The sequence below is a fragment of the Fringilla coelebs genome (assembly GCF_963513975.1).
Source record: "Fringilla coelebs genome assembly, chromosome: Z".
In the NCBI taxonomy this organism is placed as follows: domain Eukaryota; kingdom Metazoa; phylum Chordata; class Aves; order Passeriformes; family Fringillidae; genus Fringilla; species Fringilla coelebs.
This window is the reverse complement of record NC_140031.1, coordinates 12,997,965-13,126,596: the sequence shown is the minus strand read 5'-3', so window position 1 is coordinate 13,126,596 and position 128,632 is coordinate 12,997,965. Positions and strand designations below refer to the sequence as shown.

Genomic DNA, 128,632 nt, shown 5'->3' with positions numbered 1-128,632 from the left:
TTAGGTTCTGTCACTGGTCACCACAGAGAAGAGATCAGTGCTTGCCCCTTTGCTTCCATTCATGAGGAAGCTGTAACTGCAGTGAGGTCTCCCTTCAGTCTCCTCTTGTCCTGGCTGAACAGACCAAGTGACCTCAGCAACTTCTCATACGGCTTCCCCTCCAGACACTTGACCACCCTCGTTGCCCTCCTTTGGACACTCTCTAATGGCTTCATGTCTTTCTTACACTGTGGCACCCAAAAGTGCCCCCAGCACTCGAGGTGAGGCTGCCCCAGCTCAGAGCAGAGCAGGACAATCCCCTCCCTTGCCCAGCTGGTGATGCTGTCCCTGATGCCCCCAGGACAGGGTTGGCCCTCCTGACTGCCAGGGCACTGCTGGCTCGTGTTCAATTCACCATTGACCAGGACACCTTTCTGCAGTGCTGCTTTCCAGCACCTCATTCCCAGTTTGTCCATACATTCAGGGTTGCTCCATCCCAGGTACAGAATCCTCTCGGCTTTAGAGGGAGTCAACAGCCCCTCCCAGTTTTGTACCATCTGCAGACTTGCTTAGTATCCATCCAGTTCTGTGTCCAAGTCATTTCTGAAGATGTTGAAGAGCACAGGGCTGAGGATGGACCCCTGTGGAACCCCACTGGTGACAGATCACCATGTCACGAGTGGCATGTCTGATCTCATCTGTCACTGTAACCTGATGTCACCCCAGTCACTGTAATGCTTTGTGCCCCACCCATGAGCCAGCTGCTCACACATCACAGGATGTGTTTATTTTGTCCAGAAGGCTCCTGTGAGAGTATCAAAAGTTTTGCTGAAAATGAAAAAGATTACATCAACTGGCTTCTCTTGATCAACAAGGTGGGTTAGCTTGTCATAAAAGAAAATCAGACTTAAACTATGTTTACAGTAATAAAAAAGTCAGTAAATAGGGAATAGTAATTAAAATTTAATGTAAATAATAGGTGAGGCTATATTGAGAAACTTAATAAAAAGTAAGGATGAATAGTAGAACTTAGTGGTGCACATTATTACACTTTATAACAGTTGCTATCTTGCAGCTCCCATGTTGACAGGCAGTTTGTTGGAATCGTTTTGAGTGATGTCTATGGCTCTCACCAGAATTAAACCTTTATGTGTACATGGTCTGGTATAGCCTGGTCCCAAGGCTGAGACATCTAAACTGGTTCTGAAAGGGCCAACTTATCTATAAGAAGCAATTCACGCATAACCCTACAAATAGCAGCAGCATAACCCTACAAAACCTCCACCTTGACTGCTTAGCCTAGCTAAGAAATAAGGCTGTTGTGCAGATGAAGGGTCATCTTAAGCAATTTCCAGAACCCCAGCCACTTGGGAACAGTTTCAGTGCCACTCTGATTAGCCATGGTCCTGCAGAACACCCCCTACCTCATGTTCTACCCTTGTGCTGAGCAGCACTGTGGTAGTCCCCAGTCCCCTGGCTGCAGCAAAGTACAATGATCTCACAGTTTTCTTTCTCTCATTCTAGATAGATGACTCCTGAACATACATAGAATTTGGTAAATCATTTTTATTTGCCTCCTTTGAAAGCACTTTGAGAGAGAAGATTAAGATGTTAATAAATGTATAAAGTTTATTGCTTGGAGGCTTTTTATATTGTGGGCCTTGCTACAAAGAATATGGGACACTGTGTATCTTTTCTCAACACACAGATACGTAAATATTTCTTGAATTTAAAATACTCACTACGAGGCAGAAAGTAAGTATGCAAAATGTCAACACAAACATGAATGAAATGCTAATTAGATGGGTACCAAGGGTTTTAAGAAATATTATACGATTTGCATTACTTCTGTAATAGCACAAAATCCTACTGCTCAGGAATCATGAGACAGGCAAAGAAAGGAAAATTTAGCACTGGCTTTTATCCCTGCTTTTTTAAACTTTTTTTTCTTTGGCCTGATTCCTGATTTTCAAGTTCTTAACAGAAAAAGCTGCCTGATCCTTCATTTACGTGTGGGTGTGCTTCAGGTGGAAAATGTACACAAAACACAGACACACAATGCGAGGCTCTCATCCATTTTTGCTGCTGACAGAAGGGACACACAGCCAAGCTCCCTTCCCTTCTCCTGCATCTCAGCTTCTTCCATGTTCTCCTGCCTTGGACAATGTTGTTACACACCTTCCAGCTCACCCAGGTAAGCCCAGTTTCTTCTTCTGTATTGATACAAAGAAAATCTTTATTTGGTTTTCACTACCTCCTTTCAATGCCTGACATGTTCTCTGTACTTTCTTTTACTCAATTACTTCCTGTTCCCCATAATTATTCCTCTTTTCCTTGACTGTCTGACCACGGCATTTTGTTCTTTGCTTTTCTGCTTCCTCGTTCCCTTGTTCCTTTCTCTTTTCATCCTTCTAAACTGTTCCCCTACTTCTGCATTCCTGCCCTGGCACTTTAATTTTTATTCCATTTTTAAAAGCTGCTCTGTTTAAATGTCTTTTTTTTTTTTTGCAAGATTCCTAACTCTGTGGGTGACACCAGCAGAGGTTTAATGACTCAACAGGCACTGAGGAGCTTATAATTCTTGTATTTTGAGTTCTAGGCTGTTTATCCCACAGCATTTAAAATCAGATCAAACACAACTTCCTCTGCCCTCAATATTTGTGGGAGTTTTCTTTAGTACTCAGTTTGGGATGCTATATATAACTAAATCTTACAACTGCCAGTTTAAACTTTAAAAAAACTTTTTTCCATCCCATCCCTTTTTTCTTCTTCTGTATTCATATTAAGCTACTTGCTACTGGCCATGTAAGAGACGGAAGCATGCTCTAATGGCAGTCACTGGCTGCTTAGAATCTCCAATATCCAAATATTTCAGTATGGATACCAAGATGTATATCAGCATTGCTGCTGAAATGTTAGCCAGTGCTCAAAGAAAATATTAATGGGCTTCTTCAGTTTTTTAAGAAAAGACTATGAGTCACAAAAATAGTTTCTACTGCCACATAGATTTTGTATCAGTAGATTATAAATTATCCTTACATTGAGTTTCGGCACTATTACTGGAGTTTATTTGGACAGAAACAGCAGCTGTGTTTTGTTAAAGTTTTTCCTCAGGTGTAATTATTATGCCAACCATACACAAACTAAACACCTGCTGCTTTTCACAGCTTCAATAGGATTATACAGTGTGGAATGCTGGGAAAAATCTCATATGAACGGGTGCTTAAGTATAAGGCTGTACTAATTAACAATCTAGTTAGCAACCTGCCCAGTTAATCAGGAAGACTTGTTGCAGCACTTGACCTTCTGTTATTTTGCCACTGACTGTTACTGCTTTAGTATGATACTTATACTGCTCTTGCTTAATTTTCTGCTATGCACTGTATGTTCATTTTTAAAATTTCTTCAATTATAGGGTACTGAAGAAATAGTAACACTACAAACAACTGCAATCAATTCTGATTTTTATTAATACATTTTATTTCTTTCTTTATTTAAGGGTACTATCTTTGTGAATTAACTTAGATTATGATGGTTTCCAAAATCAGAGCAATTTCAGAAAAAAAAAATTTCCTGAGCTAAAAAAATTGATAGGTATTGGGGCATTGTTTACAGCAAACCACATTACTTTTGCCAACTATATTACTGATACTTCAAATAGTGCGTACAGAACTCATTTTCCATAGCAATATATGTAGAAATACACCTAGTTAATTGTATTTGAAAGGGTTAGCACAGGAATATATTAGGAATATAGCATGTAAGCCAGAAGAGCACTCACATCCCAAATGGAAAATCCAGTAGTAGCAACTGCAAATTGTCTATTTTTCTCCAAGCTGTTTGGTGAACATGAGACCAAAATGGTCAAATCAAAAACTACTAACATATGGACCAAAAGTTCAGGAAAAAAAAAAAAAAAAAAAAAAAAATCAGCATTCCTTGTTTGACTTGCTCTCTGCACTGCGCCAGACTGGGCAGTTTGGCAACCCTCACCTTGCCTGTAACCAGAGGCAGCCCATAGCTGCATCCATACTACATGCATACATCATTTAAAACCCTGCCAGGGAACATCCTTGGGCACTGGACCTTGATGGCCTTTGCTGCCACACTGCCTGAATCAGTTTTGGCTCAAGACCCATGCAAGGTTGTCCAAAGAACTCCCAGCTCATCTTTTCAGGATATCCATGTCACTACTTCCCTCCCCAGGTGACCCCATGAGCCAGATGGATTCCCAAGGGAGCAGATGCATTTAAAATGCAATGTCACTGCTTTCACATTGCAATTCTGTTTCAAGACCTCTGCCCTTCCAATATCCCAGATTCTGCTAAGTTTTCAACACAGCTCTGGCCAACACTGAATTTTTCTCAGATCCTCTGTAGAACTCACAGCAAAAAGCCTCTGTTCCCAGGAGTCAAATTAATTTATATGCAGGAGGAAGGACCTTCCTATTTCTGCTTATTGCTGGGGACATAGAACCAAATCTCAAGAATAACACATTAAAGGACTTTGATTTATGTAGATTAAGCTGCAGCTAATGGTGTCACCTTCTTCCCCTTGTTTCCTTCCTCACATCCTCTGAAGAGGGTGCCTTTTCAATCTTGCAGCACCATCCTCTCTCAAGCAGGTCCTCCTGTTGCACAACAGGTACACAAGCCCAGAGCTGCAGCTGCATCGTCCCACAGACTGCTCTGTATCTGGCTGGAGATGTGACACTCATTGTCACGCTTGTACCACTTTATGCCAACTGTGAAGCACCAGGAGGTCTGAGAATTTCAATGCATGGCTGCCCACAGGTCAGGCATTGTGCAGGTCTACTCTAGGACCTGTGTTTTGCTTCAGAGTGACCACTGGTTGTTCAGAGCTGCCAATAATTTAATTTTATATTATACATTTGTCCAGCTGCTGATGAGCTGGATTTGATTTGACTGAAACAGTGGAATTTCTAAACCAAAAATCTACCAGGACCCATTCTTAGACAGAATTGTTTATGTTGGAAAAGACATCTAAGTCCATTGAGTCCAACTGTTAACCCAGCACTGCCAAGTCCACCACTACAGCATGTCCCTAAACACCACATCTCTATCTTAAATACCTCCAGGAGTGGTGATTCCCTGGGCAGCCTGTTCCAGTGCTTTACCAACTTGCCAGTGAAAAAATCTTTCCTATTATCCAGTCTAAACCTCCCTTGCTGAAACTTGAGGCCATTTCCTCTTGTCCTATTGCTTGGGAGAAGAGACTGACCTCTACCTTGCTAGATACAACCCCTGTCAGGCACCTGCAGAGAGTGATGAGGCCTCTCCCAAGCCTCCCTTCTCCAGGCTAACATCCCCAGCTCCCTCAGCGGCTCCCCATAGGACTCAAGACCCTTCCCTAGCTCCATTGCCCTTCTCTGGACTCACTCAAGTACCTCAGGGTCTTTCTTGACCTGATTCTGAGCTGCCGCTCAGACAGACATTTTTACAGCCTATTTTTTTTTTAACATAAAAAAATCAGGTCAAATTATTTTTGTAATATTATGTGGACAAACCAATATCAGATAAACTTCTGAGCTACTTCATTCAGTGATAGTTTCTTTATACTTTTCTTTGTATAGCTCCATTGACAGTGTTCCTTAGCTGCAGAGAACAGAGCTCACGTTTTATCATGTTCTATGCAGTTTGATGGGCTTCATGTCAAGAATAAGACTAAACAAATAGAGTGATTGCAAAAACTCTTGCTAATAGTATAGAAAAAGCAAAGAAGGGATTATTGTTTTAACCTTTTGATCCCTTTCACTAGACTTTTTTCTCTTCCTGTTTGTCCAATTGTCATTCAGTATTTATCATTTATTTATAGCCAATTTTATGATATTGCAAATTAAGGAAGAGTATTGCAAGTACATTTGCCTAAGATAAAATGCTGTGCAGTTACAAATCACTGTAGCTCAGTTGAATTCAGTCTGCATAGTTTGATTCAAGTTTATGTTTTTTAGTCTACATTTACACGATGGACAGGCTGCAGCTGGTGTAGATGGCCTATCCATACTCATTTCCATGGAGTTCCAGACAGTTAAGCCTCTGCCACTAGCTTTCTTTATTTGACCCCAAACAAGTTAAAAGCTTTCCTTTCTGATCTTAATTTTAGATTTTAATTCTATAGCTCACATATCTTCTACAGTATATGGCATGTCCCTGTTCAGTATGTAAAAAGGCTGCCCAACACGTGAGGGGGTAAAAGCAACACTTTTGTGACTGGAAAAGCAAAGAACAAAGCAGTTTCCTTTTGAGTCCTTTAAAGGCAAGCACAGAAACATGACTCAAGTTTTAGAAGCCCCTTTCCAGTCCTTCAACATGTAGAAACACTTTACCCTGGTTTCAAGACCAACCTGCCTCTGCACACCTCCAGGTGACACTAGAGGATTGTTATGGTCTCGTATGCCATGCTTTGCAGTTGGGAAAGGAAATACACCAGCAGCTCACAGGAAATTCTGCTTACCCAGTGTGTCCCTGCATCTCCTTTTGGAGATTTAATAAACTACAGAGAGAACTAAACTACATACTTTCACATAAAATTATAAAGGAAGAATTAAATTAAAGCATTCTGATTCCTCATTTGGCCACTAATATATATTTGCTTTGATTGGATTTATAGTGATTTGTTGTATTATGTTTTAGACGCTGAATGACAAAAAAATAAATAGAAGAGGCTGCCATACGCTGGATCAGCTGTAATCTGTGACACACAAGCCAAGTGAAGAAGTTAATTTTCTCCTTGGTATTAATTTTCCTCCTCCAAAAGGGACAAAGAGATTTTTCTCCTCCCCATATTTCTCCCCTTCTGCATACTCAGGAGCAATAGTGCTGATGAAAGTGTGTAGAAAATTTGACAGGTAAGGAAACTTCATAACTTTTAAAATAAACTTTTGTGACTTTTTCCCCACATTTGAGTGAAGACTAGAACAGAGGAAAAGCTCAAAAAACAGATGCAAAAATGTCCTCTGCTCTCCTAGGGTGAGAAATCCCCATGCCAGTGATGACCGCAACATTTTAAGGCCCTGACTTTCCCTGCAGCCTTATGTATGTTGGGTTTTTTTGTTTGTTTGTTTGTTTTGGGGTGATCTAAGTGGTAGTTAAGGTTAATGCATTCTCACTCTTTTCCATTTCTCCATAATGAAAGATTAAAAATCTAATGTTCTTTTTCCTTCTTTTTTTTTTTTTTTTTGCGGTTGTGGCAAGTATTATTTATACCTCAAACTTCTTTTAACAAAGCCTTGTGGATTAGCACTTATAACTGACATTATGACATTCTTTTATGTGTCATTATCAGAGACAACCTCAATTTTGCCGGCAGAATCCAAATATAATTAGTGTGAGAAAGACACAGGAAACTCAAGCCCCCCAAAATAAATGTAATTTTTTTATTATTAAAGGCTGTCTGCAGGAAAAGAACCACAAAAAAGTATTCTGGGATTTAAAAATTACTCCTTTCTGATTCTCCCTTGTTGAAACATAATATTTTCTTGTTGAAATAGAAGAGAGAACTTGGGTTCTCTTGAAGTACCTCATGTCTTCCAGACTGTATCTCTTAGGGAAGAAGCAAGTGCTGAATGGCATTTAGCATGAGTCGCACTTTACCTAGTGATTACAAGTTCAAATCCAATCCAGACTGGACCAATATTTAGTGGTGAGTTAAAGTTATGTGAAAATCATTACAAACCAGAAGAATTTGTAGTAAGTAGGATGCAGCATTACTACCACCAGCAGCATTTAATTTGGCATTTTCAGGAGGTCAAGGGTTCCCTGAACATGAACCCTAAAGGACAGCCCTGAGGCATATTGATGAACCTGCTCAAGGAAGTTTGACCTGTTCCTGTGTTAAGAACAGATAAGATTTTATTGTTTAGAGCTTCTAATTTTCAGAATCTTTGGTTCCTCCAAAACATTAGCTTCATATTTAACATATTTAAAAATTATGATGAAGAATATTTTTTAAAATCATATTTTAAATTAAGTATACTTGATATAATTATATAATAACAAGATTCTTCTATGTCTGGCATTAACTGATATGCCAGTTTTTCCACTCTGGTTTACCAAACAATTATTTTACTTTCCTAAATCAGTATTAATGTTTTAGAAGTGCATCAGTAAGTGTAAAAATTTTGAGATGAAACTTAACATTCCTGAATACTCAAACTCCCCAGATTTTTATAAGTAATGCTGGATCTGAATGGAAAGACCTCAAGAGAAGAGGGAAAATTCAGAGTGGAAAATAATTTACTAGAAAACAGGAAAAAAGTTACCCAAGTTTCTGAAGGGATTTTTATACAGCCAGCTATTTTCACACTTCAACTTTATAATTATTTGCTGGATTTGGTTTAGAGAATTTGGGACGTCGGAGTGCAAGGATTTGCCTTGTCCATGGCCGTTCATCCATAACATCACGGCATGATGTGGGGTGCTATCAGCTAATTTAAACTTCTCCCTAAAGAGGAGCCAGTATGTCAGTGAGCAGTTCCTGGCAATGGGACTTTACCACATTTGGGGTTTTGGTTTGTTTTTCTTTATATTTTTCAAACTGCATTTATTTTATTAACTAAGTTTCACAAAATTTAAAACAGTAAACAGACCAGCACTCGAGCCTAAAGAGAGACCCGCTGCGCACAAACCAAACAAGCAACGAAAAGCTGTTCCTTTTTTCCTGTTTTTAATTACTTCACGCTTTAAAAAAGCAGAAAACATCCGGCGTACAAAGCCCACGGTCACGCCGCACCCACGTGAATTACCACCTCATCACAAGGCCGAGAAACCGGGCGGGCAAACCCCGAAAGAAAGAAAGAAACAAAGACTCAAACAAAAATACGGCAAAAACCAACCCAAAACCAAACAAACTAAACAAACAAAAACGGAAAAAAGGGGAACAGGAGCGATTCCTGTCGCCAGGCCGCTGCCGCGCCCGCCCCGCCCCGCGGTGAGGGGAGAGGTGCCGGTGGGGGGGGGGAGCGCTCCGCGTCGGCGGCTCAGCGCGCCTCCCCTCGCGAGAGCGGGCGAGGTTTCCGGTGTTGTGGCTGCGGGGCCGCAAACATGGCGGCGACGCTCCGCGCCCGCTCGCTGAGGCACCTCCGCATCCGAGGTGAGGAGCGCCCCGCGGGCCGCCCGGCCGGCGTCCGCACCGCCACGGTGCCAGCCGGCGCCCCCCGCTCCTCTCCTACCTTTCTCTTCCCCATCCCCGGCTTCTTCCTCCCTGCCCGTCTAACGCGCTTCTCTCCCCCCGTCCCCGCAGGTCGAAACGACAGCGGCGAGGAGAACGTGTCCCTCGATCTCAGCCGAGGTACGGGCGAGGCGGGGGGGCCGCCCGAGCCTCGCTGCGCCCGAGGCAGGCGGGGGGCGCGGCGGAGCGGAGCGGCCTGGTGGTGCCGTGGGGCGGGCGCGGGGGCCGGGGCCGCCGCCGGGGGCTGACGGAGCCGCCCGCGGGTAGGAGCCGCTCCTCGGGCACCGTGGGGCCGCGCCGAGGCCGCGCCGGGGCCGTGCCCGTGCAGCTCCGGGGCCGCGGGGCTCCCCGGCGTGCGTGCTGAGACTGCTCGGCCGCCGCTGGGGCTGCCCTTGAAGTCCCTGTTGCTCGCAGACAGGGTTGTTCTTAATAGCCAACCCTCCGGCCGATCGTGCCGTGAGCACCTCGGCAGCGGCGACTGCTCCTGACTCCATCCCTTTTTCGTGTGTCCCTGCTTGCTCTAGGCCGACTGGCCACCCGTTTGCCGTGAGCCGCTTGCTCCAAGACCAGCGGCCACTCATGTCCCCTTTGCTTGTTAAAATTGCTCCAAACATCCTCCACTGCTCTCCGATCTGGGGGGAAGGGGGGCGCGGGGCGGGGGTTGTTGAGAGGAAGGAAGCAATGCTGATATCTGCTGCACGCTAAGAAGTTTTGTCTCAGAAGAACAGGTACTCGTTCCCTACCCCCATGTATAGGGTACAAAATGTGATCTTAGCTAGCTGAGTACTGAGGTCAGGGTTAGACTCTCCCAAAGACTGGTAAAATTCAGAAGGCAAACTGGAATGTTACTGCTCTAGAAGTGCTGGTATTTCGTGGGACAGAGGATCCTGGTCTGGGGAAGGAATGAAGTTGATGCTGGTATGTAACTGTTCTGCTTCAGGAGATCCAGGATGACTTATGCTGAATAGATCCATTTTATGGGGAAGTAGGCAGGGAAATGACAGAATCAATGAGATAAAAGTGGCCTGTGAAATGGAAAGGAAGTAAAAATACCAGCAGTAGAAGTACTGTTTTCATCTTGAAATGGTTAATACTGCATTATACTTTCTCTAATTCTATTTTCCCACAAAGTAGTCTGTGTTTAGAATTATTTTATTAAGCAGTTTTATTGTGGTCTGCAAGTTATCTCTGTGTATACATATCATATTTACAAGTGTGTTTTAATAACCGGGAAAACTGCTGGGGTTTCCTCTTCTCATTCTGTCTCCCAATGGACATGATTGCTTTAGAGAAATACTGTCTTTAAAAATTAAAACATGTGGAGCTTTTATCAGCAAAATGTGGAACGAAGGCCTTGACAGGTTAAACACATGACAAAGTTATTACTGTAAGTAATGTTACCTGTTTATGAAATTTGCAGAATTAGGATTTTAATGAATGAGTCTAATAATAATTTTTTTTTAATGTTCTATAGCATACTGAAGTATTTTGACGTGAAAGAACAATACACAAAATTTAAATGCTGGAGTGGTAATTTTGAGATGTGGTGTGTTTGAAATCTTCTAATCAGAATTCGATAGGTGACTGTCATTGTGATACTGATTATTGCCATAAGGTGTTTTCAGCTGCCTGCTGATTCCAAGAGACCTGTAGTAGTAGCAGTACAACTATTACTCGTGTATCATGTTGTAAAAGAGTCTCTTGAGTGAGATGCAAGCTGCATTTTTAATATGCGTTTTCTTTTTTTTTTAAATTAAAAAAGGTATTTTGCACTGTGGCAATATATCTTCTATTACTAAAGGAATAAATCATTGGGGAAATCGAATGAGAAGCTACTTTGAATTTAGATGTTAAAAACCCGACGGTTTTAGGTTTTTTTTGTTAGAAAGACTGCAGCTGACTGATCAGTAACGGTATAGACCATATATCTAAGTATATATTCACTGCATTTTAAAGAGTAAACAAAAGTAAGAAGCTTAAAAGTCTCAGCAAGACATTAACTAAGTTAGATGATAACTTGATTTCCATGGTGAACAGAATGAGTATTTGTTTTTCCAGCTGTTACAATAGTTATGTAAGCAATTATTTTAAATATTTTGTTACCCTAATTTGGTACTAATAGCACAATGTTTTGATTCACTGTGTTGTGCAGATCACATAGTTTTCCACAGGGCTCACGTTTGCATTAGCTTAAAAGAATGTTCTAATGTTTTTTGTTTCCTGGTTCAACTGAACTTTGTGTTGATTAATGTGAAATATCTGATTTGGGCAAAGTAGAGAATCACCATAAACAGAGCCTCAGCCATATGCTTCTAGTTACAGGGGCCTCTTTGTTACAAACACAAGAAATTATATTGGCACTGCCTTTTTTTGAATAGGTTCCTGTTAGTGATGGCATGACTTAGCCTACAGGTTAGACCTTTACTCGTCCCTACCTGTGACTACACTTTCTATGCAAGAGGCCAGTGCTGTTATAAAGAATTTCAAAACAAATAGTAGATGTGGGGAGAGCACTCCAGTTTGTGCTGCTCTGAGTTCTGCTTCTTCCTGGCTTTTTAAGCAGTAAGGCATGAGGACTGCCTTGCTGCTTGCAGAGTGATCTGCATTTTCCTGTATGTGTTTGGTTTGCTCTTTTCTCTGGTGCTGTAGTTATAGGGTTGTTCATGTTTTCCCAGAAGACACCAAGTTTTTTACAAATTTTTACCATGGCTGCTAGACTAGGTTTACTTTTTGGCGCGTCTTGGTGGTTTGCCTTTTTAAAAATGATACATTATGTTTATGAAAGCCATTTTGCATGATAGTGGATGCTGCATTTTGTGTGTTTGTGTAAGTATGTGTGAGCTTTCTGTTTACACTTATTAGTCTGATTAAAGATCATAACGTAAATAAGTATGTGGTTTGCTTTTCCTGGGTTTTTTACTTTTTTGGGGGGTAGGGTTGGTTCTTTGGGAGTTCTTTGTGTGTTCTTTTGTTTGGTCGGGGTAGTTTTTCTCATTTTTGTTTGGGTTTTTGGCATGTGTTTGTTTGGTCATTTGGTTTTGAATTTGTTTGTATTTATTTTGTTTCTGAGCCATTAAGTCCTGCCCATCTTCTAAGGTAATTCAGATAAATCTTTTGTAAGAAAACTACTTTGCTGAAAGGTTGATCAACTCTGGAAAAATTGTCCCCAGGATAAACATTTGTGTGTGTAATGTTGGTATAGTAAGAAAAAATGGTGCAGATACGGGGTAGACTCATTGCTTTTGTCTAGTTAAGTCGTATGTCATGTATTCTGTTGATTACAAAATTGCAATTAATAATTGGAATTTAGAACACTCATGTTTTGCCTTGTATTATATTACCTGCTCAGAATAGAACAGAAAAGGAAAAGGAGGACAGACTCAGTACAACTCCCACTGCAGTCATCTGGAAGGAATTAGCAGTGGGACGAGAGAGATAGGTTTAATTAGACTACTGAAATCAAGCTGTAACTTCTGAAGGCCAGAAATGGCAATTGGAGGTATCAACCAGATTAGTGCATTTGGTAGTAGTTTTTCCACTGGCTTTGGCCATGGGTGTGTATATAACATAATACAAATATTGTGCACCTTTTCTTTGTTTCTGACCGTTTTACAGGCATTTGAAGTTGAATCACAGAAGCACATACACCTCCTGGAGCTCTGGGCACTGTTAAAGGCTTGTGTAATCCACACTTCATGTGCTCCTAAGTTTTTGCAGGGAGGTTGGACTACATGACCTTGAAAGGTCCTTCTCAACCCAAACCATACTGTGATTCTTTGCTCACCTCTATAACTGAATCACCTTATACTGCTGGGTGAACGACACCTCTTCCTTTGTGGAATTTTGGCTGTTGTCTTTCGATCTTGAAGGCCTAAGTAGCTTGGAACTTGGCTAGTTGAGAGCAGTCTCATGGTTCCTTATCTGTCATCAGGCTCATCTTCCTTCAAGGGATCCCTGTTTTCTTGGAATCCTGTAGCTCAGAGATTGCACTGGCTATTAGGAACTTTTCAGAGCTTGTTTGCTTACCAGTGCAGGGGTGTCAACTGCGTACTGAAGTTGAGTGCTGTTTGTGTGTTTATGTGTTCATTTCCTCCTTTTTGAGGGTAGCAGTCTTCACTTGCTGATAGTGTACTCTTTAAACAACTGAAATGTGCCTATCTCAAGCATTAGTACTTTTATTTATTGTTCAAAAACATGCATTACAAGATTCTACTTTGGTTTATCAACTTTTCTTGTACAACCAATTCTAGATGTTGAGTCTTCTGGCTAACACAGGACATACATGAACAAAACAGCAGCTGAGAAAACTAGTTGGTTTTTTTTTATCCCTGAGACTGATATCACAAAATTGACTAGTGTTGTCTGAGAAAATACTCTTTCCTTTTTGGCCTTCATTTTTTCCCGTCATGTAGGTAATAATAAAACGTAAAGGAGTTCCATTTAACTTCATGAAGTCTAAATGGTGTCACTTTTTTTACTCTGCTTCCATAATTTTAAACCACATAGTATTTGAGTCTATGTTCCCACATGGTATATCATAATGCATTGCATGCAGGGCAAACGTCTCAGGATGCTATTTGCAGTTTACAGCCCACAGAAATGTCAGGCATTTTTAAGGGTTATTTGTGGGATAGTTAAAGAAGGCTGGATGAATTTTGTTTCCAAAATCAGCTTGAGATTTGATGACCGTACTGTTTCCAGCTTTCTTCATCAGTCTGGAAGAAGCAGGGAGGAGCAGAGCGTACATCTGATACTGACATCTCGAGTAGTGGGGGAAACAGAAAATAACCCTTTTGTATTGCTTGCAGCGTGGCAGTAGGGAAACCACAGCAGAGATGGCAGCTGGTGCATACTTTTTGATGGCTCAGAGGCAGTACTTTCTTGCTAATGGCAAGTCTCTCACAGAAAGCCTTTAGGTGGTTCTTCCTGTACTTGTGGGAAATGTAGCCTGGCTTGAAAATGTGGAGAAGTGGGGCTCCACCACGCCATAGAAACAGCATTTCTAAAATAGCCAGCTAATCAAAGTATGTGGGCACCTTTCACCCTCACTTTGCAGTATGCCATCATTTTCATGGGTAGCTATAGCAGGGTGTTGTGCTTGAGCAGGTCACATAGAGCAATAGGTGTTTTTTGCTCCCTTGTTTGTGAATCTGTGACAGAAGCTGTAACAGTCATAAGATAATTAGTAACATTTTTTATTCAGTCTCCTGAGGGGCGAAGTATGCAACAATGGGGCAAAAACCATTAGAGAGACCTCTTTGCTGACTGAGACATGTTATGCTGCGTTACTTTTGTATGTTGGAGTTTTTTATTATATAGGAGGAGTAAAGGGAAAGTGGTCAATAATGGTGGCCTGCTAACTTTTCTGGCAATGTATAAGCTTTCGATAGGTTTTAAAAGTAAGAGAATTAAAGTTCTGAATGCGTGCACTTCAGAATTAAGTCATACACTTTACTGTCCTGTCTGCACTTGTGCTTGCACTTGTGCTTTAGTTGACCGTCATTTTGGAATTGTATAGTGCATTGTCACAGTTAGATTAATAACACTTCTGTACCTGTGACTTTGCTTCCTAAGCACTGCTTTTATTATCTTAAGACTTCTCAGAACTAAGATGGTGTGTGCTTAAAATATCTCCACTTTCCATTTCTTCAAAACAAAAACCACGTTTTTAATGAAAGAAAAATTTCAGAAAAATTTCAGTAACTTTAAAATCTTATGGCTTGCTTGTCTGTTTTTAAGATTTCTATAGGAATTGGGTACTACCATGTCTTTGAAGATCTACACTTATATCTGTCTTTAAAGTTTTTGAGTACAGCACCTCTAAATTTGTTTTTGTGTGTGGGTTCTTTTTTCTAGCTGTTGTGGTCAGAGAATAAAATGACTGTTGTGAGATCTTGTACTTTCTATCACAAGAGATTATTATGTGATCTGGATCAGTATCACTATACCGATCCAAACACCTTCGTAGATGTTTAAGCAATGCTCTGTTTTTATGATTTTCTTCAACATACTTCCTTCCTCCCTGAGTGCTGAAGTATCAAAATCTCCTGCTGCGTTCTTGATATATTTGAGTCTTTGTCATAAATGTTATTCAAGGTTTTTTTGTTGCTTCCCAGCATCTCCCACTTAGAGATTAGAGCAGTGCTTAGTTTCAGCATTTTTTTGTGTTAGAGCCTATCCAGCCTGTTCTTTAGATGCTGTCTAAAGGAACTCACTCCTCATCATAAGCACAGTCAACAAGGAAGCTGTGTCAACCATCTCCTGTCTGTAAAGAAATGCATCACTTGCCCAAGCTGATGACCTTCATCTGTACTTTATCAGTTACTTGGCAATCTCAGAAGTTTTACCCTAATAACATTGAAGAGATGCTTAATATCAGGTACAGTTACTTTTCTTTAAAGTGGGGAAAAAGTGAAATAGCCATAGTTAAAATTGCGGTTTTTCCACTCTTAATATCCATACAGACTCTGACACTGCAGAAAGGAGCAATGCTTAAGAGCTTTACAGGACAACTTAAGAAGTGATGTTGAAATGACAACTGACTTGGGAGAATGTATTGAAAAATCATATAAGTTTTCTTAATTTTTATACTAACAGAAACTCATTCAGAGATTTCTTTTCTAAAATAGTAAGTGGCACAAGTCATCTACTTTTAATACTATCTACCTTCTTGCAGCTAAGGCAAGAACACGTGTCTTGAGGCTTATATCACAAAAGATCAGGTAAAGTAAGAAGTTTGCTTTTCTTTGGAAGTGTTTTACCTGCCTGCAGGCAGGCAGATGCTTGTGCAGTAGTGCAGGCGAATTCACACGCTGAGGAGTGCTCCTGTGCATAGTTCAGATACAGAAGGGTAGGTGATATAATAGTGCTACAGAAGTGCTGGCTAGTGTTTGTCAATTTTTTAACTGGAGCACTTGTAACTGAGACAATAAAATGTATCTTCTCATTTAAGGGTCTGTAATGTTGATATATTTGTATATGTTGCAGAAATTGCTTTTCTTTTTTTTTATTTGCCTGTCATTTGGTGTGGTGATGGAAAACTTCAGAACATGATTAGTGAAAGTGCATTCATCAAATCTTTGCATCTGATGTAAAGTAGGAACACTGGTAAAGATGCATAAAAGAGAAAATGTAGTGAAAAAAACCCCTAAACCAAACACAAAACCCAATCCCCAAAAGCAAACAGAAAATACTTAGTTGTATTTTTTAGTTATGTTACTGAATTTTACTAGCACATACTTGAAAGCTTTCTACTGTCACTAGTGGCCTGCATAAGTTTGTGTAAATAAATATAATGAGGAAGTCTCTTCACCTGAATTCTACCTGAACAGCAATAGCCTTTGAGTCAATGTTCATTAAAAAATTAGCCTGAGTGATAGCCTTTATGAATGTTTTCTTAGAAGGAAAGATTTTTTTTCCTAAATTTACTGGTTTTATTCTTTCATAGACTTTTCTAAGCTCATTTTAGTTCAGCCTCTGTGTACTGCTGTAGGTTTGTGTACATCTGAAAATTCACTCAGCTGGTTGCTCCTGCAACATTTCAGAAATGCAGTTTTAAGTTTATTTATCTACTTATTTGCTTGTTTAGTAGGATTGTGTTTAATTGTCTGAGATGCAAAATGTAAGATTTTAATTCTGTTTCAGTTGGAAAAATGGTTAGGGAACATAATTTCATGCTGTTTATAAATTGCACTTTAAGTAATCATTTAAGTCCAAGAGAGAAAAAGGGTGGCAAAATGGTAGAGATGACTGTTACTTGCCATCTTTGAAATGGCTCCTGTGGGTTAGCAGTTGTTTGGCTGACATGAAATAAATACATCTCTGTGCCCTATTTGCATAAGTGTTCATTGTGAAATGAACTACTTCTGTTGATTTGAGACTACAGAATGATTGGTAGGAGATACTTAGACTTAAGGTGTTTAAAGCAAAACAATATGGCCTTGACTTATGGAAAAACATACAGTAATTGTAAGAGTAACAAGGATTAATTTAATTAATCTTTTTTTGTAAAGGTGTGTGGTGAACAATGCAGGGATTTTGTTGGGTTTTTTTAGCTGCATAGAAGATTGTTTTCCTTCTTGAAGTGTACATAGACTATAAATAAATACATATATTTAAAAACAATTACTTCATAAAAGTGGAGGACTATCAAGAACAGCTGTTGCCTAGAAATTGTTTATTTAAAAACAAATTATTAAATCTGTAAGTAATCTTATTCCTTTGTTACCTCCTGAGCATCAGTGAAGTCAGAATTCAGTTTGAGCAACCTCATATCTAGAGAATTTAGAATGTGTTCATCTCCTTCTTTATGCAAACCATATGTGTGTGTCATGGGTAGACTTCTGGGTTTTTTTCATGAAGCACAAAAAAAATGAAATAGAAAAATCTTGCTGTTTCTATAAATGTGGCATTTACAGTTCAGTTTTTAGCTTAGCCTGTTACTTCAGCTGGATAGGTTTTTCTAAGTTGAGATTGACCAACAGATTAGGTGTCTTCTATCTTCAGAGAATTGTATTTATAATCTATAAATATGACTTCCTGTCCTTTTTCAGGAGAAAGAGTAGAAGTCTTGAATGGTCAATGTGACTGCATTACCAGTGTAACGCAAGGACATGTCCTATTTCTTAATATGAGGGAATGAAGCCTGCAAATATCATCAGTCATCACTGTTTTGAAATCTTCTGGTTATATAGCATTTTAGGATGGGGAAACTAGCACATGACATTTGCTGTAATTTAAATATTTCCTGCTTCAGTCAGTGCTATTTGTGAATTATTTGTAGTTTCTAGTTATGTCCCTATATTAATGTTTGAATTTGAGTATGTTGCTACTTTGGTGTTTCCATGTGATGCAAATTGCCCTTCGTGTCTTGGTTGGCAAACTGGTGATCCTACATCTGCTAATGTTGATGGACTACTTACATGATTCCCTATGAAAATAGGATATTACTGGGGACAGTGGCTGCTTCTGACAGCTTTGAGTTTATTGGTAAGAACCATGTAACATTTATGCTTTCAGGTTCTTGAACGTATTGAAATGATACAGAGAAGGATCAGAATGGCAATTGAGAAAATAGTCTCAGCATAAGATCATATTTCAGTTTGATAATATTCAGAGAAATATGTGATCAAAATTCTCTTGGGTGGTTTTGAAGGCAGATTTGCCTGGTCCACTCTCCAAATACTGGTTGCAAAATGTCAGAAAGGCACAGTGTTTTGTTAAAAGAACTGAAAATTATGACCATCGTGATATTTCAGCTTCTAGGAGTGGTGGCAGAAAAGAAGAAAATGGTTTGGAGGAACTGAAGATAATTTTCTAAACCATTACAATAAACTTATATTCACCATTCAAGTTTGTTGTTGGTGTTCTGGGAAGTATTAATTTGATTTGTGTACCGACATAAGCAATTTTGTAAATCTGGGAAAAGCTTTTACTGGCTCTTGACCATAAGAACAGTTGTACTGGGTCACTCCAACCTTGGCAGTAGTTTATAATTGTTGCAGAGAAGAGAGCAGAACAACAGGGCAAACAAATGCGTAGTCACACAGTTATGGAATGTTCCCCAGCCTCCAGCATTTTGACCCTCTGTATTTTGTCTCCTTTATTTTTTATTTCTCTTTTTTCTTTTAAACGTCTGAGCTTTTGAAAGTTTAAAGGAAGTTCTTCCTGAATTCAACTATATTCCAGAATTTACATTTGTGTGTTATTAAGTGATCATGATAAAAATTTCAAAAGACTATAATTCAGTTTTGGTTGTAGTCATGATAATATGCAATAGTTATAGTTGTGTATCTTGTAGCGCAGAGAGATGACATTCTGGTGGGATTTTTTTGAGGGGAAAGAGGTGGGGGAACTGGGAATAAGTTTGTAATTCACAAAGATATGTATCAAGACTTATTGCTGTGATTCTTGTCATCAACATCATGTCTTCCTGGGAGCTAAGGATATAGCTGTAAATTTAAATGGAGGACCAAATTAAATACTTTCTATGAATAGACAAGTTTTTTTTAAACAGTTGTTTTTTTTAATATGCCTCGGTACCTTATGTAGTCTTAATTAATCGTATTTAATACTATTTTTGTCATTGATCCTTGAGGAAGTTTATGCAGTATACTGGATTTTGTATTGCTATAAAGCATTTAAAGAATAGTTTGTTTATCAAAAACTGTATGTAATTAATTTTCAAGTCAGCCTTGTAGTTGTCCTTTGGAATGGTCCTTCAGTTCTCTCTTTCTCTCCTGGGAAAACATTTCATCTATGAAACCCATTTTTTAGAAGTTTTAGCAATAAAGAATGCTGTTTACAAAGCTGCCATACAAGATCACATGTTGGGAATAATTTATATAATTTCTAGGTGAGAATATAAGAATGGCTTTTTTACAGGTATTATCTCAGTGTCTTGGTTAGAAATAATATTATAAGACCACATTCTGGAAAGTGGTTTATTTTGGAGCTGCTCTTCAAGCTGACTGGAACACCAAACTGCTTATTTCCTGCCACCTTTTTATGTACTTAGGAATATTAAAATTTTAAAAAAAGTCCTTTAATTTACAACATCTCTGCACATCTGCAGAAGAGAAATCTGTACAATCACAGTAGGCATATAAATTTTACTTAACGTTTTCAGAAGCCCATGTGCCAAAGTAATCCTCATACTCAATTTCCTGTTTATCTGAAGTTCTAGTGATTCCTAGATCCTGCCTTGAATATGCTGTCTTTCCACTGATTTCTAGTTCGTTGGTATTTTAGTATATGGGCTTTTTTACCTGAGGGATGTAGGGAGAGGAATAGTTTTGAGGCTTCTTTGCTGACTGCCATGAAAGAGAGGATGTGTACTTTTTTCCGTATTAGTGAGCCAGTTTCATATATTTGTAGCTTTCTTAAGCAACAAGGGGGAAAATAGTCTCAGTTCTTAGTTTTTGTTTGCTTTCTGTTTTCAGGAACATGAGTTACTGGAACTTACCTATATTCAAAATAAAGTGCTCTTTGTATGGTTCCCCCATGAAAGCTGTGTGAATCAAACTAAATAAATCTCTAGATGCATTCTGCTGAAATCTCACTTAGTCATAGGTACTTTTTAAGGGGTTATTCTGAATTGTTAAAACTTGATATGCGTGTGAATTTTTTAATCTAAAATTTTCAATTCTTATTTGGCAAAACTTACAGTACAAAGTATTTATGGCTTGAAGTGTGATAGAATTTTAACTATCATCATAGAGGATATCTATCTGGCTTAGTATTCAATCAATTTTTCAATATAACTACGTTAACGTGATACTACAAACAGACAGGTTTTTTTGGTTTTACGCTATAAATTGAGACATACCTTCAGTCTATATATGTATTACTGTGTTTTTAAAAATCACATGTTGAGCGTAAAGTGTTTGCACTAATTTTTGAGAATCTGGCAAAGTAAAGTTGATATGTTAATACAAATAATACAGGAGTGATCTGTGTCACAGTTTGCTTTTTTATGTAGCTTTCTCGTCTTTAATATTCTCAGGTTTTTTGTGCAGCTTCCACCTTTTGAATTAAATGTAAATTAAGAATAGTTTAATATCAAGAAGATTACATTAGTGTCCTGATTTTTTTTTTTTTGCAACAAGTTGATAATGGTAGAATATGACTTACTGTTGATATCTCATTTCATTATTAAAGGTCTTTTTAAGGTCTGATTAAAGTGTGTTTTAGAAGGCTGATTACTTATCATACAGTCTTACACAGGCACCTGTAAGTAACTGATTTCTAATGTTTCACTGCTTTTAATAACTGTTAACTCAGTGTTTCAGGGGAAGTGGGGAACGGGTGCATTAATGTTTCTAATTTGTGTATTTCACTCAACTTCCTCCATTTAGGCGATGTGTACTTTAACAAGCTAAGAAGAGCATAACAATATGCAATTGCATGTCATTTACACTTTAAAAATACCTAATAAATATAGAGGTGTATAGGAGGCTCACCAGAATGATCCATTATCCAATCATTACTGTAATTCTTTCAGTAAGAGGAAGATAACCTTTCATGTGTGTCAATGGTGAGATGATTGACTGTAGTGAAGTACAGCTTCCTTCTTTAAAGGAAGTATTTAGAAGTATTTAATCTTTTATTTTACTTTTTGGCCTTGTGATGCTAGTAGGTGTGACATCAGCTGCTCTTGTGACATCATTCTCTCACTTGAGAGTTACTGAATATATATACACATTGGCTGCTGTGTACAGTACTGTGTACTGTTTTAGCACCTACCAAGTGATGCATATAATACACACTCCTCAGTTTAACTCGTGCCTGACTTCAGCGTTACTGAATTATTTGTGTGCTAAAGCCTGCCATTCTTTTCTTTTCCCTTTTTCATTCACATCTGCATAACAGAACAGCGAATTGTGCTTCTAGCATACTGAATGTGGTCAAACAATGCTGCTAAATCTGTCAGGCAAAAGGAGTCGTCACTTGTGCTAATATAGCTGTTGCTGGTCCTGTTTCATCCCTGCATTAGATGGAGCGCTAGCTGTTTTGTGTAGCTGGACTTCTGTCGCGCTCTTTCTCTCTGGAGAATGGGATCTGTCAGAATGCATCATGGTTCTTGCTGGGGAAAAACAATGTCACGGTCCTGAAGGAGTGTAAAAAGGAGTCAAGCCTTAAAAGGTCATGAGAGTTTAAAAACAAGCAACAACACAACATTGGAGATTTTTGATATATAGCATCTGTGAATTACTTTGTGGCATAGGGAATCATGGAGTTCTTGAGGCTAGAGTTTTAAAAAAACACCAGCTTTGCTCTGTGCCAAAGATTATAATTTTAAGAGCAGGGTGTTAGTGCAAAGAATTGTGGGTGAGAAACTCTGTTTAGTATAACAGAAGTAAGCAGAGCAACTACTGCTACTTCAAAGTTTTTGCTGTCTAACAAAAAGCAGACAGAGAGAAAATGAGAATATAGATGAGTAAGCTAAGAACTTGCTGCAGGACACAAGTGGGCTGACTTGCAATTTTTATATGTATCAACAAGTTTTTAGATGACATTTCAGCAAAGTGGCTTTGTGTACAGTAATTGGGACAACTTGCCAATTGTAAAGTGCATGCAAAAAAAGAAAAGGTTACTTCTTTCTACTGAGTGTCATGTGGAGCAGGTATGTCTTGGTTCCACCACTCTACCTGTGAATGGCTCAGTGGCACAGCTACTTCTGAGTGGGTTTTGTAAGAATTTAGTATTCAGTTTGAGTCAGTAACTCAGTAGAGAACTAACACAGTGAGAAGAGCAAGAAAAGGATTCTACTGAGATACTTGGCAGGATAATTTTATTGTAAATTTGAAGATGGGTGCTGAAGTAGTGTAAAGGAGAAGGGTGTATTAGACAGTGGGACAGGCAAGGGAAGGAAGGTAAGGGAAGGGGTTGCATATCTTTTGGCAGAGGAAATCTGGAAGACCAGTTTAGTCGTTTTGCACGGCTCCACCCTCAGAAGCACCATGGGAAAGAATGCGAAGATACTTAGTTTTTGCTGTGGGCCAGCTGGAGGTGGTAGAATCATTTTGGTTGATCATTAAGTTCAGCCATAAACCAGACATAGCCAAGTTCATCACTAAACTGGGTTCCTAAGTGCCACATCTGTGCATCTTTTAATTACCTCCAGGGGTGGTGACTCAACTGCTTCACCGGCCAGCTCGTTCCGGTGCTTGACAAGCCTTTGGGTGAAAAAATTTCTCACAATAAATGTCAGTGTTTCAGTAATAAATGCAGTGAGTCAGGAAAGAAAATACTTTTGAGGGGGTCTTAAAATAATAAGACCCCTTCTTTTATTTATTTATTTTTTGTTTAAGTTACAAAGCAGGAGTAGCTAGAGGGTAAGAGCTAAGAAATCTCTACAGCAGTGATATGAACTGGGGTCCTTAAAACAACACATACAACCGATGAGCGCAGTGGGCTAGAGCATGGTGCTAATAACACCAGGGTTTTGAGTTCAATCCCTGTATGAGCCACTTACCTAAGAGTTCGACAGTGATTTTTATGGGTCCTTTAGAATATTTAGAATATTCTGTGAATATGTGAAACAGCAACAACAGTCCCTTCCTCTCCCTCCACAACCCTTTCACCAAACAAAACAGAATAAAAGCAACAAAAAACCCACCCCTGACAAACCGAAACAAGCAGAAAACCAAACAACAAAAAAAAAAGTCTTTGTCAACACCAAGATGAACTGTTAACCTTGACAATGAAATCTTAAGGCTGCAATATTTCTTTGGAAAATCAGTCTTTGATTTTGCGCAATGCTTTTTGCTATTTCTGCATTACTCGGTATTTTATAGTGCCTTTGTAAGAATTTGTGACAGAAAGATAGACAGTAGAAGATCTGATCTGTGGTTACAGGAAAGCTGCATGGCTTAGTTTTTAGATTCCAGGATGTATTTAGTCTATTTCCATATCCATTTCAATGTGAGGGACAGACTAGCGAAAGACTGAATCCCACTTGTGAAGTCACATTGGTTTGTTCAAATTCTTTTACATCTGTGACATGAAGTTTTCTTAGGCCTGCCTACCTTCCTTACTGGCTTTACTTCTACTAACATGAGTAATACTTGAGTAAATAATAAAAATTTTCTACTTCTTTGTAATGTATGATGCATTTTCAGAAGAAGGAAAAAGAAGGATAGCCAGTCTTTCCTTGAAGTTAGTATGTCACAATTATTTTGTTAAATTTTTTATAGGATACTTGTTGTGAGAACGTTCTTCTGAAGTTTAAAAAATATTTCATTTGACAGAATTTGACCAAAAAGGCTTAGTTCCTTCTGAGGTAATATACTACGAGAGGGTCTTTATTTCTTTACTGTCTTGTTTTTCTGCAGCAGTATTGGTTTTGATAGGATTGAAGAGTGAGACGGCTAACTTGCTCTATTTATGTTATCAGTTCAGTAGTGAAAATGTCTGTCATTCTCAGTTTTCTCACAGTTTTGTAGCTTTTGCTCTGGAGTCCCTAGTTTGCTTCAAATTACTTACCTGCTAATAAAGCTTCTGGGAAATACCTGGCTGCCCTGCTAAGCAGCACAAACCTGTCTTTCCTCAAACTTTTCAGTCTCTAAAAGTGAGTTTTTTTTCTCAACTGAAAGAGGACACAGTGAGGAAAAAGTTGGCGTAACTGCAGTTTTTCATGCAAAAACAGAGGAAAATGGTTTTAGTATACATTTTCTTTAGGCATCCTTATTATACAGATCTGCCATTGCTACAAATTGTTAATGTGGGAAATTGTAGTATCATTGTGTCCTTATTTCTTCACATCCAAACTGACTGCTTTTTCCACAGGACAACTTAGGCACTGCTGAGTTAATGCCAGCTTTATCAGATAGCCAAATAAGAATGGCCATTGCTAATGCACAAGAGCTTTTCAGGGCAGGGCTTGTGGTCTTTCCTGTCCGCACAGTGAGCTTAGTTTTTGTAGGGGTTTTTTGTGCATATGTAGCCATCTGCACTTTCAAAATCAAAACATACTTTCAGTCATTTTGGGAAGCTATGTTGCTCTAAAACTGCTCACCTGGGATCTTTCTTGTGGTGTAACAGGGAATTCTACAGGTCCAAAAGTGTTGTGAGCCAGGGAAATTCCCATGTTACCCAAGGCAAGCCAAAGCATAGATGTGAGCCAGACTGTATTTTCAAAGAAACCAGATTATGAGGAAGCTATCTTCCTCTCCTGTTAAGTTCTCTTGAAAGTAAGTTTATGATATAAACTATTTCTAGTGCCATTAACTAATCCAAACTGTTTGTTTTCAGTGAGCCCCATCCCTGAAAGTGTTCAAAGCAGGTTAGATGGGGCTCTGAGCAACCTGGTGTAGTGGAAGATTCCCTGCCCATGGCAAGGGAATTGGAGCTAGGTGATCTTAAGGTCCTTTCCTATCCAAACCATTCCATGATTTTATATCTTATGCTATTGCAAACCCCTTAAACTGAATTAAGCCCTGGAAAAGCAAATAGTGCAGAGGAATCCTAAACCTGGTATAGATCCAGTAAGAGTCTCACTGTCTCCAATTTCTGTAATCGTAGAAAAGATTTTTTTTCTTTTTTCCTAAGTCCATGCACATATTCCAATTTAAATTCAAAGTTATTAGATACCTGGTTTTACTGTGCAGCCTGCACAGCTGTGCAAGGTAGCTTGTGTATCTGATGGTTGACTTTGTGTATGCTTTGAGTAGATTTGTGAGAAAGGATCTTTCACATCAAGCTGGTGCTAATAGAAGTTGATGCCCATGTTTAAGACTTATCTTCCCAAAATCTCACTGATCCTTTGTTTGAAAATTAGCAGAATTATACAGTGTGACAGTAGCATGTCTCTAGGTGGGCTAAAGTTTCATTATGAACACCATAATCAATAAAATTGCTTACCTTACCATTGAGTACACATCTAGCAGCTAATCAAGCTGATGGCAGTTGATTTCTTTGGCTGATAGACAAAATCTTCATTGACTGCAGTGGGTTAACAGTTTTGGGGTTTAATTGGGGTGCCTACTTGTAAGTGTCATAATTTTAAATAATGTCTTGATTCCTGGCGATGGTGCAAATACAGGTAGTGTCTGTCCAAACACAGTCTGGATATATCCTAGTAAAACTGCTACTTATGTTTGCTTTTCTAAATCTGTTTAAATTTTTAAAATACAGGAAGTGATGTAAAAGCATGGTTTGTAAAGAGGTAGTGAAGGTGATGCTTTCTTTACATCACCAATGCTTGATTCCTTTCCATAATGAAATCTACACAAACATATTTTTACAAGTAACAGGAATTTAAAAGGTTCTGTATATGCCACAAACTCAGCTGTAGCTGTTCCATTCTATGGTAGGAGGCAAGTTTTTCTTACTGAAGTTAGTGTGCACAGAAGCTCTCTCTTTGCTGCTTATTAAATGTCAGGCTTGTTCTAAAGACTTCATTTTATGTAATGCAGTTAGGTCTTCTTTTTGGTAATATATTACTTTCTGTAGTTGACATCTTAAGGATAGCCTTGTTTTTTCATTTTTCTCGAACTGCTGATACCTATCCTCAGTGTCTAATCTCCATGAGAATCCTGCATCAAATTGGTTCCTTTTAAAAACTGCCCTGCCACAGTACCACCACATACAGTACTTACTGCAGTGTCTGTTAGAGTAGCTCCTTGTGTGCTCCCTGGGCCCAGCCTCACTCTATGCAGTGTGTTCGACTTCGCCTCAATTCCAGCCTTAATTCCAAAGTGGGACAAGAGTGTCTCTTCTCTCTCATGGTACTTGTTCTCTGTTTTCTAGCCAAATGCAGGGTCATCAGTTTGTGTGAGAATAGTGGTTTCTGAGTGGCATTTTTTTGTTCATCTGTTTTTGTTGGGATGGTGGGCCCTTAAGAAGAAACAGGACGACGTTCTTAAGGCTTTTGTTGGCCTTGTAGTTCACTTACCATGTCACTGGAAAGGCCTAGCCCTCTATTTAAAGCGTCATTATGGAGAGCAGAAAAGAGGTCTCATCTTTCCAAAATCCCACCAACCCCACCAAGATGAAAGTATCTCCCAGTTAATGGGTTAAATGCCATAACTTGAGCTAAAGATTTGGTTCCTGCTGTGTGGAATTGAAATAAAAAATGTAAATTGCCATACTTTCTGAATGTCAACTAATTGAGTATGGTGAGGGTTTGGAGTAGAAAAAAGGAGTAATGTGGGGTGCTAGTAACATGCTGTATTTTAACTTCTAGTCTTGAGCTTACTTTATCTTTAAGTTACAAGGGGATTAACACTGAAGTTGTTCATTCACAAGATGTCAGGATTGGCATTTCAGACACTAAATGGATTTCTTTGTCAACTGGAAATCTAAGATATTGATTAAAATCAGTTTTAAAGTAAGAGTGTCTCTCTTCCATGACCTTTAGCATTTATACGACAGAACTCAGGTATGCATGGTTTTTTTTCCCAGGGTTGTGGTTTGGTATAAATCAAATTGATGCTTCTTGGAGCAAAAGTGCTCTGCATCCCTAACTGAGACCAGGAGATTACCTATTATATTTATGAAGCTGCATGTTGAATGCATGTTTAGATTTTTCTTCTTTTTTATTTTACTTTTACTGTATATGCTAATACCCTCTTTTCTTTTGCAGATCCTTGTGATAATATGAGAGAGATTCTCCAAAATGTGGCCAAATTGCAGGGCGTATCAAATATGAGAAAACTAGGTCACTTGAATAATTTTACTAAGGTAAGAGCTCAAATAGTGTCATAGAACAAGTAATTGTACAGGTAAAATGTTTCATATTTACTCAGACATTAGCTGGAACATTAATGAAATTGCTTAATATTACAGAAGAGTACTTGAAGCCTACATACTGTGGGAAAGGAAGGTAACAAATAAGGACAAGCAAATACGTGAATGCTGAGTTATGCTGAAGTTTGCATATCTGTCCTGCTGGCTGAATTTTTGTAATATTTTAGTGTGCTTAGAAGTATCTCCCAATTAATGGGTTAAGTTGCATAACTTGAGCTAAAGATTTGGTTTCTGCTGTGTGCAATTGAAATAAAAAATGTAAAATGCCATACTTTCTGAATGTGAACTGTTTGAGTATGGTGAGGGTGGAGGACTGTATCAATGTGCATTATATGCAATGTTTTGAACACTAATAAAATAGGAACTGCAACTTTCACTGCAGTTTCCATAGTGAAAAAGATTTAAAGGGTCCATTTCAGGAATACGTTTGTGTTGATGATTTTTGATGTGCTTCTTCCAAATCATGGACCTGTTACAGGTCCAAATAGAACAGATATATTGGAAGCTGTCACTATGAGCTAATGAGGCAAGGATTAAAAACTTCTGCAGCATGTAGGTGTAAGCTGATGAAAGAAACTATGAAAGATTTTCAGCAGACGGACAAGAAGTAGCATTTTTTGGGTAATTGAGAAACCTGTGGTGGTCAGAGAGGTGATCAGGGAGTAAGGGGAAGGTGCTCATTGTAGGACGGTGAGAGGTTGTGGTTGGACCAGTGTTCCATTTGTCAGTGAAGGGGAAACATGCGTTGCAGTCGGTGAGGCAGGAGACATTGAAGCTTCAGTGTGGGCTATACCCAGATTGACGGACTGATAGAGGGATGGAGTGTGTTGTCCACCTTTCTGATAGAGATAGGGCAACATAGCTGAAAATGAAAACTGATGTCCTGTGACTGAGGATGGATCCTGCAACCCGCAGCAGCCAAGAAATAACACAGTAGAGGAGAATGTAAGGAGTAAAGTAAGGTTTAAATTATGTTTGCAGGTAAGTTTGTTAGAAAGAATTGAGTAAGATTGCCCAGTCTGTTTGACATTTTTGAGCCAATCTTAAGTGAAAGAGTGAATACTCAAGGGATGGTGTGGGGAACCAGTTGATAGGGGAAGGACAAACATGCATGATAACCCTTAAAATAGGCATCTTGACTGTTAAAGCCACTCCTTGCGAGATTGACCACTTCAGTGGTAACGTATAAGATTCACTTAACAGGAGGGTGAGTACTGAGAACAAAATCACAGTAACAAATTAATTTATCTTCTAATGCATTAATAGCAAATCTTTAAATTCTAAATTTTCTGGATTGGTTGAGAACACATGTAGGAACATTCACTAATAGGTTCATTCATGAAGGAACTGAACTTCTCACTGAGATCTCTTCTTTGGGCTGTTGCCTTGTGTTTGTCATACATCAGGCATTGACAGAATGCTGCTGTTTTCACTGGGATTCCAAAATGTGTTGCAAGAATGCCCTTTATGCTGCTAGAAAAGTCTGATGCATAGCCGGGTTTGCTTTTTTGTGATAATCTGGAAACTTTGAAATGTGAACGCTTCCAAATTCTCCAGTTGTCTTAAAGAGCTGGATTAGGTTTGTAGATGCACGATTTGTAGTGAAAAGTCAATATTTGAACTAGGGATCTTAAAACAGGGTCAATTTCACTATCAGATATAAAATCAGATTAAAATAATCCATAACTGTCTTAAATAAATATGCCAATTGTAATAAAAGATGAAGCAAATATTCTTTTTAAAAGGTAGTTTTGAGAGATTGCATAATTCCATAATTGAATATTTGAAGATTATTTGGGGATTTTGTTAAAACCCACTGTTGAAAATGGAAAATACTTACAGAAATGTACGGACAGTTTTCATAAATTGCACTTAAGATTGGCAGGAAATTTTGAGTGTGTAAAGTAACTTAATAAAATGAAATATGATGTTTGAAGATGGAGGCTGTAGTTCATAACCTGATTTTGATTCTAAATCAGAATCAATATGCGTGAGGGAATCATACTACTCAATTTAATATTGGACACTTGTTTGTGTATTTATCTCTCTGGAATATGTACTTTGTACAACTTCGTGCATTTGGTTTTAAAAACTCTTCCTATTTTTGTTTGACCTGTAAATGCAGTCATGAGAATAGAATAAAAGTTGCAAGTTGTACTGAATTGTCTGCCTTGTGGTTGGAACAATTCTGTGGTTTTCATTCCAGTGGTTAAAAGTGAAAGCCTGGAGCTTGGCGAGATGGTTTTATTTCCTTTTTGCACTCTGTTCTTCTACGATGAGTTGGTATAGTCTCAGTTCCTCCTTTGTGAGACAGGAATGTGAGTAAGATTGATACGCTGAGGGCTGAGGATGTTTGTATCCTGTCTTGGAATTATAGTGAATATGAACTTGATTTGTTTATAAATTGTTGCATTTTGTGGTCCATTTTTAAAGAGCTACTTGTTATCTGCAATATTTGTACTATGGACAGGGAAAGGACCTTTGAACATTTTTAATAGTGTATTTCCGATAAAATAATATGGAATATCCGTTATTCTCCTGCTAGAAATATTACTATACTTGAAAGAAAACATCTGAACTAGTCTAAGCAGTTGCTCCCAATTGCCCCACATTTTTCCTTCAAAGAGAGTGAATCTTACTGTTTTAGTTCTTTGGTCAGGGAAAGCAAAATGTTTTTATCACATGGAAACAAGTAATGACATTTACTCCAAATGTGGAGTTTCCTGACAAGGATCATGGTAGACAGCAAGTTTTGTATTATTTTCACAATATCTGAGGTGTGTTATGTTCAGATTTCTTTACTTGAAACTGGACTGGATTTTTAAGGTGAGACTGTTTCTCTCACCTCCCTTTTTTTAAGGAGTAAGAACATAATCATTCTTTTAAAATTATTGAACTAGACTTCAGGGTTTTATGGAGAAGTTAAGTACTTTAATTTTTTTTAAAATATAATGGCGATCAGAAGTCAACAGGAGTTGACTTCTAGTCTACTAGTTCATCTGCAAGAATGAGACAGTGAAGCAGATGCTTCATATGAAGCTTGTGTGCTTAGGTGCTGTAACTTTTGTTACATTGCTACTTCCCTTAAAGAGGAATGTTAACTAGTCATGTTCACGTTTCCACAGCACTCATTATTACTCTGCAAAGTATTCTTTATACATGATATTTTACAAAAACTTCATTTATCAAGTTTTTGCTAGTACTCCTTAGTGACTAAGTCATTAGTGTTCAGGTTCTTCACCCTTTGTCTGCAGAGCAGGAGTTGTTCTTGCATGACAGGTGGTTTGAAGTTTTCTGTTTCAGGAAATTAGCATTCCTAGTCTGGTGATGCACAGGCTATGGAAAATTATATTTAGTTCTGAATTGCAACAGTAGCAGACTTAGAAATTGTATCTGCTTTGAATGAGAGCGCACTCCTCCTGTGCTTCTTGTCACCTAGTCAATGAAGCTGCAGGTTTGCTGGCAAAAGCTTTTATGAAGTACTGCCTCAATCTCTATTCCTTTCAAGCAACTCTATTTAAGCCAATTTATATTCTGATCTGAAACCTGTTTGAGAATTTGACCTCCTGGAAATGGTCAGTGACACTTTCAAATGTTACAGCAGTTCACAAGTTTGGTATATGCATTTAGCTCCAGTAAGCTGAGTAGGATTACCCATCTTTAATTTATATGGCCGCCTACATATGGCAAGCACCTTGAAGTTCCCCAGCTTCTGCTGATTAGTACCAAAACATTATGGTTACGTGGTTTGGGTTTCCCCCACCCCCATGAGAAACAGTAAGATAAAACACTGAAAACCTGAAGAAACTGTACAATTTTACCTAGTGGAAAATGTGTACTGCATTTACCTAGTGGAAAATGTCTTTGTGATTTGAAGTATTTATTTATAATCCTCTGTTTTAGAAAGTTTATCCTACTGGCAGCTTCTGAGAGGTCTTTCATTCCTTTGTAAAACTAAAAGGGTATTTTAATAACAAGCTGAAAAAGAAATCCACAGATATTGTATGAATTTATGTTTTTCTTTCAAAAAGAAAGGTACTTCTTAAAGGACAAAATCAAGCAATTAATTTTGGAGATAAACTTAGAAATTGAACAGCATCAGTAATATAGTGATATGGAAAATTATGTTTTCAATCTGTTTGAAACTAATTATCATTATTTAATGAAGCTCTGCTATTCTGCTTTATATATCTGTTAGCTTTTGGCCATGCTGCTGACTTTCACTAGGATGATATGAATTGAGTGTCTTGGATATGGATGTGGCCGTAGAGGCTTTCACAATTATGTCTTTGATTCATAGTCTGTCATTTTAGAGTCTCTGTCTTTTGCAGAACCCAGGCTATCTTAAACTGAATGTATTGCCTGACTGTAACATTCATCCAAGTAGATAAACCACTGACAAAACCTGAAATCTCACTATGATGTACTGATAGGAAGAGAACATGTGCTTAGAGACATAGCTGTGAAACAAATATGTCTAATTCTGGAGTCCACTGTTTTAGTAGGAGCTTCTCTTAAGACTAGGATCTACACAGTAGTCTTGCTTAAATATTACCAGTGGTGGCTCAAACTGTATTTCCAAAGTTATAATGCAATAATTAGATTCTGAATGCAGAGAATAATATAATATTTTTACCTAGTAATTGCCGTAGCTATTCTGCTAAATATAAATTGGAATGGTCTCAAATGTGCACTCCATTTGTGCATGTTGTTGACCTCCTATGGTTTTGTTGTTCTGAGCTACTGTTTCCAAGACATGTTGATATGTTACTCATATTGCTGTGACTCATCTGAGTAGTATGAAGAACTCATAGCTGACAGTAAACATGAAAAAAACCTTCACTGTATGTTAGTCACTGTCTGGCCTAGTGTACTTACCATTTTGTCCTAATATTTAATCTTGTCCTCAGAGAGTCTTTGCTTTGCCCAGTCACTGTGTATTTGATCACAAAATATTAATTTTGAAGTAGACTCATCTGCAGGTTTAATTCACAAAGTATACTCTGTTTGGTTTTGTTTGTATATATATATATATATATATATAATTTATTGTGTGTATTTAAAAATGTACACTTTTTATAGGTAAGATCTATGAATGGAAAATATAAATAGTATAAACATATAAATAAATATATAATTCTAGGTATTGTATGATAATGCATTGCATTTTCATTAAATATGTCAATGTATAGCCAAAGATAGATTTCAGTATTCTGGTACTGCTTGCCTACTGAGTTAATGCTATCATGGTGTATATGTTAATTGTTAAATCTTACAGTCAGACATATGACAGTTACTTGCCTTTGTCAGGAGTTCAGCCATCTACAAATACCACTGCCTTTGGGCCAGAATCGTTGATCTACTTAATGTTTGAAGTTGAAATGAGAAGAAAGCAATAACGTTTTTTAGTGTATATAAGGGCAGACATTTATAACATAGCAAATACCCAAGGAATTGGAACCAGCTGAACAGAGTCTGTTTTTTATAGCAGCTTCCATGACTATTTTTTCCCCCTTTCAAACTTATAGAAATCCAGCCTTACCAGCCAGTTTTTTTCCTTTCCCTAGGTTAAACAAACCAAATGGCTCAGTCTTCATGAATAGATTTTCTACCTGCCTTGTCCTTTTTTCTGCTGTACATTTTCCACTTTGCTCTTAAAATATGGCATGCAAAATTTTGTTCTTGCAGTTTTGAGAGCAACCAGTGAAATGGAAAAAGTCTTTCAATCTGAAACGTAAAGCAGTCCTATTAGTATATCCAGAGATAATTTTTTTTCTTTTTTCTTTAAAATTAACATTCTGAATGTGAATTTCTGGACATATCTGTTTCTCTACTGGCCTACTTTCATTTCTTATGTATCTGTTAATTTGTGGTACCCTGAGGGATATGATGTATGCTATATCCTTCATATCCTGAAGGATATGAAGGATGTGCTATTCCTACTGTTTAGTTAAAATCTTCTGGGTTTGGGCATGCCTTTCAAGTCACTGAAACATTTTTGAAGTCTGATCTTGCTGTCCAACTTTCTAGGCCCTTCTCTATATGAAACATATATAAATTGCAAGGAAGGCTAATACATAAGTACTGGTGTCCCATTAAAGGGAGAATAAACTAGTAGTTCTTTTCTTTTTTTGTGGGAGAAGTATTTCAGATGCATGCACAGACACGATCAAACATTTCTTTAATTATTACTGTCAAATTCAGAAATTTATATCCAAACAGCAGTTAAACTTGATGAATGTTTTAATTTGTCAGGTTACATGACTGTGTTTGAATTCAAGATAATATCAAGTTCTTTTCAGCATCAGTGAAGATGTGTGCAGTGGGATCATGAACATAGTTGAAAACAGTTGGTATTGAGGAGCTAGTAACCACTGTATATGTTTGGTGAGAGTGACAACCAGACTAGAACTACTGATTCAGTGAACTAATGTTTTTTAGCAGTGCGGCAAGGTAGATGAACTCCTGGAAGATGTCAGATGCCTCAGTTTAATCTCAGGACTGCTCAAAGTGCAAACTAATGGTAAACGTGCGATAGGAGACTAGCTTCACTAATGCACTAGTGCACACTATAGCAGCTTTCTAAAAAATGGGTTTTTCCTACATCTGAATTCTATGGGTTTTTTAAAAGTAGGAAAAATAGTCTGTTGAGGACAATCTTTTGTGTTAAGTTAGGATTTCTCATTTGTGTCTGGGGTGGAATGCTGGGGAAAGGTTTAGATGTATAAATGATTAGCCTAAACAGCTATTGATGTAATTGTCTGCAACTGAACAATGAACTGTTTTTACTCACTATCTTCTCGCACTGTTTTGCTTACACTCTGCCAGCCAATTTTTACAGTTCATAAGATGTCAATAGAAATGCTAAAGCAGCAGTGGTGGCCTTAGGCAGTCCAACAACATGGCATAAAAATAGATTGATGTTAGGAAGTGACATACTGTCATAACCACTTAGTGCATCAATTGTCTAGTTTTATTATCACTTTAACTTGAAAGGTGGTAAAAAAAGGTTATGTAAAAACTTTCCTTATGTTTTATAATTGTCTTTGGTTAAGAGAAATGCAAAATCCAAAATACTTCAATTAACTTAAATTATGTGAACCCAAACGTGGAACTGATCCAGGCCAATTTAATAATCTCTCATTAACAGCCTTAAATTTCAGCATTATCACTAAGTATTTTTCTTGAAAGACAATTTTGTAAGACATAATGTGATCATTGAATCAATTTCTACTTGTTGGTTTACTTAAAAGAGGAGTTTCTGTCAATGTATCATTTTTTCAGATGGAGGTGAACAGTAGAACTGAAGTGTGGAACACACTGAATACTTTAACTTAGAGTAGCCTTGATTTGGCTGTTTGTGTTGTTTATTATAAATTTCTTACTGTTAGCAGTAAATACAGATAAAGAATGTGTCACAGGGTTTGATATTTCACAGTATTTTCAGAGCAGAGGTAATGACTAGTTAGCACAAATACTTCCTGAATTCTTCACTAGGAGAAACTTAATACTGCGCTGACTTAGAGCTGAACACATGCCTGTTTTGAAAACAGAGGACAAAGTGCAAAGCTATTGCAATCAGTATTAGTCACTTAAGTTTTTGGAAGTGCTTAGAAAAGTGCTTTGGGATTTGGACATGATAATATTTTATAATTTAGCCAGGGATAGTAAGTGAAATTACTAGGAATTTCTTTGCTGTTTTTGAAAAGAACAGCATCAGCTCTTACAGAAGAGATTGTTTTCTTTTGCTCAAGAGGCTAAAACATTGGCAACCTAGGTTGCTCCTTTTAAGCATGGTTTTGGACTTTAAAACTGTGCTTGTAAATCTTCTCTGTTCACAATGACTAGATATGGCTGAAGTATCCAATTTGTGACAGTTTACAGCTGCCTTTTTGTGTGCATAAATTCAAACTTTGCTCTGATTTTTCAGAGGTACAAATTCTATAAGCAGGGGTGGCAGGCCAAGACCAAATATCAGTTACAGGACACTTAGTAATGCCTTCTGATTTTTTTGTATTTCTGTGTTGTTGTGACAAAACATGACAGTGGACCATCAGTGTCAGTCTTTTTTTCAAAACTCTTACCTAAGCCCCTGCAGATTTGCTTTGACTTCAGTCATTTCTGCTCTCTGCTCTAATTACCAGTTGCCAGCTAGCAGTCTGCTGCTGTAAAATGGACCAACCAGTACACAGCTTACCATGCAACCTTTTTTTGGTATGAAAATCCACCAGTGAGTCTCCGTATCTGGTATGTGTAGGAACACAATACGGACAGCAGAAATTCTCAGGGAAGTCTGAAGTTGGTATTCTCTCCCTTGCTACAAATTAAATTCCTCAGGTTTTTTTGAAAGCATTTCCCAAAATCTGTGATTTTCATGGTTATTTTTGGAGATCTATAAGTAATAGATATTTTCTTTTATTCTCAGCTTCTTTGTAATACTGGCCATGCTGAAGAAAAGCTAGGTTTTACCTATGACAGCATCATTATATGGTAAGTAGTAAAGAGCACCAGGCAATCACAGGGAACTTCAGTTGTTTTGGTGCAATTAAATAAACTTCATTTGTACTTCTGAACTAGTATTTTGTATTTATAATATGTTTGAAGCTTCATAATGTAAGTATACAACCTGCAAATATTTTAATGAGTAAAATCAGAAATATATTACTCACTTTTAGGAAAACAGAGACAAACCCTCCAAGTTAGAAGTGTAGATTTCTTCATTATATTCCTCGGAGATGTAAAAGTACTAAGTATTTCAGTATTTGTAGAAAGCACTTCTAATAAAAATGTACATCTACAAAATACAGAGCATACTCTTGATGCAGAGTCAAGATTTAAAGATCAGTATTTTATGTTGTACTGGTGTGTATATGTCCATGAGGCACTACTTGCCTTGCTACTGACATGTCCCATGTATATACTTTTAAGTGGAATTTCTGTCTATTTTGTGGCCATTTTGACTGTCAGATGTAACTACATGCTTATTTGCACACAGAAATTTTTAAATTTGTCTTGAAGACCAGCACTGGTGACAAAAGCAAATAAGATCTAATATTTAATGCATTTCTGTGTTCTTTTAGTTTAGATATCTCTTAAGCACAAAAGCTTAGGAAAGCTAATTGCTCTTTGAGCAAAATGTTGGGAAACCTTGTGTAATTTTTTTCTCAGCTAAAACCTATGTCTTTATCTTTTTTACTAGCTGTATGTTTTCATTGCATACCTTAAGATAGTGACACATCTCTTTTTGGCAGCTTTTGCTTTTCAGTGTTGAATCTCATGATAGTCTTTTCCTTTGTAGTGGTTTCTGTGCCAGTTTTTTAACAGGTCTACAGCTTCCTTATGAGGGGAAGAGGAGGGGCAGGCACTGATCTCGTCTTTCCATTGACCAGTGACAGGACCCAAGGGAATGGCCTGAAGTTGTGTTAAGGAAGGTTTAGGCCAGATATCAGGGAAAGGTTCTTCACCCAGAGGGTGGCTGGGTAGCAGAACAGGCTCCCTAGGACAGTGGTCACATCCCCAAGCCTGGCGGAGTTCAAGAAGTGTTTGAACAATGCTCTCAGGCTCATGGTGTGATCCTTGGGATTATCCTGTGTAGGGCTAGGAGCTGGACTCAGAGATCTGTGGTACCAAGATTGCACTCAGTATCAATGTGGGCTGGGCTTGAACTGCTGAGAGCAGCCCTGTTGAGAAGGACTTGGGGGTCCTGCTGGACGAGAGGCTGGACATGAGTCAGCAGTCCCGTGTCCAGTCTTGCAAGCCCAGAAATCCAGCTGTCCTGGGCTGCATCCAAGTAATTTGGGTAGCATATTCATATTACAGGAAAGATGGTCTTGAAACAATTCCCTATTTGGTGCTGAAAGTAATAATCAGTTCATCTTTTTTGCAAATGATATGGCAGATTACTTTGTCTGGGTATCACCTGGGAGTAGGTTCCTGTTACAGTGACTTACCCTGCCAGGTATTCACCAAAAGACACTGAAGATTTTTTGCCTTGGAGTAGCTGATTACCATGTCGGACAACCCTAGAATAAGTGAAAAAAAACCCAAACCAACAAACCTTTTTAGAAGTAGAAATTCAGTCTCAGTGGCTGAAGTATTTGTGTTCTTAGCTGTCCAGTGAAAAATCCTATTAGAAGGTGTCATTGGGTGGTTGAGGATTCCCACACCCCCACCCCCCCCCCCCCCTCATGTTGTTGAGGAAGAGGGATGAATATCTTGAGGGTCTTCAAAATGACAGTGTGCTACCTCATGCTTTCTAATTCAATTTCTAGAGTTCATCCATATCATTTCTTCTTACCTACCTTATTCTACCTCTTAATTTTCTTGGAGTAATATTATGCTCAGCTGTTTTGTCAAATAACAGCCTGGGTACAGGTTTTCATTCTATGTCATTTCATGGAGGCACAAGCTGTTATTTGGGGGAAGAATTAATTTGTGGCTTTTTAAGATTAATATATTGTCTAAGTCTGCTGACCACGATGAGGGCTTGCCTTCTAGATTGCACATGAGAAGACCTGAAAGTCAGAAAATTAGTTCAGAACATTTATTTTTAAAAATCATACTTTTTGTCTTAAAAGAGTGAGTACCAGCTGCATGTCAGATGGTTAAGTCTACTTGCTGCCTGGTAATTGTTTGTCCCTCGTTTTCTTCATTGTAGTCTGAGGTTAGCTTTACTGAATGAAGCAAAAGAGGTGCGAGCAGCAGGATTGCGAGCCCTCCGCTATCTCATTCGAGACTCCAGTATTCTCCAGAAGGTGCTAAAGTTGAAAGTGGATTATTTGATAGCCAGGTAATTTTTCTCTTTCTTCTTGTTGCAAATTGTAAAGTTCTAAATCACTTGCCTTTTCATGGTTGATACAGAGAGAAGTGTTTCCATATTCTCTTATGTTTTTAGTGAGTAGTTTTATAAAATACATTTTTCTTCAACAGAATATTTCATCGCACTAGCTAATCCAAATAAAATGCTGTCCTAATATATGATACATTGCAAGTAATCCAAATAATTTATACTTTTAGTCATAAATGCCATTAACTGTTAATTAACGCAGTTGAAATATTAATAATTTTCATGTCTTTGGTTTTTTTATGGGAAATGTTTGATACTTTGTATTATCACATTGCTGTAATAGTTGATGTCCAAGAATTTGTACTCTAAATATAATCAATGATGCAACAGAAAAATACCAAAGGTCAAACCAGCAGTGAGATAATAAAATTAGCAGGATGAACACATGTAAATAATAGTATTTCTAGTCCTTCCTCTAATGAATTTTTTTATTTAATATGCTGGTACAGATGTGTGTAAATTTTTGTTTATAAATATACACATGTAATTTTATTGTGCTGTTCAACCTTTTTGGAGCAAAAGGACTTTTCTGATCTCAAACTCTGAAACACTCAAGATGTGTTGATGTGAAACATTAAAAATACTTGGTGTGGTCTCATTTGCAAATGACAAATGCAGCTAGCTTGAAAAATAGCTTTGAAGCATTATGCTTTGCCATTTTCTCTTTGAGAACAGTTTAGTGACTTAATTGTAATGAAAATAACGGAGAAAATATAAACCAAACCTAACTGATGTATCATAATGAGTATATTTGCTGCAAAGTGTAGTTTTAAAACCATAAGTAATTTCTTTTTCTTTTGTACTAATATGCATAAATATTTACATGAGTTATTAACAGTTAAGGTGAAAGTTACAAAATGTGTTTTTTTTAACTTACTTCAGGTGCATTGACATACAGCAGAGTAATGAAGTAGAAAGAACACAAGCACTTCGATTAGTCAGAAAGGTAAAATCTCCTAAGGTTGTATCTGCTGTGCCACTCAATTGTGCTGACTCCTGGTTGTCTCCACCAACAGTGCTTTTTCAGAGTCTCTAATACCTTGCTTTACCTTTATAATTTAATATAGCTGATAATTTAAAAGACAGAAAAATGTAGTGAAGAGAGTTGTTTTGATTTTACAATTTTACCATTTAGAATCTCAAGTGTGCTAGAAAAATCGTGCTTACTGGACAAGGTTTGGGAAACACTTATCAAAGAGTGAATGCAAGGGTATAAAAACAACATAAAGTTTCAATATTGAAATTATGTCTACTTCATTGTATAGTTTGTTTAAGCATCTGTGAGTCAGAGATTGGGAGATTTTCTGCCATGCAAAAACTGAGACAAATTGTCACTGAAGTGATCATTCAAGGAATGCTTATAGCCTTACTGCTTTGTTTGTGGCAGTTGATGCTATCCACAGGATTTTGTCTTATGCTCAATGAAACATGTTTGGTCTATGATGGTTACTGTACTGTGCACCCATGGATGTGAGATTTAAAAGTATGGTAGCTGCATTTTCAAGTTCATCCTAGAGAAACTGGCATATAGAGGTACCACATGTGTTCAGGAAACATAATATTCTGCCTTTGTGCTGGACTCTGCTGTGCTTTGTTGTTCTCATATTTGTATAGAAACTACCAAAGACAGGAGTAAAGTTTGAAGTAGTTGAAGAATAGTTCCTCAGGAGTACTGTCTGTGTTAAATCTTTTTTTGTGTTTTAAATCTATCTAAATATATTTTTTGTCTCACAGAAGGTACAATGTACTTGATTAACAGTTGTGCCAAAAAAGAGTTTTAAATATTAAAGACAGCTGCCTCCAAACCCAAACAAGCCAAAAACAAACAAAAAAGCCCCAGTATAAAGGAACAGGGCCTTGAGGAATTTGCTCTTTTATTATAAAATTTTTTGTGAATCTACTTTGGAAGAAGAGCTTCAGTGTAGACTCATCAGAAGATGGAAGCACATCCATAATCGGTTTTATTTGGGTCAGAAATTTTTCCTCATTATTTTTGGGCTTTTTTGAGCATTTCCTACTTGAACAAAAACTTCAGTCTTGCATGAAAGAAGAGACAGCAAGAGAAAAAAATACATTAGCTTATCTGAAAAAAATGATGGTCAAAGAGAAACATCAAAGAAATCATACAGCTGACCCTTGGTGGGTTTTTTTCCTCCATCGTGGTGCAAGGGTATTGGGGTGTACCAGGTGTGTGCATCAAATGCATAGGCTGTGCAGCCATGCTTGTGGTTCCTTGATGCAGAGAACTGTGTTGATGGAAAGTCTTTTCTAGCAGCTTCCGCTACTTACCTATAACATAGTTTTCTTAATAGACACGGTCAGACCAACACAAAGCCACCCAGTCTGCTACCACTAAAGTTATCAGCTTTCTCATGTGCTGTCTAGGCCACAGCAGTTAAGCATGCATTGGCATAGAACAGTCAGTACTCAAGAAATTCTCTCACGAGGAATCCTGTGCTTCCTGAATAGCACATTCTGTATTTTCACACTGTCTTTTTATTACCCTGCTCTTGCCCTTTTTCTGCCTCTTTCTTCATCTTCCTCAATGTCTCAGATTTAGTGATTTGATGCCAAGATTTTTAAAAGATTATATAAGGACTAAAAGGGAAGAATAAAATGAAAAAAAGCTAACAAACTTGTACAGAAGATAATTAACTGTGAAACTGAATTGGGTTTTTCCAGTATCACAGAACTATTGTTTTCAGTTTCAAGATGTGGCTCTTTAACCTCATCTTAGGTTGTAAAAATGTCTGTGAGAATTGCATACATAAAAATTAAAACCTTATCTTTTCTTTCTTTTCGTAGAAAGGAACAACAAAATATAAAACAGTAATATTTCATTATGAATTTAGAAAAGGGAGTTGTAAACTTTGTTTTAAAAATATTAGGTTTAAATCGAATAGGTAGATTTTTTTAAAAATCTGACTTTTTATACTTGATGTCAAATAGTTTTTGAAGGCTGAGTGCTTACTGCCTGTTTTGACTGTAATAATCTCTACATTTACGAGTAAAAGTCTTACAATATAGTAATATCTTCAGCCATGAAAAGGATGGCATGAGGTTGCTTCCAGAAGATTTTTCTATCTGATAGAAGTCAATAACACATTTCTTATAAAGTTAATAGTCCTGGTGTTTTCTTTTTAAAGCAGAAATCAGGGTTAGATGCAATATGAGCCATGTTCCTTCTTCCCCTTTTCTAAAGGAGTCTTAAAAGATTAAATTCATAGTCTCTATTATTTATTTCATTGTAGCTACTATAGTCTCTATTATTTATTTCATTGTAGCTACTCGTAACTAGTTTTCCTTTACCTGTCCTTGGTCTTTAGAACTGCATTTAGTGCCTAGAACAGATACAAAGTAAACTTAAAGAATGGTTTATTCTACTGATGTGTTTAAAAATTGAGTGCTACAAGAAACCTTTCCCTCTCTTGTCTTCAAAGCAAAGACAGTGAAGCAAAGCAGCTTGTGTCCTCACAGGAAGTGCCATTTCAATATCAATAGTGAACAAGTTGTAGTTTCTATAGTGGATTTGTGCACCTTTTCTATTGCTCATTCTTTTTTCTTCTTCCCAGTGTAAAAGTGAAAGACTGTGTGGGTGGTAGAGAATTTGTGGTTTTTTTTAAAGTCCTATCTTAAAGCTTCCTGTTTTGTTGGCATTAACATTATGTGTAACAAGAAGCTTCTCAAAAACATGTATTTAAAGATAGATTTGTTAAAACTCTTCCAATATTTTGGTCATAATTGTTGACCCCCTCTCATTTTAACATCTCTGGGAAAAAGGTAAAAAACTAATCATCTTTGCATGAGTACCTACAACACATCAAAGGGAGATGTAAAATGGATATAGGACAAAATGTTTTTGGAATAATTATAAAGATAAGCCTGGTTTTGTTGAAAACAAAAAAGGTGATAAGCAAAAGCATGGGAAACTAGCCTTAATTTTTTAGGTGTTTGATAGATATTGGGTATTTTTTTATGTCTCATTTTTATTTATTAGGGGAGAAAAAAGGTGATATGGCTGAGTGGGCTATAAAACATTGCACTGTTCCTTTTTTAGGCAGTCAGACAAAAACCTGCTTCCTCCTTTGTAATACATCTGTTTAGTGATTTTGTTCTGGAAGGATATGTGTATTTAATTTTCAAAAATTGAAAAAATGTGAACAAGCAGTTGTTCAGCCTTTGTAATCAAAGGCTCACTTGGGGGACAGTGAAGAGTTGGTGGTATTGGGTGTTCAGGAATGGTTTTCTTTAGCTTTAATATGTCTTGCTCTTTAATGTGGTGTGAATTCTCAGTATCCCAAACTAACAGCTGAGGCTTTCTGTAGTCATTTCTGCAATGTCTGTAGACATTTCTGCAAAATGTCCTTAATAATAGATGAATTTGTAGTTGGCTCTGTGTCATTGGATAATGTTGTCAATAAAGGTATTCTTGGGGGAAAAAACCTGTGATGAAGGTAGTCTTAATTCTCACTGCAAAAAACATGTTTTAAATTCTTTCGTATTAAGATAAAATATAAAAATAAAAAACTGAAGCACAAAGAGAATGGTTAAGTAAATTGACGAACAAACTGAAATTGAAAAAATTTCAAAAGCAAAATGAATAGTTGTGAAGATTCACTAGATAAACCAAGTAATAGGCAGGCTGGTCTGTCTAACTGTATGAAGGTAACAGAATACTGGTTAATATGTAAGTGTATTTAGAGAAATGTAAAGAAACCAGAAGGCTTTTTCTTTCCTTTTTGGCAGATGATCACTGTGAATGCTTCATTGTTCCCCAGTTCTATTACTAATTCTTTGATAGCAGTTGGAAATGATGGTCTTCAAGAAAGAGACAGAATGGTTCGAGCATGTATAGCCATTATCTGTGAACTAGGTAAGATAATTTTTCTTAATTAGTGTTCAGTTTTGACATGGTTGTCATTCACAGTACTTGTTTAATAAGGAACTAGATGTTAAATGTTCCTATCAACAGTTTCATGGATTTTAGTTATTTGTATGATATAAACCAAAATGGCTTAAAAGCTGTTTATGTATTATAGGCAAAGGTTTCAGGTTTTCATCTTTTCCTTCAGGACTTGACAGTTTTTGGTTTGCCTTAAAAACATTTCTCTACTGCAGTGTGAGTTTCTTAAAGTAATGGATTTGAAGTAGGGGGATTTCCACGCACAAGATGCTGACAAATTTAGAAGAGTTCAGAGAACTCTTATTACACCAATCTGTGTTGGTTCAGTGAAGCGTGAAAACTCTTCATGGGTAAATCCAGAAACTACTATATGGAAACTTGATTGGGAGTTATGTTGGGAAATGGCCCAGTTGGAGACTGAGTATTTTTGAGTATAATAAATGAATCCAAAATCACCATTCTTTACCAGTATCAGCTAGTAAAAGCAAAAAAAGTTTTACATGTGCCTCAGCAGTGTTCTGTTTAGGATACCCATACTAGAGATGACAAGTTTGTCATATACCATGAAATGTTTTATCTTAGATCACTGGCCAAAATTACTTGTTTTCCTTTATCTAGCACTTCAGAATCCCGAGGTGGTGGCTCTTCGGGGTGGTTTAAGTACCATCTTGAAAAATGTGATTGACTGTCAGCTAAGCCGAATAAATGAGGCTCTGATAACTACCGTTTTGCACCTCATTAATCATCCAAAGACCCGACAGTATGTGCGAGCAGATGTAGAATTAGAGGTGAGTGCAGTTTTATTTGTTTAGTGACAGAAATTAAATGCTCTGTTACTCATTAAAATGTTTTACTTTTGTCTCAGATTTCCTGTGCATTAGTGCACAGTGTCTATAACATAAAATGTTCTAGGCTAAAAGCCTAGAGAGACTTATGAAGCAGAAATAATACAATAGTTTGGAGTGGGACTGACAAAAGGGCAGTAGTGATTTAACTGTATTTTCATGTGAAAATAATGCGTGTCTTTCTTTTGTTTAGCGAATTTTAGCCCCTTACACAGATTTTCACTACAGGCATAATCCAGACACAGCAGAAGGACAACTCAAGTAAGTGTTAGTGCTACTACTTGTGCCATCAGTTATGTTCATAGCATTGGAATTGAGCTGTACTTCCTTCCAAATACAAAATTTCTAGAAGTTTAATTTCATAGGCCAGAGTGCAGTTTTCTAAAATACTGTTAAGAATTTAAGATTTGAATGGGCTTTTTTAGCCTAGAGAGGAGAGGGTTGAGGCACACCCTCTGCTGAATAGCAGCCTTTTTACTACCTATGAAAATGCTTTCAAGAGGAAATAGCCGGGGCCCTTCATGGTGGTGTAAGGTGAGAGGACAAGAAGCAACAGAGATAGTTTCCTCCTGTGGAAACTCCCCTGGCAGAGGCAAAGTAACAATAATCAAAAATTCTAAACCTTTTCTGTGTGTATAGATATTGTGTAAATACATACGTACGCATATAAGTACACGTAAAATATTTCTTTTACTCTGAATTTTGTCCCTCATCCCATTTAACTACCTTTTAATAATAATACTGTAGTGCTATTTGTTTTGTAATGATTACCTACATTGTGATATTTGTTGCTTCAATGGCAGAGAGGACAGAGAAGCACGATTCCTAGCTAGTAAAATGGGAATAGTGGCAGCATTTCGGTCATGGGCAGGTAAGATTTTTTCATTTGTTTGAAACTGGATGATTGGAAGTGTGATTTTACTTTCTATTATAAATGACACAGGATCTGTCTCATTTGATATGTCTAATTTCTATCAATACCTTCCTACAATGCTACTTAATTTATGTTTTGATACTGTAAAATTGGAGGATGCAATACATAGTCTTCTTAGACTCCTGAGAAGGCTCTGCTTTTCCCCTCCTGTGTAAAATGCCTTATAAATTACATCTTGATGGTCAGTCTTGAAATCTAATATGTGAAAGGATGTTTAAAATAGCATCATATCATAAGAACTTGCATTTGAGATGGTTCTGCCACTGTAAATGAAGTCTTTTTGTCTATGTTAAGAGATATTGGCAAATATCATGTCTTCAGCTTTTGCCATAGCTGAAGAGAAATTGGAAATGGACGTAGCAATTTTTCATGTAGAAGGTATTTCTAAATCAGAAAAGTATTTTTTTTCATTTTACTAAATCCTTTCTCTGTGATATTGCAATATGTGAGATGAAGGTACTGCCTCAGGGATTGCTTTTTTTTTTTTTTTTTTTTTTTTTGGCAAGGTGCTGTGTTGCAGATTTAAATCAGTTAATATAAACATTTACCAAAATTTTGAGTGGAATTTTTCCAGGCTATACTTAAGCTGCTGTTTTGTGACACTATTTCTGTTATTTTTTAAGTTCTGACAATGATCGCTAAGCTTAATTTTAATATCCAGGTATCTTTCAGGTTTCTTGTGTGTTCTCACATGCTTGACGAGTAAGCATGTGATGACTTTGAAACTTTTTGAAAACAGTTTCTGATAGGTGTGTTACTGCATCATCCTGCACTCAGGCACTTAGATGTAACAGCTGTTAGAATTCTACTGAGACTAAAGGGAAATTAATTCATTTGTTAGGTTAAGATACAGCTTTTGGATGAAATACCTTACAGTTCTGCTCAGATGATGAAAACTATTCAGGCTTAAAAGTTACTCATTAGAGACAGTTTTGTCTTTTTGTCATTTCTTCCATGCGTATGTTTTTTCCACAGGTAACTTTTGAGTACTGTTCACAGTAGGAAGGACAAAAGTAGCACAATTTTTTAATGAAGATATAAAGTTTTGTGATTAGGAAGTTTTGTTAAGTATTGTTGACTGGGAAGGAGGCAATATTATCAAGGTGAAAATGTTTGTGATTAGTAATTTTTTTTCATGTGTACTTGTTTTCAAACTGGAAATCTTAATTTAACAGTGTGTCTATTGTCCTTTCTTTTGCTGATGAGGGAATATTGTTATATTTAATGTTTTCTAGGTATTATCAGCCTGTGCAAACCTGGAAATTCTGGGATTCAGTCTCTTATTGGGGTACTCTGTATACCAAATATGGAAATCCGGGTAGGTGGTGAATATTTAGTACTGATGCAGGAATAATACTTAAAATTTAAATTAAGTTATTCTAAACTTTTAGACAATTGAATGGTTTAAATAAATACTCAAGTTATGAGACAGCTGTCCTTGAGTTTATTTAACCCCCAAAGTTCAAGTCTGTAATTCTGTTATAAAATTCCTATGAAACTGGGAAGCGCACCATGTATATGTGACAAAATGGAGGAGAGAAAAGTTCATATATAAGTTTTTACACTGGTCACAAATCAAAGCAATTTTACAGTAGCTGCAGTCACAAGTTTAAAGCCTAATAATCAGAAATGAATTCCAGGTTTAAAAAAAAAAAAAAAGTTTCTTCACAAATTTAACTTACTAGAGAAAAGTTGATGGTTCCAGTTGTAACTGTTCTAAAAATCTGCAGTCTTAGTAGCCTGAACTACTATAGCATTCTTAGTGACAAGAAGGGGCAATTCAAAAGTAAAAAAGCCCCATCCTCTGTTCTCCAGTTTATTTCCATTTGTGAAAAAACCACTGCAACAAATGCATTGGTGTTAGCACGCTAGAAATCTTAAGGTCAGTATTAATAGTGAAAAAAGTGACAATTTGGTAAATCTGTAAAGTTCCTGTTGTGTTATGTTTTCTTTGATAGCGAGGTCTGCTTGAAGTTCTCTACGATATATTTCGCCTTCCTCTCCCTGTTATTGCAGAAGAATTTATCGAGGCACTTCTCAGTGTAGGTCAGTATTTAAAACAATTCACATAAGAATTCTGTCGATCACACTCCTATACAAATTTGAAACCTCTGCTGTCACCTATGTACTGTAAATGGCCTTTGTTTTATCACTGAATTTATTGGGTGCTCTGAAGTCGTGTCTGAAATTCTTTATTACCTGTTAAGTGTTATAAGTTTGGTGAAAGATCAGCATAGTTAGGTATTAACACAGTGCTGACTGTAAGGTCAGCACTGCAGATTAGAATTCCTTGAACTGTTAGGAGTATTCAGAATTGTGGATGTGTTAGTGAATACTACAGGCAAGGTGTTAGTCAGTCTTTTCTGTATGTTGTCTGTCTGTTAGCTGTCCCCATTGTCCTTAAGGCTTTTTTGAGGGCAAGTGTGTGCTTTTTTTGTGTCTTTAAATTTAACCAAGTTAGTATTTTACTTTTAGAATTACTCTTTTGTAAACCCAAGAGAAGTCACTGTTTTTTTAAATTTATAAGTAAATAAATCATTCTTTGTTGCAAACTTGCTACTCCTATATGTGGATGTACCTTGTAACATTTTAGGTGCTAATGGTATTTTCTCTTAAACATGTTTAATATGTTTATGAATTGGAAATACCACTTTTAATATGTTTGTGAATTGGAAATATCACATGTTTTTGTTGACACTTAGATACAATCTTTGTCCTAGCTTTCAAGGTACCCTTGCTTTGTTCAGGACGTGTTAGAGATCCCCTCTGACAAAATTTTCTGTAATTTGAAACCACCTGAAAAAATATCTGCGGGCAAGGATTATTATGTACATACTGACTGCCATTCTAATAATACTGTAAAAGCCAAGCTTATAATTACCATTGTCCATATTTTTTTGTTCTAGATCCAGGCAGGTTTCAAGACTGCTGGAGGCTTTCTGATGGCTTTGTAGCTGCTGAGGCTAAAACTGTTTTACCCCATCGAGCCAGGTCAAGGTGAGGATTTAATGAACTTAACTTAGTCTAAACCATTCATCTTGTTTTGTTTTGTGGCAGTGTGGACAAAACATTTATTGTTTTCTTGCAGGAACAATAAGAAATGTATAAGAAACATTCTAAACTGTTTTCATACTTTTTTCCTCTTTAGGCCTGATCTCATGGATAATTACTTGGCTTTAGTGCTTTCTGCTTTTATTACCAACGGACTTTTAGAGGTAACTAATGACTTTCAGTTTTAATAGATGCTTGCTATGTTTTTCCTGCAAGAGTTCAAGTAAGATGTTATACATTAAATGTTGTAATCTTTTTTTGCTTTCTGAAGGGTCTGGTTGAAGTGATCACAAGTAGCGATGACCATGTATCTGTCAGAGCAACTATCCTTTTGGGAGAACTTCTCCACATGGTAAACACCACTCTATGTAACTACTTGTAAACAGATATTTGCTATTTTAGCATTAATTTGTATTCCAAGCTTGAAACATGTTGTTTTCATCTGAATAGTGGATTAATTTCACATTATACCTTCTGGCACTTCATAGATTAAAACCACTATAATTCAATAGGAAGACTATTTGGAAAGTATTTAAAGTGCTAGGTATTCTGCTGCAAGGCTGTCTGTAGGTCTGACTCTCTTGCTATAGCAGCAGTTGTATTTTTAAGCTGGAGCCCTGCAAATGCTCCCATCAGTAACTTGTGTTCGGGAAAAGGACCATTGCTAATTTTTGCTTTTCTTAGAATGATGGTCAGTAGGCCTCTGGCCAAGTGTATTTAACTTTCTGCCTCACAGGGGAGACAGATGAAAATTTATTCATACTCATATTGATGTGCTTTTGGTGCTCAGTGTTACTCATTCAGTCAACTCCATCTTGGTGGAGTCCTCCTGCTGCAGGGAAACTTCAGCTTCATTCCACTTCTGTGGACCTAAGACAGCTCTGAGATGATGATACTGTTTTCATAAATACTACAGTGCTACATTTATAATATTATATCCCGGTTTCCTGAGTACTTTTGAATGGGTGTGATTGTTAACTCACACAGGAGTATGTGTAAAAACACATAGGTATTTTTTGATTTTCTGAAGGCTGATAGGTTAATCAGATACTGTTTCTCAAAAGCTGAAAAAATATTTATCTGTTCATTTAGTGTTTGGAAATGTAAGTAATCTCTTTACTTCATGTTCTTTAGTTTCTAAAAATATTTGCAGAACTACATATGTTTAGCAGTTAAATGTCTAGTAACTTAGAATGTTATGTTAATAAATCAGGGGGTTTTCTGCTGTAATGCTTTAGTAGAAATCATCAGCTTTAATTGGAATTCTGATTTTAGGGTTTTTTAGTACTTTTATGTACATGACATAAACACATCTCATGCTTTGCAAGTTTTGCATATTGCAACTTAATGCCAGTGGAAACAATATGTACTATAAAACTCTGAAATTGTTTCAAGTAACTCGCTAGTGTAATTTAGGTTGATTTGTTAGATCACTGATTCAAAATGGTATGGGTAATTATGCTCTGACATTAAGCAGAATGTAATTTTGTTGTCATAAAATCCTGAAAATCTTGTGAAAAGGGGTAGATTCTTGAAATGTTAATCCTAAAAAGATGGATGAAATCGTTGTAGTAAGTTATTCTAACTGGTCTTTTGTTGGGTTTTTTTGTAGGCAAACACAATTCTTCCTCATTCTCATAGCCATCACTTGCACTGCTTACCAACACTGATGAATATGGCAGCATCTTTTGACATCATGAAAGAGAAAAGACAGTAAGAATTATATGTCACATTTGAAAGCATAAAGTTCTGTCACAAAATGCTGTCTTCTCTGTACTTTACACAATTGAAACTTCTAGTGGAAGAAGTCAAATAATTTTATGAATTCACATGTCTTTAATATGTATTTCTTCAACTTTGTATTCTTAGTTGGTTTTCTTTGTAGAAGACAAAATGAGTGTGTTGGGGTTTCTTTCACTTGTAAAAATGTATTTGTTAAGGACTCTTACCATTTCTGATCTGTTTTGTCAGATCAGTATTCTGATATATAATGTAATGTTCTATCTTTCGTTGTGTTGTCAGTGATAAACTGCAGCATTTTTCTAAACTACTAATGTGAAATGATAAATGCTACTTGTGGAGTATTTCCTAAAAGGGTAGTGCTCTTCTGTTTTTTAGTTTTGGAGGTTTCTTATATGTCAGTGGAAGGCTTTGCTATGCAATGACAGCATTAGTTTTCAAAAAAGGCATATCTGAAATTTCAGGAGAGGATATTTCAAGTGGCCAAAGTGGTGGGGTGAAAAAAAGGATAAAGAGCAGAAGATAGACGCCTATACATTACCTGGAATTGTTGTCCTTGTTGGCATTTCTGGACACACCTGATAGAGTAGTAAGAATTCCCATTTATGTTTAAAGAAAGTGGTTTTCTTAGAAGTAGTATTTTTTGTTTGAGGATTTTGGCATTGGTCAGTACTCTACACTGTTTTATAGTCTGAAAAACTGTAATCTTAGTGTTACAGATTAAATTTAAATAAGTGACCAAATCCAAAGGTATTCGTTTGAAAATAAAATAAAAGCACTCTCCTACACTATGGCAATTTTTGTGTATGAGGAAGATACTTAACTCCTCTTTTTTAGACTTCCTTATTTTTATTTGCTCAGTAGGCAGGGTTTTTTCTCCTACCATTGTTTTGTAATTAACTGGTTTTACCCTTGTCAGCTGTCTTTCAAGTTACACCCTGTCTTTTCCCAGAAAACAGAAACAGGCTGTTGCTGAATTGTTTAGATATAAGAGCAGGAAGTGTACTATTGATATTCTTTGCAAGGAGGCGGGATGAGGGTGAGAATGGATGTAACAAAGTAACACTTTGTCTAGCCCTCTCAACTACCAACTTCACTGCAGGATGTTGATCTACTGTCATATTTCACAATGGAAATCAACTTTAAACTTTTCAATATCCTCTCTGAACTGTAGCAGACACCAGTAATTGCAGAGCAGAAGACTTATCAGTAAGGATAATATTTCAGTGCAAGAAAGATATTTCAGTGCTCTAAAAGATATTTTCTGAATGATTTTGATGAGACTTGTGGATGTATAAAAATGTGTCTCAAGAAAATGTTTTTTTTTTTTTTTTTTTGTTTCAGAATTGTTGGTCAGCTCTTTCTTGAACTGTTTACTCAGGAGGTGGTGGTCCTCTTTAGTTCTTTAGTCTGTTAACTATTGCCAAATACTAATTAAAATATTTCTTTTTTCTATTAGGCGAGCAAGTGCAGCTCTCAACTGCTTAAAACGTTTTCACGAGATGAAGAAAAGAGGCCCTAAACCTTACAGCCTCCATTTAGATCATATTATTCAGAAAGCAATCTCAACACACCAGAAAAGGGATCAGTACCGTGTGCAGAAAGACATCTTTATTTTAAAGGTATTAAGATAAATCACTTTCAAACCTGTATTTGACCCTCTGTTATGGAGGCCTCAAGCTTCACTCAGTGTAGTTCAGAATCATTTGTGTGATTCTATGTAGTATTTTTTTTCTCATTTGTCTTGCGGGTACTTGTTAATACTAAATTGTATTTCTGTAAATTGAGGAATGAAATTCCAATAACTTTTAATGCTTTTTGTGATCAGTTGTGATCTCTTACTTTTGGATTCTTACTACAGTACTGTAGCCATACAATTTACCTTCAAATGCACATTACTGTGAAACACAGCACTTAAATAATTTTTACATGAGCAGTAAGTATTTCATGTGGCAAGACTGAAAAAGATGATGCAGGAAAACCTGTTGTAATTTTTCATGTCTGTATTCCAGGATACAGAAGAAGCACTCATCATGAATCTTCGAGACAGCCAAGTTCTCAATCACAAAGAGAACCTCGACTGGAATTGGAATTTAATTGGGACCATATTGAAGGTGAGCTTACAAAGGCCATGATAATATGTTGGAGAAAAAGTCTGTTTCACGTGTGAGCTTTGGCTTTCTAATATTCATTCCAGAGTGCATCTAATAATTTGTTTTATTTCAGGAAATTAGAATCTCCTCATTTTAGTTTAGTCATTACTGCTGTAGTCTCTTTATATGCAACCCTTAAACTATATTGAAAAATTCATGATAGTCAAATTCAGAGTTTTCCTAAGAAGCATGTATTAAATATTTTATGTCTTTATTTGTATAGAAATCAACTTTATAGAATTAGATATATTGTGTTTAAAGCTACTAATACTTCAGACTGCAGGGGGGTACTACTATGTTTAGATTCATAGCAGATTTTTTTTTAATAATTTTTTTAAATAAAGTGAGCTGAAGGTTATAGTAAGAGTTGGGTTCTAGATCAAGCTTCAAATGCTTAGACTGAACCATGTATGAAAACTTCATTAGATGTTTTGAACTAATGCAAATAACTTCTGTAGCATTGATTTCATTACAGAATTCCTTATATCATAAAGGAAATGATGGGGTGATGGGCATTGTTTAAAATATATGTATATATCTTAAATATATTTAATGCACAGATTTTAAGATACTACCTCTTTTCGTAAGCAGAAAATATACTTTGCCATACTAAGAAAGCTTTCTAAATACTTAATATAATCTTCAAACCAAAATTGTTCCGAAATGTCATTCTGTGCATCAAAGCCATCCTTGAGCTGAATAGCATTCTCTTACTGTCTTCTTTACTGTGTGGTTACAAAGATGGTGAAAGTACAAAAGAGGCTTAATGGTGACAGTCATAATCAAGACTATGTTGTTTTTTTGAGAAAAAGAAAAGAAACTAAATATTTCTGTGCCTTTTTTTCAGGGACCGATAAAGTTGAAAGAGCAAGAATCTGTCTGGTATAAAAACCCGAATATGTATATGACAGTGGCTTTGCTCCACCAGATTTCACTGTTTACAGACTTTTTTACTACCATTATACGATTTACTGGGTTACTATATAACTATTATTAGTCATAGATACTTTTATCTTTGATTCCCTGTTAAAGATATTATCACAAAACTGTTTTTCAGAATCTCACTGTTAGTTAATCTGTGTAGTATTTTAACAGTGGAAGCCTTATGTAGTTGACCTCTGTGTTTTGGGTTTTTTTAAACTGAAATTTATGTCAGTTTCTCTGCCATCTCAAACCTCCCTAGCAATGTATTTTCTAGTGTCATGTCAAAAAGTTCCTGATGTCTGAAAACTGGGCACTCCTTTCTGAATGAGAAGTGTGTGTGTTTTCTGGCTTACTTCTGACCATTCTGTTCCTGTGTAACACCAGCATAAACTGAGATAATGTTACCAGAGTGGTTGTCTTTAGTCCCCTAATGAGCAGGATCCAGATTCCAGTGTCTGAAATTTGTTACCTCATTTGGCTGCTCACCTCCCCCTTGTCTGTTGCAGCCTTGTATCTGTGGAGCATCAGCTCTCTAACCACCGCATTGTGTGCAGCTCAGGTGGTGCCTTACTGCCTTTTTCACTTGCTCAGCTTGCTGTCTAAGCTGCTAAAAGAGCAGCAAAAGTGTAAGCCTCATCTGTATCTGGCACTGTTACTTGGTGTAGTCAGTTTTACTAATCATTAACTAGTGCCGTGTGTGTCTTAATACGGGAATGCCAACTGGAAATGTAGAACAGTGTCACATAGATAGGAAAGAAGAATGTTTGATTCACTTTTTTTTCCATTCCACAAGAAGATACTCGCCAGTAGCAACAGAAAGAAATCTGAAACCATAGAGACAACAGATGATTATTAAAATCTAGGAAAATGTAATGGGGAGAAAGAATAGGTCCTGAAGAGAATATTATTTCTCATGTGGTCCTTCTTAATATGTCTTAGAAAGTATGAACACAGGAGTTTAAATACCATTTTAATGGTATTTAAGCAGCATTCAAGTGATCTGTAACAGAACAATGATTACTTCTAAGCCAAATCTGATGAATATTCAAAACAGCAGCCAAAAATTATTTCCCTGTTATGCATATCAAATTTTTGTTATTTGCAGAAAAGAAACTAAGCGAAGTAGTTTATTTTTCATCAGCTTCTCATAGTGGGTTTTTTTTGTTTCATTAGAACTGTGGTCTCGTACATATAGCATGTGATCAACATTCCCTGTCCTTCTATAGAAAAAAATTGAACAATTCTTGAAGCAGGCAATGTGGGCTTTTCAATAAAATCATGTCTTTTTTGAGATGTAACCTTAGGTGCAAGAAAACTTTCTAATTATTAAGTAAATACAACTGATAGAAATAAGTGAATTTTACTGATTAATCAAGGACTGATGTACAAGTTTCATATAATGCTATATTTGCTGTTTTTTCTAGTGGCCAAATATAAATCTAAGGAACTACAAAGATGAACAGTTGCACAGGTATGTAAAAATTATGTAGACTTCCTTTGAAAGAAGAAATTTGGAAAACTGGTTTTTAGTACTGCAATAAAATATACCCCAGATGTATCACATTTCTAAAACCTAATATATATATAAGAAGTTAAGGTGTAAATTTGGATAATTAAGTTGCAATATTTGCTTTAAATAAACAGGTGTTTAAGCTTCTTCTCTATGCACAGGTGCTTTATATATTTAGTCCCTTAGGAATCCTACTACCTTTGCAAATACTAAATTTAATTTTATACCTTAGAAATGTTACTGCTTGATACATCAGTCAGAGGTGGTTTATGTCAGAGCTTGGAAAATGTTTACAGAGTTTAGTCCATACTTGTACAGGTTTTAAAACTACAGCTTTCATTAATAATCAAGAGGAAATTATTTCTAGCTGCTGTTAATGGCAGGAGAAGTATGTGTAATTTGGAAAAAAAAACCAACCAAACAAAAAGCCTCCAGTACAGCTCTGGTTCCTTTCATGTCTGTTGTCAGTAAGACACGTTTATTACTTCTGTGCCTGTGTGGTCATAGTGTTACTAATTAGTTCTTGGATTTGCCTTTTAGCGTGTGTTTCAGAAATAGATTGCGTTATTTTGAAGAATAGGTCAGTACTTGTGAGCATGAAACGCTGCTTCCTGAACTGGGGGAAAACCCAAAAGATAGAATATATGCTGAAAGGTTACCATGGCTTTGCTTTAAATTTTTACCAAAAAGTAGTCAGGGTACTTTCATGACATATTTACAGCATAAGCAGCATTGTTATCATAACCATGATTTAATTTTATATTTGTATTTTTCTGGTTTTTCCTGAAATGTTAATTGCCAGTCTGTTCTTTAGGGTAAAGGATTATTTTCCAAATGTGGTGGTTTATAACATTGGTTCTCTAAAGCAGTATTTGCGGTTCTGACTCTGATACCCACACGCACTCCTCAACCTACCTGTGTGGGACAGTGTTCCTTTTCCATGGTTTTGTGCTGCACTCATGCATTGTCTCAGTGATTTAACTCCGAATAAATTGGGAAAATCTAGAATTGAATTGGTGTGAAGCTTCTATAGTTCATTGATCATTTCTGCAGAGTTGGGAGCTTAATGGCTTAAAAATGCTGTTGGCTCCTGTTTAATTACAAGTAACTAAGCCCTAAATTTCTTTCGTTTCATTGCTGATAATAAAAAAATTTCTACCACTTTGTTTTTCAAGTGTAAACTACATTTATTTCTCCTTCTATAAACTGATCTTTTTTTAATGTTAGTGTTGTTGTGATGATCTTACAGTTGTAAAAATGAAAATTCCAGTAATTTTTTTAAAGATTCCTTCATTTCATAGAGATATAGTTCATGCAGTGTATGTATGTATACAGGGTCACAGAACCATGGAAAAGACCTCAAAGATCATTAAGTCCAATATTTCGCTGCTAAAGTGTGTTTCCAAGTGTCGTGTCTATTGTCCTTTAAATCCCTCTGGAAATGGTGACTCCAACAATTCCCTGGGCAGTTCAAATGACTGACCTCCCATTTAGTCCAGAAATTTTTCTTAATATCCAATCAAAACTTCTTTGGGGCAGCCAAAGGCCTTTTTCTCTCATTCTGTCACTTGTAACCTGGGAGGAGAGACCCCCTCTGCCTGGGTACAGCCTCCTGTCATGGAGCTGTAAAGAGCCCTAAGGTCTCCCCTCAGTCTGCCTTTCTCCAGGCTAAACAGTCCCAGCTCCCTCAGCTGCTCCTCACAGGATTTGTGCTCCAGACCCTTCCCCAGTTCTGTTGCCCTTCTCTGGACATGCCCAGCACCTCAATGTCCTTGCTGTAGTGAGGGGCCCAGGGGCACCAAAACTGAATGCATGCGTGTTGATAAATACACACGCTTAAATATACACAAAGTGTATACATACAATATGTGTATAAATGTGTGTGTCAATATATATTTATTGCTAGTAACCCAGGATAAAATGCATATATTTCACAAAAGTTAATTAAGCCCTCAGGTTTCCTTTGTAATTGGTCCTGTGCTTGGAGTTAGGTGTAGTGGATTACTCTGGTTTTTTCAAATACAAGTACAGTTCTGTAATTAAGTTTTCTTGATACCTGACATATCTGCCTTCTGATGGAATATTTTGTGTCACTTTAAAGCACAAATATGTGTTTATATTTTGAAGAATTTGTAAAAGGAGGATCTTTGCTAAAGACTTATTCCTGTGGTGCAAAACTCAAGCTACTTTGCTTACTGTGATTTTAAAGAGTCTGAGAGTGTGTTAGCAATCAATGTGTTATGCTTCAGAAATGGTTTAGTGAGGTGTTTGGAAATAGTGTTGCTGAATAAATGCGACTTTTTCCTGTCAGAACATGAAAATGTGTTTTTCCCAGTAGCAGTAACTATAATAGCTGAAGAAAGCTCGGGTCACAAGTTTCTATTTTAAGCTGTTTGTTAGTCTAGATAATACTGTCTTTGAAACTTGCCGCAGGGTAAATTACAGCAGAATAAATTATGAGAATGCAAAGGAAGATATAGCTTCTGAGAGCATAGAGATTTTAAGTTCCTTTACTTATAGTAGGCCAAGGTATAGAAAACCCCTTGTAATGCACAGTACAGCAGCATCTCTGAAATTGTGTCCGGATAGAGTCACTACTGTTACCTGCTACTCTTTTGATGAATTTTTAAGACTTACTGCCAAGAAACCAAGTATAACTCATTTTTTCTAGCATCATTTTGTGTTGTGAGACTGTCCTTGTCATACTGAAAAATAGCCAATTCTGTTTTATTTTCTATAGGTTTGTAAGGAGATTGCTTTATTTTTACAAGCCTAGCAGTAAACTGTATGCTAACTTGGATCTGGACTATGCCAAGGCGAAACAGCTCACTGTTGTGGGTTGTCAGTTTACTGAATTTCTTCTTGAATCAGAGGAGGTAAGAAATTTTCAGCTATAAGACTGGAAGTAGAATGAGTAGTCTTGTTGAATGCCACCTGGATAAACCTTAGTTTTTGGTAAATACTTCTCAGATTTTGGGTGTTAAATCTAAAATCATCAGTGTAATTAAGAAATAAAATGTGAAATATTGAGGAAGATGGCCATGCTTATGTAGAAGTTTTATTAAATACAGCTTTGTTAAATGCATCTTAGCGTTCGAAGGATTTTTTTTAATTATCCGTGCTGCGTATAACCTTCCTTTTCGAGATCTTTCTTTTGTGCTAAAGACTTTTATGCCTTAGGTCAGAGGAAAATGTCATTGAATAATACTTTGTCCTTTTTCTGAAAGGAGAGAACTAATCCTAAGATGTCTCCATGCTTAGCTCCTTTTATTTGCCTTGAAACTTATTCTTTAGTATGAAATGTTTTCCAGTCTGCATTTCTAGTTTGTGTCTGTATTGTGTTTGTACATTTTAAGAAATTTAAAGTAGTGAGTTTCACATTTCTGTTACTAACAGATGCTATTCCTCTTTATTTTGCTAGGATGGACAAGGTTACCTGGAGGAATTGGTTAAAGATATTGTACTTTGGCTGAACTCTTCATCAGGCATGAAACCTGAACGTAGTCTTCAGAATAATGGGTTACTAAATACCCTTAGCCAGCACTACTTCCTGTTTTTTGGTACTTTATCTTGTCACCCTCATGGAGTGAAAATGCTTGAAAAATGTAATGTTTTTCAGTGGTGAGTGCTTTTATTTGCTTTGAGTTGTACTTGCAGTGTAGTAGTTATGCAAATTCTAAACTGTGTGAGGGCCACCATCTGCAAAGCTGTAAACTTTAAGGTTATTTTGATGTAGTTACAAGTAGAGGTCCCCATTTTTCTTCTGAAGTCTTCTAGTCTGTCTTTACTAAGCAGACAGAGGTGATAGACGGTTTACTTTTTCCTATCCACACCTATGTGACAGAGATGAGTATCCGGAAGGATTATAGGGTGTGAAAAACGCAGCATGGGGAAGTAGAAAAATAAACAAAACTAAAAACACACAAACCATGAAAAAATGGAAGGTACCATACTATTTGTGAAATGCTGATGTATGTTGCACTTAAAACTTCACTCCCGTAAATTTGAATGGAGTTCTGAAGCTCAAAACTTTGTTCAAGTACGAACAAACTTAGGTTCCTTTGGGAATAAATCAGCTGGTGACTACTACTAGTTTATCAACATATAATGAACTTGAAGTCAAAATGCAAGTGTTTTAATGTACTCCTTTTTATCTTTTATTGTTGATTTTGTTGATTTTTAGAAAGCAAGCTTTTTACTGGCTTTAGAAAACGTAATACACAAAATCTAGACAGTTAGTCCTATTAACTTAATGGTAAGCTTTATACACAAAGTTTTAAAATGAAGAATTGTTCACAGAGCTTTGTGAGCATTTATTTTTATACTGATAATCACTTATTATGCTGACAAATTTTTGCAGGGCAATTATAAAAGATGTTGGTTTGAGGTTTTTCCCTTGCAATTCAGTGCATTATTTCATCCCTTTTTGACTTTATAGTTATAACAATTTAAAATTACGCAGTTTCATACAAGAACATACTTTGTATATTGCATTTATAGTAATAAAAGTATAATTCAAAGTACTTAAGTTTAAATTATCAATGGTTCCAGTGGATTCAAATACTAATTTTATTTCCTTCCTCCTCCCCTTCCATGCCTCCAGTCTTCTTAATCTTTGTTCTTTGAAGAATCAAGATCACTTGTTAAAACTGACTGTTTCTAGTCTGGATTATAGCAGAGATGGATTGGCAAGAGTCATCCTTTCTAAAATTCTGACAGCAGCTACTGATGTAAGTTCAGTTCAACTTGTATTCCATTGTTAATGCCCTCTACACATTTATTTTGTTATTCAATGTGTATGACTTTATTTTTAGCTGTTATATATGAAAAAGGTTCCTAATTTTGTATTGAGAGAAATTAACCTCCTACAAGTGTAGCTTTTAAATACGTTGTGAACTTCATACCCTATATTGTATTTTTGCTCAAGAAATTAAGTCCTTCAAATACAACTTTCTCTCACGTCAGATAGGGTCTAAAGTCTTGATATGTATAATTAAGTGTAATGTGATTGTTTAGGTCAGTGGCATCTTAAGTAAATTGTGAAGACATTGCTATTACAAACAGAAATCTGTATTTCTAGCAGCACTAAGCACGTTAGCCTTCTAGGAGACACTGTTGTGATAATGATCGAGGTTAGTTCGTGTTGGAACAAAGTAGATGCTATAGCTGCTGGAATGAGGGGTTGGTTCAAAGGTAGGCATTGGGATGTGTTCTTCTGAATCAAAGAAGGTGGAAGGGGATAAAAAATATAGTTACGTGGATTTGGGAGAGGAAACTTAATTTTTAAGGTAACGTTAGACAAGCAATCACTGATGTCAGGGAGATAGATGACAATTAAGAACTTGAAATGCAACTAGGAAAGAATGTTCATTACTTCAAATGAAGTTGTTTTTGTTCTCTGAACAGACAGAATGTGTTCTAGAATAGATGCAAGAGAGAAAAATGTAGTACTAGCTTTAAATGTCCTACTGTATTTTGGAAGAGGAGGACATACATTGAGAATATTCTCTGACACTGTCAAAGATATGATGATTCTTATGGATAGAGTGGATTCTGAAAGTAATGAAGATACTTGGGTTTGAAGGCATGACTCATTGAGAGATGAAGCTCCCTACTGACTATAATTTTTTTTACTTGTTTCTAAATTATCCTCAAAAGACATAATGATGCAATAATAAAAGATGTAGGATTGGACACTTACAATGACCAATTTACTTGTGATCTTAGATTCAGTTTTCCCTTTGCTAAGATAAAAATAGCTCTCTAATAAACTGCAATTTTAATAGATAAGGTGTGCATCACAGTTGCTTGTTGCAAAATGCAGTAATTGAAAGGTACTTTTAGAAGTTATAAATCATTAACTGTGTTAGTTATTTTTCTTCCATTCAAGAAAACATTTTCTTTACTTTACAGAGCTGCAGGTTGTACGCAACAAAACACTTAAGAGTGTTGCTGAGAGCTAATGTAGAGTTCTTCAGCAACTGGGGGATTGAGTTACTGGTGACCCAGTTACATGATAAAAATAAAACTATTTCTTCTGAGGCACTTGATATTCTAGATGAGGCGTGTGAAGACAAGGTGAGCATCCCTTCTCTTTTTAACCTCTTTTTTGTATGCTGCTCTTAAGCTTTTCCCCACCCCCTTCCCTAGTAGCAAAGTACAAATAGGCAAGAAGGTACTGATGGTTTCCTTTTTGAATTGTCATTGATGGACTTAAAATAGCTTATAAGACCCCTTTGATTAAACTACTGCATATTACTTACAAGAAAACATAGACTTCTGGGTTATGCCTGTATTTAAATATGAATTGCAACTTATTTTATTCATTATACTTCTTGTGAAATAATTTATATTTAATGACAGAAGATACCTAAAATTGATCATACTAGGATTAAGTTAGTATTTGATACTTGTGAAAAACTTGCTGTTTCATTGCAGGCAGAGTGTTGTAATTATTGCTGATCATTTTCAGAATTATAATTATGCTCAAATACTCTTTATGTGTTCTTAATTATTTTAGGCCAATCTTCATGCCCTTATCCAAATGAAACCAGCTCTTTCTCATCTTGGAGACAAGGGTTTGCTTCTACTCCTAAGGTAAATGTTGAATAGGCTGTTTGACTTCACATTGTGGAAACAAATTCAGATTCTGGGAGTTGTTTAAATTACAATATTAACTGTCTGATTTTTATTTTTTTTACAGATTTCTGTCCATCCCAAAGGGGTTTTCTTATCTAAATGAAAGAGGTTATGTAACAAAACAGATGGAAAAGTGGCAAAAGGTAATGCTAAGAAGAAAGTATTTGCCAGATATTAGGAGAAATGGTGTAAATATGCAGATTGAGAACAGATATTCTTAAAAATTATTGCATTTTAATTTACCTGTAAAGCTTGTGCAATTACATTTATTGTATCAGTGATATAACGTTTTTCTGGTAAAGGTTGACAGAGACTTTGAGTTCCATAGCTTCTCTGTACATATGTGATTTTAATTTACCAAGACCTTTACATAGTTTTGGTATTTCAGCAAATATTTCAGAAGTGTAGTGACCTTCTAAAATAGGTTGCTGTGGAAGGTCGTTATGTAGAGAAGTGTGTAAACTAATGCTGCTTTTCAAGATACCTGTTACCTCTGGTAATTAAAGTTTAACCTAGAGCGCATGAAGACAGAATTGGCTGATGATGTTAGGAAGTAAAGAGGAATACAAGACCATTCAGAAAAATTAATTATTGTCATAACTTGAATTAAACTCTTCATATGTTACTTTGGTTTTGTAATTGATTGTAAGACATTGGTCTCATTCCTGTTGGCAACTCTTTTAGTGGTTTATGTGTCACTTCTCAAGGTGTACTGAAATGCATGATGATCTATTTAAATGGAGTGTGTCATATGTGTCATATTTCTTTCTTCCTTTTTTAACAAATTTCCTAAAATAATTATGAAATCAATTGTTGACTTGCAAACTCATTATATGCGTGAAGTGCATTCTTTTTCTTGAGCCCCACCTTCAGATCATAAAAATATTCAGTCTTTCTTAAGGAACCTTCCTCAATTATTTCTTCTTTATAAAGTCTCAGGCTGTAACACCATAAACCACTAAATGTACTGTGTCAACCCTCCTCTGTTTTCGTACAGGAATATAACTTAAAATATGTTGAGTTGATTGAAGAACAACTTAATGAAGCACTTACAACATACCGCAAACCTGTTGATGGGGATAACTATGTTCGTCGGAGCAACCAAAGGTAAATTTGGGAAAAAACATTCCGAGGCACAAGCTGGGGGGACTGATCAGGAGAGCTGTAAACTGAAATGTATGAGGGAAAGAGGTACCAACAGGATTTCATTTTGTTATGTTCCTGGAGCAGTACATCAGCACAGTATAAGAAACACAGAGAGTGAACTGGATGCTTTGCTTAGCTCTCGGAGTTTTAATATATTTCAGAGCTTTTATATAATTCATTTTAGAGCTTTTAGAATTAATTTTATTTAGACTTGGTGGATTGAGTGCCATGACTAGAGTGCTGGAATGGAGGGTTACAGGCTTTTCAGCAGGGATAGGCAGAAAAATGTGTCACACTATTTAAGGAAGAGGTTTGATTATACAGCCCTTACAGTTAGGGTTGATGTAGTTTAGAACCTCTAGGTGAGGATTAAGGGGATGGAAAACAAAGAGTGATGTAGTGGGTGTCTGCTACTGATTGCTCAGACAGGATGTTAGTACTGATGAGTCATTCTATAGACAAGTAGGAGAAACTTCTGGATCAGTAGCTCTTGTTCTTATGGGCTTCCTGTGGAAGATGTCAACTTCCAGGCATCAACTGCAAATAATGACAAGCAGCCTTGGAAATTCTCAGTGGGAGAAAGTCTGTAGGAGAGATACTCAGTGAGCCAACTAGGAAAGATGCCCTCCTCAACTTGCTGTTTGTGAATGTAGGGCTTGTGGGAGATGTGATGGAGGGGAGGTTCTCTAGGCCACAGTGATCATGGCATGGTTAAGTTTAAAATTTTCAATGTAATGAGAAAAAGCACAGCAGAGTTGCTACTCAGGGCTTCAGGGGAGGTACCCTTGGGTGCTGCTTTAGCAGAGTACATTTTTGAGGCCCAGGAGTCCAGAAGTGCTGGTCCATCTTTAGGATCTGTCTTTTAGAAGTAGGCAAGGAGTACGCAATCCCATGATTTAAGTCAAGCAAGCGGGACAGAAGACCACCTTGGCTGAACAGGGAACTCCTCATGGAGCTCTGGAGGAAAAGGAAGTTAAATGATCTCTAGAAGGTCACCCTTCACAGGAAGGACTACAAAACTATGATTCACATAAGCAGAAAGAAGGCACAAAAGGCCAAAGCTCATTTAGGACTGAAGCTGAACAGTGTTCTGTCACACAACAGGAAAGAGGACGTCTGAAGAAAACACTGCATCAGTTCTTGCTGAAGATGGTCACCTGACTTACAGGGGTGAAGAAAAAAGAGAGATTAATTTAAATTTTATGTGGTTTTTTGTCTCAGTCTTTAGCAATATTGATTGACCTGGTGCTGCCTGGTTCTCTGAGCCACAAATGTGGAAACTGTGGCTTTCCATTTGTGGACACTAACATTGTAAGGGACCGTCTGTATCAGCTGAATGTTCACCAGGTCATGGGGCCTGGTTCCCACCCGGCTGAGGGACTAGCCTCATCAGTACTAACCCACCAGTTCTAAAGGCACTAGCAGATGTTGTGTCAGGACCCATCTCTTATCTGCCAAAAGTCTTGTGAGGCTAGGGAAGTCCCTGCTGGCACTAGCCAGTCCCTGACTGGAATCTAGCCGGTTTATTCCAGTTTGCAAGAAGCACATAAGGGAAGACCCAGAGAGGTAAAGACCTATTAGTCTAACCTCAGTTCATGGAAAAATTATGTAGAAGATTATACTGGGTATTGTTGAAAGGTATTTGAAAAACAATGCATTCATCAGGCACAGTTAGCATGAATTCACAAAGGGAAGGTTTTCTTTAAGTAAGTTGTTAGCCTTCTGTGGTAAGGTCACCCAGTAGGGTGAAGGGGAAAGTGGTGGATGTTGTTTTCCTGGATCTTGGTAAGATTTTTGATGCTGTCCTTTACAGTGTCCTTCTGGACAAGTTGTTGACCTGTGGGATGAGCAGGTTCATGGTGTAGTAGGTGAAGAACTGGCTGAGGGACTGAGCCCAAAGGGTTGTAGTAAATGGGGCAACATTTGGTTGCTGACTGCTCATGTGGGTAGTGTTCCTCAGGGCTCCATTCCAGCGTCAGTTCTGTATCAGTGCTGGAGGTGAGCGCACCAGTAGCAGGTTTGCTGATGATGCAGACTGGGAGGTGCTGTGGATTCTATTGAGGGACAAGAGGCCTTGCAGAGGGATCTGGATAGATTGGAGCACTGAGCAATCTTAAATGGGGTGAAATGTGTCAAGTCCAAATGCTGAATTGTGCACCTGGGAAGGAGAAACACGGGGCACAGGGAGGCTCGGGGCGGCTCAGCAGTGCCCGGGCAGCCCCGAGGCCGAAGCCATCGCAGAGCGCCGAGCGCGGCGCGGCCGGCCCGGGGAGGGGAGGGTCCCGCTGGGCTCGGCCTCGGGGCGGCCTCACCGGGCCCGCCGGGCCCTGCGGGTGGAGGAGGGTGGGAAGGTCCTGCCGTGCATCCCGAGGAGGGAAACAGAGATGGAAGCTCCTGTGAGGAGCAGCTGAAGTCTTTGGGCTTGTCCACTTTATAGAAAAGGAGGCTGAGGTGTGACCTCACTGCTTTCTGCAGCTTCATGGGGAGGGGAAGGGCACCGGGAGGTGCTGAGCTCTTCTCCCTGCATCCAGGGGCAGGATGCACAGGAATAGTTCAGAGCTAAAGCAGGAGAGGTTCAGACTGGATATTAGGAAGCATTTCCTTACCGCAAGTGTTGAGGGTGGTCACACAGAAGAACAGGCGTCCTGGAAACATGGTTGATGCCCCAAGTCTGTTAGTGTTTGAGAAGCATTTGGACAGTGCTTAATAAAAGCTTTAACTTCCAGTCAGCCCTAAAGTGGTCTAGCAGTTGGATTAGATGATTGTTGTACATCCTTCCAATTGAAACAGTTTGTTCCTTTTTAAATTTCTCAAAAGAATTCTCTGTTTGAAAATAAATCAAGGGTAAGTCATTGTATTACATTGCAGTGTAATTTATTTTAGAATAAAATATTTGAAGTGCTGGGAAACCTATGTATGTTTCTCTTTCTGCCAGATTACAGCGACCACATGTCTACCTGCCCGTTCACCTTTATGGCCAACTGGTGCACCATAAAACAGGCTGCCATTTATTGGAGTCTCAGGTGAGGATCATAATAATTTTTAACTTGAAATATTTTAAAGATCATTATAAACCTTTTGAAAAAAGGTTTAAAAAGACATGGCATTTAAATAGGCATTGCAGAAGAAGTTGATTATGAGTTCTAAGTTGTGAAAATGGTCTTTGACATCTAATCGTAAAATTCCTTCCTCACACTGAAGTATCACCAGAATACATTGCAACATTTTTCTTAAAATGGCTAGCAAAATCTTAGCATGGGGAGCAAATTCATAAATAGAAAAAATTGTTAGTCTCTGTGTGTTGTATATTGACAGTTATACAGGAGGTAAAACTATGCCTGTCCTTTTGCGCATACAGAAATGAGGGACATGAGGGAATAAAATCTTTCTAATATTTTGAAAATCTAAGAAAACAAATCCTAGGCCATAATTGCTTAAATTCACTTTTGATGTGGGTTGGTAAAATGATTTAATGAATTGACAATGCACTTTGAATAGTTCAAGAGAAAGTGTATATGTTGTGTGTGTTAGCTTGACTAATCTATCATCCTTATAATATCTGAAATAACTTCATACAATCCATGATTTCATTAAAATTTTCCTTTGCATTATCACTGCTGTTAATTTACGGTTATTATTCCAGAATTACCACTGTCTTTCTAGAGAGCATGATTTAAATTATTGCTTTAACTTCTGCTATAATTGCAAGAGAACCTGTTTGGCTGAAGTCTCCTATTAATTTTCAACTTAGTTTTTTCTTCTTCTGTTTTTCTCCTTTAGAGTATTGTTACAGATCTTAGTTACACTGTTCGTTCTCCAATGCTGGATAAGTGGGAAGGAATTAAGCAGCTGAAAGCAGCCCTTTGGGCCTTGGTTAGTAATATATTTACTGAGTTTTGCAGTAATATATATTTTACTGAGTTGTTTAGTTCAATTATAACTGTTGATTCTTAAAAACCTAAGCAAAATTCCACAAAAATAAAAAATGAGGGTTTTTTTTAAAAAAATGCGTGATTTTTTCAAGTTAGCATTTTGTTCATTAGTGATACTTGCAGTTGAAGATGGTTCACTGCAACTGTATTAAAAACTGAGGTTTTTAATAATCACATGGTCTTTTTTTCTTTTTAACAAATAACACATTGCCATATGAATATTAGTATGGTATTGATAGTTACAAGTTAAAAATTGCCGTGGTCTGAGTTCAACGTTGCTGTGGTAGTCCCTAATGTTTCTGCAGGGAAGTTGGCTGCCAGTATTCATCCATGTGGTCATGATGCACTGGTACTTGGGACAGGCAAAAACCTAATGTTCGTGTGTGTCCAAGCTACACTCCTAAATGTGCTTCTTGTCTTCCCCAAAGTTAATTTTAGAACTTGTCCAAGGTGACTGTTAGTGGAAGATACTGTAGGTATGTAACAAGATGCCTACATAAGAGGAATGTAAAATGAATAAACCAAGATCATGCTGCAGGCTATAGTAGAACTTTTAAATGAAGAATAGATAGTAGTTCTAACTTTGAGTAGCTTTAGGTATTATACGAGGTGTGCTGAGTGCTTTTTTGTATTAGCACAGCTAGGAAATGCCAGAAAGGGTGCTCAGATCTTTCATCTACTTTGAGAAGATGTGGCTTTAAACTCTACTACCAACAAACAAAATTGTCAAAGCTTTACATGGATAGTGCTGTAGATCATATTAAGGTCAAAATTTATTTGACAAATTTCATTCCAGGGCAATATCGGATCATCGAATTGGGGTCTTAACTTGCTTCAAGAGGAGAATGTAATTCCTGATATAATGGCACTCGCTCAACATTGTGAGGTTCTTTCTGTTAGAGGGTATGTGTATCTGATACATACATAAAATTTTCAGATAGCTTTACCTTATTTACATGAGTAGAGATTTGTACTTTATTGGAAACCAGCTATTAAAGTCACTGATGTTGGAGTATCAGTCTTGGTTCTGTGCAACTGCAGAACTGTGTAGGAAGTCTGAAAAAACATGCTGTAAACAAATCTTTAAAAAAAGATGGATACTACTTTTCTCCTGTTCTGTAAAACAAAATATTTGGCTGTTTATATCTCTGTGAGAATTTATTATTCCATCTTTTTTATTCAATATTTTTTAACTATTTAAAAGCATAAATAGATGGTATTTTGTCTAATATTGCTACTACATAAATGCTTGGCCTTTTTTTCAAAATGTGCTTTTTCTACTTTATGTAACCAGGCTCTTGTGATAATTTTTAATTTTTACTAGTATCTTGTTCTCAGATATATGAATGAATTTCCCGAGCTTGCATTGATTTGCAAATTAAAATCAACAGTATACTATTTGTCAGTTTTGTGAAGTTTCTGCTGAATTGCTTTGAAGTTGTTTCCTTTCAAATATCAAGTAAGTTTAGTTAAATTAGGTGCTATTATTGTTGCTCTTTTCTCTATATATACATTAAATACAGAACCTGTGTCTACGTGCTTGGTCTAATAGCCAAAACTAAACAAGGATGTGACATTTTGAAGCATCACAACTGGGATGCAGTGAGACACAGTCGTAGACAGCCTTGGCCAGTGGTTCCTGATGACATGGAGCAGCTCTGCAATGAACTTTCTTCTATACCAAGCACTCTTAGCTTGAACTCTGAGTCTACCAGTTCAAGGCACAACAGTGAAAGTGAATCTGCTCCGTCAAGTAAGTAACCAGAACACCAAAACAAGAAAACAGGAGAAAAATTATCAAGCCAACAAAAAATACCTGCAAAGAGCCCAGCCCACCACAAACAGCATTTTGGTGTTGTTATCAATGGTCTGATAGGATGAGGTACAGACCAATAGAGTAAAGGTGGTCTTGCAGTAAAACAGTACAAGCAATAGGACGGTTGTGTCCATTCAGAGAGATGCAGACAAGTCAGAGGGAGTAAAACAGTGTCTTAGCTTCACCCTTGGTGTAGAAGAAAAATTTTAACATGAGGATAAGTTATTTAGTTTTATGTTGAGTCATGGCCATTTGTTTTAAAATGCTACAGAAACCAACCACCATGCTTAGGTATAAAGATACACTTGGTTGTCCTCAAAGGAATAAGTGTTTATGTTCTCTGGGTGTACACACACACACACACAGAATTTTTCTGTATTTAAATTATTGTGTATTTCAAGTACCTAATGCATTTTACTTTTTCTGTGGATACTTGGAATTCAAATTAAGAAATACACTATATTTAGGTATCATTAAAGGAATTCTTAGGTGGTGATCCTAGTAGCTGGATGTTTGCACTGAAATAAGACAGTGTGGCTTTTCTTTTGAAGCAGGGAAATCTTCAGGCCAGCTACTCCTCAAAATAGCTAATTTGCATGGAGTTCTGCAGAAAAAAAAGAAGAATTAAAGTTCCAGTAGATTGCAGAGACTCTCACTTGAGCTTCTGTAGAATGGCTTCCTATTTTGCAACATAATTTGTAGACTTGGAAGAAATGCCTGTTTTTGAGACAAAGTCTTGTATAATTTCAGGTATGTTCATCATGGAGGATGACCGTTTTGGTAGTACTTCCACCAGTACTTTCTTCCTAGATATTACTGAAGATGCAGAACAAATATTTTATGACAGACCTGGACCGTCTAAGGACAAAGACCGTAGTCCCTTTCCTTTTTTTTCTTCTAGTAGACTTGTGAAAAATCGCATTCTAAATTCTCTTACTCTACCTAATAAAAAACACAGAAGTAGCAGTGATCCAAAAGGAGGAAAGCTGACATCATCTGACAGTAAATCAGGCCTGAGGCGAAATCGTACAGTAACAGAACCTAGTGGTAGCATAGACTTTCCTGCTGGGGAAGAATTGAACCCTGTTTTCAGAGTTCCAAAAATCCAGACTTTACGATTAGAAACTTCTTTTGTTGGAAGTAAGCATGTGGAAGATACTGATTGTACTCAGAATATTGGAGAAAATGATCTGAAGCTACCAAAAGGTCTTGGAAATGAAATTCATCGTGAAAACACAAGCAAAGAAAGGCTGATTGGAGATGGTACTACACAAACACATTTCAAGAGTCGTAGCTTAAGTTTCAATACAGATACCACAACAAGTGGCATAAGTTCAATGAGCTCTAGCCCTTCAAGGGAGACTGTAGGTGTGGATACTGCAAATGTAGATACTGACTGTGGAAGTTTGAGTACTGTCGTAAGCACAAAGACAGTTAAACCAAGTCACTGTTCAACACCACAGTCTAACCACCTCCCTCTCTCAAAATCCAACTCTGTATCCCTGGTTCCACCAGGGTCTTCTCATACCCTTCCCAGAAGAGCCCAGTCTCTTAAAGCTCCTTCTCTTGCTACGATAAAAAGTCTTGCAGACTATAACTTCAGCTACACAAGTTCTCGAGATGCATTTGGCTATGCTACACTGAAGCGCCTGCAGCAGCAGAGGATGCATCCCTCACTGTCTCATTCAGAAGCCCTAGCATCTCCAGCAAAGGATGTGCTGTTCACTGACACTATCACCATGAAGTCTGGCAGCCTGGATTCTCGACTAACCCCAAGCCGGTAAGAAATTATTCTGTGGGCATTTCTTACTTCAGTGTTGTAAGCACAACTTCAGTGTCTTCCTAATATTTTTTTTCCATCTTCACCTTAAAGGGACAGTTGTTGCAAGGTGATTCATAACTTTAGTGAAAGCAGTACTGATATTAAATGAATAACAGAAGGATAATTCTCCACTTCGTAAGTGCTGTCAGAGAAGCCCAGCTTTCATAGCTGTGCTCAGCATTTTATAATGCTGTTGGTGATAAAGGAAAAAGTTTCCTTTTATTGCATTTTCTTTCTGTTTTAACTTTTATAATATAAAAAATGCAGTTCCACTGCTAACGTTATTAAAGTTGCTAACATTATTAAAGGTTGCAAACACACCAAATTGCCCATGAAGTCAGAGGTACATTTCAGAAGAGAATTTTCTCGATGTCATTTGGGGAGGTTTTAGGACAGGGCCTCCTGCCAATATGCTATATTTGTGTTCACTGCAGCACTAAGGCCCGTGATGAGATACTGGTACCACTGATAGGAATGTCAGTTTGGCTTCTTAGCTACAGCAGATCAAAGATTTTACTCATAGCATTTATTTTTAGATGGCAGTGTCACCTCTTTATTTTTGAGCAATATTAGATGTTCTGAAGACTAATTAGATAGTTACATAAGATGTCTAGCTCTTGACATTGACACTGTTCCCAGCTGCAACAGTCACTGCTTAATAACCTTCCCTTAAAAGCTCTTGTATTAAATTTTTACTTCACATCATTTTTTAGCGTTTTTCCTTCGCATTATCTTTTAGCATTGGATTTTCACATTACTGTTGAGATGGAAAAGGCACTTTTTTATCTCTGTTCTTGCCTTAATATTTCTCGAGTGCGAGAAGGGGGAGATGCTACCAGTGCATGAGTCATCTCCTTACTGTGGAAAAAGCAAATGCTTAGTCCTTGAGCTGCCCTCTTCATACCCAGTTGAGTGTCTATGTCCTGATTAAAAGAAACATGCATCTGTGTTGGTATTTTCGCATAATTCTGGAAAGATGCCATGAAAGATGCCTTTGTTCAAGTAAGCTAGAGCTAGACTGAGTATGTTGGTTGGATTAAGGATGATTTAGTACTTACACTGCACTATCCTGGAAATTTAAGTGCCATTCCTAGCTATGTCATTGGCATCCTGTGCTAGTGCAGGAATGAGTGGGTGTCATTTTAGTCCTAGTACAGGTTCTGTAATGGCTGTAAGTAAAGTTTTACCATTCCTTGCAGTCATGCCCTTGATGTGCAGAGCAGCCTTGCTGCACTGGACTTTGATCCTCCACGCAATGTCATACTGTCTATTCCTGGTGCTTAGCTGTTCATGTTCTCTTGTGACAGTGGATCGAGTCAAGGATTTGAGCTGACCTGCTTAACACCGAACTGAAATGTCTAGAGTGCTTGTATCTCTGAGAAGGTTAAATAATTTCAGACATGCATACTCAAAGAGAGATTCAGATTGTGTTAGTTGCTACTATAATTGATTGGAAAGACTGCAGTGAAACTAGTACACGTGTTTTTCTTGGTGGTTATAGTGTGTCCGTAGAATTTAAGATTATATTTACAAATAAATTCAGAGTATGTTTACTGGTCCAGCTAAAACTGTCCTTAGCTGCTTTTTAAAAATAAACTAGAAAGAAAAATTCTGTCCTTTTTAATTGCCAGATCTGTTTTTCTGTCAGTCTTCTGACAAGTTTTATTTATGGTTTATTGACAGATTCATGTGTTAGTAGCAACTAACAGTCATAGATTTACTTTTGTGATGTTTTTAGTTGTTCTTTTTTTCAGAAGGCTAAAAAGCCCTTTTCTTTGCATAAATTTTGTGAGGATAAACTTCCCACCTTTGTCTTTAAAGACCAACCAGAGACACTAATGCACATATTTTGGATCCTGATAGTGGCTCTCAGCTATCCCCTGCAGATATTCTTTCATGACAACTTGGTAGTGTTTATCACTACTAATGCTGTGTCTGTTTGTTTTTCTAGGAAAAGCAGGGACAAACATTTGGGATTAAAACTTCTGTCTTTAATTCATGTTTAGAGTAATTGTAGAATGTTTTATTACTAAGTATTTCATGCAGGTAATAACTTTTTGAGTTTCGTGATTACACAGTTATTTAGGTTGGAAAAGACCCTTAATATTGAGTCCAGCTATTAACACAACCCACTCAAGTGCTCCACTAACTGTGTCCTTAAGTGCCACATCTACACGTTTTCTAAATGTCTTCAGGGATGGTGACTTAACTACTTCCCTGGGCAGACTGTTCCAGTGCTTGACAACCCTTTGAGTGAAGAAGTTTTTCTTAGTATCCAATCTAAACTTTCTCTGGCACAACCTGAAGTCTTTTCCCTGTTTTTTTGAAGTATGGCTTGACTTCTTTTGTGAGTCCACTGCTACTGTCAATAGTATTGGTCAGAATTACCAACAAGAAAACTGTTGAAACTCAGCTGTATTTTATGCATTTCCATTACATAATAATTTTTTTCATGGTCAAACTTCGATAATTTAGTTTTATCTCAATTTAAATCCCATTTGTGGGCATAAGAGGACACTTTATGATCCTCTTATAAATAAAAAATGGATACAAAACTTCTTCCAAGGCAAAAAGTAAAAAAGTCCTGTGTTCACTTTACCTCCAGTGTGTCATAATTTGCAATAAAAATTCACTGTTCCTGAGGTGCACCTTTATTAGGAAACTTTAATACAATGCATATAGGCCGTCTACATAGATTGGTTATCAGGAAACATTTTTAGGTTTTTCTGTTTGATGAGAAAGGAAATGAGAGGTGGTCAAATGTGAAATTTTCATTATCAGGGCTCTGGTTAGCAGTAAGGTCTTGTTCTTTAGCCTCTTCTCTCCTGTCTGATTTTCCCATTCTGTTTCTTTCTTGGTTCTTCAAGCTATTTGTCAGTCAGCTCCACTCACTGTGCAGGTTTAAGTTTGTTTGTGCATTCATGTTGAGCAAATCCTTCCTCTGTGCTTGGGTGACCCTACTGGGTGGCTCCTTTGGAGTATGGGAGAAAAAATGTTCCTTATGTGTGTCACTGGTATGCTCAAGGTGTGCCTTTTCAGGGATGTGCCTGCTCAGCTCAGAGTTTGTGAATATCCAGGAAATACACGTTCATTGCACAGGTACATTTCAAAATTAGCTAGTTAAGTGTTTAGAAACCCAAATCTTTACTGGGTGTGTCTGGGCTGTAAATATTCAAAGCTAGAATGTCGAAGAAAATGCATGGTTTTGCAGGATGGGCTGGAGTTCCTGTACCAAGAATTATAAAGGAATTGCCAGGAACTGCCAAACCATGCAAGAGAATATGAGGCAGAAAAAGCAGTGAGCCTATAGCTGTAATTTGTCCTAACAAGCTCTGAGACCTGCAGTGGGAGGATGAGGATGGTCTTTGTGTCAGCCATCCTTTTTACTTTTAAGGTGCCAGAATGAGAGAGTAACTGCAAATGTGATTTGTTTCAATGTTACAGGTTCATGAAAGCTTTAAGTTATGCTTCGTTAGATAAAGAAGATTTATTAAGTCCTATTAACCAAAACACACTTCAGCGTTCCTCCTCTGTTCGCTCCATGGTTTCTAATGCTACTTATGGTAGCTCTGATGATTACATTGGCCTTGCTCTCCCGGTGGATATCAACGAAATATTTCAGGTATGTATGTGTTAACTGATTTGGTTCATTTGCATTTTCATATTGAAAGGCAGTCAGCTGTTGCCTTTTCATCAGAATAGATTAAATCTAGAGAAATGAGGAAAAATGCATGTGGTACTTTAAAGAAATACATTTTGGAGGGCTAGAGTTTCTTTCTAACTGTTCTTCTGACTTTTTTATACAAGATCACTAGGCTGGTTTGTGTTAAGGCAAATAATGGCAAAGACAGTGTTAGAGGAGTGTTAAACAGTGGTTTTGCTGACAAATTTGCTGTCATAAGATTTTTAGTTGACATCTGGCTTTTATACTAAAATTAGCATAGTCTGTGCACATTTGTTAATTTTGCTTTAGCCAACCAATAATTGACATGTTCATCAGCCACCTATTAATTACGTGCATAATCACACAGTTAACTCCCTGATAACATGCTCTGTATTAAATAATAGATTCTTTTTATATATATCATTATAGTATTAAATTATATTGTCTTAACTTCATATATATTTGGGTTATAACAGATTCTTTTCAATGTCTCAGAAAATCCCTTCCTCTTTCTACTTGGTAGAAATGCATTCCTGTTTAACAAACTGATGTATCATAGGGTTTATTTAATATTCTGTTACTTAATTATCAAAATCAAGACATGGTCTGTGTCAAAGGTAAAAGTGGTCTTCCTTATCTTTATTTTACTTAATCTTTGCCTTTCAAATCTAAGTAAACGTCTTACTAATCTAAAAAAATTGCTAAACATGGAGCAAAATCATGTTAAATCATGTATCTGCTTCTGTTTTTCCTTTGTGAAATGACTATTTTTTTTTTCTCATTCAAGTCTTTGTGGCATAATTGTTACCTCATTTTGTCACTCTCAGCTCTCTTTGTAGTTGAGACGTGCCTCGGCTCTGCATCCTACAGGCAGGATTTTAGATGTCCTGGTTGCTTTTGTACTTTATTCCCAAGATCTCCAGTGGTGTAGCATGAACATGGACAGATTATGAATGGCCACTGTGGGTCACTGGTTTTCTTACAGCCTGTCACCACCATTTGCTAACTCTTCATGAGCCTTTGTCAATAAATGTTCATTCACAGATGTATATTTTTCTCATTTGGTTTTTCTGTAGTACTCAGGAGCTCATTCTTAATTTCTTCCTCTAATGATGCATTTTTCTTGAAGTAAAAGAAAAGCAAGATTTAATTTTGTCATAAAATGGGGGTTTTTTCTTGTGTTAGATTATCACCTCTGTTAATTTTAATTTTCACTTGGGTATTGCAGGTAAAGGAAACCCCATATTTCCAGAAGAGAACTACACCTCCATTTGATGAGCATGGATCTAGGGTCTTTACATCTGATGCAGGAGGTACTGGTTTTATTTCTCTTCTGTAGCTTTCTGTTGTTTATTGGTATATTGAGTGGGTCGTTGATTTATTTGTTAATTCTTCTTTACAGAAAACATTATTTTAGCTATTAAGCTTTGAGTACTGTGTTCTGGGATCAGGATAGTAGGCCATTAATTCCCTGTTTTATTTTGTTTGAGCTAATGTGTTTAGTTTGAGCTTCAAAGTTTGGTCCTGCTTCAAAAAAATGGAGGAAACCCTGCATATCTCTGACAATGTGAGCTAATGCTGCTCAAAGTCTGGTAGTGATGCCTTATTACAGGAAGTAACAGAATTTAAGCTTAGAAAAATATGAATCCCACGTATTGAATTATTTCCCTTTGATTACAAAATCATTTGTAGGAACTTATGGTATTAGATGTGTATTTCAGAAAGTAAATTGTCTTTCTGTGATGTGTCCATGACAATTGTTCAGTGAAGATTATGGGACAAGAAAATTGCAAGTGTTCTAATGCCTGGCTTGCTCTGGAATGTACCTCTAGAGAAGTCAGAAATCTGTAGGGTCTTAGTATGTGTTTTGTGAACTGAAGAAAGAAGGCTTTTTTTAATAGTTTATTAGGATAGGTGTTGTTCTACATTTTTTGGGTTTTTTTCCCCTTTAATATGATACACAAAGTTGATTTTGCTGGAAGTGTGTCTCTGTAGTTTGCTGAGTTTCAGTGTAAAGTAATTCTTGTTCAAAACTGTATTTGTTTGTTTTTTCCACCCAGGGAAGAGCATGTCACTAAAGTGTCTTCTGCTTGTTTCTGCATTGCTGAGTCTAGTTTCTTCCTGTCACGGTCACTAAGTTACAGTTTTTTAAATTGTGTGTATTTTTGCGTTGGTGCATGTGTAATTTCAGCATCTCGTATATCGTTGTATTAATCTCATTTGACACATGAAAATTGGTAATGTGTTGGTGTTATGTGGGTATTAGTAATGTTGATACCATGTCAGGATTTACCACTTACCTTCTTACAGTGTGTGTACTTACAGGTTGAATTCTGTCCTTTGCAATGTTTTGTTATGTATAATAAGTTGGAACTAAAACTTTGTCTCTTTCTCAAATGCTGACAATCTTGGGAGCTTAACCACTCCAGAAAAAACTCTATAGGTCTTCACATGCACTCCATCCCCAGCCTTGAAAGGCTTGAAAGTGGAAATTGATTGAAAGAATTAGTGTTGTTTGCTTGGATTTGTGGGGGTTTTTTGATAACTGAATCTTGTTTACAGGTCTTCCATCAGGTGCAAGTGATGTTGTCAAAAGCCCTTTTCAGATGCTCCGCCAGCAGATCAGTCTCACAGAAATAATGAATACCAGCCGTTCAGATGCCTGTCAGTTCTTAGAAGGTACAGAGGACACAGGGCTCCAGGAGCACACAGATGAGAACTGTCTTTACTGTGTCTGCGTCCAGATTCTGGGTTATCAGCCTAACACCAAAGTGAGCTCTTCCTATAATCGTACAGGTTAGTGTTCCTTGTGAAGAAGTGTGATAAAACTGAGAGAACATACTGGCTTTTGTTCATCTTTACGTGATCTGGTAGGGTTTTTGTTTAACTGACTATTGACCTTAAAAATATTTCTCTAATAAGCTCATTGTGCACCCAGTGGTATTGCTATGGTCATTTCCAGCTTTGCACTCTTTAACACTCTTTAGTGTTAGCAGGAGTAGGCGTCTGCCTGTTTCTTTAGTATTTCTAACAGCATGTCAAAATAAAAAATTTGAAACCTTATTTAGTACTTAAAATGCGTGTTCTGAAAACTGACACTTGCTGTTCAACTAATGAAAAGTCTGACATCAAATCAAGTCTGTGCCATAAAATACAACGAAGGAAATCTGTAGAGTCTGTTGAAACTGAGCTGTAATTTCCGGGATTTAGTCTTTTCTCTAACTTTGAGATTCAGAAGAGATTTGGAGTTATTTTTTCTAACCTTTTCTGCAGAGTTTGCAGTTACATGCCTTTAGTCAATTCCTATGATGGAAAGGTAATCAAGTAGTGGACGCTTTAGTAGGAGCACTCACTGTTTTACAATACTGTTAGACACTTACTAGTAGCAGTGTTGGCAAAGGGAATGATGTACAAATGTGAGGAATGGCTCAGAGAGCTGACTTGGAGGTTGAGTTAGTAGCAAGAAGGGGTGGCAAATAAAATCTCAGCTATAATTAGAGGTGCAGCAGAGCCTGGCTCTTGCCAGAGCCCTTCCTGCGAAAACACATGCGACAGTTGTGTGAACAAAAAGAAGTCTGCACATGCAAGAGCATCTCTATTGTGTTACATAAAACTGAGCATGGATATATCAGTAACTATATCACTACTATGTGTGATGGCTTCTTAGGCTTCCATCAGTGTCTGGAAAAAACTCCACTAACGTATTTTAAGATTTTTTTTTTAAATCAAATTCGGAAGAGTTTGAATATAATTTGTCCCAAATCCACCATCTAGTTGCAATTGTTGAAAAATAATGAAAGCCTGTGAATTGAGGAAAAGTGTGAATAACAAAGGTACATCTTGTTTATGTCAGATTTTTCAGACATTCCATATACTGACTGGTGTGGGCAGACCATTCACAATCACTTAGATGTGCATTCCTCCAAATTTTCTGGAATTTCAGGCTGTAGTGATGCAGTATCCCATGGTTCAGCCAGCAGCACCAAGAGTACAGAGCTTGTATTAGGTAAGTCTGAAAGCCTTATAATTATTAGAGACTGTCCTTAATAAAGCATACTTTAGGCATTGTGAAAAAAAATATATTTTACTTATGTACACTGCAACAAATTAATGCTCTTTATTAGACAAAAAACAAACAAATCTGAATAAAAACATTATCCATCTCCAGGTGGGAGAATATAGTTCTAAACTGTTCTCCCTCTGCTATACAGCATTTTTGCAGATTATTCAATACCTGACATTACAAGCAAATTGTCCTTTTTCCTACAGATGTTAATTAAAAAAAAAAAAGTCTAAGAATTACTGAATTACTGTAAAGAGAGACTTTATTATATACTTGTGTATTATATTTGGAATTATGATGGTTTCTTATTGTAGTAGCTTATTGAAGTAGCTGGTTTTTGAATTCTCCCTATCTGATAGAAGTTCATCCAGTTTGCAACATGCTTTAGTGGTAACAATATCACTTTATCGTGCAGGTTTTTCTTTTAAGTGGTAGAAATACTTTTGAAAAGGTTAACTGTTTAAAGTCCTGAAAATAGGGGTGTTCTAAGTTCTGATTTCAATAGAAATATTTTTTATAGCTCAAAACACATATGTAAATATGTGTGTTCATGTGTGTATGGAATGCATAAATAAACTTATTGTACAAGCCTATCTCAGTCAAAGACAATTCTGTTTAAATTCACACTGTTTTATTTGTTTTTCCAGGAGTAAAGTCAATCCCAGATGACACACCAGTGTGCAGGATACTTCTGCGGAAAGAAGTCTTACGTTTAGTTATCAATTTGAGCAGTTCAGTAGGAACTAAGGGCCATGAAACTGGACTTCTGACGTAAGTTCAATGCACTGCAGATGCCTTAGCAGCACTTAGTTGTAGGTATTCTCTTAAGGCCTCAGGGACCATGAATAACCTCACTTCTCAGAAGTTGTCAGGCAGATAGGATTGAATGTAATGTAGAAGGTAAACAAATAATCTTAACATCCTTGCACTGTGTTTAGTATTTTACTCTTAACCAAAACTTTTAAAATCAGTAATTCAACTGTAGTGATTACATACCTACTGTAGCATGTCGATAAAAGAAACAAATACTTTTTTATTTTTGCTGAATGATAGATAAGTGCAATAACAAACCAAAAGTAATTTCTTGAGAAACCCAGCTCTACTTAAGCCAGAGTACAACTCCTGAAAATAATTTATTTTTAAAAAATATTCAAATATAGGAATATAAATCCAGGGACTAAATGTTATAACCTGGAGGTTTCTGGGCCAGTGACGTTGGAAACCAACAACTGCTAAAAGAGAAGTGTGGGGTTTAATTTCAAAAATGCTTATAAGCTTAAGAGATTAGTTTAATCTTTTTCCATATTTTTATGACTGCTGTACATGTGGATGATACCAATTATTTGATACACTCTTCTCTTTCCAAATCTTTTATTTTAAGCCTAGGCAATCACAATAATTCTGTACAGCTAACAAGTTGTATATCCTGTTTCATCTCATTAGTTTAGATTTCTTCCAGTTTTGAACAAAAGTAATGCTGTCTGTTGTGATATTTTTACTGTGTCACTTCTGGGATTTATAATCCCTATTACTGAAGAATTAATGATGACATCTTATTGAAAAGTTTGGGGTGGTTTTAATACAATAGAAGTCTGTTCAAGACTTCTAAAATTTTGTTTATCCTCTTGTTCAGAATTAAGGAGAAGTATCCCCAAGCATTTGATGACATATGCCTTTACTCTGAGGTGTCTTACTTGCTAGCACACTGTACATTTCGACTTCCATCCCGAAGGTTCATTCAGGAGCTATTTCAAGATGTTCAGTTCTTGCAGGTAAGTGGAGGGTGCACTGAGTGTACCAAAATGGCCAGCTGGGTGAAGATTCCATGTCCTGAGTAAAAGGTGTTTTTGGATAGGTACATCCTAAAGGAGACCATTTTGTGATGTCTCCTGAGTAAAATCTCTAGCAGCATTAATACTCTATCCTTCCCTTTTAGATGCATGAGGAGGCAGAGGCTATTTTGGCAACACCAACACAACAGCCTGTAATTGATGCATCAGCTGAGTCCTGACCTCTGCTCAGGCAGTGCTCTGCATATGGACTTTGAAATGCTCAGACAACCTGCCACTGACTGGATAAAAAGTTTGGAACATCATCTTCGAAACCTTCCAGAAGCTACTGGTACCTGAAGACTGAACTGAAAATATTTGCTTCCTCAACCAATTACTGGCACAGTCATTTGAGCCCTTTGGGGATTTATTAGACATTACCTTAGTTTTAATAATAGTAATTACCAGTATATGCAAGAGCCAAGCACTGAACACCTCCACAAGTTTTCATTTCATTTTCTACCATAAACTACGATGAAATAGGACAACTTGCAGAGACATTTTTAATTGACTTCCGATTCTGTTCCAGAGAAGCAGAATGATGCCTTGCTTTTTAAACCCTGGATACCAGGAATCAGAGAGATGGGGGTGCATTCCACTGCCAGCAATGGGGATCCATGCTGTAGTTGTGGGCACCAGGGGATTAATGTTAGCCCTTCTCTGTTGATTTTTGTACTGTTTATAACACTACTTTGGGGATTTGTAACTTCAGACAGAAAGAAATGCCTCTGAATCTGAGGTTCCATTAAGTTATTTTAATATTGCTATAGTTCTAAGACATTTTATTAGCAGTCTCTTTGATTTCATTGCATTTACATACATGTATCTTGTCTGAACCAGTTAAGGATTTTCACTACAATTTGATTTTCAAAACAAGTCATTTAAAACTTAAAATGCTGAAATCAGATTGTTTTCCCTGAATACTATGCATGTGTTTGCAGTTTCTACACTCATGCTCATATAGTACAAATGTGGGTCTTACGCAACTACAATCCTTTAAAACGCATGATTTGTATCAGATAAGCAAATATTGTATAAACTGAACTTGAAGACATTTAATCATTGCAGGTTTTGTGAAGAGACTTAAGTATGAGTGTTTTCCAAGTTCCATGGAAACAGCTTTTTATAAAAACAAAGGTTTATTTGAATTTTCAATGGATTAGTGATCAAGCATCAGATAGTACTAATAATTGTAGTGAAAAGCCTTAAGTAACAAATTTTGGAGCAGCTGTACTTATAATTTTGTACTGGTATTTAAGACTTGTTGCAAAAGTTAAATGATACAGTGACTGGTAATGATTGAAGTAGTTGCCTCTATCATGTTACTAGTGCCGTTTCTAAACTAGTAAGTGCAAGCTAAAAAAAACTAGTAGGAATCCCTGTCACTTTTATCATGGATCTAAAGATTCAGAAGCCTTTATATAAAGGTAGTATAAATATATGCAAATGTGTATATACAGTAGCATGGCCACCTTTGTTAGAATGCCTGTAATAGAGGGGATTACCCTTTGATTTTGATATAGGTGAATAATTCAGCTGGACTGTACTAAGTAGAACGTATTTTTATCCATTCACTCCTACCATTTTTTATAATTGTCAGATTAATACTTAAGTGAAATTTATCCTGATGCTCATATCTCTGTTCTTACTAGCTATGCTACTGGAGATTTCAGTAAGTAGTCCTGTGAACAGTAACACACAATTCCTAGTGACATGTAGAATTTACTTGTTCTTATTGGAAATTTCATGATGTCACATAAGCACTGCTTTGCAGCTATCACTTCACTGAATTCTTATGTGCACTGCATACCATCAGGTTCTGGTAAAGCAGACTGTAAGTTGCTGCTCATAGTCAAATTTAGTTCCTAAGATTATCTTTTCATGAGTTCCCACTGAAAGGAGCAAAAACAAACTTCTATGGTCATTGATATAAATAATACATCTGTGTGGCAAGACATGTTTGAAATGTTTAGAAAACACACCACACCAGTAACTATTGAACTTCTGGTCATGAGAAATAAATGCTTCTGTAAAACCAAAATGTCAATCACAGTAGACCAAATAGTGGTATAAACTCCAAAGGAAAATAATGTAGTTTTCCCACAAATGGGGATAGCGTATGTTATACAGTAGTTTCAAACACTACCTCAGTTAGGCTAGAGTAGAAGAGATTTGTTTTAATAACTAAATGGGGTTACATCGAACAACTCCATGTTATTTTTCTGCAGTTAAGGCAAAATAAACAAGTTTTATCACCTGTATTTAAAAAACCCACCTCTCTTCATTTCTTAAGTTTAACCCATAGCACTTAATGTAGAAAGCATCATAGGAAGGCCTCTGATTATAGAAAGGTAAGCAAATATACTTTTGAAAGAATCTCGATCCTGAAATGCTCATGTGTTCTGAATAACGCGCTTGTGTGGGGATCCATGACAACAGAAACTTGACATAAAAAAATATGGCTGCAAATTCAGTTATAAAGCGTGATTTTTCTTCTGAAAGTGTATGAGTGTCAGTAGATTTCAACAAGTATGCATCGAGGATGTTAAGTCTGTATTGTACATAACATACATTTCTAGAAAATTAATTTACACACTGACATTAAGCTCACATTGATGTTTCACTTTAATTGGCAGATGAAGGGGATACTGTTATTGAAGGAAATTTATATTGGCTTAGTTATAAACTGTGAATTTCTAATTTTATAGTTCTCTTTTTTTTTAATGTCCCTTTCAAAGTCCTTATTTTGGGGTTTTATTTGTATCATGAGAAACTACAAAAGAAAGCTGTAGTAAATAATGATTGTGCTTACATTAGCCCTAATAAAAAATCTCTTCCACTTCTCCTAGGGAAGCTGACAGACCACCCACTTTTTATATTTCCAGTCTGAGTGATTGGTGATAATGCTCAATAAACGGTAACGTGTGTAGCATTCTTTTACACTGTATACAAATGCAGTTCAGTTGCTGTGGCCAAGAAGACTCCTCAGGAACTCACAGCTCAGAGGCGGGAGCTGCTCCAGGAAGGAGAGGCTGCTTGTGGAAACAGTCACACTTAGCAGCAGCTGCCTGATGTCTCTTGGGCCTGCTCTTCCAGGCAGGTAGGGGAAAGGGGGGCCCTCTCCAAAGAGCAGAGAGCTGACTGACCCGCAGCCAGGCGCCTCCCCACGGGCCCGGTCCTCTCCACCGAGGGAAGGAGGGCAAGGCTAGGGGCTCAGTGTCTCCTTTTGGAGAAGGAGAACTTTTCACCTCTCTGAAATTCAAAAATGCGGAACACTCCCAGCTGTTGTGGACATCACTTGAGCTGGAGATGATCAGGCTTTGAAGTTCCCAGCTTGTATGTGGGCCCCCTGGTATGTTGTGCTTGAAACAGTTGTTTTTCCGCATCTGACAGCTCTTACTTGACTGACGTCTGACAAACATACCCTAAATGTACTCTCTTTGCGGGGTGGTGGTGGTGGTTTTTCCCCCAGTGGAGTTCTAAACAATTCACTAGTTTCAGGTGCAGTGGCTCAGCACACTGAGGTAAGCTGCCCTTATAAACATTTATAAGGCACCTGTGAGAATCCTGCTTGTCTTTTTGATTTCACTTTGAAACGTACATACCGGTCTGGAGAGAGAGTTGCGGTTTGCAGTGAGACTGAAAGCAAAACCAAAGTGCCTCTCCTAGGTGTCCGAAGAGTAAGGTAGCTGTTCAGGAGAAGTACACTGTAAGCAAAACCTGGTGAGGGATGGAAGAGTTGCTCCTTTGTAGTCTGTGCCTTGGACTTGATCTGTTGGGCAGTTTGGGCAGCAGGAAGCTGGCAAAGCTTGCTAGCGAATGCGAGCTCAGGTGCAGCAATTGCAGCAGCAGAATTCTCACCAGGCTCTGAGGTCCTGCTCACCTCCCCGCAGTCCTGCTCTGAGCTGCACTGGAGCCATGTGGAAGCAGGTCCAGCAACTTTTTTTTTTAAAGTCACACTTCTGTTACTGTGTCTTTATGACAGGTATACGATGTGAGAGCAAAATCTTACAACTGCAAAAGACTTTTAAGGACATGCTGGAAACCAACATGTTTTTACTTTTCTGGAGGTCTCCAGTCTCTTTGGTTTTTGTTAAACTCACAATAGTTCCCTGGGTAGTTTTGTTTTAAACAGATTTATAGTCATTAACAAATGTGGATTTTCTCTGGGTTATTTTTGTAGCATAGAGGGACAGCGATGCCACAGCATGGGAAATTGCACATTTCGCTTGAGTTGCTTTTAAAAATATGCTATTTTATTTGCAAAATGTAATTTATGCCAAAAAAATGTAACATCATTTTGCCACTAAATAGGGTGTTTCAGCACAAGATGCTATGTCTAAAGGGGAAAAAAGTTCCTTCAAATTTACTCTTTGTAAATCTAATTGAAAAATTTTTCCAATACTGGGCTGTCAGCATCCCTGAAACTGCATTACAAGACATTACCTAAAGTAATCATTCTGATCTGAGGGAAGGGATCAAGAAAAAATCTCAATACTTATTCTCCCTGTCCTGTGTGGTCATGTTTTTGTTTAGTAATACGCTGCTACATATTTGGAGGCTCTAGTGTTTGTAGGTCACTGAACAGACATTGAAATCTGATTTATATTGTATACCTGTAACATAGAAAGAAAAAGTATTTATATATTTTACGTAAGAATATTGCATTGAGCTGTGTATAATTTAAACAGAGGCTTGTCCCAAAATGGTATTGCCCACCTTGGTTTTTTTTTTTTGTGTGTTTTTCTTTTTCTTTTTTTTTTTCTTTTTTTTTTTTTTTTTTTTGTATACTGTGTACAGTTCATGTCAATGAGCATTAAAGGCCTCCTGAAGCGTAGTCTTATCAAAGGGATGCATTGTTAATAAAATGTACTTAAACTTCTTATAGTTGTTCTGGTCTCCTATGTACCTCTCAGCATCAGAAAGGGACTGAAATTTAATTCATATTTGCAAGTTACTAGTTAACTAGAACAATCAGAAGCTTCCCAAATAAAATTTTTTGGCAAAAAAAAAAATTTTACATTAATACTTTGTAAGACACAGAGACTCTTTAATAGTTCACACACCATTTTTATTTTAAAAATTTAACATACTGCGAACAATGTTTAATTATGTGATGGTTTAAGTATTTGCATTTCAACAACAGCTGTGACAAGTTGCATTATGACCAAAAAAAAAGAGAGGATTACAGTTTTGAACTCATTCAACCATTAATGCAAGACAGATGTTTTAATCTATAAAAATTTTACACACTTCTCCACATATGCTAAAATACTTCTCTAATCTTCAGTTCTGGTGCCCAGACTGTGCCCTTTGACTGGCACAGAGGCATTATCCTTCCTGGAATCCTCCATTTGTGGGCTTTTTATGCACAGGAGGTTCCACAGAGCACCACCCACTGGAGCCAGGAAGCAAAAGGGTTTATAGGGAAAGAGGAGCTGGCTTCTCCTTCCCTCACCCAGTGATCTGGAACCTGGTCAAGTGTGTCACTGTGTCCAGGTAATGGAATTTCATGAGAGCAGGAGGATCTCCCCGGGAACAGCCAGGGGATTGTGTCTCACCCCACCATCAGGAAGGCACAACTGGCTGAACCCACAAACCCCTTCACTTCCTGGGTGGAACTGCTGCAGCCAGGCCTCAGTGACAGCAGCTTTTCACAGCTGGGAGTTGTGCCAGGTTGCAGCTGTCCTCCTGGCAGAAGGAACTGCAGCAATGTTGAAATTTAAAATGTTTTGTATGATACACTCATTGCTTTGACTGACATCTATATCTAAATTCCTTGGTACATAACTCTTGATTTAGGATTCCTCTTCAATATTTTAGAATAAATACACCTTTTTCTGAAATGTACAGCTCAGAAGTTTTGTATTGGTTGTGACAAAGCAGCTCCCTTACTGGCCTTTTTTCCAGCAGTAGATCTTTTAATCTACACAAGCACAATGTGATGAAGCTTTCTGGAGAAGTGAATGTTCCAAGCTATAAAGATACTGTGGTATCAAGCTTTCACATGCATTGTTACTCAAAGAGGATAAGAAAAAGGGAGGAAGTTTCCCTGGGATGTATCTGTCAAATCAGCCTTCTCCCTTACCCTCCCTGTTCTCTTGCCCTTCAGCAGAATGTGTCTGGCTGTGTTTCCTCACTCAGCTGGCTGGAAGCTGGAAGGAAGGACCATGCTCAAACTCTTCGGTACCTCTCAAGCCTGTGAGCCACTTGCACCTGTGCACAGCACATGGATGGATGTGGCACGGTGTGCACTGAATGCCTCCAACCACGTCTGCCCATCTCTGTGTCTGTATCTTTGTACCTCCCCTTTTCCTTCTCCCTCTGTTTGCAGGCAGTGCTTGTCTCAGCCCACAGGCTGTGCAAGGCCTTACTGGTTTTCCTGTTGCAACACAGCTTCTGACAATATCTGTGACAATAATATCTGTAAGCAACAGTATAAAAACTAGATGTCGTTCAGTATCAGAACTCACTTCGTCTGCAGCTGGCTTGGTTTCTAGGTGTGTGTTTAGCTAGTTAAACAGGGAAGGCAAGTAACTGCATTTTAGCAAACAAACTGAACACCAAATTGTCAGACACCCTTCATTTGTTTCACCTTTTAAAATTGCTTATGCTGTGCTCTTAAGTTGAAACGATCTCTTTGTTACAGATTCCAAGCAGCATAAGGAGGTAAAACCAAAAGGTTCCTTGTGCACTGAGGTAAATCTGACAAGACTTTCAGCTACAATTCCAACTCTGCTACTTCATTACAAATGTACAATTTTCTGATACGAAAATGAAAGGCTGCTGTCTACTGTAGGGATTCTGAGTGTTACAGTAAGTTTTTGTTTTGTTTTGTTTTGTTTTTTTAACAAATGGAAAAGTAGTGTTGGGAGATCTAGATGTATGCAGCCTGAATATGATGTCCTGCACAATGGGATTCATACACCTCTGCTTCTTACCAGCCTGTCTGGTTCCTTGGTTGGCTGGGGCTATGGAAGGACAGGGGTCAATGCCAAAAGGTCAGGTTCATGCGCACCAGCAGAGACCATGCCATGTGGTGCCACCTCTGTCCTTCCGGAAAACTAACTCCTTTCCCCACCTAACTCCCTACATCTCTTCAATATATAGTTAAGACAATTTTAAAGGGGCTTTAGGCAGAGAAGGTAGAGGTGTGAGGAGCCCCAGTTACAAGAAATGGAAGCAAGGGTCTTCCCTATGAAAATCTGTTTTCTGTGCTCTTTCACACATCAAGTGTGGTTGGGACACAGGTGAAGTAAAAGGATGATTAGTGGATTTGGGTGCTCTGGGCAGCACTCCTGGGGAAGCCAAAATTCCTTCAAATCTCCTAGGAATGAGCCACACTGTGTGCAGGTAATGCTTCTACAATGATTCCTTACATTGTTGGAGAGACAGAAAATACAACCCAGCCCCCAAAATGCTCCATGCCCAGCAGCACAGTACCTACTGGCTGGAGTGGCCAGAGTACACAGAACACTGCAAGAGAAATAGACTCCTTGAGCAGCACAACCTTCCCCTTTATTTCATTTGCTCCTCTACTTTATGAATAGTTTAATCTCTTCAAAATAAAGCAGTTCTGTGCATCAGCCTGTGACAGATTGCTGTGATGTAATGTGCTGCATAATACAATCCACAGACCAGCCTATATATCTCATCTAATGCCCATAAGTTGTAATGGAACAGTAACACACATGATTCCTGAGCAAATCAGTATTCAAAACTAGTCCAGGAACAACAGCTTTGCCATTATTAATGGAAGTCAGGCATCTGGGCCTGTGAAAGCCCTAATCACAAGAAGTTGTGGCTTTAGAAATTCTCATTTATAGTGTGTAGCCAAACACTGGATGGACTCATTGGAGGACAGAACATCAAGGCCTCCCCCCCAGCCAGCACACATCTGTTTGAGAGATGTATTTCAGACTGTTCTTTCTCTCACCTGTTTCTCTGGTGGTTGAGGCTGTGTCCTCATGAAAAATATCTATATAGCACTGTGGCTGGTACAGCACCACTGCCTGATTTGTCTTGCCTGCTTCCAGTGTCTCTGGTATTTGGTAGGAATCAGATTCAGCCTCAAGTGGAGAAGAATAAGCAAAATTCTCAAAACAAGTATGAGTTTGAGGTGTACCTGTGGGTGGAAAGCCCCTTGCTACATTTTCACTAGGGTAAGTCCAGGAAGAATTGTGAACATCAATCTTATCTTCAGTTGGTGTCAAAGATAACGGGCTCCAGGTTACTGGATGCAATTTATGAGCTTCAGCATTACTGTCCATGGCTAGCATGTCAGGAAGGCAGTCATTTATCTTCAGCACTTTCTCAGAATCAATCTGCAAGACAATCATTAAACAAAAAAAATTACTCAATGAAAGAAGCCCAGAGTAGAGAAAAGAGAATGATCACTTTAAGGACTTCTAATATTCCTACACAGTGTTTTTTAGTTTGCACTTTTCAAATAAATTAATCTGAAGGAAAACCTACATAGAGGATGTTCAATGGAAGCTGTATTTTATGTGAAATTTATCAGATTATTTATTTAGAGATTTCTTTTTTATGTAAACTTATGATGACTGTATTTGAGGAGGGAACCATGTCCCTCTACTCGAAAGACTTTGCCAGGTGTTTGATTGTGCTGGTTGTAGTTTGAGGCAGAAGCAACTGGAAGACAGCAGCAGTGGCTGTTAGGTGTACTTCTTGCTCAAGTGCTGCTGTTCAGTGAACACCAGCAGCTTCACCTGTGCCAGGGCAAAGGCTTTGGAGCCCCCTGCCCTCAGCACAGAAGCAGCAGCTCCCAGTTCAAAAGGGCTACAGAAGAAGCTGAAGGCCTTTTGCCAATTCTGTTCTCCCAGCCAGGCCTGGCAGTGCCTGGCAGAGCCCCCTGCACCCTCCCAGGGCCAGCAAGTGCACGGCCCTGCAGTGTCCTCCCCAGGGCACTGGGGCAGACACAGCTCCCGGGCTGCAGGATGTCCAGGATCCTCTGGGCTGTTGAGTTCAGACAGTGCAGGGGTTTGAACAGTAACAGTGGAGGAATCCCCTGCTGATCAAAAGATTCCATTTTTTCTCCAGTTGTGCATTTTCTTTTTGCAGTAACAGACTGCAATATAACCTGGTCATTGCAGAGTCACATGAATGTCAAAAGGAGAGTTTTCCACTAAACGGTAATATTAAACTCTGTTAATTTGTGTATAATGATTAAATGTAGTCAACACAAAAACTGACAAGAAGTTAATTTTTAAATGCAGTCAACACAAGAATAATTTTTTATATATTTTTTTAAATCTCCTAAGCAAAGAATGGACAAATTAAAAACTTCAATGATCTTACCTTAAACTCTTTGAATGACAGCACTTTGCTCTTGTTAGGACTAGGTATTACAGGACAGCACCACTCCCTCATACTGGAAATAAGAGATCAAAGCAAATGACATTTTTGTCCTCTTATAAAAGCATACTCTACCAGCAGAAGCTACCCCCAGATGTGTACAGGCACAGCAGCAGGTGACCAGTGTCTCAGAAACACCACAAGCCAAGTACTTAAAACATCCACACAATCAGACAGCCAAAGGAAGAAATGAATGAGGCCTTGCAATGGGCTGGAAGCAATAAGTTGCAGCACTGGTTTGTGAATTAGATTAATAATATTCTCTGTCTACAACAGAAACATGCGTTACAACTTACCACTTCATCTTCCAGTGGCATATAGCTGCTACTAGGGTTGGAACTATCACTAGCAGGAATATAAAGTACAGCATGTTTGCTATGGAAGAAAAATACTTTAAAATTTTGGTTTTAACTTCTCACATGTTAAAGTCAATATAGCTTGAATTTCTGGGGCAAAAATAACATCAAGTCTCATGGGATGCCTACCACTAACTCAGCAGTAAAACTGTGTGGTCCATGGTTGCAAGGTAGCTTGGCTGGAATTTCTGGAGTAACTGTAAGCCTTTAGACCTTGACTCCCTTTACCAGAATGGAATTATAACTAGATTGCTTTCTATTTGCCCTCATATTGGCACCTTAGCTGTAAGAGTAATTTTCCAAAGTAAGGCAATGATAACCTCACTTAAGTATTGTTTCAGGTTTTCTCCCAGACCCGCAAAGAAGACAGATTTCTACTGTGAGACAGGAACAATATCTGTGCTTCCATTCTGGACTGACTATAGCAAGAAAAACGCTACTCAAGTGTTCAAGTTTCCTAGGATTTATGCTGATACTGATCTCAGTATTTCCTTCTAGCTGGAAGATAGCCTTGGCTATGCTGTTCACAAAGAACTGACCCTGCCCTTCCCCTTCATCTTCAAACCCAGCAAGTTTTTCAAAACCAGGCATCTCTAGTTTGGATCCTAAGTTTCACAACCATGCTGACTGGTATTTTCAAGGGAAAAAGTTATGGGCAAGTGATTTCCTCTTTTGCTTTGGTGATCAAATCTGCCGAGTTAGCAAACTACCGTGCCTGTGCCAACAACCCTTCTGTACTGACTTATGAAGGAGTGAACTTAGCAACAGTTTTAAAGACTGATGAGAGTATGAATTACATGACAACATTATAAGTTCAAGAGTCCATACAGGAATTACCTGTTTGCACACAAGTCTGTAGGTTTTTCCCTATTTAGAAAACCAGTTAAATCTAAATACAATTCTTCAATGAGTTCTAACAAACAGGACTCACTAGGCATGCAAATGTGTATATATTGAGCTGTTTCCCAGAAGGATATAAGACTTAAATAAAGATGTAAATTAGGCTCATTCTAAAATTTAGAAAAAATCCTTTCTACTTAGAAGTATCAAAATACCATGTTGGTATGCTCATATCATTTCTCAGTTGGATTCTTTCTTAAGTGAATGTTGCATTGAATTAAATGTTCTCCCTTAAGAGAGGAAGCTAATTACAGCATTTTAAATCACCCCATCCTTCCGCTAGGGGATAGTATTCAAGCCAGTACTCACAGTTATATGGTGTATCTATGTATCTAAAGTTAACAATGGGAGTCTCTCCTCCACCTGTAAATGCTTTAACCACTATTTTGTATTTAGTGTTTGGCGTCAGGTGTTTCACAGTGTATCTCTTTTCTTCTGGGTTTTCAATTGTGTATTTACATAGCTCTGATTCATCTAAAAGAAAACAGATCAGATAGAATCATTGGATCACAGAATGTTCTAGGATAGAAAGCATACTAAGGATCACCTAGTTCCATCTCCCCTTCCATGGATAGGGATACCTTCCACTAGACCAGGTTACTCAGCCCCATCCAGCCTGGCCTTGAACACTTCCAGACATCCACAGCTTCTCTGGGCAACCTGTTCCAGAGCCTCACTACCCTCACAGTAAATCTTCTCCTGATAGCTAATCTAAACCTACACTCTTTTCAGTTTAAAACCATCACCACTTGTCCCATCAGTACACGCCCTGGCAGAAAGTCTCTCTCCGTCTTTTTTATAAGATCCCTGTTAAGTACTGAAAGGTTGCAATAAGTTGTCCACAAAACATTACAAAACCAGTCAACTGAAATAACAAAACATTTGCAATCCACCTTCTCTGTAATTTGCACGCTTTCCTCCGGGAAGGATGATGCATTCTGACTCACTGCCACTGGGCTGGACTCACATCCCTTCTAACTGGATTGGCCACAGCATTACCCTCCTCTGGCAGACAACAACTTGTTGTCAAGGACTGAACCTTGTTTATTTTAATTTCTTTTTCCTTGAGCATTGTACCAGAATGATTTGAGTTTTACCATGTTCCTTTTTACCAAAATCCTTTAGCCCTTAAGCTTATGTCAATTTCTTTGAAGATAATCAAAAGCAAGAAGCCTCTGCCTGAAAAAACAGCTCTTTTGCCTCTCTACTGTGCAACTCCCAAACCCCAGGGAGAAAACGGTTAGATTATTTCTGCTGTTTTCAGTCACACCCCTTGTCTGCTAGCAGAACCAGAGAAGCAGAAAATCTTTGATTTAAAGTTTTTAAAGTGCAACTGGGATTACCTACAGAATTATAGTACTTATATGGTTAGCTCAGTTCAAGAACAAGAACTGCTACATAAGCCTCCCTCAGTTCAAACTACTTTTCATCCTGGCACTAGTTTAATCAGCAGAACACAGGACATGACCTAAGCAGAAGAAGAGGCATGGTAAAAAAAAATTCTTTTAATGTGTTGGAAGCATCTGAATATTATAATGGAGCAAAGTTATCTGGAGCAGTTTTACACATGAAACAGAAAGGTCTGAGATAAATTTGTGGCTTTGTGCCACTTCACAGCTCAGTTCTGCTGAAGGAACTCTACTGCAGAGTACACGCATAAATACTTTCACTAGAAAAGAATTTACATGGGGAATTTATACAGTGCTCCAATTTTGAAGGAAATAAATTGTATCCCATGTGTTTCTAAAATACCCCAAATCCTAACAAGACTAACATGCCTATGACTTCTATCCAAGTAGACCACAAACAGATGCTTTTCAACATTCATCCAGAACTCACATCACAAGAGGCAGAACTCCTATAGTACCAAAGTATTTTCTGGAACTAAAAAGGAGTCATGGACAACAGGATGTGGGCTGTAAATCACTACAAAGCCAGGAATCACTTCTGCCTACCACCACCTCAAGCAGAGAGAGGAACCCAAAGCAAAAAGTGTTGAAATCTAGACAGCTGAATGAGCCACCCAGACTGCCTAATGAGAACTTTCTAAGATGCTGCAATACCAACATGTCTTCCACATGTATCAATGGCACAACCTTCTGGAGCAGAGAGCTCAGTTACCTGAAAGAATGTGCTTTTTTGATCCTTTCAAATTGCAGTTCCCTTGTATAGGTGACACATAAACATGGTAGCCTCTTACAAAACCAGGCTCTGACTCATTTGTGAGATAAGAATCCCAAGACAGTGTTACTGAATTGTAAGTCAGGTCAACTTTTCTCACAATAGGATCAAGACGAGGAGCTGGAAGAAAGGAAATTTGAGTTAAATTTGCAATTATTCTCCAAGACTGTTTTCTCTTGACATTTGAAAAATCCACACTCCCATGTGGTGTCTATATTTATACCTTTCTTGTATTTAAAAGCTGAACAAAGCCAAAGTTCTCTGCAAAAATGTCAGCTTCACAGAGCCTTCATGCATCCACATAACACATGAAGCAATAACTGATAATCACAGCTTTGTTTAGCTCTCCTAATAAACATGGGCTCTACCTGGTCACTGCACTAGCCAAATATCCTCCATGTAGGGCCTGTATGTTGACAAAGAACATTTTAATGCCTCACTAAAGATACAGAAAGAACACAAAACCTCCAATTTTATCTAGCTGTAGGTGGGAGCAATTATTCTATTTGTGACCAAATCAATTTAGCAGATGCACAAACCCCAAATATGTTGCTCTAGCCCCAACTTACGCAGCTCCTTAAGATAACCAATCTTCTTTTCCAGTAGGGAGGCTCTATTAGCAACAGATCCATAGATGCGGAATTTGTATCTCACCCCCGGAACAAAAGCAGCTGGAAAACAAAAATAGGCTATGGTTTGTCTTTCAATGTTACTTTTCTTTAATTGCTTCCTACCAAGGTCAATAACCTATTAGACACTACCTCTGAGTGCTATTGTGCTATTAAAGCAACTGAAGGAGACAGAGAGCAAACCAATTCTTGGTGTGCATTATGTGAATTAAACACATTTATTCTGTCTAAAAAAGAGAACTGGGAAAGAGGTTTGTATATAACTTTTTTCCCATGCAGTATTCCAGGTGACTGAACAACAGACTCCAAATTCACCAAAAAAAAAAAAAAGACAATTTCATTTACATTTCTGGCACAGGAAAAGGCTTTGTTTTGGAATATTTGATGCAGACACATACTAGGTATCAGGATTCCTTGCTATCCTCCCTGACTCCCACTCCCATTCACATTAGGCAAATATAAACCACTGAAGGATTTGACAATACTCCTCCCATGTGTTACCACAGTCCCCTTCATTACATGCAGGTTTCTGTACATTTGTGTGAATTGAGGTGCAGTTCCTTTATTGCAAATTTACGTGTGTTCAATCAAATTTTGTACAAACAAGTTTCATTCCAAAGTGAGCTCTCAGCTTGAGAGACACCAGGAAAGCTAAATTCTTGCAGCTGTGGAAGCATATCAGAGAAACTTTCACACAGAAAGGATTTAGGTCTACTGGCCACAACAAGGATAAAACATGCAACTGATCCTCTAAGCAAGGACTGGTGCTGAAGCACATAATTCATGGCACACTGACAGCACCAAACCTCTCACTACACCGTGGGCTTAAACTGCCTGAGTCTAAACTCCTGATCCATGTTACAGCTAGTATAGAGCTCCCTTCTGCATCCCTCTTGCTAAATTATTTTCAATTCTTCATCAACCTCACCATCCCCTTTCAAGATGCTGCTATAAGCCACTACAAAGAGGTTTTGTCTAAAATACTGTGTTGACTTTCCAATATAGTATGCTGCCTTCCAAAGATTAATGGTGCTGGTAAATTTGTGGTGTCTAATTATTTTGGTAGGAAAAACATGATGTCACATGCCTTTGAAGAATTACACCTGCACAGCACAGAATTCAATATTCAAAATATTAAAAAAACATTTGTTTCCTAAATTCAATTAATGCTCACAACTTGAAGGACTGCTGCACAGTCAGAAAGAATATTTGTTTGGCTTTCACCTGAGCTGATCACAGCACTGGAAGTGTTGGGTCCAAGCCTCTTCCACTGCAAATCACAAGGCTGCAACCTGGGAAAGTTACACCAATCAATAATGTAACTGTTATATATACTTCTGGGCTCCCAGGAGATAAAAATGCCATCATCTGTACCATTAACCTGTCCTTCCTTAAGCTCTTCAGTGCCTAGGAATGAACAAAACAGAATCTCTTATTATTGTCCGGCATGACACTTCAGACTCATAAATGAAGATCAATACAGTTCCTATACTAACCAGTTGAAAACAACAATAAAAGAGTTGCATTCCTTTGCTAAATGACACATGGGGCCTTTCACATGCTGAAAGCTGGCAGCTCAGAAACCATCCAGCAATTGTTACTACATATTCACAAAAAATCAGCTGCAGAAACCTAGAGTCAGAGAGTCACAAGAGGCTAATCACACTGGCACTAGCAGCACCATCAAGGTACCCACTGCAGGTCTGAGGCCCTAGTTTTAGGCTAAATGTATTTTGCTCTATGGAGACACTCCCTGCATTTAAGATTAATAAACATACAGCTGCCATCCTGTAGGAAAAAATACAATCATAATTTTCAGACAGCAGTGGCGTAAGTTAAGAGGTAAGGTTAATTTGTTGCCCAAGAGGATAAATTATGTCTTCACTCAAACAGGTAGAAACAAAACTCTAGTAATATAATTATAGCTGAAAATACTCCTACTGTTATCTGTAGCTCTAGAGATGATCAATATTGAAGGAAGTGAGAAATTAACACTGTTCTTTGCCGTGACACTGATTCTGTAGGAATGGTTATCAATGAAAATCCTTGTGCTATTGTAGACTGAAGAAAAGGAGATGCTTTCTGACTGGGAGCCATCTTCTATTTTTTCCCAGGTTACTTCATATGAAATAATTTTTCCATTTGCTTGAAAACTTGGCGTTTGCTGAGAAAAAAGTTATGGAGGAAGAGAACAATAACTTAGTAAATTTTGCTGAAAAAATATGAGAGGATCATTCAGAATTTTAAATAACTAACAGGATGTGTTATTTCTGTAATTCTGTTATTTCTGTAATTGTTTCCACACATGCATACATACTGGTTGAAATGGAAATGCAGAAGCCTTGGTTGTGGGATTTGTCTTGTTCTAATACTTAGAAAAATAGAATTGTATGTCTGAAATTCCAGGACAGCACACCATCATAGCTACATGGGTTCTGAGATATTTTATATACAATCTGTTTTAGATTTGTAAAAGACTTTCATACTGAATTGCTATCAGCTGCACACAAATCATGAGAGAAATTTACAACCCCTTTATGAAGAGCTTTGTTTTTATTTCTGTGGTGATGTCTCACCTTCCAGAACAAGGTCATATTTCGTCCCCCGAGAACTGGTGTAATTTCTCTCCATATGTCCAGCTTCCCTGATGGAGCTGCAATAAATACAAAAAAACAATAAAATGAGAATGCTCTCATGTGGAAAGGATAGGCAGTTTAACTGCTTCCTCCCATTTCAAGAAATTCCACTCACAACACCTTTTTCCCATGACTCCCAGGTCTTGACCAAACATTATCCTTTAACATCTTTTTCCTTTTATTCCTTTTTCTGAATTAAAGTCTGCATGATTTCCCTGGGAAATCTTTGTTTGCAGTCTGGGAACCAGACTCTTGTTCCCATCTCTGCACCATTCCTCCAGGCCTCACAGGGCACTGTAACTCAGTCTGTCCATCCTCCCAGTCAACTGGATTTCCCACTGCCTGCACTGCAGGGAATGTCTGAGACTAGCAGGTAGGCCGAAAATTACTTAAGAAGTCTTCTTGGAGTTTGCTTAGCGTGTTTCTTCCATGCATGCAACAGGCCTCTGCTTCAGCTACACAGTGGAAGAATAACAACAAACAGCAAAGAGAGGTGGCAAGCAAGGAACATCTCTCAAACTTTGTTTCTCAACAGGCTGAACATACTTCCTTCCTTTGTTCTGGCGGTCAGGGGTTGGCTCCACTCACTCCATCTCCAGAAGTGCCTGGCCGCCCCGCAGCGCACCCTGGCCGTGTACTCCGTGTACGGCTGCAGCCCACGCACCGTGACGCGCCGCGAGTCCGCGATGGAGCTGTTGTGCTGCAAAACACAAAGACACAACAGGCACAGCTTACAGCCTCCTCAGCAAGGTGCTCTCCTCTGGGAAAACAGGCCTTCCTCTAGACCCTGCAAGAGCCACTTAAGCGTCACTTGGGAAAGACAGTCATGGAACAACAATCCAAAAAAGACAAATAACGCACAAGATCAAAACAGTGGGAGATTCAAAAAGGGGGCTGGAAGCCACCCCTGTGTAACTGTCTGAGTCATTCAGAACCCTCCACATGAGTACTTTTTACACCCAGGAGGAAATTTACTGAAATCTTGGCCTCATAGAGTCTTGGGCTATTACCTCATATAAAAGTAGGATGTTGTTCCGGATCTATGCAGAGCAATCTAGTCACCTTCTCTTTCCATGTTTTTTTCCCAGTCTTTACCTCACTCTCTCCTAAGAGACAGAGTGAGTTCTATTAAGAGTCAAAAAGCCAGCATGCTTTTAAGCCTCTCCTCAAACCTGTCTCCTGCAATGGCCAACTGCAGTGGTCATTTGATCTGTCAGCTACAATCTTAAGCTACAATCAAGACAAAACACAGCTTGACTCAGATCTGCACTGTGCCTTTTTAATGTGCTAGAGGCAAGCTGCCTTTTAAGAAAAGAGCTACAGAGAGGTGATAGTAAAGAGGCAAAGAGTCCATCAAGCTCACCATTTGTGGAAGAGGTGGGAAAAGATAAGGACTCTAGTCAAATAATCTTCAAGGAGATTGAAGAGGAAGGGAAGAAAAACTGTTCTGGGATTCCATGGCTAGAAACCAGACTCTCTACCATCAACTACAGCCAACAGCACACAGAAAAAGCTTGGACTGATACAAAAGAAACCTTCAATGCTGCTCTGGTGAGTGTGAAATAGCATGAACAACAAAAATCAAGATTACCAGCAGCTAATATATATATTATATATTATACAACTTTACAACTATTAGGCCCTTCAGTGTTTTCACTAACTTCAACAAATCTCAGAACGCATTCAGCAGAACACTGAGCCACACAGTCAGACCAGTCACACAGGTACTTCTGCCAGGGTACAGGCAGTGCTTGTAGTATGAATTAGAGCCAACAGTGGCTGCCCAAATGGACTGCATAATCAATGCAGAGCTTGGGAAGCAAACAAATGCAGAAAACAGACATATCAACACACTCTCAGGACTTACAGGGTATTTTGTATTGCTGGGGAATTATTTTTTAATCACATCAGAAAGACCCTCACTATGCTTTTGTTTAGGAAACTCAGGTTTCATACCAGTTCTACTTTGCCATCAGGTTGGACCACTTCAGTCTGACAAAAGAGTTCAATTTCATTGCTTTCATAATTCCAGTGTAATGTCATTTCTGTATCTGTGCAATCTTCCCAAACCTGGAAAGGTGCAGTGGGATACACTGCCAATGGAAAAGCTGAGTTAGCTCTTGCAAAACATAAAATACATGCAATAGTATATTAAGATATTTTAGCTGCATAGTAAAAGCAAATAAAAAATACAGATTTTTCTTCTAATTTAGAGGACATATAAATTCTTAAACTTCATTTCAGAATGTAATTTTAAGTAAATGTTACACAAGGTTTAAAAATCCCCTTGTACTGACTTAGAAGTGTTTTAAAACATCATGGACAAAAGGAAGAGAGACATTTATTGCAAACCATTACAATCCTCTACTTCAGGGCCTGGCAGAAGCTCCTGATGTAACATGGTAACATCTGACACATTTCTACACCACAGAATTGGGCCTCTTGGACAGAAATTTTATTCACAACTCTAACACTGACTCCTGTCAGTGGTTACACTCCCTTAAACAGGGCCAGTGCTACTTCTTCCAAAGGATTTCTGAGATCCTTTACTGCTGTGTAAAGTATTCAGCAAGTGAAGTAAATCTCAAACTCTCCCATATTAGTATAATAGTGAGGAATGCAATGCAATGTGAGGGCATGGCAATGCAGGTGAGGGGTATGCTTACACCCTTGGCCATTTATCCTAAAACTTCACAAATTACATGATTGAATTACACTACTCCATGAAATACAAGTTGAGGACTTTCATACTCAAAAGAGTTTGTATTTGATATAGAAGGTCCAAACTACCACATGCAAAATTGGAAGCAATGGATTTACATTTTCCTTTACTTACTGTCATCCTTTGAGTAAGGAAAATTCTAATGTAAATATTTGCAGGATCAGAGAAAACATGAAGGATTTTACAGGAATCGCAATTTAAAACTCACCACACATATTATACATAATTTCTTTAACTTGCAACTATCACTAGGACTGGAAAAAGAACATTGTAATAAATTTTAATGTACTTATCACATTGAATGTAAACTATTCTAGCCTGACTTCCCATGAAAACTGAGTTTATGATATTGTGTTGTCTCCTTAAAATTTGTCAGTTTACTCCCCTATTTTCTTGACCTGTTTCTTCCACTTCCAAACAATCAGATAATCAAATTGTCATGCCTCTTTGCGACAAATCTAACACAGATATTTCACATAAGTTCTTTCACATAACAAAGCATGGTTTGCAAAACTGTGAGCAATGCCTCTGAGGAAGGAAGCAGTGCCCAGGTGCAGCAGTTACACCAACAGCCTTCTAGGTTACTGTCCTGTCAGCTGCCGAGCTGCACGAAGGACATGATGCCTCCTGCTTCTTCAAACAGGTAAGGCAGCCACAAGACCTGGGGAACACTGAAGAGGACTCAAGGACAACTGGAAATAATGCTGGAGACTGAAGAAACACTCAGAGGCAAGAGTAGGAAGGAACTTATGCATCCCAGGGCACAATGACACACAGGACACAATTACTAGGGAACAAGGAGCCACAGCCATTAGATACTTCTCAGAGAATAACCTGGTTTTTGTCACCAATGAACTACTCTTCCTCCCTTACTGAGCACAGTGAAGGTTACTGTCCCATATTAGGAGCAAGAGCAGATTAGCACCACCACTTCTCTCCCAGAAACAGCACTTACACATGTATTACATCTCATATCATACCAATTCCCAAGTAACCTACACATGTTTTGCTTAAACTCCCCATTTTATATCCTTGCATCACTCTGCTTTCTCTTCCACAACCAGCTTCAGCAAAGCAGAACACTTCAAAACATTAAGGGGTCATTCCAATAACCAAATCCAACCTTAGGAGTAAAGCTGCTTTCTACTGTTCATACAACTTCCCTAAGATGAAACTGAAGAGAGACTAGGTAACTATAGCGCTGGGACAGATAAGTAAGATAAGTAAGACTGTGAAGATAAAAATCAAGGACTTCCATACTTTAAACTCAGGGACAAAAGTATCAAGCTCAGATGGAGCAACAAAAAGCCCTAAACAAAGGCCCAGAAAAAAACCCTTACTTCTGTGATTTACATCAAAAACATCAGTGGCAGTTTTCTTTCCCAGTGGGTTTTCCACGGTCACTGTGACATTCCAGATCCACTGCTGGCCGATATCCCAAGAGCACGAGCATTGCTTAGAACAACTTGCTTTGCACAGAGCCATTTTCTGGGATGACCTATCAAAGAATGTGAGAGGTAGGAGGCAGGGCAAAGAGAGAGAAAGGTGTTGTCCATAATATACAATCAACATAGATCCTGGAAGTTCCTGATGTCCAACTAGAATAGAGAATCATAAAAAATAAGGCTGAGGGGCCTTATATAAGAAGCCACCCACATCTTTACCTTAGCTTGATGTATGATGAATACAAATACTCTTAAAAGAAAAAGTTTCCTTTGTTTTTAAGATACAGCTACATTGCTTTTGGAAATTTCCTTATGGGTAGTGTAAATCAGAGACTTATTTGTGAAGACTTAAATAATTTACATGTTTATCATCAAGCTTTTAAATGAAGTTGTAATTTCAACTGCATCTTGAAGTGCATCTTCTAACCTTCCATTTTTAAATCAGCATCACAGTAGCTTAATGGAAGTGAGTGATGCAGAGAACAGGAAGGTATGTGCAATGCAGTCCTGCTTTCTGCTGAGATCTTTTGATGGAAGCTTGTTGTGATTATGACCTGTCCTGTTTTATGAGTTACCCTTTCTCTACAGGCCTTGCTGTAACTCATGTAAGGGGAGTGTCTGATATGCCACAGCTGTGTAGCCTTGACTCAGACTGCTAAGAGCTTTGAGAAAGTCTGCCGATTTTTTTAAAGTAAACAAGCCAGCTGAAACTACAGAAATTACAGACACAAGAAGGACATTTGAGATAGGACTGTCAGTGGCTCAAGGACTCAAGAAGGATAACATCAATATGTAAAGCTTTAAAATCCTAAGGGAAAATAACTAGGGAGGATTAATCAGGCAGAGTGCTAAGTTTGAGTCAGCCTCAGCGTCAATGGATCATGAGCACACCAACACTCAGCCTACCAGTTCATCAGATCCTAGTTATCTGTCTGCTGTAGTATGTGCTACCAAATAATTATGTTATACTTTTAAGTCATCTACATCCTGATTTCAGGGTGTCTTCATACCTACTGAACAATATCAAAACATATTAACTAGAAGAATGGTTAGAATAACCGTTATCAGGCAAGAACTTGATCTAAAGAACTGCCAACTTTGTTATAGTTAGTCTGATTCAGAGCAGTTTTGCATTGCTCAAGCTTTGTTAAATAAGTGATCAGTGAAGTCGAAAAAGGCAAGCAGCTAATTACAAGGACAAATCCACAGATTCCAAGGAGAAGAAGGAAAAGAAGGTGACTGGTACAGCACAGATCAGAGTTAATATAACAATGAGACTTACGTTTTAGACAAGGTGTATCGTGGTGAATTCTTTCCATAGAGATAGGTCTCTTCTTCTCTCCAAGTACATGTTACTCTTTTCATGTCTTGAGTTTGGCAGGAAAAATCTTTAGGTGTATCAGGTGGTTCTTGTCAGATGAAATAACCAAGAAAACAACAACATCATGGCAGTTAAGGCAAAACTCATCAACCTTTTTAATACATTAACAAGCTAGAAAGAATGGTCAAATATGAAGTCTGGTTTACTACAGATGTTATTACTGAAATTACACTTATTCAATAGCCACTCTGCAGAGATAGTCAAGATAACACCAATTGTCAATAGCAATCAAACACTTTTATACTCCATTATCTTTTTCTAATACTCCGTCATTCATTTATTCAATCTGTGTTCTTTTTTATCTTTAAAAATTGCTATTGGCCTTCAAAAGGAGACTGTGCTGAGTTTTACCACACACACACAAACAATGAAGCTGAACTCCTAAATGGTTGGGTATATTTATTAATCAACCATCTGTCATATGGTTAATTAATTTAATGCTATTCTTTCCTGCTTCCTCTATATAAGTTTACAGATCTCAAGTCAGATGGAGTTCAACCAGACATGGCAAGAGCATGACCACATACAGCAAGCTTTTTTCCCCCATCCATTGGTTCTACAGTCATTCCTGAGTTAATTACAAGAGGAAAATAAAACTGTAACAATGTATTCACTTACTACCCACAAAGAAAGCTGCTTCATGTGACCGCTTATCCTCATCATAGCAGTAGACATGAATGTTAGACCCTTTGTCATGTGACAGATTTTCCACAGTGAGAAGTCTGACTTCACTCTTTGTGTGCTTGTAAACATCAACAGTTGGGTATACAGAGAATTCCTTAATGGTTTGACCTTTCCCTCCAATGCAGCAAAGAGTGATATCAGAGCCTTCTGCTAAAATTTTTTCTTTTGGAAAGATTTGTGGCCCACTTCTGTTTGAAGTGTCCAGGCCTGCAAATTAAAAAAAAAATACAATACTTTGAGATCTGCTCAAGGCAGCAGCCTTCAGACAGAACATAAAACTAAGCATTTACACAAGAAATTGCTAATGTTATATTATCGATTCAGACTTTTATTTAGTATTCTTCTGAACACACAGATGCATTTCACATGTAATAATACCTTTCTCCTAAACTCATAAACATAAAATGTAGTCCAACAAATTACCTAAGAGACTAAATCTGTTTTACTGCCTTTCACTTAAGAGAAAAACAAAAGTATTCTGTCAAGAATTCTCTTTCCAAAGGAACACCACCTCCTGCTCCTATGCACGGGCTGTTGCTTATATCCAAACCACCTGCTCTTGCAGACTTGTAACAGGGGGCTACAAAAACATCATCAGATGGTCTGATGCTCATGCAGAGCACAGCTAGGAGGGGTAAACACTGACTGAATCACACCAAGGGGATAATTAACTCAGAATGCGACTCCCACAGCCTTCCATGTTGGACTTCTTGCTCGATGGGAAACTTAATGGAATCTAAGCGACTCAGCTTTTTACACATATTGCACAGTAAAATCCTACTCCAAGGTTCTGATCCAAAAACCTGATGACATCTAGAGTTACTATCATTCAGAGAGCTCTAAATCAGGTTTGTAATGTGGGATCAGTTTGTGACCAAGAAATAGTATTTTTGAGCTGCATCTACTTGCAACTGAAAAAAAATAAAATCTCCAAGATTGAGGAGGTTGTGGGACAAAAAAGAGTCTTGCATCTTACTACCCATTATGTAACAGAAGGGAAATGAGTGCCACAATCTAAGTATGAACACCTGTGATGCCTCTTCTATTGGAGACATGATGCCTCCAATACTTAAAAACCCTTGCTTCTCTTAATGAGTGTTTCATTATAAAATCACTAAAGTGATGTTTTCTAAAGTAGTTACATATTTTGTTTAAAGAAGATTCTCTGGAAACCAAACTGCCCTAGTAAGACATGGTAATCCAAAAAAAAAGATAAATTTTGTGATGTCATTAATTACATTATTGGTTCACTCTCTGTTGATTCTCATATAATTCACAAGACATTCCTTCCAACTGAAATAAGGAGCTGACTTGCTTGTTTCTCTCTGTTTCTGTAACACCAGTTCAAGCTACAAATCCCAGAAAAAAGCCACACACTCATCAGATCATGTAGCCCCTAGGTCGGTGCTACTTCTCCTTTCCCTGAGTCTAGGCCAGGGATGGCCAAGATCCCATGTCACTTCATCCCATGGCCAAGATCCAAGATCCCATGTCACTTCATCTACTACATTACTTTAATGTGTGAGTAAAAGAAAAGCTCTAAAACTTTTGGTCTACTAGCTTAGAAAGACAGTCTGCAAATTATAGCAATGCCTGAAGCACTTCTATTATTGCTGGCAAAATATAAGGAACTCATTAGTGCTTAGAGCAAATGGATTCTTGATAATGCCATCTCTCCTGAACTGTCCTCCATGGTTACATTCATTGGTGAATTACAAACTAGCTTTATACTTGAAAAAAACCCCCAATATTACGAAGCCTTGTTTTGCTTACCTGGGAGAGTCTCCCACAAACTCCACTGACTCCAGATTTTTGATGTTTCTGCCTTGCTCCTGATCCTCACAGCATGTGACATACACTCCAAAGGTATGTCTGAATCCCATGTCCAGTGAAGAGGCTTTCCCAATTTATCAAGTGTGACATTTTGAAACTCCTACAAACAAAAGCAGTAAGGGAAAGTATTGAAAACACAGCAATGTGAAGATTTGGAAATACAATCAAAAGCAGTGGGAAAGCTCAAAGGGGAAAAATGCTTTTGAAAATGAATGTCTGAAACTCTACTGGCTACATGTGATCTCACACTAAGTAACTAGTTGACTAATCAGATCTGCACTAGCAGTAGTGCAGTGACTGATGCGCTGACACACAGGGAGTGAGACCCTACTTCTCATGACATGGATTTGCTCTCAGAGACTCTCTGTAGGTTGTCTCCGCTATTAGGATGCCTACAAATGCATCCTAATGCTCTGGATTACATATCCCTGTGGTGGAGTCACCATCCCTAGAGTGATTTAAAAGATGTGCAGATTCAGCATTTACAGATGTGGTTTAGTGTGGACTTGGTAGGGCTGGGTTAACAGCTGGACTCAATGACCACATAGATTTTTTCCAACCTATGACATTCTATCATTCTACATGTTTTAGTAGAATGATAGATTCTCAGAATTCTCAACATATAGATCTGTGCTACTAGTATGATTTGTGCCAAAGCCCTGACTCACACTGAGCAGTAGAGAACTTCTCTCCAATACTGCTTTCCATTGGCAACACCTGCACTTTCATATTACCACTGCTCTGAGAAAAACTTAGCCATCAGTTCAAAATCTAATTTCTCAGTTATAGCCCTGAGGAATGTCACCACTGCTCTAGAAGTTATATAGGCTGTCCACACTTCGGTATGAGCAGACTCACAGAGCTTCTTTATTGGTACACGTACTTCAGAAAAACACAGAAGAAAATATATTCCTGTATGGTAGTGACATTCAAAGTAACTTGTCATGTTTATTACAAAAAACAGAACAGACTACATTCCTGGATTTGAAACACTTTTACTTCCTTCCAACAAGTTAATAAGAATTTGGTGAAGGACACTTCACAAAACCCAAAACTTAAGTTTGTAGCTATTATGGCCCCAATTACTGACTTCGGGGTTAGATCTACTCATTGGGCTAAAAATCCTATCCAGCATATCAAAGTGGTAAAAATCTTCAGAACTACATAGAGCTCATTTGCAGTGAACATGTGGTTCTTCAGAGACAAAACACCACCAGCTAGGGTGATCAAAGTAAACTGTAATTTATAACAATGCCTATTTTATTTTATTGATCCCTGATTTCAGAAAAATAAGACCTTGTCCATTTTATGTACTTTCTGACAAAGAGCAACTCTAAATGAGCTAGAGCAGTTTTTCAGTTTAACTAAATTCTCAATTTTCTTTGGAGACTGTTCCCGTACAGAAGTCACAAGCAGAAAAACATCCAGAACAGGCCTACACCTATTATTTGAGTGATCTCCTCTTCACAAAATGTTGCTGGTTTAGATGCTAAGGAAAAATATCAGGAGAGGGACTTTACAAAGAGACATCACTACATCTTCCATCATTGTAAATGACTATAAACTTCCTTTCTAAGTACACTTACTGTCCACACAGCTTCATTGGTTCGACGGACTTGTATCTCAAAAGATATTGCCAGCTCAGCATCATGTGCTGACTTGTCAACATCCCATTCCACCAGCAGCTGCTGAAGATCCAAATCCTTGGAAACACTAAGGTACGTTACTGGAAACACATCCGATTCTAGGAGAAAAAAAAGGGCACAAAAATATTACTGTCTAGCTAAGTTACAAAGCAGATCTGAAAAAAGAGGGGTCAGAGGTAGTTAGGTTTCACACCAGATGGTTCTGAAGGAAAAAACGAAAGTGATCAGGACCTATGCTGATGATGAAAAAAATAAAAGATAACTCTTCTTCTTAAGGAATCAGCAGGCTAAAATGAATTTTCTGAATCTATTCAATAGCTCCCCACCACGATATTTGGTATGCTGTTTAATTTCTTTATGCTCTCAATTTACAAGCTGTTTTATGGGAATACAGACCCATCCCTAGATAATCTTACGAAGAAGAACAACATAATGTATTAAGAAGGACTAAATCCCAAAAAATCTCAAACCCCAGCAAGCCTTCATAGCATTAGAGCAGAAACTCTGGGCTCTGACTTAATACAGACTAAAGGAGTTCACGCAAAACTGTTATTTTAACAGAATAGGATAAGGGTTTCCCTCCAGTAGCTATCTTAGATCATAGTCTCGTATTAAGTGCATTCCTAGTTGCTCTACACAGAGCTTAGGTCATGGCCATGGAGTCTTCTACTGGAATTAGACACTTAGTTCTAATGGCACTTGCATACTTTTCTCAGTCTGGATTTAATTCCAGACCATGACATGATAAAGCAAAGTTTAAAAGTCAGACTGAAATCCCTTTTGGTATTGAGAAATAAAAGGCCCTGCAAGATTGTTCCGTGGAAAACTACCAATAACCCTGTAAGTGGTTCCTCTTTTCAGATTATTCCTTTGTTGGAAGGGATTGGAAGAGATTAAATATAGCACTCACTGATTTGTCATTTCTCTACTTCCTGAAAACTAAACAAACATAAACCTCCCTGGTTGTTAATGAAGCCAGGGAGCAGAAACGACTGAATAACTAGGCTTCTTTTGCCACAGATGCTTTCCAAGGTGGTTCTGCTTGTTGCAAAAGGACAAGGTCAGAATGTTTATCCTAACCAAGACACAGAAAAGAGACATAAAAATAGCTACACCTTTTAATAAAATAGAACTCATTCTGCGCATTCCTGCCACATTACAGCCAGAATCATCAGGGACACGATACATTGCATGACCTCAGCAGCCCCCTTTTACAAAACTGCCACCTCCACTCCTGTCTCCCAGAGACACTTCACCCACTGAACTACCTGAAACTTTCACCATGCACTAGCATTTTCACTAGCAGAAACACAAGCATTCAGAAGATTTAGACTGAGAATCTACATTTTGATAGATGCTTCTGGCAGCCCTCATGTATCCAAATCCTTCTGCAATTTATCCTGTAGTATCTGCATTACCTTAACCTCTCTGCAGCAGCTTTCCAACACAGGGATTTTTACATTAGGAGAAGAGAATGAAAGGCTCAAGAAAAGCAGCAGTTATAACAATCTCTGGTCAATCAAAGGAAGCAAATAAAACTTTATAAGCATATTTCTTTATTATGAGAACACAGACACTGACACAACTTTGTTGTTTATATAAGCCCAGACTATAATTAAAGAATAAATGGAGGAAAGAAAGTACAAAGTTAATAAAAACTGCTGGAAGAAAGGATTCTCTTTTAGCAAATCATCCAAAAACTCTGCTGGGATATTTTTAATCTACTCCATTTCGAAGGGTACTAAAAGTCAGAGAAAAATGAAAACCATATGCTTTCCATCTAGAGAAAACTACTGGTATGGGCATCTTCAGATAAGCTTGGAGCAGAAATCAAGTTTAACTGTCCAAACACATGGTCGTAGAACTAGGACTGTGGTAACTTCAAGGATTTTGGAGAAAGAAATATATGCAACACACCTTCTTTAAAGTCTCACTGCAGTCTTAATATATAATTACCAGGAAATGATTAACACATAAATTTATGTGAAAGCAGAATTGACAGCCTTATTGTCTCTGCAAGGTAAGTGCAAAATGTTTCACATGCAGAAATAAAACTTCCTTTTTGGCTATGGTAATGACACGGTATTATCTGCTGCTTCACAGCTGCCTTAGAAAAACGATGGGCATCAGTTTTATACAGCCATAAGGAAACCCAGCACCTATGACAATTACTGCCTGAAACTGAATAAACAAGGTGTAAAGCTTGGGGGTAAATTTCACTGAATGATGACAAAGCATCAATTTTAGGTTTTACCGGAAAAAAGAAATATTATTATTAGCTTCACTGCCAACAACTGACTAGGCAAGGAGCCAGAACAACCAAAACAACACAGTGATTCACAGACTTAACTCTGGAAGTGTAGTATCACTTTATTTTGAGAAAATAGGAAAAAGCACACTTCATTTCCCCACATTTCTCAGACTTATACCATCAAAACAAGATAAACACTGTTAAAATCCAACTTATGCTAAAGAATTGACTGTAATGTTGTTTGTCTCCAGTATTCTGGTCAACCTTAATTGTACATTCATCATCTGTTTACCTCAAGCACCGTGTACCAAACTTCTTGGGGGATCTCATTTCATACACACAAGCTGATCTAGAACTCTGGATCTTGTTGTTGTCTATTGTTTTTTTCTGTCTGCACTGCTGAAGCAACAGAGGAAGAAAGGAATTGGGGGAAGGAAAGGACCCTGCCAGTCTCTCACAGAAATTCAATGGCACAAAGTAAGAGTCCTGGGAAAGAAAATAAACAGACCTGAAAGAAAAGCCTGCCAGCAGGTAGAAACTCCTTTCTTTTTCAAGATACAACATTAACAGAAACTTCTGCATATCTTCTGAATTTCCCTATCCTCTTTCCGCTTTTTTTCTAGCAAATTGTAATTGCAAGTGCCACTGCTATGCCTGTTGCATTGATGATGAGCCTGCATATCTTCTCTGCATCTGTTTCTTTTTGTCCAAATGAAAATATCCTCCCTTTTCTTGCCATAAAGAATACTTCCACCTGCCACAGCTTGATAAAAGAACTGCTAAGGTCTTATTATTTTCTATTTTTTCTCCATCTGTACAAGTGCCCCTCCACTATCTCTCTTCAGCTAGACAACATATCACTTCACACCCCACACTATTTTGTTTTTTTTCAGAATCTGGCATAAGACAGTCTAGATCATCAGTTGGAGCTTATACACAGTACTAAAAAATAGAAGAAACAATATAGTTAAGGATATATCCAAAATGTTAATGATCACCAACTTACAATGTAGGTATTAAGGAAATTTGTAGTGCAGTTTTCACATGCGGGAGTATTTGCAGCATTTACAGTTAACAATATTGTCTCCTAGCAAAATTAAGTGATCAAGGTGTCTTAAGACTTGTTTTAACTTGCAAGCTAACTCAAGACTATGTGAATACTTATGATTAACAACAGACACTAATTTTATTCCTGTAAAATTGCATGTGAAAACAAGTGACCAAGTTACTGTAATGAAGTAACTGTTTGGACTTGCCTGCATTACAAAGTTTTGCTATTCTAAGAGCCCTAGTAATAAGTCTCAAAACTGAGACTTGGGTGAGTGGTGTGTGAACACATGAATTTCAAGGCTGAAGAGACAAAATGTCTGAAAGAGATATACTACCCCTTCAGTATGATAATAAATATATCTTAAAAACCCCAAACATCTCTCCTCCCTCTTCACCAACTTAAAAAAAGACAATAAAATTTCCATAATGCAGACTAGAACCTTGTAAGGTCTGCTTTCTTAGTGCTGGTCACAAAAAGGTCAATTAAGAATTTTCTTTTTTCTTTAAATGGAGACATACTCATATGCTATTGCTAGCAGCAAGTACACAAGAATTATTTTTTGCCTTAAAATACACAGCCTTTTGAAAAGTTATCATTATATTCAAGTTTTTCCCCTTAAAATATGCATATTTGCTTTTTATATTTGTATTGGATAAGTATGTGAAGAGTAAAAAATAAAAATCTGGTCCTGGAATCTTGTGGCACAATCAGAAAAGAGTCAACAGAAATGCTAAAATTTTCAGAAATGAGACAACAAAAGAAAGGAAAGCAATAAAAAGCCATTAAAGTTGTCTAAGAGGAAATAAATTATTTGAAGATGACAGTACAGATCATAGGAGAAACAAGAGGAGAAAATAAATAAATACACTTTGGCTTCATATCATTGCAAGTTGTTGATTCAACAGGTAATTTTGCATAACAGGGTTACAAAAGGTAATAATGAATGTCGCTCCATCACCTTACCAAAGAGAATAATTTCATTAAACGTGTGACAAGTCGCTTGACCAGACATTCACAAATCAGCAAGTTGAAAGTGTCAGTTGCTGTAGATTGCTTTCAAATAAAAAAATCAAACATTCAGACATTTACCTTGCCGTGAGTATGTAGTGTGGCACGTCCTCAGGGGGAGCAGTACTGCCAGAATCATGAAGTGATTCATCATTTGTCTGCCTTTTCCTGCATAAGACTTAACAGCACAGAAAACATTCTTATTTATTTCTTTCAGGAGAAATGCAAAATGCCAAACAATAGTCCAGATAATATTACTATATTTAAGAATGAATAAATAAAAACCCAATCACACAGACTCCAGGAAGCTTAAAAGAAATTCAGGAAGAACACACAAAGGAAGATAAGGAATGAAAAAAGTAAACCTCTTGTTTTTCAGACCTAGTTACAGAAAAGTAGCATTATATTCAAAAAGTTCAGATGAGTCCAAACAAAAAAATCACACAATATCTTTAAAGTTTTTTATCCACTTATTTCAAATAAATATTGAAGTAGAAGTCTGTCCTAATATATTTTGGCTGTCTTCCTGCACAAGTAAGAAGATACGTATCCTAACAAGGGTAAAAGAGTATTAAAGGTGCGAAATACCTTGTGATTTCTCAGCAATCCTACAGTCTGACTGATGAATCCAGCAGACTCCTCTGTCAGCACCCAGGACACTATATATACAGGGCTTTAGTTAGACTGGAGCTGAAACACACATATCAAGTCTTATCCAGTTCCATTCCCAGATGGACTGCCATCTCAAGAAACTAAGAGCTCTATTTGCATTCCATTTACAGCTTTGACACTCATGCTCTGCCAAGATGAAACTCTTGGACTTGCACACCCCAGTTCTGAAGGACTGATTGTACGTTAGATTTCAGAAGACATGAGTCACTTGCAAATTCCTCCATGCTGAAGGGAAAGCTAAACATCAGGCTCAGAATGGTTAAAGCTCTCAGGCACAGAGGGTACAAGGAGTACAAACAACAGGAACAGGACAATGGATACAGCTATCTTTAACATGAAACTTGTACATTTTACATTTCTGAAGCTGTGCAGAATACTGATAGTCTTCTATCACTACTTCCATAACAGATGTTGCAATTGCTTAGCAGGAGATAAGCAAAATGACCAGTCCCCACTAAAGCTAAGAACAGAACATCTACAGATTTCAGAAAGGCCAGGAATTCACTATGGAATTTATTTCTAGCAGAAAACTTCTGATTTAATGTCTCAGAGCTGCAGACTCTTAAGTCTAATAAGTTTAATTAAATTAAATGGTTTTGAGAAGCTCTGAATTCCTCCAAAGGATAAAAACAAAGACTTCAATTTTTTTAAATGTGTTTCTAAAGGTCAAATGAATACTGTAGAACAGTCCTGCATGCAGCACTGCAACCCAGGGATCAATGCACACAGCAAGCACCCTTGCTGCAGTGTGCCCAAACTTCTTATGAGGTCAAATGCTTCACATGCAGGCTCCCATATTTACCAGGTGAGTGATGTCTTGCCTAATGCATAAGCTTCTTCAGTCTTCCTGCCACTAAACAAATATTCTCAGAAGAATTTATGTAACGCTACGATCACCATGTATGAGGAATCTAAGTATTTTTGAGAGGCTAGACTAAATTCACATTAGATTATGCCAAAAACTGATTTAGGGAAATCTCTTTTTTTTTTTTTTAGATTTTCCAAGTATTTTTTTAGTCTCTAAAAGTGAAAATAATTGGTTATATATTGTCCGGAATAAAGAAGACAATATGGAGAATAGAGTGGTAAGTAAATGATACAAAAAAACTTTCCCAAGGCAGATCATGATAAAATTTCTAGTAACTCCTTCAGCAGATTGCTGTTTTTCTAGTTATTTGAAATTATATTAAGATACAAAGCCAAATCTTACAAACCTCTTTCCCACCCCAGGAAAAATGTGAAACTAAATCTGTTTTCTAAGTCAAAGGATGCAACTCTCTGCTCTAAGACAGGTCAGTTAGGTTCAGCAGCATATCTCCTGACTTAATTATATCAGCATGATGAAAATCTGACCCTGCAAGACTCCTAATTTTGAAAGTATCTTTGCGGTTGGACACACAAACTTTGCCCCATTGGTTATGAATCATTTAAATCCAATATTAAAAACAGTGGGAAGGTACTGTGGAATATTAACATATTAGACTTCTTGTTTAAGTTACTTCCTATTTGGAAAATAACTCCAAACTTTTTAATGCTCTTAAGAACCATTCTCAACTATTGTCATGAAACCAACATCTAATTTAACTATCTAGCTCAAATAATTTACATCACCATTCACTAATGCCACAGCCTAGTTCACTTTTATTGATGCAAAAGCCTTATGCTACTATAGTGTAATATAATAAATGATTACCAAAATACAATAATATTTTGGACAGTGACAATGGTTTTCACTATTTGGTATGTTAGTAATCTAGTTTAATGGTGCATAATAAATGAATTTTGCTAATATGTTTTCATGAGAAAAGTCCTAGAATTCTCTAACAAAAGAGAATATGAATAATTTTAAATAAATGAAACACTAGTTGAGAAAAAAGAAATAGGGTCCCTAATGTAAGAGCAATATTTTGAATTAAATCCTCTTTATTCAGAAACATCTGCCTATGACTAACAAATTAATCACACATAATAATTACCACCTACAAATGTCAAGCACTTATACTGTATTATCAATAATTAAGTACTTTTGTAAAATCATAATTTATATGTCTGTGTCTTGTCTTGGCTACAGTTCTCCAAAATACATTACCATTTTAATAATAATAAAAAAAAAAAGTAACAGCAGCAAAACGATGGTAATAGATTAACAACATCCTTGCCAAAAGTGCAAATAGAACAACAAAGGGAATGAAGATGCGTAGCCAGAAAAGGGGAGATGATGAGTAGCAAGTTGAAGTCAGTTTGGCACAAAATGATCTGTCAGGACTACAGAAGTTAGCTGAGTAACAAATCTTTCATTTTCAGTGTACATACTCTCCATTCTTATTAAAACTCAAATTCTCTGGGGGAAATAAAGCAGACTTGCTTGGTTTTGTCAGGCTGCAGGCTAAAACACTGGTTGTTTTTTGTTGTGTGGCTTTTTTTTTTTTAATCATAACTTCATAGTCTAATTATAATTGCCCTGTTGGAAAAATATAACCAGGGATGTGACAAAACTTATACAGAAGGATCTGGGACTCCCTTGCCCATCTTGAAATTAATCAGCACTGATAGATACTTCAATAGAGCATAATTATTTTGGAGACACGGCAATTGAAATAATATTCAGCAGCTATAGGAATTGTTCAGATTAAACACAATTAAAGAGGAGTCACTCAAGAAGAGGAGGCAGCACAGGAGTAAATTACCTTTGAAAAAATGAAATTTCCTTAAGTAGGTGGTCTGTGAATATTTTAAATAAATATCTCCAGGTAGATGATTTCTCCTTCAGAGCTAAAGGCTGGTTACACACTCCCCAAAGTCCTGTCCAAGCCAAAGTTTTTGGGATGCCATGCATGAAATTAAAAAGAAATTCTCATTATTTACCATATTCTTGTATCAATTATAATATTATAATTATTATAATGTTATATGTTTATCTTATTATTTTAAGATTAACATTTCATCAAACACCACCTCAAAGTCACTGAAGCACCAAAATTCAATTGACTTGGAGTTGGAGCTATACAGTGCACACACTGTTGCAGCACCTGGAACTTGTGTGTCTCACGAAAAGAAGCCCCTGCTATGAACATCTAGTCAAAGCTGACTGCAGGGTTAATCTGTTTTGTAGCAATCTTGCAAGGCACATATTTCAAATCGTACTTAATACAACTTTGTTTCCTCAGTGCTGTTTGCTTTGCTTATTTAAAACAGCTGCCAGGCACAAGCCAAATCCTTAAATGAACCTGAGCATGTACACAGGCTGAGAAAATAAATGTTTTCAGTTGCAGAACTGAATCTATCTATCTAAATACTTAATCTATTTCATGGAGAGTACCTAGATATTAGATATGGATACCAGCTCATGAACACTATGGGCTGAACAAGTTTTTCTAAAGCAGACATGGAAGAAGACTGTCAATGAGGTAAATCAAGTAATAATACATAACACTGTTCATCCTATGTTGTTATTCCCTCTACTTCATAAACTACTAGAATCACAGTCCAAGTTTCTACCACTGAACACAACCTTGATACCATAAGTGACGTCTGACTGCCAAAGTCTAATGAACTCTATCCACAGCCTACAAAGAGGCACCCCTAGAGAGTAAGCAGAGCACAGGCAGGCTAACTAAGCCTCCTGACAAGGTTTTTTGTCTCCTAAATAAAGAGATAACTACATCACTGTCAAAAGGAGCTGGAAGTCCCTAAGTCAATGATTTGTACAAAGACCCTACATCACTGAGCACCTCTGCTCTCCTAATTTCTGCAATTCCCAACAGATCCCTTGTAAAAACAACAGTGCAGAGTTGACATCCAACTAGGCAGTTTCCTTCAAACAGGAAGGACTGTCAAGTCCACCAGAAGCTATGGAGTGTTGGTAAAGTAGTGTCTCTTAAAACATTACAGCTAAATAGATGGAATGAACACTGAAACAAAAATCACAGTTTATATAGAAAATTGAGAATTTGATTGTCAACAATCCTGAATGTTAAAAATAAAATATCTGAGATACCACATTCTAAAGTGGATGAATCTTTCCTTTAGTCCTTGTACTTGATTTTTTTCTCCCAAGCAATTTTAAAGGTGGTTTCAATTACACTTAGTACACAAAATACATCTGTGTATTAGACACTGAAAGCTCCTAATAAGCCTTTGTAATTTAATGGCTAAGCAACAAATTTAAAAGGCTACATAAGAAAGAAAGTAATTTCTATAATTAAGGTCTGATACACATGTAATGATTTGACCACTGAGGGGTAGTTTTATATCCTGTGTTTTGATAAACAGAAAGCTCTTTGATGCATGATGTTGCTTTTCTTAAAAGCTCTGCCAAAACAGAAAAACATGAGTTTCATGGTCCCACGAAGACAAGAATCCAAACAAAAAAGCAGTTGAAATAGGGAGGAAATGGGATCTAAAACAATAAAGCAATTAACGAACTTGGTAAAACTACTCTTGCCCCATCAGAAAAAAAATGTCAGCAATGTAGAGAATTGTAGAGAAGCTAATTATCAAGCATTATCTACTTGTAATTCTGCTAGGATCTATATCGTGCTGGAGTTTGGTCCACGCATGCAAAATTCAAATAAAAGGAGAGGCAAAAAGGTTATGCCAAAAAACCAGCCAAACTCCAAAAACTTCAGGTACCACACTAGAATTTACGTTTCTAGTTTACTCAAACTGCCTTGAGATCAAGCAATGGATTTCAGCTGCTGAAAAGAAAATGGGAGCAACAAGGTTTCTCTTGTGTATTGTTAGATTTAAAGATGTGGGCTCACATTTCTGAGCAAGCCAACACCTTCTTGAAGCAGTGACCACAGGTGATGTTGAAACTAAACATGAATCACCTCTGGCAGGTGCAGCATCCTCATCCCACGAGGTATTTTACCCACTACTCACCTAGGTAATTTTTGCTCCAGTGAAATCAGCAGCTTTTATGCTGTAGCTAAGCAGTGGCATCCTGAAAGCAGAGGAGACATGAAGCGCCCTAAATTCATCGGTATGCGACGATGCTGGTTCCCAGAGGACGGAGATGCTGAGGTGTTGCTCCAGCCCTCCCGCACCGCCGTACCGAAGGGTGCCTGCCAGACATGGGAGAACAAGCGAGCAAAGGGCGGAGAGGGCAACAGAAGTGCTAAAATTCAAAGTGAAAACTCCACAGCGCTCTTCAAAACAAGTGCCGGAGTGGAGAGGTGGGTGTTCCTCAGCGGGGCACACAGGGCTCCCCTCAGCGAGGACGGACGGGAGAGGAGAAGGGGGTCACGGAAGGAGCGGGGAGCTGCAGTGACGGGGACACACCGGCATCACTCACCTGCAGCCGCCGGCAGCTCCCTCACGGCCGCGACAGCGGGATCCCCGCACGTCGGAACGCGCCGGCCCCCCGGACAGTGCCGGGAAGCGGCTCGGCCGCCCCTCCCCGGGCAGGGCGGCGACTCCTCCCACCTCGAAGAGCCGGGTGAGCCGCTTCTCGGAACTTTCTCCCCCGCTCCAGGAAGCGCGGGCCGTTCCCGTGGCTGCGTTCCCAAAGACGGATCACGGGCCGCCCCCTCCTTGAGGCGCCTCAGGGCCGCAGGGCCCGGGGTGAGCCGAGCAGGGACAGGGGGACGGGCAGGGGTAGCCCGAGAGGGACAGAGAATGGACACGTCCCGGCCTGCCCAGTCCCCAGCGGGCAGGAGTGATGTCCCCCAGCCGCCCTCACCTCTGGGGCCCGGGCCCCAGGGTGCCTGTGTCTCCGGGAGCAGGGACGGGCGCTCTGGCCGGCAGGGCGGACGGGGTGAGGAGGTGCCAGGCAGCGGGGCTCGGGGCCAGGCCGTAACCCGTCTGGTGCGGTGCCACGTTGCCGCTGTCTGACAGAAATTACTTACAGAAACCGCGTCAGCTAAGGCTGCGGCTCACAAAGCGAACTGTTCACTCCCAAAAAATCACAAAAAAACATGGGAGGGAGACCGGGAGTTGACCGTGTTTCTGTTGTGGGTCCCATTATGACTGACCTCATTTAGCCAAAAGCTGCCGGGCTACATTTTCTGGTGTAGCCGTGAGAAAGTTTTGTTTAACCTTGTTGCTCATCCCTTCCAGGACGTTCATGGTGAAGGGTTTTTTTTCAGTATGTAGCACTTCGTCATAAAAGGGGTCTTCTGTCTCTTCTTGAAGCTTGGTTGCTTTTCATCAGGAGGATGTGATCTGCAAAGTTTTCAGCCTTATAGGCTATCTTATTTTTTTACCTCATGATAAATTGTTTGCCTTTTTTTTTTGTACTAGCATAGCATTGCCAACATTCACTTTCTTGTGGTCCACTTCAGCGCCTTGATCCTTTTCTTCTGAACTGCTGTCTAGACATTTGTTCCCTGCCTCATTGTATTTCAGGGATGTCTCATACTTCCCTCTGCCAAGTAACATCCTGTTCCTTAGTCAGGAGTTCCATTTTCTTATGATGCTTTTGCTTTTTAGTCAAGCAAATAATTTCTAGTCAAAGGATAGTTTTATTCTTCACAACTGTATTCTGAATAGTTGCATCTATTTCTTCCACACCATTCATGTGCATGTTTTGTGAGTCATATAAACTGAACTTTTCACAGAGGGTCACTCATTTTTCGTTGCCTGCCTGTGGTCTGGAGACATCGCAGCTGGACATTTGCTGTTGTTTCAGAATTCAGACCTGACATAAAAGGTCATCTAACTGCTAAGTTTTACTGAAAATGCAGATCACAGATGTCTACAGTTAGATGCCAAAATTTTAGCTTTTATCTTTTTCTTATGTTTGTTAACAAGTCTGCAATATGCTAGTAAGTTCTTTCTTCTAATGTTTCTAGACAGCATAATCAATAAAGCTTTCTGGAAATTTATCAATTGCCTATTTAAAATAGATTTTTAATTATATACAATAAATAAAATGTGGGGTAGAAAATTTTTGCACATACTATATTAAAGATAATAACTCATTTTTATGCTTTGAGCACTCTCATCTGTGTCTGAAAATATTTATTCTTTTAGGTCTCTAATGGAGACTCCTTTTAAAATATATCAATATATTTAATGAATCATTTCAACCCTGCTGTGGCAGAGGTTGAAAAATTCTCTATTGCCTCTATGTTTGGGTAGCAGCAACAGTCTCTGATTATGCTTTTACTGATCCACATGATCCATAAGTTCCATAATGAACAATGTATTAGCTTATCCTGTGAATGCTTCTTTAAGAACATATGAATTCACTGCTATTTAGAAATAATGCTCAAGATACTAATTAGAACCAAAAAGACCCTAAGAGTTATTGAATAATGTCTGTAATGAATTCCATACCTGGTCAGAAAGTGTTTCAAAAAGCAAGTTGTCAAGTTCCGGATATTTGAGCAGGAAAAACTGAAATACAAAGAGAAGAGCGAAGGTAAATCCCCAAAACAGCCTGGAAGCTCAATGTGTCAAGTGTCACGGAATCTAGAGAATTTAAAATCCCAAGTTAGGTACCAAACTTCTCTATATACACCAGCTTATAGCAATGTAGTTTGGAAAGACCTAGAAGGCATCCAATCCAACCTGGCACCCTCTGTGTCTGTAAGAGCAGTCTGAGTTTCACCTCACTTTCCTGGGTGTTTGGTTGGCTGCGTACATATATCCAAAGCCCACCTCTGGCACGACACACCCTGCTGGACCTTGATCCGGATTGCTATGAAAGTCTGTCATCTGTAGAGGTTTCGAGAGTAGGGCTGTGGACATGAGACTGTTGATGTTCAAGGATTTCAGAGCAAAAGTACCAGCATGAAAAGGTGTAAAATCACAAAGGTAAACATAACCTGGGGAAGCCTGATCAAGCTGGACAGTCAGCTGGGAACTAGCTGTGAGCCCTTGTTGTAAGTGTTAAAGGAAGACTGCAAGTTAGAAATGCTGGAATTCCTCTCCAGACAGCTGCGGGAACTTACCCTTACCCTTTTGGCTCATGCCTGCCTGCTCAGGAAAGACTTCTTGAGTAGTTTAATATGAATGGTGAGTGTGTAGTTATGCTTTGTCTAGTAGCTCATTAAACTCTAGCTAGCTCTTCTCTCTGTTAGCCAATAACTAACTCCTTTATTTTCAATTATGTGTGTTCTTGCAGAGTATCTGTGCCTGGCTGAAATACCTAACCAAGTGTGAGAAATGTACTCAACTCAACTCCTTAACCTAACTAAGGGTAGCTATTGCAGGCTCCAAAGAAGGAGAAGACCTAGGGCATTACCAGGGCAAGAACTTCTCTAGTTCCAGCCCATTCTATAAAAATATGAAAAAGGTGAGCATTGATGCATATGAGCTTGGCTCGCTGATCATGTAAATAACACATGAATAGCAAGTAGCTTTTCTAGGACTCACTTACCAAGGAACAAAGAAAGTTGTGGGTGCAAGGAATCTCACACATACGCTTCCCATTCTCTCCTAAGCTGCTGTTTGCATGGGATCTCCCCTTGAGCAGGAGCACCTCTTGAGTTTGCTCTTCAAAGCAGAGCGACATCCCACCAAAAACAGATGCTCAGTAACTGACAGATACCATGCATAATCTGGTATTAAAATGCAGGAAGATTTTTGTATTGATAGCTTTGAATAATTTTTATATCCTTTGTGCAATAATACAGTGAACCTTGCCATTGATGCTGTAAAAGTTGCACTTTTACTACATATCTCAATAAACTCACTTTTGCTGATACCTTTGTGGTGGTAGCTCTTTATTTTTCATATTTGAGTGTCAGTTGCTCCTGAAATAAAATATTTTCTCTTTTATATGTCAAGTGTTTGTAGGTTCTTGGCATCAAAAACTAATTTTTTCTCTGTTGAGGTCTGTGTTACACAATGTTCTTGTAATGCTACATAACTTACTTGCATAATTTGCAAAATCTACCACTGAAGTTAGTATATTAATAATTTCTACCCATATATTACACATTGTAGTAAATCTGCCCCTTATGAGTAATAAAAAGGTAATTTTCTTATTTCTCCACCCTTCAGGAAGAAAGCAAGCCTTGGAACAATGCTATCTATGTTAACAGGACCATTTCAAAGGAAAACAAAAAAAAATCTGCAAACGTATGGTACAAAAGACAGTTCCCTTTGTCAGGCACTGAATCAAAGACTTGAAACAAGAAAAATTTAATGTTAGTTTAATGTTCCTCATTAACCAGTGTAATGAAAGACTTTGCTGTGTTGTTTAAAGTAAAGCAAAAATATTTGTATATGAAGAGTTTCTGATTTCAGTTAGTTAGTAATCATTTGCATGAGCTTCTGTGCAGTTTAGTAGAGGTGTTGATTCTCTTATTAAAATCTAGTAATTTGTATGAAAAATCCAAAGTTTTTTTAGTTGCAAATTAAAATTCAAAATGCTGTGAAAGAGGTCATCTTCAGCACCAAAGCAGGTTGAATCCCATCTGATTCTCAAGTTTTTTTCTTAAAGTCTCCCGTTCCCAGAAGTTCTGCTGCCTTCAAGGACAGCTTCTGACTCAGACCTCACTATAGTGATAAAAAGTTCTCTTTTTCGGAAAGGCTTAGTAGGTCTTTATACTCACTGCTCTCTGCCTGCAAACTAATAGAGACCAAGTTATTATTTCCTGTTCTGCAGCAGCCTTTGAAGCATTGAAGATTAATAATAGGACCCCCTCAGGCCTCTCTAGGTTAAACAAATGAAATTCTTTCCATGATTTACAGAATGTTGATTGTGTTCCTTGCTATTCACATGTCTCTTGAGTCCAGTTTCAAAGAAGAATTGATGGACACAGCACTTCTTTTAACAGGAGCCTTATTAACACTGTATTTACTCACAGGTGACACTTCTATTCCTACCTGTCTCTATGTTTGCTGTTTCCTCAGAAGCAAAATATTGTTTATTTAAGACCTACCTGTAATGTTCCGTAAGTCACAGATCATTTTTGTCTTGCCAACTCTTTCCTTGTTTAATTATTTCTGCTTAACACTACAATATTGTTCTTTCCCTTTTGACACACCATTTCTTTAACTTATCAAGATCCATTTGAATCTTAATCCTGTTTTCTGATATGATTGTGATCCCTCATATCTTCACGTCATTTGGAAATCCTAGGCATCTTCTGTTTTATCAGACAGATTGTTGGCTGTGTACAGCCCAGACAGGTGTTTTGAACTCCACTAGTGTTTCATTTTAGCTGCAAGCCACTACTAATTGCTTTCTGACTGCACAGTGGCAACTTCCAAACCCAAAGTAAAGCAAATCACTGTTTTCCATAAACAGTGTTCTTCATACATGATTTCATTCCTACCCAGGAACAATTTCTGTTTAGTCAGAAGTTGAAGAAATGCTCTACAGAGTGAAAGAGTTCAGAGAAAAGTTACTGAGCTGAACTGCACTGAACAATTTCAGATGTGTATTTTAGAGCATCCAGAATGCTAAGAGGTTTTCATAAATATTCATGGAGTTTCTCTGGAAGTAATTTTGGTCATTTCATAGCTGCAGAGGAGCTGTTGAAACTGTACAGCCATGTTGCATAGGCGCAGTACTCTTATTTCTTAATAGGCTCTCAGCTTGAAGTCAAGCTAGGATTCTTCAGTGCCAATCTGAATTGTCTCACAAAATGTAGGAGGCAGGAATAGTCTAATTGTTTGCACTTGTTTAGTAGGTGAATCCTGAGTGCCATACACAGATAAGGTTTGAGCTTTTAATAGGCATTTCCATTGTGGTTGTGGTAGGGCAGTGTAAAGGGCAAAGCCTGATCTTGTATCAGATTGCAGTTTGTTGTACACAAACTTGTGTGGTTGCAGCAACAGTCTCTCCTTCAGGCATACCTCTTTGATCAAGTAATAATTGTAGTTCCTGACAAGAGATGGTGCACGTGTTATATATGTATTATCTGATATGATCTTAACTAATAAGTAACAAGTGTAGGCTTGTTCTAAAGAATTCAAATCACAGTAGCATAAATAAGTTATGGGGTTAATGAAGAGGAAATTATCAATTATTTGCCTTTAAATAATAATTGCCCAACAATTCCTATTGTAATTGATTACTATTTAGATGAAAAAGCAGTGACATTTAGGAAGTAACGACATTTGAACTAATAAATAATGTCAAGTGTCTTTATCTATATACATGGTTCATATTGTGCTAAATTATGTCAGGTACGCTTTTTTTCACAAAGTCCAGTTTTGCAGTGAACACTGAGATACATGAAGTTCACAGATTCTGTAGAACCTCTGCATTTTATTTTCTCCCAAATGTCAAGTGGAAGGTCTGCAGCTTTGTTATGCTGAAATATTAAACCCAGCTCAAAAACTTAAAAAAAAAAAAAAAATCACTATAATCTTATTTTGTCCTTCATCCACAATGTCATATAAGCCAAATTTATGTACCTCAATTTAATAGCAGTCTCTAATCTTGCCTGCCTAACTTACTTGGAAAATAAAGCTATGAAAATTTTGTAGTGTTATTAAAAATGCAGCTGGGTTCAACAGTGCAAGATAATAGATTCGTTAATAACAAATAACTACTTACATCATTTAGGCACTTATTTACCACTGAGATTGTTTGTGGTTTAGAGAACAGCACCTTCCAAGAATCTTTAAAAGTCCTAAGTTCTCCTTTGAGTAGATAAATTGCAGCCTAATCATGTCCCATAACTATTCTGTCTCACTGGATTGGATGAGGCACAAGTAGCCTGTCTCTTCTGGTCACATGCTTCTGTGTCTTTCTGAAGAGTTGACAGCTTTAAATGGAGGGCAGTGGCTGTATCCATTTACACTACTGTTAAATCTCTGCCTTTAGTCATTCCTTGGGGTCATTCCAAGCATGTATTTGAACTTCTTCCAGCCGAAGAGGGAATTGAATCCTTCTCTTTACTTTCAGGTTGAGTACTCTGGTCAGTAGGCTATTATAAAAGGACTGTGTGCCTTCGCATTTTAAGAGCGGGCCTCAACATCTTCACCTGGAGGATAAGTATATGCAACATGCAATAGTCATACCCTGAGAATGAGCTTCCTGGGAATCCCCACACCTACCTTTTGACCCCAAAAGCATTTTTGCAGGCTGCATGCTCCTCACTGCAACGATTCTGTACACATGAAGTCTAGATGCTCAAGGAATTTGAGTGTAGAGATGCCAAATGTATTCATACTTTCAGGCTAATGGTTAGCTAGATAGGATTCCAGGTGGCAAATTAGCTCCTGCCTAAGAGCCTCGATATGTAATTGTGTAGTTTCCTGGCTCATCAGAAATATGCATTCTCTGGGGCCCAAACTTGAGACAATTCAGTCTTATTTTCAGATCAGTTTTCCTTGGGAGAAGCTCTCTGCTACCATCTTGTGGTAGTGTAGCGGAAGAGACATCAAAAGCAACCATTCTCGGTTCACATCGGAGTCAAGGGTTAGAACTCATTCCGTTCTCGGACTAGTAAAGCATGGACAGAATGATGTAACATTTCAGGAAAAAAGAGTAAGCAGCACGGTGTGATAGAACAAAATAGCTGCCCGCTTTTGTATATTGAGGCTGTGTGCTCAAATATGGTTTATGCATACTCGTTTTGTTATTTGTAGGGTTTGTAGGGTTTTTTTCTGTGAGATAATTTGCTAGGATGGAAAAGGAGTACAGTATTTCTCTCTGTGGGATCAGAATATTATTTATAGCAGTAGTAGGGCTACTTGATGACCCTTATGGTTACATTAGACAGCACTTATTCAGGACATTTATACAGTACATTTCATATCAGTGTCCAGAAAAAAACTGCATTTTTTGACTGGGTAATGGAGGTGGGCATATTCAGAAGGAGGGGAAGAAGGTCCTCTGTAGAATTTTGTCTGTTCTTTGGACCCTCACACTGTTGTGTGTGGCACAACAGGTCTGCCTGGTATCTGATGGAGAAATCATACCAGTGTTCAAACAGTAATGGTTTCAGATGCAAATCCAGCATTCCATTTGGAGATAACAGCTAGCAGGAGATGACACAAAGGCACTTATCTTCTAAAATCCCTCTGGTGGCACAGATTTCTGAGTTCTGGGACACCGCAATCCACTGTCAAAATGTGATAGAATACAGGCGACAGCTGAGACTGAGGCAAAGTTCTGTTTTCCACAGGGTGAGTGTAGAAAGTGAGGCTTGCTACAACAAAATGGTTGTTTACATAGATGCTCCACTCTCTCCAATTAATACTATGCTATTCTAATTCATAACACAGTTATTTGCTTTGCACACAGTTTCAAGGTATGTCTATCGTAGACCACATTGAAATATCCTAATTAGTTGAATGGGCTGAAATGGAATGGGCTGCTGCAAGTAGATGGTTTCAGGCTTCTTAGCTAGCTATTTAAAATGAGCCGGGGGATTTCCAATCAAGCATTGGCAACAGTGGGACAGCTCTAAACAAGTGTTCGGTTTTCCATTAAATATGACTACTAGAAACTTCTAAGTCACTTGGACTGGATTTTAAGAAAACAAACAAGCCTGCAAGAAACAACTGAGTTTTTCAACTGAATGAATGACTGACAGTAGCATCTTGAAATGGTAGAGCTACCTTTATATGCCTGCTTGTCAGTACACAGTAGTCAATAAAACTAGTTGGAAAAGGACTTTTTAAGCCTATTGGTGATGCAAATGGAAAAAAAATGTTTGTTTTGTTCCATGTTTTGGCTTTGAATTGCTGTATTCAACATTCTTATTCCTGAAAGTCTTGTTCAGTAGAGTCTGTGGAAAGTAGAGTCATGCTCCAAAAGACAAGGTAGGCTTTCTCAGATGTAACTCAGGATACCTCAGCAACAACTGGGATATTTTCTTTATACATTGTTGAAACATCTTGGATGCATTTTTCAGAAAAATAAAAAGAGCTGGGTGTTGTGTGGATTTGCCAGAAGTAGAAATTCAAATTCCCACCACTGAGAATTAATTAGTTGTCTTTTTCCCCTGTTCCCCAAAATGTAGAGTCTGGCTTAGGATGTGTGACATTTAAAGAAATTGGAGGGCAGAAATTGGAAAGCAGAAATCTTGTCATTTTGAGTACATGCCTAGATTTAAATTATACACCATAAATAATGTTATTGCTTGTTTAAACTTGGCTGTGTATTTAGTGAATGAATAGGTGATTAATCAATTACAAATTAATAATAAATTCACAAGAGAAGATGGTATAGTGTGAATGCACAAATAATATATAAAAGGCTGGCTCTATTATTTAGCGAAAATTGCAGCTTTGATTCCTTGGATGCTTAGGCTCAGTGGATTGATGAAATTTAGTGCAGTGTTTCCTCATCTGCCACACTGAGTAAAAGAATCTGTGGTGAGGCAAGTGTTGTGTTGTGTTGCACAGTGCACTTAGGCTGAGGAAGTCCAGCTTGTGGAGGCATTGGAAGCACATCCTGGATTAGTGGACTGAGAGCACCAAGCAGTCATTCCTGAGTGTGGGATGGCAGGAGTTGGGAGCGCCGTGGCTGATAGTGCGGTTAATGACAATTCAGTGGGGAGGAGGCAGACTCGGCAAGGAGCTGCCCAAAGAATATGTCATTAGAGCTGCTTAGGGACGCGCTCTCAAGTGTTGTCCGTGCATCAGGGGATTGTGGGCATTCCGACAGCAGCTACTCCAGTCCTAAAAGTGGTATCAGCAAGCCTCTGCTGGAGACGGAACTTTGTCGTGGTATAACCAGAGTCAGAGCTAAGCACCACGCAGCCGCTCACTCCCCCCTCTCCCGGTGGAATGGGAGGGAGAATCAAAACTAAAATTTGTAGGTTGAGGTAAGGAAAGTTTAGTAATTGAAACGTAAATTGAAAAGTAAAAAGTAAAATATATGAATTATAGTAAATAAAAAAGGGAAAAAACAAAACTCAAGCAAAACCAATTGATGCACATTAGAGTTACTCACCTCCTTCTGATCAATGCCAGACCCAGTCCTTGCACCCTGATCAGCCCTGCCTCCCGGCAAGTCCCCAGTTTATATACTGGAGATGATGTTCTATGCTGTGGAATATCTCTCTGACCAATCCAGGTCACCTGTTTTGGATGTGCTCCCTCCTAGCTTTTTTTATGTATGCTGGCAGAGTATGAGACACAAAAAAAGAGTCATTGAATTAGGAAAAACACTTGGCAGAAATCAAAATGTTAGTGTGTTATCAATATGATTCTCATATTGATGAGAATCCAAAACACAGCATTGTACCAGCTATGGAGAAGAAATTAACTGTATCCCAGACAAAAAATTCTGTTTTCTTCACATTGCTTCCCTGAGAAAAAGAATTGCTGCAAGCCAGTGGCTTTTCTGGTGACATAGAGGGTGTTTGCATAGGGAGTAGGTCCCACACAGAGTTACAGTCATGCAGCTTAGCAGTATGATGGTTTTTTCTCCAATGACTTATGTGTAGGGGTTTGCAGATCATGTCTTTTTCTAAAAGGGTAGCTTTTCTGATTTAGCTATAAAGCCTTTAGAGATGAGAAGCACAAGCTGCAAAATACCACTGTCACACTAGGGTGTTTTACCCACGGAAGTATTCCACTGCATACTCAGTGTATTTAAATCCACTTCTTGATTGATACACATGGTTCCACGGCAACAGATTCCAGGGGGAAATGTCCTCCAGACAAGGCTAGATGGCGCAGTAGGTCAATGCATTTAAATGTGAACGTCCTCAAATTCCTGTAAATTTCCACAGCCTCGTATGTTTATAGACATATTGGTGCATTGATTAATGTGAAAGAATCTCATTACCTTTTGTGGCTTTTCTGAGTCATTATTTTCCATACTCATCCAAGTAAAAGTCCTTAGAGGAGAAGCTTCCATGGTACTTTCTGGACTAAACAACATAAATACTTTCCTCATTTTTTGTACCTTGCCTTCCAAGCAGAAGTATAGTTGAAGTCAAACAGAGTCTGGCTGCTTCTAATTTGAGAAAATTAGAGTTTATTTCATTCTTACTGCCCTCTTGAATACCGCAGTAGTGTGTTTATAGATATTTTGTATACCAATAAACCACTGTCTCCAAATACTTACCAAACATTAAAGAAATCTTCAGTGTCAGCTGTTTCCTCTATGGAAAAGGAAATATTTTTGAAAATACATTATTAGTGTGCCCTCAGTACTTCTTCTGTCTACCATGAAAAAGAAAGCTGAGTCTAGTAGTGAAAAATTTCTGTTTTGCTTTGAAAACCTCAGGAGAACTAACCAGACAGTTTTGTGAAGCTACTTTGTGAGCATTAAGTGGAATATTTTTTGGTTGCCAAATAGGTTGTAGCAAACTACCAGTTTCTCAGATAGAGAATATTGTTTACATAAAAAGTTCAAGATAAGTGTCCATCTCATGCATTGTTATTTACAGGAGATAACTAAGTCATGATTAGTGAGTTATTTATATTATTTAGAAAAGTTCAGGAGAAGAGTTATTAATATTTGAGCAACAGTATGTGGCATTTTAAATAACCCCTATTATCAAAAAGGTTGAGGGTAACAGTCAGATGGTTAATGTACTGAGCATTTAGCATCTGCTCCTTTGAGGTGTCAAGTGCCTTTGCAAAACACTGAGTGCACTCAAATTGCATTAAAATAATGAGGGAACTCACTTCCTTACAGGAGATTCTCAGCCATTGGCAGGATAAAGCTATTATCATGTGGGTTGTAATGGATAGTAGGAAAAAGCCATTTCCTTCTTTAATTTTTATTTTATTTCATTTTTTTATGTGTATGAAGCTTTCTATTCCTGAAATGGCTTGTGGAAGTTACAAATGCTCTGTAAACACCAGTGTGAAAGCTGAGTGCCTGCGAGCAAAGTATCTTCTATCTGCTCTGAGACGCGCGGTAAGCACGAAAGCTGAAGACGACAGAGGGAAATTGAAGAGAGCAAGAGGCCACGAAAACCTTTATGTGGTAGATTTTAAGTCCTTCCCTGCAATCTGCTTCCACAGCGTAGTGTGCAGCTCCAGACATCTCTGTGCGATGTGGCCACTCCTTTGTGTGCGGACACATGGTGGGAGCTCTCTGCTGCCAGCCTCTGCCCCGAGATAGAAATGCAGTGGCTCAACAACCTAACTGCACAAATCCCAGGAATCTCAGCACACCATTCATCAGCATTCACAGCTCATATTCCTGACTTTTTCCAGGATAATCTGCTTGTCCTGTCATGTGGTTGAGGACCATGCTGGTTTAGATCCACTTTTTGAGGGTTTCGATGCTTAGAATAGCTGTGCCAGCTGCTTGTGGTATTTTCAATGGCTACAACACTGATTTTGGAAGGTTTAGACTAGAAGGAAAGTAACATCTGTATTCCACAGATGTGGAAAGTGACAGCAACTGAAAGAATCTGTGAAGATTTAATGAAGTGTGAACCAAGGTAATGCTGCTTTAGAACAGCAAATACCTTCTACTTAAGTAGGAGCATTTCTATTGCGGCAGTGTCCATACATTTCATACAGTGTAATCATAAGAGATACATGCAGAACTCTGCAGGACTAAATACTCTGGAGTTTGAGTGACCCCTGGTGAAAGAGCCAGCAATAGTTGAGTGTTTAAATTATTGAGGAAATTCTCTTGTGAAGCCTCCATCTCTTCTGTGCCAGGTCCTACACAAATATTGGACAAAATGAATGTAAATTTCAAATAGTTGAGGAATGTTTATATGCAGAGAGGGAACCACAAAGAAACAATATTTTTTATGTGATAAGTAGTGATAGCAGGACTATACAATACTCCAGCTATGGTTGAAATTTTGGTGACTTTATGATATTGAGTGTGAAGTTGCTCTGGGGAAGCAAACAGACAACATGAGTTTCTCAAGCTATTGAAGTACGCAATCCATTCTAAGTCTTTGTCCTGTCACCAGTGCTGGGGTGGAACAGGCTGCTGAGTATTCTCAGCACTTCTCTGTGGGAGAAAGTAAGCCAGCAAGGGTTTCTGAAGCTGTCACTGTGAGACAATGCTAGAACCCAGCTTAGCTCCAAACCACAGAGAGAATTGTGGCTCCCTGTAGCAGGGAGCTACTGCCATATTTTTAAGACAGTATTCTTGCTCTGCTCAGATCTCAGAGGGATATGGTGAGTGCCTTGTGATTCCTAGCCCTCTGGGTTAAGAGTCAGCAAGAGTGTCTGTGCTTGGGTTAGTTCATGAAAGGCCTTGAAAGACAAGGAAGGGAAGTCAGAGAAGTGAGACTGAAAGGAAGATAACCAGTCAAAATGCTGGCAATAATATACTGGACAGATATGAGCAGGTCAATCTGCACAAGGCCAGAGAGGAAATTTTCTTAGGTGCTGACATGAGACTCAGCAGTCTTTTTAGAGGAGTTTTAGTTCTTCTATCTGTGTAGATAGAAGAGCCTAAGCTGTAGAAATGTTATGTAGGAATGATGCATAGAATTTAGATCTAACCTGTCAGTAAAGACAAGGGAGGGTGTAGTCAATGATAATTCCCAGGTTATTGACTTGAGAGACTAAGTGATGTTATCTCAGAAAATGAGAGGGGGGGATATGTAGTAGATTTATGAGAAGGTTGAGTGCCATCAATTTACCAGCAAAAGGTTTAAGATTGGAAAAAAATTATGAGTAATGTGGGGAAGTAAATATCAATACAAAGAACTGGATAAATTATTAGTATTTCTGGGAATATTTTCTTCTGCCGAATGGGCTGCACAGCAATCATATTGGGTAAATGGGGTTAGTTCATTCTATATCTATGCTAGGAATTGTTCTTTGTATTCCG

The 128,632-nt window shown here is 37.9% G+C and overlaps 2 protein-coding genes across 11 annotated transcripts; one reads left to right on the top strand and one right to left on the bottom strand.

Moving 5' to 3' along the window:
• The first annotated feature begins 9,031 nt into the window (after window positions 1-9,031).
• RICTOR (RPTOR independent companion of MTOR complex 2) lies at window positions 9,032-84,180 on the top strand. Of its 3 annotated transcripts, none has more exons than XM_084225545.1 (38): window positions 9,032-9,090; window positions 9,241-9,288; window positions 27,254-27,351; window positions 35,843-35,907; window positions 38,075-38,206; window positions 39,146-39,209; window positions 43,010-43,136; window positions 43,785-43,954; window positions 44,205-44,272; window positions 44,815-44,882; window positions 46,181-46,263; window positions 46,904-46,991; window positions 47,852-47,942; window positions 48,094-48,160; window positions 48,268-48,348; window positions 49,609-49,709; window positions 51,196-51,358; window positions 51,749-51,850; window positions 54,238-54,284; window positions 57,064-57,199; window positions 57,745-57,944; window positions 58,927-59,053; window positions 60,237-60,401; window positions 60,844-60,920; window positions 61,027-61,105; window positions 61,960-62,069; window positions 65,044-65,131; window positions 65,889-65,981; window positions 66,837-66,943; window positions 67,564-67,793; window positions 68,607-69,636; window positions 73,123-73,300; window positions 74,571-74,655; window positions 75,905-76,138; window positions 77,286-77,348; window positions 78,053-78,176; window positions 79,039-79,177; window positions 79,342-84,180. In XM_084225545.1, exons 1-38 carry the CDS (start codon window positions 9,042-9,044, stop codon window positions 79,414-79,416), a joined length of 5,052 nt encoding a protein of 1,683 aa, XP_084081671.1. In that variant the 5' UTR covers window positions 9,032-9,041; the 3' UTR covers window positions 79,417-84,180. The 3 variants fall into 3 exon arrangements, with proteins under 3 accessions (XP_084081671.1, XP_084081670.1, XP_084081672.1); XM_084225544.1 differs by having other exon boundaries at window positions 77,196-77,348; XM_084225546.1 differs by lacking the exons at window positions 75,905-76,138; window positions 77,286-77,348; window positions 78,053-78,176; window positions 79,039-79,177; window positions 79,342-84,180 and adding an exon at window positions 75,403-75,897.
• Window positions 84,181-84,313: 133 nt separating this feature from the next.
• On the bottom strand, window positions 84,314-115,523 carry LOC311165509 (oncostatin-M-specific receptor subunit beta-like). 8 transcript variants are annotated; one of them, XM_084225553.1, is made up of 21 exons: window positions 115,301-115,523; window positions 114,889-115,070; window positions 112,692-112,806; window positions 109,921-110,022; window positions 109,414-109,510; window positions 104,963-105,120; window positions 103,317-103,476; window positions 101,478-101,750; window positions 100,761-100,887; window positions 99,374-99,531; window positions 97,268-97,404; window positions 95,858-96,011; window positions 95,252-95,328; window positions 94,617-94,839; window positions 93,900-94,082; window positions 92,616-92,717; window positions 91,987-92,166; window positions 90,175-90,339; window positions 88,906-88,954; window positions 88,553-88,625; window positions 84,314-87,558 (listed from the first exon to the last, which is right to left on the bottom strand). In XM_084225553.1, exons 5-21 carry the CDS (start codon window positions 109,484-109,486, stop codon window positions 87,103-87,105), a joined length of 2,748 nt encoding a protein of 915 aa, XP_084081679.1. In that variant the 5' UTR covers window positions 109,487-109,510; window positions 109,921-110,022; window positions 112,692-112,806; window positions 114,889-115,070; window positions 115,301-115,523; the 3' UTR covers window positions 84,314-87,102. The 8 variants fall into 8 exon arrangements, with proteins under 8 accessions (XP_084081679.1, XP_084081680.1, XP_084081673.1 ...); XM_084225547.1 differs by having other exon boundaries at window positions 84,315-87,558; window positions 88,906-88,984; window positions 115,301-115,522; XM_084225548.1 differs by having other exon boundaries at window positions 84,315-87,558; window positions 88,906-88,984; window positions 109,921-109,991; window positions 115,301-115,522.
• Window positions 115,524-128,632: the final 13,109 nt, after the last annotated feature.

Excerpts from the sequence above, each read along its gene's own strand:
- RICTOR (XM_084225544.1), top strand. The coding sequence starts at position 9,042 with ATGGCGGCGACGCTCCGCGCCCGCTCGCTGAGGCACCTCCGCATCCGA. Across the intron at positions 73,301-74,570 it reads ATATCAACGAAATATTTCAG|GTAAAGGAAACCCCATATTT; the intron begins GTATGTATGTGT and ends TGGGTATTGCAG. Across the intron at positions 76,139-77,195 it reads CTCTTCCTATAATCGTACAG|ATTTTTCAGACATTCCATAT; the intron begins GTTAGTGTTCCT and ends TGTTTATGTCAG.
- LOC311165509 (XM_084225547.1), bottom strand. The coding sequence starts at position 109,486 with ATGATGAATCACTTCATGATTCTGGCAGTACTGCTCCCCCTGAGGACG. Across the intron at positions 94,083-94,616 it reads CTCTAGAGCTACAGATAACA|GCACTGAAGAGCTTAAGGAA; the intron begins GTAGGAGTATTT and ends GTTCATTCCTAG. Across the intron at positions 92,718-93,899 it reads CAGTGCTGTGATCAGCTCAG|CTGCTTTTGTTCCGGGGGTG; the intron begins GTGAAAGCCAAA and ends TTTGTTTTCCAG.